The 121,943-nt window shown below is 38.1% G+C and overlaps 6 protein-coding genes across 10 annotated transcripts; 5 read left to right on the forward strand and 1 right to left on the reverse strand.

Moving 5' to 3' along the window:
- The first annotated feature begins 10,632 nt into the window (after positions 1 to 10,632).
- On the forward strand, positions 10,633 to 28,024 carry LOC121299291 (alpha/beta hydrolase domain-containing protein 17C). Its single transcript, XM_041226968.1, has 3 exons — positions 10,633 to 11,351; positions 22,654 to 22,833; positions 26,368 to 28,024. Exons 1-3 carry the CDS (start codon positions 10,864 to 10,866, stop codon positions 26,585 to 26,587), a joined length of 888 nt encoding a protein of 295 aa, XP_041082902.1. The 5' UTR covers positions 10,633 to 10,863; the 3' UTR covers positions 26,588 to 28,024.
- A 2,219-nt stretch (positions 28,025 to 30,243) lies between these two features.
- Positions 30,244 to 61,398, forward strand: LOC121299288 (cell surface hyaluronidase-like). Of its 3 annotated transcripts, none has more exons than XM_041226962.1 (25): positions 30,249 to 30,433; positions 32,142 to 32,456; positions 33,411 to 33,863; positions 38,219 to 38,359; positions 38,728 to 39,286; positions 40,459 to 40,628; positions 41,062 to 41,250; positions 41,478 to 41,647; positions 42,322 to 42,531; positions 42,696 to 42,901; positions 43,175 to 43,244; positions 43,531 to 43,659; positions 44,671 to 44,756; positions 45,803 to 45,934; positions 46,123 to 46,158; positions 47,716 to 47,868; positions 48,195 to 48,372; positions 49,902 to 50,117; positions 52,800 to 53,008; positions 56,687 to 56,869; positions 58,337 to 58,559; positions 59,184 to 59,285; positions 59,971 to 60,131; positions 60,426 to 60,535; positions 61,081 to 61,398. In XM_041226962.1, exons 2-25 carry the CDS (start codon positions 32,150 to 32,152, stop codon positions 61,305 to 61,307), a joined length of 4,620 nt encoding a protein of 1,539 aa, XP_041082896.1. In that variant the 5' UTR covers positions 30,249 to 30,433; positions 32,142 to 32,149; the 3' UTR covers positions 61,308 to 61,398. The 3 variants fall into 3 exon arrangements, with proteins under 3 accessions (XP_041082898.1, XP_041082896.1, XP_041082897.1); XM_041226963.1 differs by having other exon boundaries at positions 60,450 to 60,535; XM_041226964.1 differs by lacking the exons at positions 60,426 to 60,535; positions 61,081 to 61,398 and adding an exon at positions 60,578 to 61,074 and having other exon boundaries at positions 30,244 to 30,433.
- LOC121299289 (cell migration-inducing and hyaluronan-binding protein-like) lies at positions 37,174 to 86,089 on the forward strand. 2 transcript variants are annotated; one of them, XM_041226965.1, is made up of 29 exons: positions 37,174 to 37,495; positions 63,253 to 63,372; positions 65,886 to 66,023; positions 66,996 to 67,134; positions 67,387 to 67,623; positions 67,737 to 67,916; positions 69,034 to 69,104; positions 69,276 to 69,371; positions 70,395 to 70,516; positions 70,835 to 70,982; positions 71,992 to 72,183; positions 75,752 to 75,921; positions 76,034 to 76,243; positions 77,212 to 77,417; positions 78,465 to 78,534; positions 78,905 to 79,033; positions 79,367 to 79,452; positions 79,615 to 79,746; positions 79,890 to 79,925; positions 80,009 to 80,164; positions 80,588 to 80,768; positions 81,159 to 81,374; positions 81,650 to 81,861; positions 82,133 to 82,318; positions 82,729 to 82,933; positions 83,257 to 83,343; positions 83,779 to 83,936; positions 84,407 to 84,507; positions 85,001 to 86,089. In XM_041226965.1, the coding sequence occupies exons 2-29, from the start codon at positions 63,282 to 63,284 to the stop codon at positions 85,129 to 85,131; spliced, it is 4,086 nt and encodes a 1,361-aa protein (XP_041082899.1). In that variant the 5' UTR covers positions 37,174 to 37,495; positions 63,253 to 63,281; the 3' UTR covers positions 85,132 to 86,089. The 2 variants fall into 2 exon arrangements, with proteins under 2 accessions (XP_041082899.1, XP_041082900.1); XM_041226966.1 differs by having other exon boundaries at positions 37,174 to 37,421.
- Positions 86,090 to 90,111: 4,022 nt separating this feature from the next.
- Positions 90,112 to 93,913, reverse strand: LOC121299290 (LRP chaperone MESD-like). The gene is made up of 3 exons (XM_041226967.1): positions 93,718 to 93,913; positions 92,686 to 92,918; positions 90,112 to 91,613 (listed from the first exon to the last, which is right to left on the reverse strand). The coding sequence occupies exons 1-3, from the start codon at positions 93,874 to 93,876 to the stop codon at positions 91,355 to 91,357; spliced, it is 651 nt and encodes a 216-aa protein (XP_041082901.1). The 5' UTR covers positions 93,877 to 93,913; the 3' UTR covers positions 90,112 to 91,354.
- A 3,415-nt stretch (positions 93,914 to 97,328) lies between these two features.
- Positions 97,329 to 101,010, forward strand: LOC121299247 (talin rod domain-containing protein 1-like). The gene is made up of 2 exons (XM_041226910.1): positions 97,329 to 98,460; positions 99,371 to 101,010. The coding sequence occupies exons 1-2, from the start codon at positions 98,455 to 98,457 to the stop codon at positions 100,472 to 100,474; spliced, it is 1,110 nt and encodes a 369-aa protein (XP_041082844.1). The 5' UTR covers positions 97,329 to 98,454; the 3' UTR covers positions 100,475 to 101,010.
- A 15,883-nt stretch (positions 101,011 to 116,893) lies between these two features.
- Positions 116,894 to 120,438, forward strand: LOC121299239 (cilia- and flagella-associated protein 161-like). Of its 2 annotated transcripts, XM_041226895.1 has the most exons (7): positions 116,894 to 117,070; positions 117,304 to 117,393; positions 117,749 to 117,987; positions 118,443 to 118,524; positions 118,726 to 118,884; positions 119,543 to 119,616; positions 119,968 to 120,438. In XM_041226895.1, the coding sequence occupies exons 1-7, from the start codon at positions 116,999 to 117,001 to the stop codon at positions 120,200 to 120,202; spliced, it is 951 nt and encodes a 316-aa protein (XP_041082829.1). In that variant the 5' UTR covers positions 116,894 to 116,998; the 3' UTR covers positions 120,203 to 120,438. The 2 variants fall into 2 exon arrangements, with proteins under 2 accessions (XP_041082829.1, XP_041082830.1); XM_041226896.1 differs by lacking the exon at positions 117,304 to 117,393.
- The last annotated feature ends 1,505 nt before the right edge of the window (positions 120,439 to 121,943 follow it).

The following is a 121,943-nucleotide window of genomic DNA, read 5'->3' on the forward strand; positions in this document are numbered from 1 at the left end:
TGGCTGTTTTTTTTAATATGCGTTAATAACATGCACAGATTGCTTTAATCTGCAGTTGTAAAACAGAACTGACCACATCCCTGTCTGTGGGCATCCCCTGTTGGGTTAATTATGATCTGTGTTACAGTGAATGCTGTTGGGGAAAAAAAAAAAAAGTATAATTTGCCTTTTAAACTACCTACCGTATAAGACATTACTGATCCCACTTTCTATTAGTACATCACTGTACCCATCAAACAAGGGGATTCCTGATATCATTTTCAGTTTCATTAAGCACATGCAGAGCCTATACAGTATAAATAGAGGATATGGAGTGATCCCTCGTGGTGTATGGTTTTTTTTTTATTGGCCGCGGGAGGATGTCCCAGTCTATGTAAGGTAAAGGCAAATAAAAACCGGTTACCACAAACATTCATTCAGTATTCTTCTACGCCACAAGTATATATTTTAAATCAATAGCAATAAAACGTTTATTTTTTATATTAAATAATTATAATACCTGGCAGATCTTAACTTTAACAGATCTCAACAGACTGCACCGACAAGGATTAATTTTGAACCCTGTTTATGGTCTCTTCGCAGGTCAGTAACTGCAATTTCTTGACTAAACTTGTTCGCAAAGGAATGGGATTCCCAATCAAAACAACTGTAGAAATGTGAAATTATTTCAGACATTTGAAAGTTGTTATAAATCATGTATCCGTTGCAATATTGTTTGCACACCACTGGATTGGAATGTAAGCAAAGACGCATTCAAAACCTGTCCTGGTAAGCATGCTACTCCACTTGTGTTATACCAGTTATGTCCCACGCAAGCTATATACCCACTCTTGTGGTATAAACATATATATGAAATGCCGTTTAGCATAATTACAAACAGGAGGAGTTCAAAACAAAGTGATCATGACCGATTTTAACTTGAAGGTAAGATTGGTGTAATTGCACAGCCCGAAGGGAGTTGATGTTCAAGCAAATTTCTTAAATGGAACTTCTGTCATTCTTTTGATAACATGCCTGAGAAGAATCATATATGGTACAATGTTACTGTATATTTTAGTTTCATTTCCTCAAAATAATAGTGATTTGTTCATATTGCCATGTGGTTACACATAATAATAATAATAATAATAATAATAATAATAATAATAGAAACCACTTCCCTCACACCAGAAAGCAAGACAAGGATTTTGTGGGCTGGAAAATAAATATGGTGTGCCACAATCATTTGTTTTGCAATCAAGCAAATGGCTTCCATCCTTTGGACATGCAGCCAGCCTATCTCCAGCCCTTTAAGTACATCTGGGTTAGGGTCATCCCTGGACAGAACATTTCTTGCCAGTCCGAAGGCTCTATTGCTAACCACAGTGCCGTTTGGTTGGTTTATAATGAAGCGCATCGTTACTCGCTGGTACCCTGGTGAAATGCTCTAAAAATATCCAGCTGCAACTTATCACAGTGGGGTAATTCCTAGCTGGATAAGGTCAACCCCTAAGCCCACCAAATTAACTTAGTCCCTGAGCTAGTAGCGCACTTTAAATAGAGGTCAGATTGGACTGAAGCCCAGTGAGGTGATTTGCTTTACTGAAACCATCAACAGCTTTGATGGAGAACTCATGAGCAGCATGCCCAACTTCTTAAATACAGCATCTCTGAAACCCTGCTAAAACAGCAGGGCTCTGTTTTTTTCAAATTGGACCTTCTGGCAAAACCTTTGCTGTTGCATGCAACAAAGTCCTCACATCTCACTGACTAGAAAAGTGCCTTGCCTGAGAATAACACATTTAGGTGATTGGACTATTGTTGGAATGCAGACACACACAAGTATGGAATGAATATGTCCTAAAGTTAATGAGACTCCCAGGAACATTTCTTTATATTTCCAAGTTCTATAAATATCACTTTTATTTTTACTTCCTGCCAAAGCAACTTCTAGTCAGACAGCTCACTGTTCTTCTTTTGAGCAGCCTTTGTCTTCCAGTAATGTTCTCCAGAACTGGGATGACCTGGGGCATGTGGACTTAGTAACGTGCTTTTCAGAATAGCCAAATACAGTAGTCTCTGTGTATAAGAACACACCCTTGTGGTGAAACAGATTTTTCCCATTGTAAATACTCCAGCTAAAGGAACCGGAACTTTGCTTAAAAGAACACTTTTGTGGCATAAACATTATGAAATTATTTGGATTCACTACCAATACCAAGATAAATTGTATCAACTAGGAACAACTGGGAACAAAGGAGATAGTCAGCTTTTTTAAATTTTGTTGCTAAATGGTTAATATGTGTGTCTCCACTTGATGTTCCTCCTCACTGTTTTCTTTGCAGGGTTGTGACATCACTTCTACTGTATCTATCTTGGCCACCCTTGTTGAACAGAAAGGCTTTTGCAGATTGAATGAACAGTTGTTTTATTATCAAAAATAAAGAAAATCAAGAAGAAAGCAACAAAAAAAAAAACTCGCTTTAACCTTTTAGCAATTTTATTTATTTATTTTTTTAACAAACCAATCCACAGTCCGGTATACACAGGCTATTGATTAATTTCTCCCAGCTGTTTCCAATTGTTTGGAAACTGGCTGCCATTTTGGATCTGAAACCTGAGCGGTGGCAGAGCCAAGATGGACACAACCTCCCTCAACACCCCCAGTTCCTAAAGAGTGTAGCTTCCACCCAGGGATATACACTCCTTCACACACAGGTTAAAAAAAACAAACGGAACTCCATGGAAATCTGGAGAATACCAGCAAAATAGGCTAGAGCTGGTTCAAACACTTCCAGAGTGCTGCTCTATATTTTTAAACAGTAATTAAAATCTGATATTACTGAAGTAAAATATGTTTTCTTTTTGAAAATTGCCCAGCCCAATTATAAATATACTTTGACGACTGTGTAATAGCTACAGACTCAATAACTGATTGAATTCATCAAACGTTACTTAATTGGCCTGGCATTAAACATCGAATCCCCAAAAAGTAGTGACTAAAAAATTTCTGTTAGATAACTGCATGTGGAATTAAAGTTGGAGGGTCAGTCCCCAGTTCTTGCACTCGTCTGAAGCAGAGCTCATAAAAAGAAACAAATGTGTTCTTCATTGAAGGACGGAATCACCATCTCTTTGTAAAGCACGAGAATGACGCATCAAATGTGCTTCTAACATGATCTTACTCTACATGGCTGGAGTGGCGACCTGGATTATTGTGTAATAGCTTATTTATACCACAGTTATTTTATACAACTCAAAGATAGAACAGCATTAGCAAGTTTAAAATGTGTTGCACGTGTTTGGAACGGGCTGATGCAGTGAAATGCCACAATAAAAACAGTACCTGCTGTATAGTCACTGATAGTAACTTATTTTTACTATAACGGATGGTTTCACAGACCCTGATTAGCACTAATCCTGGAGTACCTAATGTTACTTTAGTTAAGATCATGTGCTAATTGGGGGTCTGTGAAACTAGCTGTTGTTTGGTAGATTATAGTAAAGATGGGAGCAAACATCTAAATCAGGTGCCCCCTTAAGCACAATGGCCTGTTTTGCTTGGAGGTGTCAGGAGGATATTTGCCTGTGGTTAAAGGTTAAGGAAAAGGGCTCCTGACTGGAGTAACAATTATAACTTTCTACTGGCTTAAGCCACTTTACTAAGCTAAGGTCACAGCTGTCAGCATCTGTACTCGTGATCGTGTGTGTTTGTTTGACTTACGCCTCCATGTAAAAGGCACGCGTGTGGTTTTGATGCATGCCTGTACTAAAATCTCTGCCATGATTCTGTCAAAATTATACTGACAATGCTAATTATGTTAATTACATCAAAGTATCTTTATTTTGGCAAATTAGAGTCTTTTGTGCATGAATAACTGCAGGCACAGTGTCATTAAATTTAAAAAAAAAAGCTTTTAAGATTTTCAAGAGACGCCATTTGAATTTTTGGATAACAGAAAGAATGGGTTTGTTGCTGCGTTTAGAGTTGTAGCACCATTTACCGAAGCCTGCAAGTCAAGTGCTTTGTGTTTATGAAATATCAGCGGCCTACTCCTGTTGTGTAGTTTGATTAGCCCACTGGTTAATTACCCTGGCTCACGTCTTGCTTATTTTATCAACCTTGTAAAACCAGTGCCCGCCGAATTCCAGGGTTTGTGACTGTCAGCTCCAAGGTAATGAGGACAGCAGAGAGCAATGTTTTATTTTTTTTATTTCCCCCATCTACGCAAATCCTTCTTTTATTGCTTCTGGTAAATGACCTTAGAATTGTTCTGCTGCATTAAGGAAAGAAATGATGAAAATGGCAATAAAATGACTTCCAGGACAAATCCTGACTTGCACACAACAGAACAGCCAGATACTCGATTCAGTGACATCAGTTACTGCTCCACGGAGTGAAAGGTCAGCTAAAGGAAATGTCTCATTTGAGGTAAGCGGTGATGCACTGACTTCTGTGAGAATCTGAGAAATAGGAAGCCACTCAGTTGTAATAACACTGGGCTGACAATACAGTTTTAACCTTTTGCTATCCTTCTGCTCAGCAGTGCTGCTTCTAAATGTCTTCAATGTCATTTGACCTAATATGCAAATATTAAAACATATATCGTAGGCTATATTGTTACCAGCATCGTTTACACTTTAAAGATTTATTCTGCTAAAACTGGGACAAGCATTTGAGTTTGTAACCGGTAGCAGGAATTCTAGAGTCTGCTTGGTACTGACAATAATTTGATTATAATTTTAATCCCCTTCAAAAATGTGAGAAAGACTGTCAATTTGTTTTTCTGTTTTGTTTTGTCTATGCTACAGTGGAGGTAATAACAATCATAGGGAGTTTAAAGCAGTCAGATTACTGCTAGACAGACCCAAGGTGGGATTTCAATTGACACAGGTAGAAAGTACTGCTGAATAATAACTGGATTATCCATATTTTATGTTATAACAAAAATATCTATTTAGGTATGGTAAGACTATGTCCCATGACTGTGACAACTCTCATATCATGTGTACCAAGCCAGAGACTGTAAAGACCACTAGGTGTCAGCAAATTAGAGCAAGCTATTGTTTGATTGAAAGCTTTGCCATCCAGATATGGAGGAGCAGCCACTGGGAGCAGTCTCTGCATGGCTTAATTCACAAATTTACTTCCTTACTATTTTTTTAATACAAATTACAATACAATACAAATGTATTTTTATATGGAACCCTTCACACCCTGGCATCCCAGAGCGCGATACAAAGTTAAAACAAAATAGCTCAAACATACAATACAGTCCTGTTACAACCATTATTACTGAGTAATACTGCAATGTAAAGGGGCTTCTAGAATGCTTCACAGGTGCAGTCAGCTTCCAAATGCAAATACTGCACCACTGCCACCAGCACAGGGAAATAGGTTTCGTATGTATGAAAAATGAAAATTACCAGTTTAACAACTGCATTCAGGGTACAGGATATGCACTGGGGAAGTCTAAAAATAAGGTGCCTTTTTAAATTTTTTTTTTTTTTTTTACAAGTAATATTTTTCTTCTTTGTCCTAGGAATGTAACGCAGCATCTCATAAATGCAGAATGAAAGCATGTGGTTTGTCTTTGTGTCTGTGTCTCTTCAGCCTTTGCTTGTTACACTTTTCTAAACAGTAGACCCCTTTTTGAAAGAAGAAAAAAAAAAAATGGTACCAGAAAATATAAGCAAGTCGTACTGTTCATTTTAAGGTCCCTTGTTTGGAACTAATTAGTTTCTTCCTTCCCAGTTTTGTAACATTAAAAGAATGTTTTTACTTTAGGAAAAAAAAAAAAAAAAAATTGTGAAAACTTTGCACTGAAGCAAAAGAATAGTTTCCCTAGGAAAACATAATTTACTTTCTCCTGTTTCTAAATAACCCTGGTAAGTGGGGAGCACACTGACATTGTCTAATCTGTGTTTATATTTTAAAACAACACATGTACAACATTAGCTTACAAAATAGCCATGTTAATGTGTTCACTCAACAAGTAATGAACATGACACATTATTGTGTAACTGGTGTTGAGTAGTACAGATGTGCTCACTTATTTATCATCTTGGGATTAAGTGTGGATGCTTCTGATGAATGTTTACTCAGCTCTGCTGTGACTATTTGAATATCTGATCTATCCTGCTTCACTCTCAGTATACATGTTATTAAAATAGAAAATACAGTTTATATTTTATTGGTGAAACAAAGCTTTTGTTGAACATTTGATACGTTTTAGGGTTTACACAGGCGCATCTCCTGTTGCTAAACTTTTCAACACAGATGGACATTCCACTGATGACATCACAGTTTGTGGAATGTTCCATTGCTGCGGCAAACATGCTACCAAGAAAGAAAAAGAACACTTCAAAGGCACCTCAGAGCCTCCTGGGATGGACATGATTAATTTTTTTTTTTTTTCACTAAGTATTTCTAGTGGTTGGTGATTTATCCTGTTGGATCCAGATTCTCATTAGAAATACAGCTATTTTTTTTTTTTATAAATTCTCTGTAAATATTTTATTACTGGTACGTTTTCGTTTTACAGCTGATAAATCAAATATTTTCATACCTCTCCTGTTTTCTTTTTAACTTTAAATATTTAGACTCTTAGTGATTTTGTTTTATTCAGACAAAAAATGTTTTAATTTAAAAGCCATGCTGATTTTTTATTTTATTTTTTTATCCTAGGATACTCTTTATTTACTTGAACATTGGACAAATAAACAGAAAGCACTCTCCATAGCCATGTGTTTGTTTGAAATACCTAAGGCAAGCCGTACTGCGCTATCAGCACTTCAGAACACATGGCGAACAGGTCCAAGTATTTGATTATTCTTTATTAAAAAAGAATATAGACAGGGTTGAACATTGTGTGAAATAATATAATACACACACATATATATTTAATTACTTCTGATTCCTGTTTTAAACTTCAGAATGGTTACCCCTGGTTACTAGCCTTGGGGTCTAGTTTGTTTCAAGGGTGCACAGCTGCAAAAGCAAAGCATGAACGTCCGATCCCCATGCTGGTTCATTTGTTAGGAAGTCTCTATCCTTGCTCTGACACCCCTGAGGCTATAATCAATTTCCAAAGAAACGGCTAACTCATTACAGTATGAGGGGGCAGAACCCTGGGCTCATTTATCACAATACAGCACTGTGCAGCCACTTCAGGTTAGCTATGCATGCAAGAGCCATTTCAACTCACACAGCATGTTACAAACACATTGGGCTGTCAGCCAAGAATTCCAATATATCTTGTCATGTTTGGCAGGAAACTTTTTCGTAGCTTTATTTCTTTAAAGCAGGTCCCCATAGTCAAGATTCCAATGTTAGAAGGATGTACGTTATTGGAATTCATATATTATAATTTCCCTTTCAAGCAGTGTGTGGCTTATTATAATTAATTCAAACTGAGCACTGAGTGTTAGTTACTCTTCATAAACTAAAACATGTTTTTTTTTTTTTTTTATATAGATTCACTTTCATGATCCTGGTTTTGGTCATCTGTGTATGACACAGCAAATTAAACTTAAACCACAGACCCACAATAGTTAACAAAGTTTTAAGTAACATACCAAATATAGCAAGTTAGAAATCTGTAATATTCATAGATGAAGAGGATGTATTTATTGTACGATGCTCCCTTGTGGAAACTGAACGGCTACACTATGCATTCCTAATTCATAATGCCTACTTGCACAAAGAAAATGTAATAATCAAACCCATAAATTATCAGTCATACAAAAATGTGACTGAATGGTGCCTGGTGTCCAAACCCATACTTGCAGAAGTAGCAGCAACAAAACAACTGCACTATTCAGAGAGCAATACAGCTGAAATATAACCCCACAGGAATGCTCTTCATTTGTCCATCACGATAGACACAACAAAGAATGAGAAATTAGGATGGACTATTGTTTATATGGACACTGTATGACTGTAGAACTAGCAGGAATCTCTAATGTATCACATTCCTAATAGACCATTCTACAACCATGGAGCCAACCCAGTGCATAAAAAGAATTCCAAGCATAGCCACTAGGAAAGCCCTATGACAAACAACCCTACACACATGCTTTGCCAATGCTTGTGTTAGTTAGTGCTGTGGACCTACCTCATCTCAATAACACGTATTGTGCTTACCTGTGCATAGTTCAAAGAAACGTATGACTTTAGAAACGGGATCGGAATAATCCTGTAAAAATGCATAATAATGAATAACCAGCTCTTTATGAGATCTGTATCTCTAAACGCTGGCAAGGGAACTGTAAAGTGATTCCGGCGTTCTAATGAAGAGAATACATTGTCATTTTTTAAAAAACATAATGCCATGCTCTCTCGAGTCATCTCTGGTCTCTTTTCATCAAGAAAAATTTAGAGTGCCCAATTATTTTACTCTTGTTGTTCTCTATTGGGAATGTAACCCCAATTATGTTCCCTCACCAGAGAAACTCCCCAAATGAGACTGAAGGTCAGTGGACGTCCCTCCGATCGCACAGCCAGGACACAAGCCTGAATTTTAAACAAGGAAACAAATAAATACAGGAATTGGTTTCATCTCCAACAGTCTATAGTTCCCCATATATATTTTGTCGGCTTTATAACAAATGTGTTGATAAAGTTTTTTTTTTGTTCCAACCCCGTAACAATATTCTCCCTGATACTTAATATCTTTACAAAAACAAGACACTCAATAGGAAAAATGTATATTTTCTCACTGAAAAAAAAAAGCTGCAGGTTTTCATTTCCCCCGTTTAGTTTCCTATGTGGTTCACACTATATAAACTGCATAGGAATTTGCACTGGAGGCGAACATATTTTCTTGAGCAATTGACATGAACCTGCTTGACCTCCTGTAAATGCAATGGACCATTGAACAATAAACCACAACAGAGAAGTGAAGTTAGTGAAACTGGGTGAAAACAGTACGTGATACAACCTGAAAGTGATTGAAATAATTTTCTCTGGAATAAACTAAACGTGAAACGGTGATGTAATATTAACATAATCAAAAGAAATAAGTGAATTGTATTTTATTTTTTATTATTTGTAGTTTCAAACCACAGTAAACCCTGTGTTGTGTGTTTCCTAATGTGATGTTTGATGATAACAAGTCCATTCAAACTATTTTCAAATAACATGACTTTCATTTTTTATTCAGAATTCTGCATCCAAAGATTTTGAGTTATTGGCACAAGTGGCAATGCTTAAACTTGGATGTTTTGTGATGTCTGTGCTTTGAATAAAGAATGTGGAGGGGGAAAAATAAAACTTCCACCACCCAGAAACTGACTGATTATGTATATTGATGAGTCAAGACTGATTAAATCAATTTTCCTATGAAATGCAAATACAGAAGTAAATCACAATGCTATAATCATTGTTATAATTCATCCTCTGAACAGGAAACATCAAATTTCTCTGTAATTTGATGGATCAACTTATGGCATAAAAGTGGAAGGCTGCTTATGTTAAATGTGGTTTAGGGCATATTTTGGAAGCACACCGGTGAGAATATGCTAAAATTTTACTGTGTAATGTGTGGGATCAGCTTGAAGTGAGTGAAGTCTGGAAGGAATGCTACACTTGGCATGAGTTACAACAAATAAGAAACAGAAGAAAACCCCTCACACTCAATATTAAACATGTCACAGCCTTGTTCATCTCGGACTTTTCCAATAAAAAAAAATTAATAAAATAAAAAAATCAACAAACAAAAGGCAAACACAAGTTGAAATAAAGGGACCACCTGTAGAAATATTTGCTGTACAAAAGGGGGTCGGAAAGTTAACAGTCATCGAAACATCGTGCGGACCTCATCTAGGTGTGTCTACAAAACACAAAAACACACTGATTTTGTAAAGAGATGTGAAGGCTGTCTAGCAAAGAGGAGAGGGGGAGGGGGCCCTCGACCAGGTAAAGAGGTATTGATTTTTTTTTTTTTTTAATTAATGGTCGAGTGTAGCAAAGGAGACTGGTGGTTTGACTTTGAGAGGCTCTGAAATACCATTTATTTTCTTTTAAAACAAAGTACTTCTCAGTTTCATATTTATTAAAAACATAACATAAATAACTTAAAGTATTGAAAACAACAGTGGCACCAAATTCAAATGTATTACTGGTTACCTACGCAATACGTTTTTCATTAACATTTAACAATACGTATTAACATCATTAATCAAACATGTCTAATCAGACGCATTATTTGTATTATTCGAAAAATGTCTTTTGGTTGCAGTATTTAGCACTACGCAAAGAGTTACCTACCAACTTTGTGTCACTTTTCAATTATATTAGCATCGGGTTGAGCAGTAGGACGGGATTCAGGCTGACGACTCAACACACTGTCCTGGTGCAGTACAGCATGGCAGCGTTATCAACAAAATACAAACATCCTGAAAAACATCTACTTTAAACGTTGTAGTTATACACGAGATATAAAATCAACAAGTAAACGCTCCACATGCAACGCACGCCGAGATGCATTTGTTCAATGGAAATACCGGTAATAATAATACAAGATCAGCATTAAGCGCAATGCTTCTGATACAGCTGGAGAAGGATATCCGCCGTCTAACCCGGAAGCTGTGTGTAAGAAGGTAGCCTTGTGTCGGGTTAGTGGTACAGATGCTTGCTTTGTGTTTGTCTTACAGTACAGGTTTTGCAATTTTCTTTTCTAAAATAATAACTTACCATTTGACGTCACTTGTAGCAGCAGTTTTCTACGGCTTCTGAAAAAGTCTCTACAAGCTATGGTGTCAAGGAGCATTTGATCGTGTTTGTTTTTATTCTGTCGCTTTTTTTATGTTTGCGCTTATCGTTATAATTGAATTGCTTCGCTGTTGTAGGGAAGGAGGTTAGATTAGTTACACCTTGTCTCCATGCCAGAGCAAGGCCCCAGGATGAATGGTTTCTCACTTAGTGAGCTCTGCTGGCTGTTCTGTTGCCCGCCCTGCCCGAGCCGGATCGCGTCCAAGCTCGCTTTTCTCCCCCCCGAGCCCACTTACTCGGTGCTGACAGACGAGGCTAATGCGACGTCCAGTCTTCACTTGAATGAGCGGGCTGACTGGCAGTACTCCCAGCGGGAACTGGACGCTGTCGAGGTGTTCCACACCCGAACGAGTCGGGGGAACCGGGTCGGCTGCATGTTTGTCCGCTGTGCACCCAACAGCCGCTACACCCTTCTCTTTTCCCACGGCAACGCAGTCGACTTGGGCCAGATGTGCAGCTTCTACATCGGTCTCGGATCCAGGATAAACTGTAACATCTTCTCCTACGATTACTCGGGCTACGGGGTCAGTTCTGGGAAACCGTCAGAGAAAAACCTGTATGCTGACATTGAGGCAGCTTGGCAGGTGTTAAGAACCAAGTAAGTATTAGTGTTATGTTATGGAATCATTGTAATTTATTTTTATTTTTTGTAAATGGTTTGAATTGTTTCTTGACTTGGGAGAGAGATTTTAATCGTCTACATTCCATTCAATTACTGTTGTGAAGGAACACCTCCCCCATCTGTAAATTTGCCATGGTTACCGTTGTCAACTCTACCACATTGAACCACTGCATTTTGCTCTTACTCTTATAATATTAACCCTGCTAGGGTTTACCGGTATTCTTTAAAGTATATGTTTTTTGCTCATTGTTTGTATTAACAGCAACAAGCTACATAGTTTTTAATGTAATTATTCTGGTATTAATGTAAATGACCTAATTATTTTGGTGGCTTACAAACAACACTATAGCTGAGGTCAAGGTTTGGGTCCAAAAAAATTCCAATTAATTGAAGTGAATGGGAATTGATATTTTATTCAAGTGCACTCATTTGAAGCCAATATTAATTGACTTACAGCAACTTCAATTGAAGTAATTTGTTGCCACTGTGAGAAGCTCATTTGAACAGAATACTTCTAATTGCAATTTTGATTAATGATGTGTTAGAATTCATTAAAAGGGAATGGGAATTTGAATTGCCCTCAACCCTGGCAGGGATGATAGCCTATGATGACCACCAGGAATTACTTTTTTTATATTTTAGTCTTTCTAAATAAACATGGAAAGGGTTATAGTATTTATTTTAAACCTACTTGTAAACTGTATCTGTTTATTCTCACAATAATATTGAAAGAGCAATACCAGGCTTGTATGAAAGCATCTGCTGTGTCACTGAGATAAAAATCAAGGAAGGGCAACAGCTGATTTGGGGTCACTTATAGACTGGAGGCACCACTTGCTGATTCATCCCTTGAAATCAGGCTATGAGAGGGTGTGGAATTGGGAGTGTGATTTTTAAAAGAATGACTTCCTGCTAAAACTGGACAGTGATCTAAGGACACTTGACTATATAAACCACATAGCCTCATGCATTTGGTATAGCTGTATTTGCCAATGTAGAGCTTCAGATGTTTAGAATTGCAAGGATGCTAAATGTACTACCCTTGATTCTTCTTTATAACTCAGCTGGTCATAAACAAAGAAGATGACATCTGCAACTGTGCCTATAGTAGCTCAGCAGAGTTGACAATACACAGCTTAAACTGTTGTGGCAAGAAAGTTCAGCTGATGATATGAAACAGTACTGATGGAAGCGGTCCTATTCAGACCTTTGCCGCGGTGGTTTTACGATGATTTTCGTTATTTACCTTCCTGGTACTGGCTAGGGGAAACATTCAGTGAGTCGTAAAGGTATTTATTGTGTCCTTTACAGAGAACGTGGCTTCCACCTTTTGGACCCTGTAGTCTCAGCATTATCTTGTTTATTGTTTATTTTGGATACAAGCATTCAGTTTATTTGTGCTATGCACTGTTGCTGAGATACTTTCTGTTTCACACTCACTGCTTGAGACTACTTATTTTTTAAGGTTAGTGACATGAATAAATTAAACTAATCCAGTCTCCTAACACAAGTTTCCATACTAGACTTTTCATGTGGAACTTGAAATAAATACTGCAAATGTATAAGTTTAAAAATGTAAAACCTGGTTGCACTTGCTGCACACTGCCTGAAAGGAATGAATTGAATATGAACATTTGGTAGTATTAAGCATCTACTGTATCAAGGGTGAATTCTGGTTTGTTTGGAAGGTCTATTTCATTGCATTGCTAGTGCCAATTGACATTGTAGCACTTTTGTTAATTACTGTGTACAGGGCCACCATGATCCCACAACCGGCTCAATACCTTTTGACAAGCAGTTTTCAAAGTCAACCCTACACAAATTGCTGTGTAATCCAGTTGCATGTGTGTTCATGATATGGAATATATGCAAAAAACTCTGCAGATAGGTTGTCGTTCCTCATTCATTGGTTTGGGAGGTGCATTGAGCTATTCCATTTTTAAAGATGTACTTGTGGGCTTTCACTTCAATTCATGCTCTTTATGTGAAAGGCAAAGACCCATTAACCCTTGTAGCAGGGTTCGGACAAACGTGTTGCTACAACTGTTTAAATAACATACCTGTAATTATTCTTTTCATTAACATCCTGACAACCTTTTACACTTATAACTTCTGTAGTCTGTTTCAAATTGTCTGCGCTAGTGCACTGGGGTTTGAGATCTGTCCTCTGATCGCTGCAGGCAGAGTGGGGAAAAAAAAAAACATAACAAGTGCTCTGGCTTTTCTGTTCTGTACCACATCATGGATCGTTATTGCTGTGTTACCTGTTTGACAGCATGGGCAATAATCCTTACACTGTCAGCGCACTAGAGTGGACATTTTGAAAAGAGCTTTGAAAGAGACTTTAAGTGTAAAAAGTTGTTATGATTTTAACAATGAAAATAAAAATTACAGGTATGCTATTTAAACAGTTGTAGCAACACTTGGGGATGTGTGACGCTATATTTTTCAGAACCCCGCTACTTACTCTTTAGATGTATTACATTTGAATTAGAAGTCTGTGTTGTTAAATTCTCAATATTGCTCTAACAGCATTCTTGGTCCAATATTGACTGCCAAAAATAGGTGCTAATGAGGGTTATGACAGTTGGCGCTATGTTTTGCCTGTGGCTGCCAATGGAAGCATGTCAGAGATTGTTTGGGTTAATAAAAATAAGTTGATTTTGCTAGGGGAAAACAAAATCAGTTTCTGCTTGCTAACTGATTTTTGTAGAGTATGTAAAACGTGGAATGTTTGATTGCTGCTGTAATATGTATGTATGTAACTGCATGCTGTGTGTGCATTGCACTGTTATTTTCTGAACGTGAAAATATCAGATCGCCTAGTTTCATAACAATATAGATTGTAAAAGAACATCATACCATGCATCATGTGCAGTTACTGGAAAGCCTACAGATTGTTATTGGAGTACAGAAATGTCCTAAGGGAAGACAGAGGTCAATGCAAATTATATTAACTGTGCTGCGAACTTGCTATACTGGAGTAAAAGGTCCACCTTTCTGTCACCTTTTACTTTGAATTTATGTTCCAGATGCTGTGCAGTGCACTACATACCATAGTCCATGGATTCTCAAGTGCCTTGCCAATATAATTTTCTTGGTGAACTAAACGTAACTATAGGAATTATTCAACTGAAAAATTCAAACTACTTGACTAAAGAATGTTGTGCTTGCCCAATTAGATTAACGAGTCAGGTTATCCGTAGCACTGAAGTTTGTTTGTCCTAAATTCAAACTTTTTTCAAACACTGTAGGTCTTGAGACTGAATTTACGAAGTTTTGGATTGTTACTTTAGTCCTATCAGCATGTGTTAATTATTACACAAAGGTTTTACAGTGTTGTCACAAGTTTCAGAATAGCGATTCGGTGTGCAAGAATACTTTGATTGTCACTATCCATTACTGATTTATAGTCTGTATTTCATCAATTGAAACCAAACAGTTTCCTTGTTATTTGAGCCTTGTCATTAGAACTGTCTGCAATTACTATAGTAAATACTATAGTTTAGGGTTTTTGTGGGTTTTTACTTTGTTTTTTTTCCCCCATCCATACTGTACATTAGCTAAATGATTACATAGAGGCTTCTAAATCCAGCCCACAGGTGTAAACATTAGTCATGGAGCAGAGTACAATCTTCGATCATAGGCTAGTAGATTACTTTGCAGAAGCTGTATATGAAGCTGTAAAACAGGACAGGAGTGCCTGTTGAGAGAAATATTACCCCGTTCACACTTGCTATTTAAGGCGGCTCAGGGCCACCTTTTCTCATGTGAACGCTCCAAAAAAGAAAAGGCAGCCTAGGGCCGGCCTAGATTTAGGCCGCCATTTCAATGTGGCCCAGGACCTGCAATCCCACACCAGGGCCGGCCTTTACGTATGTATGAACGCAAAGCAGACTTAAACCGCCTTTTCCTATCACATTACCAATTAGATTTTCTATGATAACATGGAAAAAACGTGATTTTCTATGATGTTACATGCAAGGCTTTTTTTTTGGTTGTTTGATAATAACCAAATCAATACACTTACCATAAATAAACATTAACACAGACAACTTTGCTTTAAATTTAGGTAAACATAACTGTCTAATAAAACTGTCTCCGGTAAATTAATTGTTGAATGGGACTTCAGTCAGTATCCAGAACTGTTCAAAGATGCCGAAAACAATAACTCGCCCATAAAAATCATGCTGCAAGGCTGTAGGTTACACTCGTAGACAGATGATTGTAGAACATGTGGGAAGCGTTAAACAAATTGAATGAAAGGAAACCTAAACAAACACCAAACTTGGAATTCTTTTCTGTGCACAACGCCAGTGTCTCACGGCAATCTGGCTGGAGAATGCTGCAGTTCTGTTTTACAATAGCCATCCAGATAAGAACTAGGCTTGGACCGTCATCCCGTTACACACCATAACATTGTCACAATAGTCAGTAATATAATTTTTTCAATATATACAATAAAATTGCTACTGTGCTGCATTGAAAAAAAAAATATTAATAAGAAACATCTGCTACAAATCAAGGATTACTGTATATCCCGGTAGCTCTTCCATTCCAAGTGCAGGCTGTCAGTCCATTTAAGAAAAAAAATCGCCACATTTTAGGCCTGCTTTTCAGTCACATACGTGAACACGCAAAGGTGCCTTAAACCACAAATGTGAACGGGGTTACAGACCTAAATATGCACCGCCCTGGACCACCACAGTAGTGTGAACAGGGTCTATGTGTGCTCTTTCTGAAAGGAATATATTGCTAAGAAATTCCAGGTTCTAGAGGTTACAAAGGCAATTGGTGAGTCATTTTGGCCCAGTTTGCGCAAAGGTTGATGTGTGATTGTTGCTTCTTTGTTGGCCCTGCAAGACCACTCTGTTAGCAATTTTGCATTTGTCAAGTGTGTGTATTTTGTATTCCTACTTTGTGATGTCGACTATTAATAGCAGTTTTTATTCAGTTTCACTTTTCTGATACATGCACGCAATGCTGTTTTTCACGAATGCTTTTGCAAAAGGGATGTGCCAGTAAACTCAGTTACTGTATCCCTGTGAGTGTTGCTTAGTACTGATGCTAATCTTCAAAAGGTAATTAAATTACCATGTTATTGTGAAGTGCAAGGACACACATCACTGCCTCTGATTTAAACTCTGCAGCTAAACCTACAATAAGTGTGTGCCCTTTCCATCAGTTTGCAACCTTGGTCAGATCATTCCCTTTGATAATACAGTAGCTGTCTAGATAAATGTAAAACAGTAGCGTAAACCTCCTTGCTGCTTATCCCAGGCTGTCAAAAATGTGACCAATGGAAAGAGAGAGCTAACGCTTCCTGCGGACAATAAGTGTCTGTGAGGCTTTCCAGGTAGCAAGCAGCGATCTGAGCAAGCTTGTCAAAAGTATGTTTATTGAATCATGTTTATTTTAAACAGCATATTGTGTGCTGTTTGCCTGTGAACGCTTGGCTGCTTCCTCATCCAGAACTTCCACCAAAACATTCATCTCCCGCAAGACATTGTTGGATGTGAGCCAGTGTGCACCTCGCTGAGCAGGGAAGGTTAACGTGACCTCTGAACAAAGTTATAAAGAAAGGAAGTACAGTAAACCACAGGGATGGAAACAGTAAGACTCCTATTGAGTAACAGTTTCACCCATCCAGGTTTTACCCCAAGCTTATTTAGACGCAGTGTATAGGCAACAAGCTCCAGCGTGTCTTATTAAACGCATACAGTGGTAAAACCAGGAATGGATCAAACTGATATGCAACGGGAGTCTTATTTCTATCCCTGGACCAACTTTACAAGGAGGTGTATTTTAACAGTCTCTGCAACCAGGTCCACTTTTTAGATTGCCTTAAACATCTACCATACCTTTCGCAGAAACCATTAATCTTTATTTCAGTCTTGAACACTACTTCTTTTCAGTCAAGTCCTTTTCTTTTGCTGTAACCCAAAGATGTCCTTTTATTTAATAGCATTTTTGCATTAGACAATCAGTAACCTGGTAAATGAATGGAGCTTTTGATTTAAAGTATTTAGGTTGTCTTCTCTTTATTCACATTTTTGCGAGTTGGCAGGGTCTGTGTCACGCTTCAACCGAGGTGAGTTTTAATTTACAAATACTTTAGGAGACAAAATTAAAGTCCAGCGGCCAGGAGCCAGATCCTAGAACAGCCCATCAAAACCTTTTTTCTCCAGCCTCACCTAACAGGTCCTTGTCATTGTTACATTTAATGAATTCTGTAAACCCATTAAGTGGGTCTAAAGGAGAATCAAATAAACATGTGTATTGTGTATTATCATATCTCAAAGGTATTGCAATGTTAAATACATCCTGTCATTTGTGTTTTCTTTTTTTTTTTTAAACAAGGGAATTACTGTTGGTGTATTTTTCTGTTATTGGCAAGTGTAAATTTAAATGTGTAAAAATCACTTTGTTACATACAGTATAGAGAGAGTAAACCAGCTACTGGCACACCCATAAGTTGTTGAGGCTAGGGAGTAGGCTGGTAATAAAGATGTATTGTCAGAGCACCTTTACTAGTTAATTGGTTAACTCAGGCTACAACACAAACTAAAACAAAATAGGCATGACAAACTTAAACTACAGTACTGGAGTCCAGCATGAAGCTGTTTCTTTGCTCTATGGTTACAGCAGCAATGGGTTCCACTGACCTGATCTCTAAATGATCTTTCCAATAAACAATTTTTACATAGCCATTTAGTTCACAACAAGATGTCCATTCTGTCTGGATAACAAACCTTGTTCTGTGTAAGTTGTTCTCATTTCTTTAGGCTGTCAATTCTACACTGAAAGTAGAAGTACAGTAATGAGGAGCGTGCCAGGCACAGAAGAATACTGCCTGCAAGATTATTACACTGCCAGGAGCACTGGCCTGTCCTATTCAGTTTTCGCATTGGGAGACAACAACTTGTTACAATTTTTTAAATAGCATTTAAAAGGGTGAAATCATAGAACTGTATTGTGTTATTTTAATTGCATCCAGTATGTCCAATTCTCTTTTACTTCTAAATCATTGTACAATACATCCCATTCAAAGGACATTACAGCACCCACACATAACTTGGCACATGGCATTGGTGGATGCAGGACAGAATCCACCATACAGGTAATAGGAAAGAGGTGCAGTGTTTATACTAGTGGTTTTCCAGAGTCATCCGTGCCACATAAGAGCAATCAACCCTGCAGTTAGAGAAAGACCTGATCAAAACCAATATTATGGCATGATTGGCATGACGTCATTACAGTGTAAAGTATGTGCATGAGCTACGTTACATTAATTGACTGGTACTTGGTTACAGTGCAGTTAGCGAGAATGCTGTCTTCAGCAGATCCATTAAATGGATGATTGTATCAATCTGTATGTGTCACGTAATGCATTAATGTCGCTTTGTGACACTACAAGTATTCGTTGTAAAAGGAAGGATCTTGGGAGAAACCTTTGGTTCTCAAGGCAGTCGTTGCTTTGGCATTAAAAACAGGAGGACTGTTTTGTTGACCTTGAGTTGAACTATTGGGGAGGAGTGGAAACAGAGTGTGTTTTCCAAGTCCTTTAAGTAAAGTATGTTTCTTAATGTGCAGTACAGCATCCTGTGCTTTGCTTACAGCTGTTTTATCCATATGAAAGAATCTGCATTTCCGCTGCTTGGGGTTTGATAGAAATGACTTCAGTGCTGATGTTGGCAATCCTCAGCAGGGAGTATAGCTTTTTTGAATTTCATGAGTTACACTGTAGCAGTTGCTTTTGTTGAGCAAACGACATGTCTGTGTAGTTTCCATGCTGTAAGTAACCTACATTGCAGTCAGATTTAAACATTTTCTTTTTTTGAACAAATGCTTCTATAGTGTGTACAGTATGTGCTGTGAGTTTGACTGTGACCTTAACCCAGATGTTGAGGTTAAAGCTCAAACACCAGACCTGGTATTTAAACATCTTATTACTGTACACATTCTTTGAACTTTTTCATCTGATAGGTGAAGATGGGGATTCCTTTTCTACACAAGTTTTCACTGCTTTTTCTGTCTGTGTCATAGATTGCATTGTATGCTACTGTTAAAGCTTTAGATTTCAGATTGTACAGTGCTGTAAGATAGTTTTGACCCAGCACAGTTTGAGAACTTTTCTTCCGCTCCAGCTATGGCCAAAAGTTTTGCCTCGCCCAATAGAATTGAATCTCATAGCGCTTTGTAGTTTTCCGTATACTTAATGAAAAATTTGACATTTAGAAATCTAACATTGTACATAACTGTACTGCTATTGTAGCTTCCAGTAGACTGTTACTGTAATGTTGTTTCTTTGATTATGTAATAAATAAAATATCTAAATTATGTTCATATAGCTTTCTAAAATTTTAGGTGATGCAATACTTTTGGCCCTAGCTGTATATCTCCAGTATATCTGGGAGTGACAGCAGCTTCCTAGGACTTGCAGTTTCACTGCATCGTCATACTCCCTGATAACAGGTGCTGTCATTTCCCATAGTTACAATGTCGATCATTGCATTGACGCCATCATACTGGCATCATACTGTAATCCTTCTTTCTGAGAAAAGGCAACAGAATTTTATATTATTTAAAAGGCTGCTGCATTTCAATGAATGTGGTTATAACTACCTGTCTACCTATCTTTACAGACCAAATGTATTGATAGTGACATATTCACACAGTCTGTACTGTAGGGACCAGATGAAAGTCGCTACAGTACTGTATGTGTGATTATAAACTGTACTGAGCAGTTCAATTAATAAATGAAGCTCAATTAAAACATCTTTGTTTCAAAAAAGGGTACGGTAAATACTAAAAAAGTAATATACTAAATTCTAACTACCTTTTTCAACACCTAGTAACTTTTAAATAGACTTCTCTAGGTTAACAAAGTAATGGGTTCAGTGTCTTATAAAAAGAAGTATAAATGTACAGAGATGTACATTTCTAGTGTATTGTAGCAGTTCAGTTAGCCTGCTGTTTTGAATGGAGTTGTCTTTCCTATCCAACTAGTGTTCTGCAGTTTTGAGTTTAGTAAAAAATAGCAAATCAAATAATGTAACAAACTGAGTTTAGGTGTCTGTTTGGTTCATCCAGACTGTGTTCTAAAAAAGACCATGTATACATAGGATGTTTTGTGTAGTTTCATAAAAAACATAATTGTGTATAAAAAAAACAAACAAAAAAAACAAAAAAAACATTTAATTAAATAAAATCATTTATATTTTTTTTAATGAATGAGAGAGGCACCCAAATGAATATCCAGCCTGTGCAGACTAAGGCACTTACATGGCTTTGTCTACTTGCAGTATGTGAGCACAGTGTGCTAACCTTAACTGTGACTTGCCGCATTGCGTGCAAAGTTTATTGTGACAGCAACTTGTTAATATTTCTGTCATAATAAATCATGCAAATGTTCATTTTGGCACAGGAAGTGTGTTTTTATAAGTCAAACTACTGTGCCCGGCAATATTCCAACTCTCATTGGGACCAAAAGTTTTTCAAAATCTGGCATTTGAATGTAATCGACAGGCTTTACTGTCTGTGAATTTTTTCTTCTTGCAACTAATTATTTACCAAAAACAATAAAACTTTTTCTGAAGGGCAGTTTGTAGTTAAACCCCATTTTGGTGCTCACCTTTTGATTTTATGTATTTATTTTTTCAAGGCAGTGTAAAAATATCCCAAAGTGCGACTTGTTTTCTTCGAACTGTTTAGCCAGGTAATTTCTCATTCAGTTTGATAGGTTTAAGCTCTGTTCATGGAAACATGGCACCTTTTCACTTGTGCTGTACACTTTGCTGAAGGAGCACACTGTGTTTTCACAGGTAATGCACAAATACTGCTTTTATCCGAACCGGTGTAATTCTTCCAAAAGCAGTTTTATGTTTAGCAGCTGTATTTTATTTTGTTGACTTCTAAATATCAGTTAACTGTGTTTTGCCTTTTTATTTATGAAACATTCTATTTTATCTATCTACAGTAGAATATCAGCTACTTTAGTGGTATTTTTTATTTAACTTTTTTGAAGCACTTTTCTATAGGCGCCTTAGGTTTTAAACCTAATTTTCTTTACAGTCTATGAATTAATGTATTTAGTGTTACTTTTGCAGGTAGGTCTGCAGAGAAACAAACAGCCACTTCACTAAATGAAGAGGGAGTTATAGTATTTAGTCCAGTTCTTATTCACAGAAGGGAATCAGTATTTAATGCAACAAACTGATTTATTTACAGTTGGGGTAAATATAATTTACTAGTGATTTTTGTAAATAATAAAAAAAAAGATTTTAAATGTGTCCTAATTGAACCCACATGTTGAAAGTGAAGGAAAGCCAAATCATCTTTATAGATGGAAAATGTGGCTTGGCTGACCGTCCAATCAACAGAGACCTCCTTGCGTGACTTAAATGGGAGAGTGTGCATAATTTAAAGTTGCATTTTCCATGCTAGGCTAAAGTAACAGATCTAAAAATAACCCACAAAAGACAACGGGCAAGGAAACAAGAAAAATGCGCCACACTGTATAGCAGCTTTAGAGTTACTGTAAAATTTAGATAATCCAGTTCATTCTACAAATTGTAGTGTGGATTATTTTAGAATTAATGTGTTTCAGATTGAAACACATTAATTAATTGAAAACAACCCCTTTGGCACTTTCGTACTGTATGTTAAAGATGTGTTCTCTGCAAACTACAATTTAAAAGAGCAGTTTCGGTGGCTGAAAAAATATTAATGTTGTGCAAAGTCAATGAACTAAAAATAACTTAATTCAGGAGAATTTGGCTTTTTAGAATATAGACACTATATTCCTAGTTTATTAGTGTTAATAAGACATGATTACTAAACCATTTTCTGTTTATATTCTAATCTAAAAGTGTACAACCTAAGGTCACTGGAAGCAAGGTCTATTGATTGATCAAGATTGAATAGGAACCCAAAAAGATAAAATGTGCCCTGCTTTGGGAGATGGATGTGTGATACAGTATATGCACCTACTGTACAAGTACAGGGTCATTTAAACAGTGAGTGGTCAACAAAATAAAAGATAAATCCGCCCGTGTCTGTTTCAGAATTATTTAGGACCACTTGGTGTGTAAGAGGCTCTCTTAGTTACAGTGCAAAACATTGAGATTTCTTATTTTGAGATGGACAAAACACCTCTGCAGGTTCTTGTGGAACAAAGTGAATCTTTGAATTTACAAAGGAACTGCTCAGTAAATTGGTATCCACCCCCCAACAGCATTACAATGAATTGTGACACAATCTTTTTTGCCTTCCATAGGTACGGAGTCAATCCTGAGAACATTATCCTGTATGGGCAAAGTATCGGCACCGTCCCTACAGTGGACCTCGCCGCTCGGTACGAATGTGCAGCTGTGATCCTCCATTCTCCACTCATGTCGGGACTGCGAGTGGCATTCCCCGACACCAGGAAAACGTACTGCTTTGATGCCTTTCCAAGGTGGGTGAGACTGTGTAGCTATAGAGGGCACTGTTCAGCTTCACAGAGCTGTGCTGAAGCACACGCAATACACCACAGTGCTTCTGTTTCTCCTTTCTTTTCAGTGAAGTGTTCATGCATGATTTTCTTTCCTTTATTATTATTATTGTTATTATTATTATAATTACATTGCTTTGCTGCCTGATGGAGGCTGTATATTTAAGAAGCCAGGAAATAATTTTGTAAGGAAATCTATTCTCCTCCCTTAAAGCACCACAAAAGGATATTTAATTGCTTTCTAGAACTCATTATGAAGGCTACAGCATAGTCTGTAACACGTACAAAAGTTATTTAACATTATTTAATTTGATTCCAAATAGCTTCTGTGAGTTAAGGCATCACATACTGTGTACACAAAGGTCCAGCAGCGACATTGCTTTCCACAGCTAGTAATTTGCATATTGACACAGGGCTCTGTTCATGAGCATGGAAAACTGTTTGCTTTAAGTTTAATTTAATGTTCCTGATCAGACTTGGTTTTGAAATAAACCTTGTTGAGCTGCTGCTTATATTTTTCACTGTATCCTTATCCCGATTTTTTATTAAAAATGTGCTAAATGTTTGGAGAACCTTGTCCATTGTGTTCATGGTACTGTTTTTTTTTTTTTTTTTTTTTTTATGTTTTTAGCAAACTGATATCAGTTTGTTGCTCGAACATTTATTATAGAAAATATAGAGCAAAATATGAATTTACAGTTTGTGTCGGATGACAAATAAGTGTGTCTGAGTGGAAAACACAACAATACTTTCATAAAGTGAGGAAATCTGAGAAATTCACAGGGGAAATAGATGACCCAGCAAAGTAATGGTATAGAATACATACCATTGTATTATGTGGGTCAGTGGTATTAATCTGTAGATAGTGTGTTATTTCTTTGGACATACTCACACAACAGATGGTAAAAGCAGGTCTCCTGTGTGTTTTGTAAGAAGGCAACCTTAACCTACATCATCAAATGAAATCCACTAAACAGATTTTCCCATGCTGATTGATTTATTTATTTATTTATTTATTTTTAAACTGATTTGTGCTAAAAGAAAAATTATTAATACTGTACTGAGTTGTTTATGGTTATTGTTTTTTTAATTTATGGCAGATATAATGTGTTGAAGGTGTATGTTCTGTGCAGTTATTTAGCGCTGTGCTTAGAATATTATAGAATATTAAACCAGCCTAACATCTGGTCGGAGGGCTTTTGAAAAATCTGTGCTCACATTCTTCCAAAGAAATAATCAGCTGTGCTTGATTGCTACTGGATGCAAATGAATATAATTTACAAACATCTGGCAATTGTACTATAAACTGCATGTGATTTTCTTTAGTTAATGTAAAGAGAGAGATCCTGTAGCTGTAATCCATTGGTAGTAGTGGAAATACTGTAGGAATCCCAACAGTCCCCAGAATGTTGTGCAGTACAACATTTCCTAAAAGCAAGCTTGTACAGCAAGTTCTTAGAATGCTGTACAGGCTGATTTGTAATGTCCGTTGGACATCCGTTCAGTAATACTGTAACAATGTACGGGCTTGTGACTCGCTCATCACAGACAGAAGAAACTTCCCATGCAGCTGCCATTTGTGAATTTCTCATGAGTCGAGTAAACTGGGATCAAATGAGGTTAGTCAGTTTGGTGTTTCAGGATGATAGGCATAGACAAATGTTGTCTTTCTGCTTGATTTTGAAAGAAATCTAGTCTTGCTGTCAAAGTTGTTCCCAACTCTGACTCTTAAGGTCCATCCAGCCAAAGACTTTGTTTCAAAGTAATGTCCCCACATTTCATACTGGAGCATATTGAGCAAACGATATACTTCTGGAAGTGGGTCATATCGTTTGAAGAGCAGTGGGAAAGATGCCCATTGTTCCCAGAGGCGATTTAATCAAACCAACTAGACAACTGCAGTTTGTGTGAGGCTCCAGTTTATTGGCCGTCTATTTCAGAGAAATGCTTCCAGTTTATGTGTTTTAATATGGGAAGCACTGGAATCAAGTCCTGAGATGAGCCAACCCCAAATCTTTTACAGGCACTTCAGTGAGAACCAGGCATTGGGACCTATTTAGAAAGAATATCTGTATTGGAATGTATAGCTGACGACCAAAGTTGGTGACCACTAGTGAGCTGAAATCTGTGCTTCTGTTTTTTAAATTCCAGTTACAACTTAAGAAGAAAAAGAGGGGGTCATGTATTCGCAGTGGAAATGTTACTTCCACAAGCAGCGCTGGGTGTATTTCCACCGGGAATTTACTTCACACTCCTATGCAGTATAACAGATTTGTAGCCAGCAGAATATGTACTTGTTGTACACTGTGAATACTGTAAATACGGTGTCCAATTATGTGAATTCATTTTATTTAATATGGTGCTGTTTATCAGTTGTACTGTAGGCTACATATGTTTTAAAAATTTGAATTATCCTAATGACATTAACATTAAATTAATTTTGATAGTTGGACTTGACAAGACAATAGGTGAATAAAAATATGGCAATACATTTAATATTGATGGGGCCCAATAAATTCTAGCGTGAAGACATCTTCTTGAGCAAGTTTTTACTGCTATGCTTTTTGGTGCCATGAGAAAGGTATTTGTATGTGCAAACTCTTGCAACACCAGTAGAACATGGGATGATCAGTTTGCAGTTTACTTTAAGAGGAAAAGCCTTGCACAATGCTAAATATATTTACTGAGGATTGTGGTGATACAGAGGGTAGTTTAGGCTTGACAATTGCACTGTTCCTTTACCCCACAGATGTTGTGCTCTTTTATAGACTATAGCAGGCTGCATTCGAAAGATTAGTCGAGAGAGGAGATAACTTCATAAATGCTGATCAGGTTTCTGCTGGATTCTTTGTTTGAATTGGAATTTTGCCGTCATTGGTCTGTCAAGTGAAAAAAACGCATTGGACGTCAGCTTCTGTTATTCTTCAAGCCAATACGATTGCTTTGTATTGTACTTCGTGTCTTTTCAGCACTGTAGTAGTAACAGCAGCATGTTAAAGAAATCGAGGTTTCTTATCTGGCGTGTAAATGAATTTCCAGAACACAGGCATTGTAAAGCATTAACAGAGTGAGACTGTGTGAAAACGTAATAAGGTTCCTGGCTCTGTAGATTTGCAGGCTGTTATGCGCTGCAGTTGGAATATTAAGTAAGTTTTATTGTGTAGTTTGCAAGTCAAACCTTGTGGCTAGCTGAACTGGCCATGGGATATTTCCTGTAACACTCCATGTGAAGTCTGGGTGACTGGCAAAAGGAAGTGGTAAAGGTACTGCCAATCTAAATGTTTTTAAGGACAACTGAAACACAGTTTTGCCATTCACTCACTTTTCCTCTATTCAGGAGCAATAAAATACAGGTTACAATCAACAAGGATGCTCAGGAAGAATCAACTTCACTGTGCATTCCCAATGTTTGGCATTGCCTGCAAGTCCTGTATCTCTCTCTGTTTGTTCACGAGTAGCATGCCATGTTTGTTGACTTCTCCTCTGTTTGCGTTGCAGCATCGATAAGATCTCAAAAGTAGCATCTCCAGTGCTGGTGATCCATGGGACTGAAGATGAGGTCATTGATTTCTCCCACGGCCTGGCGATATACGACCGCTGTCCACGAGCAGTGGAGCCTCTCTGGGTGGAGGGGGCCGGACACAATGACATAGAGCTGTACGCACAATACCTGGAAAGACTCAAGCAATTCATATCCTTTGAGCTGCCCAACTCCTGAGAAAGAAGGAAAAAAACACATGTGGTGACAGGTTGCTACTCTGAGCCAGGGGGCTGGCCTGATCAGTATTTGCACATGCCGTTGTCTGGATTGCTGTCAAAGCTTCAGACCATAAAGAAAGCCCTTTTGTAATCCTAGGGTGAATTTTAATGTGATAACTACAACATTGCAATCTTTTATATACATGGAAAACATTCAAATAATACACCTGGGATACTCGACTGCTGATTTTTTTTTTTTTTTTTTTTTTTCTTCCTGTTCTAAATCCCCATAAAGGAAACTGGTTAAACTGGAGCACCACGCTAGTAACAGTGTTTTCCCACTTGATTTTTTATTTGTTTTGCAGTCTTTTTTTTTTTTTTTTTAAACAGTTAATGAGCAGGAAAAAAGTACTTGATTAAGTCTTGGTATTCACGATACCAGTCATTGGTTTGATTGGTGGATGCCTACAGTATGGTCTCATACCCATTCAGGTTTAAGGCCCAGGGAATACACTCTCTTTGTGAAGTTTGTAGCTGTGGTATTGTAACTGGAAAAGCTGTGTTGATGAGGTTTTATCTAATTAGTGATGATTTAGTAAAACGTGCTGTATTTGTTCAGCCCCAGTACATAGAACAGGATTTTCCATACTGTTGGAATGAAATGGTGATTAGAAATATATATATTTTTTTTTTTTCCCCACCCCAAATGTAAAACTTTGAAGTGTGGTGCTTGGTACAGTATGTCTAAAGATAGGTACACCACATTTGTTCAACATATATCTTCTTTCTTACTAAAAAAAAATGTGTAAATTTATCATCTTTTTAAAAACGTATTTCACACATCTTGCTTTACCCCATCATTCCTTTTTGCCAGTATTTTTGAATTTTGTTTTATTTCAGCCAATCTTATTTTTGTTTATTTATAAAGCGTTAGGTTGGTTGAATTGATTTTTTTAATAGGCAGTACTGTGGTTTACACAGAACATTTCTAAGAAGCATTGTACATTAAAAATAAATGCATAATAAGCAACATGTACAAAAAAAAACATTTGAAACATGATTATATACAAGAGATGAAATAATGTAAAAAAAAAAAAAAAAAAAAAAAAAAGACTAGTTTTCTTTGCAGTTCTGTGAGGAAAATGGAAAGTTAAATATATTGGATTTTATTATTATTATTTTTTTATATAACTAAAATGGTCTTGTATGCTTTTCAGAAACAATCTTAAGAGGTTAGTTTTTGTTTTGTTTTTAAATACATAATGACAAGGGTTTTTTTATTAATACACTACTTAATGCAATTGTTTTGAGAATTGCTTTCTTGGGCTGCTTTTCAAATCTAAATTACTGAAGAATCTTGACCCTCCCAATTTTTTTCTTTGTTTTGGTGATCCAAGCCTATTTTTTTTTTTTTTTTAAAAGATTGGAATTTTGTTGACTTTTTACCCCCGCCCCCGCCCCCTTTTTTTTTACCTAAAAAAAATGGATTTATGGGGAGATTTTATTATATTATATATATATATATATATATATATATATATATATATATATATATATATATATATATATATATATATATATATATAATGAAAAGAATGGGTTAAGGATATTTTGGCCTACTTGATTTTGACACTGGAATCACAGTATGCATAAAAATGCAAAAACAAACAAAACACACGTAATAGGTACACACTACTACTAGTCTATATCTTGTTTTAAGAAATAAAAAGCCTTAAATGTACTGTAAGACTGAGATTGATGTAAAATTAATTGCGTTAGAAATGTTTCTGTACAGTTGCTTTAAAGCAACGTAATGGTTGTAACGGAATAAAGGATGCATGGAATTAATAATCAAATGTGAGGTTTTTTTGTGTGTTCTTGTGTTATTGGTGTGCTATGAAAGAAATGGTGTGAATCATCTGCCAAAGAGGTAATACATCAAACATCTTCAGTCTGCTGCCACTAACTGTTGGATGTGACTAATGCCTCATTTGTACTTGCACTTCAAAACTGTCAGCTGTGCCCTTGTCAACTGTCCATGCTTCAGGCTTGATGGAGTTGTCTGGCCTGAAAATGCCTTGTCTCAATTTCTTAACACAAGTAAAAAATAAAAAAAAACTATTGGAGTTTTAAAGATTCAAACCATTAAAGTATTGGGCTAATGATGTGAAAGAACTGGTCATGGTGCAGGGAGAAAAAAGAAACAAGGTTTCAGAATTCAGATACTGGAGTAGTCTGTGTATACCTCTTACTGAGTAGCAAACTGAAGAGTTAATGTGTTTTCTGCCAAGAGGAAAAGCTCTTCATCTTCTGAGAAGTTCCAGATACACTATTGTTGTAATGTAAATTTAATTCTTAACAGTTGCCTCTGGTACTTTATTTCTTTGTGGAAAAACAAGTGTTGAGTTCCAGTTCCCCACTAGCCTGGAATTCCACTTGGGTTTGGATTTTGTGCTGCGCCAGACAGAATTATAAAGTGTTGTTTCACTTACGGAATTTGTACTGGCAAGGGAAGTCACTCCTCCTTGATAAAGACATATTTGGTAGCAGATATCTTTTTTTTTTTTTCTTAGCCTCTCCTGCTCCATATGAGCATTCTGCTATTAAGCACAACACAATTCATCCCCAACTATCCTTCTTCCCTTCTATTATGTGCTTTCTCCACAGATCTAGAATACAATATACAGGATTATTCATGTAAAGTAATGAACCAGCAGAAATTCATGTCAAATTATTTTTTTATTTTTTTCTGCATGAGGTCCGTAGCTCTGATTTTACGTGTGTTTGATGTGCGGGTTCACTTAGTCGGAGATGAACAACATATGGAAGGCAATGTGTATTTTCCTTGTACCATTCCTTGGCAGATATGATGGTGAGAAGTATTTTTAAAGAGTCATTTCAATGGGTTTTAATGTATGTGGTCTTCAAGCCAAGAATCAGATATAGCTCATGACCAAAAGCCTTCTAATGAGAAATGGTAAACTGTCCCATGTGAAGTGGTCATAAAAATGCATCATTAACTGGTATGAATTCTTATATTTCTAATCTAAAGAGTTAATCAGTTGCATGATATCATTTAGCAATAATTATTTCAGCCATTTTCTTTTATCCTCTTTCCTTAATAAATGTCTAACAAAAAAGAGACTTCCCTTCAAACAGATGTGCTTGATGTGTTTTTTGGTTTTCTAAATCTGCTTCAATTAGTTAAAATGCTCTTCAGAGGAACCCTGCCATACACAAAAAGTATGACAAATGCTGTTTAGTTTTGTTAGGATATTAGTATTATTATTGTTAGTTTTTAAAGATGGTGGCAATCATAACAATATTCCATTAAACACAGTCAGGACAACAATCCAGCAGATTAGAATGTAGGACATTTCTGAGCCATACAAAATAGACACTTTTGTGTCCATGCTATCAATAAGGGAGTTTACAAGAAAATATTACAAAGTCCAATGCGCAACAAAATGGACATAACTCCAAGCCAAATATATAAAAAAAAATATGTAAGCCATCCAAGTCTTTACTTACTGTTTGTAATCATACAACAAGCAGAACAACTCCCTGACTTTGTTTTGAATACATTACAGCATGAGACCGTTTTTTTGACAGGCAAGCTCCTAAATGTTTACATCTGCAGCAGGAAGTCTGAGTCCTTTCTTCAGTTTTCTCTAAATTTAGAGCTCTGTTAGTATAGTATTTGGGCTCAGGTTGTACAGGGCTAGTGTTTAACCGAGTCCATGTGAACAGACTCTGTCGGATTGAAAAGCTTAACTGTTGAAGACTGCTTTATAAATAGAGCCACTGTGGTCTCTCTCCCTCCATAAGAAGCAATTGGTGTTTGGTAAGGAATCTGCTGCAGAAAGTAAGCTTTTTTTTTTTTTTTTAGTATAATTTGCTGGTGCATGAACTTTATTTTTTAAGAAACTGATTTTGAAGTTTTAAATCATCTTGGTAATAAGCTAAGTCTATTTGAGTCAAAATGCAGACCCTAAAAACTAAAGGTGGAGTTCAATGAGATTCTGGGTGATATAGCTTTGTAAGAATTATTTTTGAAAGTAGGTGGTAAAGAAAAACAATACAAAGGGTGTAATGCAATCCTCAAAATTCAAATTGCCTGTAGAATGTGTTCCACATGTATTTAAATCCAGTCATTATCCCAGATAGGAATTGCCTTGGAGGAGGGTCAGATGTTAAAGTGATGCATGTGGCAATATTGCTGCATTCTCTCTGAGAATATTAGATGTGTGAAATGTAAAGAAAATGAAATTGTCAGCAAGATCATATTTGTCTCACTGTGGGGCTTTCCACCTTGGTGGCTCTGATTAGGAAGCTTGTTAGAGTCAGTGTAATTGGATTTGGCAGGCACTGCATGAGACGTCACGAGTTTTCAAAAAAAAAAAAAGAAAGTGCGAGGAAATAGTCTTCAACAAGGGGAGGTCTTGAATCCTAACTCAATATTGATTTTATAATTTAAAAATAATTGTGTATATATATATAATATATATATATATATATATATATATATATATATATATATATATATATATATATATATATATATATATAATATGGATAAAATTTTATTTTTATTATATAATCTAAGAAACGACAAAATTATATTGCAAATGTCATAATAGTAATTCTATAGGGTGATGCAGAACTTGTATTTGTATTTGCATTTGCTTTTTTTAAAGAAGCAGAAGACTGTCAAGTGATCTGCAGAAGAATGTCTTCATTATGTGTTTAAAATGGGTTGATGGATCACAGCTTCTTCTTAGTGAAGTGTTGCAGTAAACAGAATGCAGCGTTCATGTGGCCTTTCAACTCTTCCAGCTCCACACACACACACATTATATAAAAGTTGAATAGTTACATTGTAACATGATGTGTATGGAATGAGGAACGCTCTTTAGTACCAACACCATCAAATAGTAAGGTTAATGTAAAAAATAAAATAAAATAAAAAAAATTACTTGTTAAACCTTAAATATAAACGTTAAACATGCTCTTTATCTAATGATTATAATAGCTGCCACTGAATGCGGTCTCCACTATTGTACTGTGCACCAGCAGCTTCACGAGACGCTTTCACACTTGTTGGGTAATGTGAACAAAGTACCTCTTCTTGTCATGCAGTATACATGCCTTTGATATATACAGAGTTACTCTCAGTCTCCGGTGCTGTCAGTCTGAACATATTATTAGCACCAAAATCTATCACAAAACATTAAAAAAAAAAACTACTAAAATATGTTAAATAAGAAAAGCCATATTTGTTGTATTGTGATATCAGCATGGGTTTGGTTTTTATTGTTGCTTCCAGAACATTTTTGCAATATTACTGCGTCTCAACCCTTTCTCATCTGCTAAAAAGAAATGAAGTCATTGTCTGACGAGTCAGCCGAGGAAGCGTTGAGATAATAGCTTTTTAAGAAGCAACCAATTGAGCAGTAACACAATCAAACAAGCAGCAGAGTGCATTGAAGACTTTGTAAACAGAAACCTGCGTGTCCACCTCTTCATTGTATGTCTTTTTTTTTTTTTTTTTTTTTACTTCTGTTTAACTACAGCATGTAAAATGAATACAGGCGAAGACTCCGTTTCCCACGCCCATCCTGCAGATTCATCCTTGTGTCTTCTTGAAGAGCTTTTGCTCCATGTTTCTGACAGCAAGAGCGTGAACATTTTGTCTCGGGTGTCTTCATTGCACAGAAACGGAATCCATCAACTATCCCTTCTATGTGTTGACCAGAAGACTGGGCGTCTTCTCCAGCAGAGGCAGAACCAGCTCTACAGAACCCCACGCACTCCCAGTGTGCTGGCGTTTACAGTTGTGGTTCTCTGCTTGGCTTGCTGGCTGGGCTGTCTAGCTGCAGCTCCCACAGGTTGGTAAACCACTGGTCCTCTGTTTCTTAGTCCACTAGTATTTGTGACCTACTTATATCGAGGGTGGTATTACAATGATGTAATGTAATATGGATTTGTTTTTTACGATACTGTATGTTTGCGGTAACTGTACAGCACAGTCACTGTTTCATGCCTCACGTTTTTTCCTATCCCTCAACTGTAATAGCTTTAACAGCAGCGATATTTAGATCTGCTGCCATTTCAGATCATTAAAATAATTTCACCCTGCCTTCAATGCTTTACAAACAGCTAAACCAGTTGAAGATAATTGAAATTCATTTCAGGTAGTGATGGTTATCTGGTACATTAACCTAAAATTGAACTAGCGCACTTAGGAACCTCCTGTGACCACATAAAAAAACCTGTGACAGCTTTATATAGCTCTCTCTGTAAGCACTGTGTCTAGACATGTCATTTTATTGTCGAGCCGTTGTCGAGACAACTAATAATTATATTGAAATTAAAACAATCAAAAAGTACAAAGCAGACCATTTGGACACACATGTTAGTTTGCTTGAAATAACACAATGAGGTATTTTTTTGTTTGGTTTCTAAATAAAAGCAAGGGTACATTTGCCTTATTTTGAAATAGGCAATTCTACATAGTAGTGGCTTCTGTTATGAACTATCCTGTAAAAACAGGCCTTAACCCCATCTTAGAGTTCTTATTTAGCTTTTTTTCCTTCACTGCATGCAACAGTGGCTGCAATTTATGGATGTTGTCCACTAAAGCAATGTTACTTGACTGGCAACATTATCTGGATATAAAACTTCAAACTCCATTTCCATAGCTTTGATGTTCCCTTTACCTCTTTGGTGTTTGGTAATCTTCTGAATGAACGTTCATGGGGGTTATGTCCGTTGTTACTTTAAGATTGACAAGAGACTTGTTGCAATGAGCTTAATTTGTGGACATTGTTATCGTGTTACAGAAGAAGAGTGGACGTGGGAAGTTGAATCTAGTGGCTTCCTGTACGATGACACCCCAGTCACTCATGAACTCCACAGGAGAGAAGCCAGAAGAAATGTCACTGTCAGCAGAGACCAGATGGAAAGAGCAAAGCCGACAGATTTGTCCTGCGATTCCGTCACACGCCTCTCACGATATGTCTTAACGAAAGCCTTCGGCAGGAACATGGCTTTGGACCTGCTGCCACTGCCGAGCTGTGATCAGCTGCTCCCCTCCTCCTCCAGCATTCAGATTAACCCTTTGGAGCTCATGCAGTTGCGAGTGAAGCCGTGGCTGCTTCACAGAGTGCTAGTTTTCCTGAAGAATGGAGGAATGCTGCCAGAATCCCAGCAGGTGAAAGCTCTCTCCATCCTGAAGAAACAGCTGCTTCAAAGCCGAGCCCGGGCCTCAAGGAAACCAGTCTTCACAACCAAGGGTTGGTATAATAATATATATTTGTTTCCATTTCCTACCCATGTGAATTATTTCTTTCTTAATGTGTCAGTTGTTATGGCATTACTGCACCTTTCGGCACCAGGCTGGCTGTTCAGCACATTTCCTTCTGTGAATCTATAGAAACAAGTGAATGTTTCATGGTAAATGCTTTTTTAAATCTGATTTTTCTGCCCCTTCCCTTTTCCACCAGATGTTACAAAGTTTTGTGCAAGGGAATGATGATTCTTTAAATTAGCTAGACTACCAATCATCAGTGTCTAGAAGAAATGAACACATATACATACATATACTGTACATTTTTAAAAAATAATTTTTATATTTGTACCTTTTTTCAAACATAATGTCTTTGCTCCTCGATAGGAATGGAATAAACATAAGGGCTTTGCAGACCCTTTCTGTAACAAACAGAAATGGGAATTCTAGCTGCTTTAGGTTGCCAAAGCAAGCACAAACCATTTTTTAAACATATATTCCAGTAGAAACACTGCAGATTCCAGTGCTTTGCACAGTGTAAAATGAGCCTTCAGTTTTCAGTTGCATGCTCTTGTTTAATATTGGGTTTCCTCCACCTTTGAAACCAGGATCTTCTACAGTAGATATTGGTCCTTGGTTCTAACTTCTTGGCCACACCAGCTCAACTTGGCACATTCTGAATTCTCATATTTTGTAGATCAGCCTGTTGAACCATGCAGCCCTAATAATGACGCTGTTGACAGCACTTTCTGTTGTGCTGTTGCTTATTCTCCTGAGTTGATGTTGGAAGCAGTGATGTGGCTTTGTGTTGTTTGCTGTGCCTGAAGGGCAGCTCCCACACTACTCATGGCTTGTCAGCAAATTAATTAATGGTGAAGGTTGCTGACAGGTTGAATACTAAAGATAAGCAGAAATACAAATCGAAATTAATATAAGATGTCACAACTTACTGGAAAAGATGCGTTCTGGGAATTTCCCAGTCTTTGAAAGGTCTTGAGAAGCATTAAATATGTTCTATTTAAATTTTCATATTTTGTATTTAACTTCGAACATTATTGCTTTGATTTGAAAATCGAACCCCCCTCCACAAAGTTGCCACAACCTGTAAAGATCCAACAAATTGAAACTTTGCAAGAATAGAGATGTGAGAGAATAGTTTTTATATTGAATGTGAACAAAGAATGAAAGGATGATATAGCTGTGACAGAATTGGGTTCATTTCCTGATAATATTGTAGTGTTGACCATGAATCTGACCCTTATCACAGTCAAGGCACTTCTGTCTGACAGTTGACCATGAACATGGGGAAATGAAGCCCTCGGAAAACTGAAAGTGGACAATGGACACCAAACATGCCAAGAACTGTCGCTGTGCTTAATATGGGATATAATATGTAGAACTGTCAGCCCGCACTGTAATAAAAGGTTAGCAACATTACAGCTATGGACAAAAGTTTTGCATTACCTCGAATTTTAGGCTTGATATATATCTATATCTATATCTATCTATCTATCTATCTATATATATATATATATATATATATATATATATATATATAGTTTTGAAGTGATATTTATTTAATAGCATGTAATCAAAGAAACTGCAAAATGATATTGCAAGTGTCTACCGAAGCCATAACAGTAGTACAGTATTTCATGTTAAATTTCTAAATGTCACATTTTTCAATTATTAGTCGAGCATTGTGTATACGTGTTCTGCTTCCAGCAAAACAACGTTATACTTGTGAAACTGGGTTCATTTTAATGAACAACACCTTTGGTAGCAAAATTGCTGGCAATGTATCTGTCTTTTGTTCAGTTTTTTTTTTTTTTAAATTGCATTTTTTATAACAGGGTAGGAAGTAGCACAGCCTCCTGCTATCATTGCCTGTTTAAAAGCTCTTAAGAAGTGGCCAGACTTATGTTAAAGGGCGACCTCTATGGGTGTGACTTGGAACAACCCAACATTCAGCACTGTTTTCTGCGCCCTTGTAAAATGTGAATCGTACTCCTGACATTTGATAATGTTTTTTGATGTCTAAGAATAGAAAGCAACAGAAAGTTTGGGCTGTGTGATTAATGTTGCAGTCATGAATTGTGAGATATAAATATAAATAAAATAATAAATAATAATTATTGACGAATTCAGCGCTTCCGACACGTCGTGTTTTTGTTATTGTGTGGGAGTACTTGCACCTAAACAAAAATAATGTTGTGGTTTGTTAAGAAATCAGTTTCAAATAATGTGTATAATTTACATGAAATACTGAAGGGCAAAGTGTCAGAGTTTCATTCCATTATCGAATCCTGCCAAGAAACACCAAATACGGTTAAATCAGTAAAAGAGATCCAGCAACTCGATTCAAAACAGGTGTTCACTTTTGCACAGCTTCTGTGGGAGTGGAAACATTGGCTTGGCTACACACCGTCTCACGCGTTGAACGTGGAACGTTACCGGTACTTGAACATACAAACAAAAATGGACTTGTTTACTACATATGAAAATTGCCGATGTGGTGCGTCATTTACTGTGTTCCGTGGCATTAGAACTACGTTGTAATTACTGGTATTTGTAGTTAATGGTCTTTCAAATGTAGCTTACCCGTGCCATGTAGCTTTTTTATGAAAATGACACGAAGATTCAAAGCACTCTGTATGAACGTAATATGATACAATAACATAATCTGTGTTTATCATTTATATATCTATCGACATGTTCTATCGGAGCATTTCTTTATATATGAGTCAATAAACAGTGATATATGGGTAGGTTTATAGGAGAACGTAAATGAGCGCTTAGAGACTACGCTGTTGTTCTTTTACCCACTCGGGGACTGGTTTGTTAGTGAAATTGTAAATCTGTGAGCTAGGTCAACAGACTCAAGGGTATTGCACACTGCGTATTGCACGCTATTGGATTCGATCTATTTTAGTTCAGCAGGATATAGCAGGCACTCAGAAGACGGTGCAGTTTGCATGAGAAGTGTTTGCAGGGAACATTTGCTTATGTTGATTTGCACTTGTTGTTTATTAAGTAATAACAGCGAAGGTTTGGACCCGATGTAACCCTAAGCAACATATCAAAACGACCTATATAATGTCTACAGTGCACAGAAGTCTAATCATCGCATTTTCCTATCGCCCTCCTTAATCAAGAAACAGATGATGTTCTCAGTTAAAAGACTTTCAGACGCGTTACTTGATAGTTGTCCAAGGCGCGGTTAGAAAAATATACAATATGGGATTTTTTTTTTTAAAGCCAATCCGTGTACCGGAGGCGGGGTTTCCTCTCGGCTGTTGTAAATAGTGAAGACATTGCCAAAGGGAACGAGATGAGTATAAATAACAGAAGGTCCAGTCGCTCTCTACAGCATAGCGTGCACAAGCGCTGCCGAGCTCTCATTGATATCACCTACATGATCAATAAACCAGACTGCACTGACTTCTAGGACTGCGGAGCGCGGAGTCCCCATCACTTGGATAACAAAAGCAACTCAACAAATATCACTCCTGTCACAGTTTGACTAGGAACCGGTAACCGAACTTTGCTGACGTTGGAGACACAGGTGCATACAAATTACTAAACAGTCGGTTTTTCCGTTGGCGGTGAAAAATACTGGGAAAAGAGTCCTTGGTGTAGGTAAGGCTAAGGCAATGTAGCTATAAATACTGTTATTGATTAAGGGATGTTGTTGCAGATGAACTTTGCATCATTTTTAATGTAAGTTAACCAGTTGTTGTACATGTGTTTTTGTTATTGTTTCTCTATTTATTGGGTAATGTAAATACCGAATGTAATTAATAAACAATTCAAAACGCATTGCTGTATTCGGTACAGTAACCCGTTTAAAGTATTACGAGTGAATGAAGAATTATAGGGAAGGAAGATTTGATATCTTGCAGGAGGAAAATTCTACGTTACGAAAAGCAGTTCACGTTTTTGTGGCAGATGACAGACATGTTGTGAACAAGTTAAAAAGAAAAGCAAACGTGACCCTGGGTGTAAAATTGTTATTTGTTTTATGCATTTACCAGTTTGCTTTTCTTTGTCAATTTTGACGTCAATTTCGTGCTCTTTGGAAGCGCTTTACTTTTCCTCCGCCGTGACAAACGGTTTCCTCGGTACGTTTTGGACAGCGTTCACCAGGTATAACACAATACAGGTGTGCGGCGTTTTAATTTCTCAAAGACATCACGAACTAACCTGGCGCTAAGCCAACCAACGTTAAAAACAAAGCCGAGGAAAAACAATACAATAATACCAAGGTGTACAACAGGTTTGTATTTTACCTTTAATTTGTCCTGTTTACATTTTAGTAAGCAATAGTTGATATACTATTAATTCATTGAGTTTGTATTGCAGACAGATGCCCTGATAGGAACTACAACCTGTTACCTTGGAGACCCGGACACGATAAAGACAGGAAAGTTGTAATCGGACCCGGTTTATTTTTAAAGCTGGAATCTTCAGCCACTGTTCATTCCATTGTTATAGAGGACAGAGGTAAGATAATGTATTGGTAAATTATTATTATAATCTAGCATTTGCATTTTTAAAGGATGGTTTACAATGCATTTAGGTTGTAGGGATACTTTAGTTAAATAAATTGTAGCGTATCTATCTATCTATCTATCTATCTATCTATCTATCTATCTATCTATCTATCTATATATATATATATATATATATATATATATATATATATATATATATATATATATATAATTATATCAATCGATTCTGACCTTTTTAGATGTGTCAACATGCTTTCAAAATGTGGTGTGGTTTTAAAGTAAGCCAATGTTTATAAAACAAAAATTGCAAGTATTTATTTGATTGTTGTTATTATTATTTAAATAATTTTCTTTCAGGGGCATTAGTCTTTGCAGACTACCCAAAATATCCTATCACACTGAGAACTAGGCATATTCTTATTAAGGATGGTGGACAGCTGCACATTGGTTCGGCAAAATGCCCATACAGTGCCACTGCCACGATCTCATTGTACGGCAGGTCTACTGACGAAGCGTCTGTGGAGGATTTCGGGAGGAAGTTTATTGGCGTTGATGCAGGTGGAACTTTGGAAATGCACGGGAGGAGAGCGCTTTCATGGACTCTGCTGTCCAGAACTTTGTATCCAATGGGACTGCAGCATGGACCTTATAGATTCGAGCGGTACTGGGGAAGCAGGGGGATAAATGTTCGGGTTGTTGACGACGGGACAGCTCAGGTTCTGGCATCTGATCGTTTCGACACCCACATGATGGTTAATGAAAGCAGGCGACTGGAAGAATTCCTCAGTAACCAGCCCTCCGGGGCAATAGTCGCCATGGCGGTTGGGGACTCCGCTGCCAGGAGTTTGTCCCTTGATTCCAGGGAGTACATTATGGAAGTCTTGGGGAGCAAATACATCAAACATTTAGGATACAGGTAAGATTCCATTTGGAGGTCCTCGACCTTTCTTTTGTACTCAAATTGACACGCCATTATTTTCCAGCAGAAAATAATAATGATATATTTGTATAAATTGTACTGTTTTTGTCTCACCTAATATCATATACTTGCTTTTATTTCCAAAATAATCGTTTGTCAAAACTGAATTTGTACTGCATGTATTCCAGATGCATTTGAATAGGCAAAGGATGAAGCATGAATTACCTTTCTAGAAGTACCATGGACAGCTCCAGATAATTAACTTGCCAGCCTCATTTAAAATAATGAATTATGCCATTAAAAAATAAAAGTCAGATTTGTCTTGAAAATATGAAGACATTTTTGCATTCACTTACCTGGAAGGTTGTGTGTTAACATTATTAGTTAGTTCTCCATGAGACCTGACTCTCTGTTCTAGTCTCAAAGCAGGCTTGATAAACAAAAACGAGGGAATGTGTTTTATTTAGTTTTGTTCAGATTTACTATTAGGGCATGTTCCCTGCTTGTAGCAGGTCTCACAGTTCTTTAAGTTGTGTTGATCCACAAGTGATCCCTGTCTCTGCTGTGTTGCCAGATCCCCATTAGTCATCTTTGACTACCTTACCTATAGTCACATTAGGTGGTCTAGGATTAGTGCTAATCAGGGTCTGCGAAACACACCATATGTGTTCTGTACCACTGTGGCTCCGTAGTTCAGTCTGTACACCAAACTCCTTTGCTATTGGCATGCTCATATATGAACATTACTCCTTGCCAACTGTCTGCCAGCCTCCCCCCTTCCATTAGCTACAGCTTATCAGCTGTGCTAGAATACTCAGATAATTGAAAAATGGCACCAAATTGTAACCCTTTATGGCCTTAACAAATCCTTGATAAATGCATCTTTCATGAAACAATGCTAGGGGGAGGTTACCTTGAAAGGGGGCTGTAGGTAATGTAATGGCCCTTAAAGGGTTAAATATGTTAAAAAATAAATAAATAAAATATTAGCTACACAAAAATTGCCCAGGTTTTTATTGCTTGATGAACTACCTGCCAGTGAGTTATTGTCTTAGTAAAAAACCTCTCTTTTCATTAATCGCTGAACAGCAGCACCACGTTCCTAAAGGTGTCTATTACCAAGATAGACAGAAATAAGAGCTCTAAATATCACTCCTTATGTCCCGTAGGCAGCCCTGGGCACTGGTAGGTACTCTCAGAGGGGGGCCATTGTCAACCACAGAGAATAGGAGGCTGTATCAATCGAGTGGATCCACTGGGGCGGCTATAGCAAGGAGAGAGTTTCAGACGTATGACGGGACTCGCTTCACAGTCACTGCCTATAGTGAATGGGTAAAAGGTTTAGTGTCACTGTTCTATGGGGATATGTAACTTTTCTGCTTGCCAAAGGTTGTCTGAGGTCTGACAGGAGCATGTGGCTGAGTGTTTTTTCCTGTTTAATCAGTGCTTCTCCCCACCCCCCAGCATATCCTGTTTATCATTGTTAATAAATATGTGTGAAAAGCATGACAGTAAATCACAGAAAATAATACGATTAATATAATTAATGATTGAGCATAGTATTGAACGGAAGGATTTCAATGGATTTATCTAAAGTAACCATGTAAGGAAAGAGTTTGCTGCCAAAGCTAATGCCTGTTTGAAATGGGGTGTGTACGGCACAAAGCTTCGAGGCAATCCTTCAAAGCCATGCAGAGTTTAGAAGACGGTCCTGTAGTGTAGCTGTCTTCATTAATTACATAATGTTACATCCTTTCCCTTTGGATATTCAGGATCCCCACACATTGGATTTAAAGTTGAAGCTTTAAAAGGCATTATTTTAAACCTGGTGGATGAAGCCTCAAGCTGGAAAACTGGAGACAGAATAGTGATTGCTAGCACTGATTATTCAATGTACCAAGCTGAGGAATTCAGCCTTCTCCCCTGCTCTGAATGCAAAACAAACCAAGTCAAAATCGATGGTATGAACTGCTCAATTTTTCCTACAACATAGAAGTCTAATTTACATAGCATTTACCACTCTGTCACTATGAATAACATATTGAACATTCAGTTTGTGTAATAATTTCATCATGCAAAGTAAAACCTTTGTTTTTTAAATTGAGACTAGCTTCTTATTGATGTTGCTTAAAATTTTGGCCGTTTGTTAAGATTTGCCTCTAATGTGACAAGGTACATGTTTTGACAGGCAAACCTCATTATCTTCACATGGGTGAAATTGTAGATGGCGTTGATATGAGAGCAGAAGTTGGGCTGCTCAATAGAAATATAATGATTAAAAGTGAAACAGAAGCCTCCTGTTATGGCCAAAACCACTGCGATATTTTTAACTATGATACATTTGGAGGACATATCAAGGTAAGTGCACTGTAAGTAATTGGGTTGTATTATAATTGGGTTGTATTGTTCTGATCGGAGTGGACATTGAAGAATAAAAATAACAAACTTCTTTATTGAGGGCCATTAAAAAGCTACTGAACAAACAAGCCTATTGCAGCAATACAAAATGTAATTCTGATCTTGTCTGATCTTGTGAGCTCAGTTGAGTTGGTCAGCACTTTGATGAGAAACCCCCTAAGAGTACCTGTATAAACAGACACTGGTAGCTCAGTAGGGTGCTGGTGCCATCTATTAGATAAGATGTTAAAGATCATGCTTATTTTGCAGCCTTAAAAGCAGTTGTGTTAACCCCAGTGGCTGGCCAGATTCCAATGCAGGACACAATTCTGGCCTTGCTAAATTGCCCCCTTCCTTGCTGATTTTCAGAATTCCCTATACCCCTATGAATGGGGAGAGGATATCCATGGAAACAAAATGTTGCTTCCCACTGGATCTATTGAATCTGGTTAACTGGACCAACATCATGCTGTAATCCAAAAAATGGAGTCCCTTTCATGGGTCACCGAATACAAACCCTACCTTTTAACGCATGTCCTGTTATACCTACTGTAAAAGAATACATTTCTCAGTAATGAAAAACAGCATCAAAAGGGATAATAGATAATTCAGTTTCCCAATATTTGTCTCAGTAGATCCAAAGACACTTCAAGTCTTTTCATATGTCTGGGGTGGAGCTGACTGCACTTGGGCAGCAGATCCTTGGGAGCTATCCAGTACACTTTCACCTGGCCGGGGACGTGGATCACAAGGGAGGCTACGACCCTCCAACTTACCTGGAGAACCTGTCCATTCATCACAGCTTCTCTAGATGCGTGACCGTGCACGGGACCAATGGGCTACTGGTACGTCATCATAGTTTACTTTTGCCAACAACGTTGTTACAGGAATAGTATTCTAAGTTGTGAATTTTTAACCGTATATTTTTTTTCACACTTTATTATGCAGTTTATAAGTTGCAAACTTCTCACCACTAGAAAGATGCCATTTTTTTAAAACTATTTTTCAGATTAAAGACGTTGTAGGTTATGATACATTAGGCCACTGCTTCTTCCTGGAAGATGGTGTGGAGCAGAGAAACACACTCTATCATAATTTAGGGCTCCTTACAAAGCCAGGAACCATACTACCCTCAGACCGGGACGAAGCCATGTGCCTTAGAATCCGCAGCAATGTGTTTGGGAAGTACAGACCAGTGCCGAGCACTGATTGCATGTAAGTTAAATACTATACTGAGAAGCTATTTAATACATTGCTTCAGGGTGATGGTATACAGCTTTACAGTAGTTGGGAGGAATGACTTATACTTTCTGTATTAAATTCTGGCAATTTTAATAATAGGTTGAACCGTACATTGTTTTTTATTCTTTTTTAATGTGTTTATGACACAAGAGTGTGTGGAACAATGTGGTTAAGTCTGTCCACTGTGCGGAAAACTTGTTGCTTGTTTTGTTAAGTGTATGAATCATATTATTTTCTTTCACCCAGGGCTGTCGGCACATTCTGGATTGCTAATCCAAATAATAACCTAATAAACAATGCTGCAGCTGGAGCTCAGGTATGGGACTTCAGATACAATGAAAATCTATTTGTACATTTTTATTTTGTAACACTTTAGTTTAGGCATCCATTATACATGATTCTAAACAATCTGTAATTATTAATTATGCTATTAACAAATATAGAATATGCTTAGAAATAATAAGGCTATTATACACTTTTGCCATTGTTTTTTTGCAATGTTTATAATCCGTTATAACGGATCCCTTAACTAAAGTCTTACCCATTTTGTTTTCTCGCAATGCTAATGTAGTGTCTATACACTGTGATATTTATTGATGCAGGATGTTGGAATCTGGTATATTTTTCACCGCGTTCCTACTGGACATTCCGAAGGCACATTTCCAGAAGGGCAGGCTGAGCTGACACCACTGGGGATATTTTACAACAACAGAGTGCATTCTAATTTCAAAGTATGTAACACAATCTTCTGTGCACTATTCTTGTCATGATCTACACAGTACTCTCCAATAGGCTGTCAGGCCACTAGGCAAGGTCTGCAGAGTGCTTAAATAGTTTTGAATGGAAACACAATTGCTGCTCAGTGATTCGGGTAAATTTGCTGCAAAGCGTGTTCACTGGAAAGGCTCATCACTTTAAATCCCTGTACCTGAAACCTCAGCAGTTTGTCTTGTATGTGGAAACACCTGCCAATGAAGCACTATTTATCAGTGCTTGCTAGCCCATACATGCTGGAACTGACTTGTAACAGTCATTTGCAGCTTTTTTTGTATTCCAGAATACATGTCAGGGATTCTGTTTGCAAAACAAATTAATCTGGATACCTCTAATGGAAGGTTTTAGCTGACACCCATTTAAATTGCAGTTATCACACTTGTCAAAGGATGCAAAAAGCTGACATCCCTGTGACAGTTGTATAGTATAGGGAGTTAAATAGATTCTTTGCATAACCAGCCCTAAGCAAAATCCATACTTTAAAAATAGGCTTAGCAGGGGTGAAATCATAAATCAGTCATTTAGCAGACGCTTTTATCCAAAGTGACTTGCAGAGACTAGGAGGTGAACAATGCATCAACAACTGCTGCTGCAGTCACTTACAAGAGGGCCTTGGTTTTACATCTCATCCGTTGTTAGAAACAGGCCAGGACTTTTTTTCCACTAGCTTGATAGCTTTAATTTTGTGTATCTAGAAATGAAGGAATCTGTCAGTGTAGGATTGCCGTCTTACGCCCACAGTTCTTGAAGTTAAAAAATTGTAATAAGGTTGTGGATGGTTTTTGTTCTTCTCGGTTTACTGAAAGAAAGTTAGAGTGGTGTTCATCTATCCTGGTCTATCATGTTCCTGTGTATAAACAGAATAGTTGCTCATGTGTAAAAGCTCACTGACTGCATTGAATTGTGTTTCTTTTCCTGCGATGCTGTCTTTTCTAATAAGTTACACTGTTGTTTGAATGTTTTTGCAGGCAGGTCTCTTTATTGGAAAGGGGGTGAAGACAACAAATGCAAGTGCAGAGAATCCAAGAGAATATCTCACTATAGATAACGCAAGGTTAGTTAGTCTATAGCGTGGTCATTTTAAAATGCATTGTACATGGATGCCTTGTGAAGATTGCCCAAATCAATAGCCAGGGTTGCAAGTCTATTCCAGTGTTTGCAGCAAAATTACAATTATTATAATGTGTCTTTTTGAAAGCCAGACCCATTAACTACAGATTATACATATTTTCCAAGCTTACTCGCTTCTCTAGACGTGCTATAGCAAGGATTATGTTCATTATCGGTCCTGCAGTGTTCCTCGTTCTTTCTGTTTTATGACTCATATTTATCAGTTTCCATCTCATTGATGCTGCCATATATAGTATTAAGAACAGTAACAGGCAGACCTTGTAGGGGTATCCAATGTATTCAAAACATGCAGTTCCTGCAAGCTATCAAAATAAAACACAAGAGGAAATGCATTATGTAAATTTAACAACACATGAGAGGGTTTTTTAATCATCTCGATCCAGCAATAATTTAACATTTTAAGGGGTTTTCATAGAAACAATTTCTATGTGTCTTCATAAATAGCCTTTTAAAGGGCTTGCATGCTGTTTATAAAGATAATGGCCTTCTGGCAAAGACAAATGTTTTCCTCTCTTTAGAACTGAGCAGTTTTGCCTCGATGCCTTGGTGTTTTTTTTTTGTTTGTTTTCTATTGCTAGCATTAAAAAAAAAAAAAAAATCAAAAGGAATTAGAAATATATTCATGTGTATTTTAAATTAATTGTGCTGCTTCCAGCCCTCAGATCTAAGGAGACTGGCTGTACTGTTGCATGATTTGCATCAGGTTGCTTTAAAAAAATATATCAGCAAATACATAGCAAACACACATGTCTACGATGCACCCACCTTCATAGTGCATTAAACTTGACTTTTCTGTTTAGGATCCCTGTAAATTCCTGACCCTCAATGCACATTTTGCTAGCCTTTCCTGTGTTCATGTTCAATGTCTCCTGCTTGGTGAACTGGCAGTATCTGCTTAGGGTTGTAGTTGTAAGATGGTTCCATCAGTGTAATGGACAGGGGTGAACACTTCCTGTATGTCTCTGTCAGGTTTCGCCCACACCAGGACGCTGACCCTGCTAAGCCGAGAGTTCCTGCAGTTATTGATGGGCTGATAGCCTTTAAAAATAATGACCATGGCGCCTGGGCGAGAGGAGGGGATATAATTTTCCAAAACTGTGGGTAAGTCTCCTCTTCCATGTTCAGCCTTCCCCAAAAGAGTGGCTTGATTGTTTACACAGCTAGCTTAAAGTGTTTTTTTGGATAACTTCAGAGGAAATTTGGAAAATACACAACTGCAACTAGTAGTAGTGGTGGTACAGTAATACTATTGTTTATTGTTTTACTTTGGTGTTTTCTTTTTATTTCAGTTTTGCTGACAATGGAATCGGACTGACTCTTGCCAGGTATTGTAACTGTTTACACCCAGAGCTCATGATTCCAGTTCTGTGAAAAGCATCTAAACCTTTAGCCTTGCTCTTGTTAGAATGGGTGCTGAAAAGAAATGAAGGTTCTCCTAGGAACAGAAGCTTTTTACAGAGGCACGACAGTGTTTGTGGTCTCATTATTATATTAAGATTGTATATTTAAGCTGATTTATGGGGTGAGCAGTAAATTGGATTTCACTTTCTCTTTAGGATTCTGATTCTGCACTGTCTGCTGGTTTTCATTCCAACTGAGCTCTGAATTACTTAACTAGACCCTTAATTGAACTGATCATTTACGTAATTAGACTAATTATTTTCAGCTCTTAACATTTGCATATTTCAAGTTAGCTGTAACATTTTATAAGTAACTTGAACTCTACAGCTGTTTAAGAGCTGAAAACAGTTTAATCAAGCAAATGTTCAGTTCAATGAAGGGTCTAGTTGATTAATTGAAAGCTCAGTTGGAATGCAGACCAGCAGACACAGTGGGTCCCCAGGACCGGGGCTGGGAACCACTGCATTAGATGATATGAGGGTTGTCAATGTGTGTTAGCACTGGCAGACAGCAAAAACAAAGACGAAAACAAGAGCATTTTAATCATTGCCCCATAAAACTCAATAGAAAGTATTTAAAGGGATATAACATTTCAAATCTGCTTCCTCCTGTTTTTTTTTAAATGCTAGCTACAGCTGGGATGAATCCAAATGTGTCAAATATTCAGTTCAAGTGCAAATCCTGAATATGAATGGATCTGATGCAAGTGCTTGAGGCGTTCAAATGGTCCTTTTCTTCTCAGGCTTTTCCCATGAATCATTTCGCCACTGCCTGTTATAGGGACAATATGAAAGGGGGCTCCTGCCTTTTTAGTCATGGGAACAGTTGGATTAGATGGTGCCTAATCACCCTGTTCTAGGACTTTTTGATTTTGACGGGACTGGAAGTGTAGCTTTTTTAAAAAGGAAAGTTACGAGAGCAGTGAACTATTGTCGGTTTTCAAGAGGTTTACACAAAAGCGGGTGTGGCAGGACAGTGGATGCAAAAGGGGGACCCGCACACGAGGACTACGGGTTCACCAGGTCCGGTCACAGTTTGTGGGTGGCTTAAAGAGTCCCCCCCTGGCCCCCTGCCCCCCGGGGACCCCCCATCAACATTACTCCCTTTTGATTTCATTAGGGTTCCATTTACATTTTTAAAACTTTCACTATTCTTATGTATTGTTGAATTGGATAAGAGACTTCACACAGTTATTAAAAACAAAAGAAAAGCCACTTGAATCGATGGTCAGAATTGAAACAAGCCCTACAAACAGTTATTTATGACATTTTATTATTCATTATTTATTATTACATTAAGCTGTCACGATACATTATATATAGATAGAGATAGAGATAGATGGATAGATAGTTATGTTAGCCATTATAAGTTTAATAACACTGGTTTTAGCAAAGCATTTCAGTTGTTTATCTCATGTTCAATGCTTTATCCATAAGTCTATTCTTATTTCTTGTAACATGCTGTATCTGTGTTTTGTGCAGTGATGGAACTTTCCCGACTGATGAAGGCTCGAGTCTGGAAGTCACTGACTCCATATTTGTTGGGGAGAGCAGCAATGTGGGCTGTCATGGAGGGCAGAACAGCTACTGGGGAGTTGGAGCCAATGGGGAATACAGGACTCTGCCCAGGAATAGGTAAGGGTCCTTTTTAGGCTGTTTGGGTTACAATTTTACCATGATGAATTTATATTATAATATTACAGTGTATAAATTGCAGTCAGTATTTGCTACATCTTATCTGTAATTTAGCCTACTTTCATGTTGTTTTACCACAGCTTGCTATGCTTTTTACCACAGCACATGTCAAGGACAGCATACAGTTATACGGCAAGTAGAGACCTGATAGACCATACTGTTAAAACACAGGTGTTTGCAAAGGTCTTAGGGATGCATGGACTCTTCTTGCATGCAGAACAGTACTAGACGGGAACGAAGTAGAGCTGTGATCTCTGTTCCGACAGGACATTTCCAATACGTGGATTTCAGATCTATGACGGTCCAATCAGGCTGACGAAGTGCTCCTTTAAGAAGTTCACCCCGACAGCTGACAGATACTCCAGTGCCATTGGGTTCTTCATGAAGAATGGGTGGCAGATCAGCCCACAAAACAACGTCTCCTTTGTCAAGATGGAAAGGAGTGTAAGACGCATGTTTCCTGCTCTTTATGATTCCACCAGTTACTCAAGAATACAGAGATACAGGCACTGCAGAAACACATGAGAAAAAGTATCATTATTCATTTAATACATTTATAATCGGGAGTCATAGCCATTTTTAAAAAATTGCGTGTCCTGATCAAAACGGCATTGCTTAAATGAACATAATGCAGTCCCACGTGGATGACAAAAGTATTTTGTAATATATTAAAGATAAAAAATTTTGCATCGTATTTTGAAATATGTATTTCCCATGTGTGGGGTTGCTGATCCTGAGTGTGCAGTTTAATGAGTATCCTGTGCAAGAATGTAGACAGACTCTCGGTGGACCAACAAACTATTTTAACAAACGCATATTTAGATGAAGGCTGTATTTGATGGGTAAAATACACAAATTAAAGTACAATGGAAGATATGATGGCTTTTCTTTTTTTTTAATATGTTCAGCGCCCCTATCAAGCTGCATACAAAGTTCAATACACTGTTGATAAAGTTAACTGAAAAACAGCTCAATTGTGCGTTCTGTTCTTTTTAAATCACATATCTGTTCAGGAATGTAGGTTGTCACGTCTGGTATTATTTTAAACTCACATACAATTAGATTCTATTTCAGTTACATTGTTATAAAAACAGGTTACTGGACAAGCACTTGCTGCAATACTGCGAACCGATACATTTTTAAATAGAATGCAAGCACTAATTAGGAATATACAATTTGGCTGATTGATCGTATTAAATGGGAAGTCTTTTATATTCCACACATATTATTATTTTTTATCTGTCAGGCAGTGTTTGGACAAAACAAATTGGTCTGATTGTTGTAGTTAATTGCTTATGCCAGTGTTCAGAACCCTGCTTTCCTTTGTGATATTCTATTGTAATTAGATGTAATCTCTGCCTTAGGTAGGAGTTGAGTTACAACAATAGCGTACTGTGCTTGACAGAGAATGACTAGCACTAATTCATTCAGCACAGCATTGTAATCCGTTCATAGCATAGGACTTTTTGTTTCAATATTGTATTAAAAGCCAACGTTCAACCATTGCCTTGACAAATAGCAGTTTCAGAATGGAATTCTACCTAAATACAAGCACTGTGTTGCACTGTTTACTTATTGAAACTGGAGAATCATTTCCTCCTGTCTCTATGACCCCTCTTTCTTAAATACAGTTATTATCTGCTGTTTCTTGCTTCATTTTTTGTGCAATAAATGCTGGTCTGCTGTTTAGACGGGAGCCTCTTTGATTGTTACCTTGTGATTAGCAAGTCTTTCGCTCATTCATTATGTTACATGAATTGAAAAACACACAGAGACTGATATCCACAGACTCCGTCCTTTCCTCTACCTGTGATTATAGGTATGCCACACACAGCACTTTGACCAGTATGAATTCCAGCAACCCTGCATCTCATTACACAAGAATGCTGATTGTGCTTTCCCTGGAAATTCACAGCAGTTTGGCAATCCTATACTAGCTGGCAGTAACCTTTTACCTTTTCATTTTCTTTTAGGTTGGACTGAATGTGTTTTTTGGCAAACCAGGCCAGTGGTTCGGGGGTAATGACCTGGATGGAGACAAAACTTCCATCTTCCATGACCTGGATGGCTCAGTGACTGGCTATCCTGACTCCTTCGTAGCCAGAGTGGACAACTACCTTATCTATCACCAGGGCTGCCTCACTGTCCCAAGATGGAACGGGGTTATCTGCACTGGCCAATATGCCCAGGTAAGAACTTTAAATGTTTCAGGTTTGATTTAAAACACGATACATTTATTTGACAAACTAAGAAGGATTTCACTCTGTATAAAATAAAACGAAATGTACGGCATATCTTGCGATGTCTTTAGACCTGGAAACTCGTATGTTGTGGACTGTTTGTAGTCTGTATGCCATGTTTCCAGACACTTTGCTAGTGGAAGTGTATCAGTATGGGCCTGTCTTTGAATGTCACTCTACAAGTTTTAGTGCAAGAATCATCTTAATCATCTTAATATTTTCTATATGCAGAATGTATAGCCATTCAGTATTACTTAACTGAATAACTGTAAACAATGATTTCTCTATTGCTGGCTTTAAAAAATTGATTATATATATATATATATATAAACAATGCACATGTGGGACCCAGCCGTAAGTATTATCATACAAATATTTTTTTTCTATTCCAAAAAAACTAACTAATTTCCAAGCGGAGTACCTCAAAGCCTTTCCCACGCTGTACAGATCATGAAGGAGATTCTGTGTGCGCCAGATGCTTTCAGCATTTATTCGTGACATTTCTGAGTGCCAAAGGTTAAGCCAAATTCTCTTTGAATTTTTCAGATCCAATGCATATCTTTCAGGATACATTGTGCCATCTAACCAGGTTTTTCTGAAGACTCATGATATACCTGTGATTTGTTTTCTACAGTGGAGGTGTCAAGAATGCACTATCTCTTTCACTCCTCTAATTTTGGGGAAACTTGGTATTAACATTCCCTACCACTGTACTGAACAATACAAAAATGTTTTTCAGCTTAGATGTATGCTTGTTTAGACAACTTTAAGACATGTGTTCCAAGTTAAGTGCAATCTGCATTTTATAAATAGCTTCTGTGTTTAGTTTGGCATCATCATACAACAAATAATGCTTGTTCTAGTTTAGCCAAATCTTGAGTGCTTTGTGTGTCTTTGGGGTTATTCCACCCTGAGAAACAAAAAAAATGGTTTGCTAAAAAAAACACCAGAATTGCCATTAGTGATAAGAAACCAATAACAGTGATGGAGCCATCAGCCATTATGTATATTTATATGAAATGACCCTTTTGAAGGAGGCCATGTTTCCCCTGCCGAACTAATCCCTCCCTGCCAGGCAGCGTTCGGCCAGTTGTGCGCTGTCCTCTAGTAACCCCCGGTCATGGTTGGCAATGACATAATCTGGATTCAAACCTGCGATCTCCGGGCTATAGGGCGCATCCTGCACCCCATGCGGAGCGCCTTTACTGGATGCGCCACTCGGGAACCCAAGGAGACCATGTTTGATTTCTCTTGCTATAATACACTTATCTTTTGAATTGCTTTTAATGGTATTTGTGCAGCAATAGCCAAGTACAATGTACTCTCAGTACTTACATGATTTATAGCAGTGTAATCTCTCACTGCTGATTTATGGTTCTGTTCAACTAAGATACCTCATAAAGAAGCCTGTGTTCTAATGAGGGTGGAAAGTACGTACTTTCTGGCATACTTGATGTGACCTGCCAATCTCAGGCATGTTTACTGCTTCAGCTTTTGTCTATGGTTTATATTACTGTAACTCTTCCATCTAATTTGAATCGAAGACACACTGTTTTTGTTGTTAAATTAACATTCTTAAATAATGTATTTATTTATTATTTCCACTTCATTGAAGGAGATCTGGCGAAGCACCACATAATTTAGCCCTTCGCACATTTTAATAGAGTTTGTATGATGTGTCATCATTTGATCTTCTAGTTGATTAATTTGACAAAATGGTGGATTATTTCACTGATTCAACATTTTGTTGCTCATCCATTAGTTTAATATTTTGACTGTACGGTTTCACTGGCAGCCTGTATGTTCTGTTTCTGTCTGAACAGGCAGTGCGTGCAAAGGGTGTGTATATTTTCTTGCTTGTCATTTTTTACATTCCAAATGTGTTGTCACGTGAGAACATTTTATAGACATGTGGAAACCTGGTGTTCTATATGCATTGCTTGTGCTGGATGCTGACGTGGCAAGAATTCTATTAGTTACTGCTGGAATTCGGTCTGGTTAGGTATGACATTGTAAAGAACAAACAAGAGGATTTATGTTTTTTTTAGTGTATGATATAAGAAATATAAAGTACAGTCTTTTTTATGCAGAAAGGATATGCAGAAAAAAACCTATAGAAATGTTATTACAGTAGGAATTTGTATGTTGAGAAATGTCAATTATTATACAATAGGCAATGTCTTTTTTCTGTTCAATGTAGATTCACACTTTTACTGACAATCATCAAAATGAAAGTTCATAGTTTGTAGTTTGAACGTTGTGTCTGGGATAGTCGTCGTCTTCTTATTCTTCTTCTGCTTCTGCTTCTTCTTGAGTGGTAATGCTGCCTGTCCCACAGGTGTTGTACCCATTTTACACCTGTCTAGGTTAATTACATTTTTACAGACTCGTACACACACTGATGAAAGAGGAGGTAGAAACAAAGATTATGATTGTCAGGAGTGGCGGACCATGCATTATGTCAACACTGCTTTGGGAATCAGTACATGAATTAAAAAGTAAAGGAACAGGAACACCCTTCAAAATTTCGCATGCTGCACTGTGAGTTACCAGCGAGAAAGGTGAATGTCCCTCTGAATTTGCCTGGCTGGTTGAGTGATTTGCATTGCCTTGTTTTCTTCTCCCTCTCAGTTGTACATTCAAGCCAGACGCCCTGAGAATCTGACTCTCCTTGTTGCTAGGGAAACATTCCCCAGCCACCCCCTGAGGCTACAGGGAGTCAATCGCGGAGCCCCTTATCAGCAGTATCAGCCTGTGGTGATGCTTCAACAAGCTTATATTGTGCAGTGGGAAGGAAGGGCACCTGAGGAAATCATACTGTACCCAATCAACTTTAACAGGTAATGTACCTGCTTTCACAGCTGTATCTGTGCAGAAGTGGAAGGGCATTGCATAGCAGACTGGTGCATTCAACTTGGCTAGCATAGACAAAGGTCATAAACTCGTGTTTGACTGACCGATCTCATAGTAAAGCCTTAAATGGCTCAGACCACTACGTAATGGGACCCTGGACTTTTTAAAAATACTCAATAGGCTTACGTTGTATACAGGGCTTGCAATACCCCGTATATCCTCTAGGGTTTTAATCCAACCACTTGTGTTTATCTATCCCCCTCATAGGTGACTGCTCATTTTTAAGTTTATGCCAAATCAAATCCAAGAATGGAGAACCCACATCCTCCCAGTGAAAAAAGTCTTTGCAATGTATGTCTCCACTTGTAGTTATTTCTCTTTTGATTTCTATGAAACATTGCCTTCTTTGTGGTATAGACTTTTTCCATGCACCCCACCCAGTGGGTAATCTATGTTTTTGATAACAACCCCCAATGCACATTGTATTGGTATCAAATGTTGATACGGTAATTGTTAAAAAGCTCAACTTTGTTTGAAAGGGTCTGCTCATTACAGTCCCAAAATGGAACGCCACATCTACTTTTTGTGCAATCTCAGATCTACAGCGAAGCAGAATTAAATGCGCAAGGGGGCTGGTTCTTAAGCCCTGAGGGTTACAAATCAGAGAGTTGTATTTATTTTCCAACTTTTTCTTTCCATTTACACCCACCCTTGAGTAAGCGAGCAAAACTGAAACTCGTGTGGAATTAATTTTGACAATGAAACAAACTTTCTAAACAAACGATTTACCCAAAAGAGATTCTACATCTGTTTTCCAGTGGTTTGGGACTTTATTGGAGGAAACCATTTTATCTTTCCTGCTCTAATCTAAGCTTGAGATCTCCCAGGCCTCTCATTCCACAGATCTTGTTTTGAATGTTTAAGTGAAGAGTGCAAAGCTACAGTGCATATCAATAGCACGTGTTTTGAAATAATATAGTGCTAGGAACAGCAAAGTACAAGCTTAATGTGCACCCAGTAAACGAATACTGGATATCTGCGGGTCAGTTCCATTTATCTTGCAGGTGCCTCCACTTCAAATGTCATTCAAAAGGGCAACCCCATAAAAACACATAGCGGTACTATTATATAACTGGCCCAACTGTTTTGAATTCTTCTCTGTTATGTTGTTTGTTATTAGATTTTTTTTCTCCCAGTATTGTTTAGTCTGGGAGCTGTTTGCAATGGCATGTTTTGTTTTTCTTTTTTTTTTTTTTTTTTAAATAAATTGCATTCCATACCAAAGTTCACGTCAGTGCAAATTAATATAATGTAACAGAGAACCCCCAATGCACCAACAACCTTGTAGTGGGATATGTAGCGGTAATGCATATGTAAATGAGCCATCACATTTTGAACCTATTTAACCCTTTCTTCCCCTTGCTGCAACAAAAAGAGGCTTCACTTTGAGAAACACGGGGATGACCAGCACTCTTTTTAGACTGTCCGAGCTGTTTGAGGGGGCTTTCCAGCTGGCTACTGCTACTGCAGCAATTGTGTCTGTTGTCTGCAGTGGCTTTTTTGTTGCTGTGATTTAAGCTGGTGTAAATCTGTTCTTGAATTTATAATCCAGCAAGATCCCAGTAATATGGTATTCTAGTTGCCAACTAGTACTGCTGATCACAAGCAGACAAGAAGATAAGCATTCCTTGTTCCTGATTTCCTGTAGTGAGCACTGTATGGATTGGTACCGTAGCTATTAGAAACCTTATGCTGATTTTTTTTTTATCAAGGACAGTCAACCTGAAAGAAAGTCTTTCTTTGACCCGATTAACCTTCAAAGTACAACCAATCCATCAATTGATGTCATTTCATTCTCACACAGCGCTTTTCAACTTGCTTTTATTATAAAGTTCTGACTATTGGCAATGGCCAAGAATCAGCTTTTTAAAACACACATGGCAGCAGTGCTAAAAAATCACGCTCAACCCCAGAAATAAACAGAATGTTAAAAAGCTTTGGGACACCACTAAAACAAAGTCGACTTGACTTAACCTTTTCATGCACTATATAAACAAACTTTGGATTTTTAATTGATGCTCGTTGGGTTTTTGAACACAACATTTAGATTAAAAACAAATATGCAATTCATATGCAGTGCTCTTTGCTGTGGCTGCCTCTGGCATCATAGCCACTGTACTAGGGATGTCACGCAATTTTTTAAACTAGAGAAAATTAGTGAAAGGCAGAAACCACAGACCCGGGGAACTCAGCAGTGATACAGTACAGCACCAAAGAGGTTGACTACTCTGACTGAAGCAGTAGAAAGCTCCATGTATCCTCCTATATGCAAGCAAAGATGCCTCTGGGCAGATCCTTACTATTAAATAACTTTTAACACCTGTTGCTTTCATTGGATAGCATTGGGGCACTTTCTGATTTTTAGATTGGATTGTGTTGAATTCTTAAATTGCAGCTCTTTGGTAGTAAAAACGATCCAGTACCTTTTATATAACAATCAGTTTACAACTAAAAGCAGGACAAAAAGTATAGACGCTGTTTTTAGTATATATGATTTATGGTTACTCTGGGCATGGACGGTGGTGTATGCAATTGCAGGTTCACTAATGTAATTATGTCTCCCACTCTTCAAACCCTTAATATGTTTCCCTAGCAACAAAAGAAGGCAGTGATTTGTATCTGTACTACAGCATTTTTTTTTTATTATTTGTATAAGAAAATCTTCCCTTTTTTGCAGTTGTGGAGGGAGATTATGATTGTTTGGGTGGAGCGACATTTACACAATTCTTCCGCTGCTATGCTCGATTACACAGAAGGTTTATAGCATTGGTAAAGTTACTGTACCCTACCCTGGGGGCTTAGTACTGCTTTTATCACTTGTTGAATAAGACCCTTTGGCAGTAAGCCAGCTGACTTCAAACCTGTACTGATACCTTGGAAGCAGTGTCATATTAAGATATTTGGCATTGTGAACAACATCACTCAATACAGTTATCTATATTGAAGCCTCTGGTATGGAGGGACATCTTGTACTGTATGGTGATCTACAGCAGGAAAAACAAGTCCAGCATTTATCCAACTTGAGTTTCACATTGAAGATTTCACATGGTCTCAGCTGTAGTGCACACCATGTACTGTACAAAGTTCATTCACTGGGATTTACCAGATAATCTAAAAATACGTGCTACAGTATTCAGACATTGGTTTATTTGCCAACTTTAGCAGAGAGAAATGGATAAAAGATGAGCGAGAGGGAGAGCCACAGTGAATACAGGCCAAATGATGATGCAATTTGGTACATTCTTTGGAATGCTAAATGTTAGTTTTATAAACACTAATTACTTTACCATAGTTATGGCTCCTTCACTAATTGCTGTTTGAGATGCTATGTGTAAGGACTCCACCTTCTGCTTAACCTCGGCTAAGCATAAGATTATATAGAATAACTGGAATACCATCAACACCTCAATATCTGCTGGCTGTTTACTAGTGCTGCAAACATTAAAACTGTATAGAATACTTTGTTTAAGTTAGCAATGACATGGACATTGTGAAATTAGCTCAGATTAATTGAAGACACCTAAAAGGAGGGAATCCGTGTATGCCGATACAGATTTCATTTTGTCAAACTGTTGAAATCTGACAGAAATATATTCTCATTCCAGAGGAAACTGGATCCAGGTGGCTCTTTGTTATCCCAAAGAAACGTCATTTAAAATCATATCGGACATCAACCAGCGACAGACTGGGAAGGTACACAGTGTGGAGCACTACACACCAGCTGCATCAATAGAAGCGGTGCTGGTCAACTCTGAGAAGAGGCTCTTCTACTTTGACAGCAAATCAGGGTACGAACACTGTCATTACATCAAATAACTCTGACAATGGTAGTAATAACAAAAGGATAACATGCGTCGCATGCCGCGTCTGTCTGCCGCCCTTACTGTATTCAGTGACAGGTAACAGAAGTAATTCTGTTGGGAGTACCTGTGATACCAATGTCATGGAGAGGTGTTATTTAATGGCACCAACAACTGCTATTATTAGGTTATTGTTTTTCTTCTGTGTTGGACAAACTCTATGGTGTCTATGGTGATTATGTTCTAAGAAACAATTTCTTAACCCTTTGAGTATGCATGCTTCAGATTTTAAATGTTAAAATTTTCATTATATTGATATAGAAATATTTCTTAATGCAATTGAAATCTCAGCTCGGTCTTGCCTTGCACAGTACAATCACTTGAGCCATCCTTGTGATTATAAATAAGTTACACAAAAAGGATTATTAACAGTGCCCAAGTATAACTGGACCAGCGATCGAACCTCAACTTGCCATTCTAAATGTGTGTCTGTCCTAACCGAACCTCTATTGGTCTGGTATTAATTGCATCATGTAAATGTTTTTTTTAAAAAAGCCCTGGACTTGATGGTTCAGTGTTTGGTCCCCAGCACCAGGATATTCAGCTATATTCCCAAATGCGATGGTTTATTCCCCCAATTGATGAAATACTAGAACCAAAAAAACATTTCATGCAATATTTATTAAATTGAATAAATATTAGGTTTTCCGTAAAAGCTGAGGAGGAGCCGATTTATGTAATCTCTGTACTGCACTTTGGATCGAATGATTCAGGAGCTCAAATTAAATATACAGTTCTGAGGTCTGCTGTGCTTCTTGGTGACAGAGCGTGCTTGAGTTTGCCAAGCTGGGGTTGTCATTGCTAAAGCTATTACATTCCTCCATCTCCTGACTTTTGTTTCATAAGTCTTGGATCGCTTTCGTTATTTGTCAATGTTTTACATTCCATGGATGACACATGCCAGACATTTTAATGCAAGTTAATATTCCAGACCCTTATAGGGAGAATCAGAGACACTGAGTGTGAAAACAATGACAGATGGCTTTTAGGTTAGGTTTAGGTTCACACACACACACACACACACACACACACACACACACACACACATATATATATATATATATATATATATATATATATATAGGTAATATCACAGTACGTTGCAACCCATACACAGATTTAATATGAGAATGTCATTCATGTGTAACCTTGTGTAAAAGCTCTACAGTTTGTTTATCCCTATTTTGTATAGTTGGTGAACAGTAGAGCTGTTTAGATTTGAAAATTCTGGTTTCATGATAATAGGAAAACCTATTATTTATTCAACAAAACAAGACCAAAATAAAATACACATTTTGAGTTGGCAGTGTCTTTTTAATGTTGCATGTTTTTATGGATCACTTGGCTGCTCCAAATTGATCTGCACCTCCTCCTCCTCCTCCTCCCAATCCGCAGGTACCTATTTCTACACATACAGGCAACTCACCATCGAAAGGGGCACAGCTACTGCTCCAAGGTAGGCTGCGAGCGCATCAAGATTCTGGCACACATGGTTTCCACGACAACCATGAACTGCCCGCCTAATCCCTTCCCAGTGAAAAGCAGCAGGAGCCCGGCTAAGCGGCTCTCCATGTCTCAACGCGTGGCAACTCCATGCGGCCGCTGTGGCGCCCCGCAGGTGAGAGCCTGTGACTGTGCTGGCAGTCAGCCACGCTGTCAAGGAATCAGGTGCAGGTGCTGAAAGGCGTATCATTGATGTCAATCTTCTCGCTTGCTTGAGTTGTTTTGAGGGCATTAAACAAAAGCTTCTTAAAGTTTGAAGTGGGAGGTTGTGTTGCGTGATTTTAAAGATGTTTTTTAATATGACATCATTACTCAAAGACACGCACTCAAACATAGCTTAATGGTTAGAGTATGAAAAAGCACATGTATCTGGTTATAATCTCTCCTTTTGTAAATTCAAAATGATAAACAGTGTATGAATAGTTTTAATGAATGGAGATTTGCACAATAAACAAAGGAGTTGCATCTCTGTCCGGGACAAACATGTAAATGTCTGTCTTATCATTTTAAGAGAATGTAGGACAGTTCTCATGTCAGAAAGAAGACCAAGGCCTACGAGACCACCAGATAGAGAAAGAACCATCAATGACTGCTGTGTTTGTCATCACTAAAGCTTTTTCACGTCGTACCTGTTTCTAGTTGCAAATTGAAGCGTATTCACGTTTACTGTGCTGTCGTAGAGTTGTTGAGCGGGGGCTTGTGAGGGTGTTCTTAATAACCACTCACTGTTTGATCTTAGGCTGCCATTTCCAGTGAACCCTACAAGGAATATGTGAGAGTGCAGGTTCTTTCTCTGAGCAAAGCGAACATACAAAACGGACTTAAGTCTGCCTTTATTAAGGTAGGTGTTTTTCATCTTACAGAATGAACATGAATATATAAATGGGTTTGAAAGGAGGTATAATAACAAGTTTTTTTTTGGATGTACACAAAGGGTTTTAATGATTAAAAAATATATACCAATTGGAATCACGTGCAGGGTTATGCTCTTTTCGATTCACTGTGGGGATCAGTATTCTGGATCATAATGTTCAGTGTTTGAAAGGTGCCTTCTTGGATGGGTGTTTTTGTTTAAAAATATAATTGCACATTATATACTTGCAATATTGAACTTGTGAAAAGTTATGCATGTAACATATTTGTAAAAGGTAAGGGGCAGGACAAACTTGAAAAGTTCTCATTGCTGAGCAAGTCACACAAGGACAATGCAAACAGGCTATTGTTTCTCAACTGCCTCCCCAGCCAGGCAACAACAGAATAGAATTTCACCACTGCAGTCTGCTGATTTCTGTTTCAAAACATGTGCACAAAAACCACCAAACTAACCTGACCTGACCTCAGATCCAGCATGGAATTTAAACACTGCACAGCAAATCGGTGAAGGCACTCTTTATCGTACTGCACAGGGACCCTGACATTGATTAAGGAGTTCTTTAATAGTGCCAGTTCAAGGTTAAGTCTGTTGCATCAGTATAACCTTAACCTTAGTGTACAGTTAAAGGTTATATTTTGTTTTTCTTTTGCAGGTTAACGATGAAGTATTTTTGTTTAAAAAGCAGGGATTGTTTTTCGTGGTGGTTGATGCTTGCACTGGAGAAATTAAAAGCAGACGGCACATAGACATGTTCAGTGTTCCTCAGGCTACCAGCGCCATCGATGCTTACATTATCTCCACAGTCAAAGAAAGGTCAGTGACTACTGCACATGCTGTGTAGTGCAATAAAACAATCCAAATATAGTGTGTTTCTCAATGGAGCTTTCATTATATTAGCAGATTACTTCAAGACAGTGGGGTGTATTCAATAGATCTAAATATTGCTGTCATTTAAATCATTACAAGAAACTGACTTTAATATTTTGTTTTGTTTTGATGAACATTCCAATTAGGTGTGCTGTTTTATGCACGAGATGACATCTGTACACAGAATAAGATGTACTGGAATTTTGGCAAATACTTACGCTGTGATTGGTTGATTTGTAGGTCAATAGTTTTGGTGTGTTCCAGAGATATCAAGGACCTGCCGATAAACTCTGGACTTTCAGCATTCATGAAACTAGGCTCTTCAAAGCCCATTGGACTCTTCAGGAAAGGTGATGTAATCACTTTCCATTTGTTTTCCATTTGTCTTTCAGCTCCCCAGTTAGGAATACTGACTGTGTAGTGTTTCAACAAGAAAGGACTCGGGCATTGTATCTGATACAGCATGACTCACTCTGGGTGGTTCAGTAAACAGAAAACCTGAGATAAAACTAACATTTGGTTGGGAACCAGGGCAACAGCCTCCATGCAAATATCAAAACCCGCCATGGTGTCAGGTAGCGCGGGTTATCTTTAGAAGTATTACGCATTTACATGTTTGGTGAAAATAGCAAAGAAGAAAACTGTATCATAGTTACATAAAACTGTTTGAACAAATGAAGAAATCTTGCCTTCAATGGTGCTAACGCTCAGATATTTAATTTAGTTAAATAACATTACATAAAACAGATTTCCTCTGTCCTGGCATTTAAGTATCTTGAAGACAAACATATGAGCTTTGCCTAGAACATTGCATTAGAGCATCATGTGCTGTAATTTTGTTGACGGAATATTTTTTCCAGTTGCTTCGGTTCCATCTCCCTTTTTTTCAATGCAGGAAGTTTTGCGCTGCTGGGTTATAAGGGCCAACCCAACCCACCCTGGATTAAGATTGTAAATCGAGCTGTGGGGCTAGAAGCTGCCTCGCTCCAGCAATACGTTCCTCTGAACCTGAATGAGTACAGATGTCCTGGCCAAGGGAAAGAGTACAGAAAAGATGAAAAGCTCTTGAGAGGGCTGCTGCAACAGAACCAACTGGAACTGGAGGGCTGGAGAGGCCCATAACAGACACAGAGCTGTTCGTCCACGTTACTAATCTCAAGCACCTCTGTATAAATAATGAAACCAAATTAATAAAATTACAAACAACAAAACATTCCTTGAACTTGTGGTGTTTTTTTTGGGGGGGGGGGGGGGGGGGGGGGGGGGGTTTGCTTCCGAAAACAAATCAGTCGAAGGCTTGGACCTGACAATACAAGTTATCTGCCTCTGATTTAGGTTTCGCGTGAAAACAAAAACGAGATCATTCGATTTAGTGAGAGCATTCTTTGTTCTTTACAGGGTTTAGTAGTTCTAAGCTGTATAGCTAGCAGCTCATTTTAACCCACAGTGCAGAACACAATGCATTCCACGTGGCGTATTCGGAGTTTTAATATTCCGTATATATACTTTATATTATACTCTGCCAGTTCCTTTCGGACTAATAAAATGGGATTGATGCTGATTGGCTGAGAATACGATTTGCATACAGAAGTTCTGCTCAGACATGTTATGTATTATGCTTACTGACACCTGCAGTAGCGGCAGCCCAGACAGTGACTGTAGGTATTCTGAGGTGTCTTTCATCATTCTGGGGGGAGGAGGGGGGGTTGCTCCTGCCAGATTTACAGAATGTGAACTGTATCCAAATAAACCAAACTGTGTCCAAGAATGTGAGTCAAAAGCCTCCCAGTGGTGCTTTAGATACAACAGGCTTGGACTGACTTTTAAATGCATTTTTGCAGAACGTGATAGTATTTGAAACTGATTGCACCAGTCCGTTAATATGGTAGCGTAGTCCCACATGTTGCATTGCATCACCAGATAATGCCTACCAGGGAATTTTTTGAGACCGTGGCTACAGATTTATTTATGTTAGTTCTATAGTGAGCTACTCGATCAAAGGTAAGGTCTAGAGCTTCATAAGGTTTAAAAGCTCATAGAGCAGCAGCACCTGACCTCGTAGGAGGGGATGGACAATAGCCTGCAGTCAAGGTTTTAGTTTCATTTATACATTAAATAAGATATTCCAGCATGCAGTTGTACAATCACTATGAGTCATGCCACCTGGCCAGTATTGTATTGTATGAAGACTCTTTTGTTTGTGCAATTTATTCTCGATATGAATTTATTTTTCTGAACCTATTATTTTGAGGTGCTTTATTGGAGTGTAAGACCATGCATCGGGTGTCTTCTGCAACTGGTTTGTATAACAACAGTCAAATGAGAAATGTTTCCAATGTTACAGCAGCTGCTTCATTGTTGACCAACCTTTGATCCTTAATGTTTTGTTAACCTCGCTGAAGTGGGCAAAAAAATGGTTCTAAATTTGTATTAAAAATGACTGTGAAATACTTCAAAACATGTCAGGTGTGCTGAATGTTTCAAGTGTTTCACAGTAAATTACTTCATTCTACATGCATATTTCTCCAGTAAACCTTAAAGCATAAAACAACTAAGTATTTGTGGGAAATCCCATTCCAGTGTAAAATGATGCAACTTTCACTGCTAAAGAATGTCCCTGGCTCATCTCTTGTTCGTACTGTGTAACTGTCCTGATTGACTCATTCAGATGTGGGGTTATACACTTTTCCTTTTGGTAGTCAACAAAGCATGTTAAAAATGCGTTGTTGATATTATCTATTGCTGGCAATCTCAGCAGTCAGACCTATTCTATATCTGCACTGAGCTGGTTAAACAATTGAAGTCTTCCAACAGATAACACATTACAAGACCTACATTCTTTGAATCTGTTGTTCTGTGGGATTAAATATTTGGTCTGTTTGGAGCACATGTAGCTGGAGCCTGATTGTTCAGATTGCTGGCAGCACCTGATGATTTCAGTAATGCGTCTCCACAAGGTGGTTCAGAATGACTGGATAGGGTGCGGGGCATATGGACATCCCAACCCATATTATCCTTGCTACCAGCTAGTACCAGCCCAAGTTGAACAATGCTGTCTTCTTTACAGGTACTTAAAACATCTAGAAAGAGCATCCCATGCTCCCCACGATCATTCACGGCCGGGCAAAAATGAAACCAGTCTCCATTCTGTTTCTTCTAACAATACTTCTCCCGGCTGTAAAAGCAGGTAGGTGTCAAATAAAGCATTTGTATTATTTGTTGTCAATGTAAGATTTAATATTCCACTTAGTAAGAAAGGTTATGTTATGTCTGAGCAATTAAAAAGGTTTTTGGAACTGGCACTTGTCCCTCTCCCAAGAGCTGTTACTAACCAGATCTGTTAGGGTATCAAAAATGATCCATACTGGTTACTGTCCAGGGGAATCAGAAACCAATAAGAAGTCTACAAAGTTAAATGATAAGGGTTATATGGCAATGCTACAATGGAGTATTCACAACATCTTCATATGAATTTTACTTCTTTATAACAATTTCCAAGTTGGCAGAAGGACCTCGGTACCCTAGCATTCTCCCTTTGCTAGCTAACCACAGTTGACACCGGTCTCGTATTAACACCCAGTCATATATATATATATATTGATGTATTTGTTGAGTAGCCTCACTAAAGCATTTTATTAATATAATTAAGGCTGCCTTAGAGATTCAGTGAAAAAATAGAACCGTTAGGTTTTTTTTAATTTTTTTATTCCTTTAATGTTTGATCAAATTAGACTACATGGAACCGGTTAACTTCAGCTGTTTGCACATATCGATTTGGATTGGCAGGCTGTGGGTTGAAACCTGGGCCAGAGTTGAGACAGTCTTCACGAAGGACTGTTTTAGCGCAGTCTGGAGCAAACTAGGACCTGTCCAGGGGCTACATACAGTAAATTCCACATGTTTAGGGAAAAAAAAGGAAAATAACTTTAGAGCAACAATTAACTTAATCCCAGAGCCGATCCTGCTGGAGAGAAAATACTCAGTGGCAACAAAACAAGCTGAGGGAAGTTCAGCATGAAATGACTGTGGTACAACCAAGAGCAAGGCTTTGTATGAGGTATGCTGCGTCCTTTGGGGGAAACGGCGAGACTTGGCAAGGCGGACTGACCTATTATTATTCCCGTTCTAAGAAAAGCCAAATCTCAGAGACTAAAGTATATTAATGGCACGAATTATATATTTTTGCCACGTTAAAAATATTTTTATAGTAATTGCAAACAGAAGTAATATAGAACATTTTAATTGCTGTTCCTAATTGCAAACATCCCTTGTACCCAGCTTCCAGAAACCATCCACACGCAAACTGGCAGTTTCTATAATGATAGCACATTATAGAACCCTAACATGGTGATGTAATTTTGCAAAAGGGAAGTTAGTTCCAGAATTGGCTTTTTGCAGCTTTGTTGTGTCCAAGTGTAACTTTTAATAGTTCCAGAAACAAACAAGTGGGACACCCTGAATATTAACAGTTACAAGCTAAGAATTAGGAGGGTTTCATGGGATTTATATGCATTAGTGTTGGATTGAATTCATTCTTTGCCACAGTAATACCCAGATCTTTGTTGTAACACACATCCTTTAGTAATCCTTTTTTAAACTACACAGTTTAGAAACTGACAGATACCACTAAAATCAGAAAGAAAGGTTGTATTTCAGTGGTATCTTGGGGAGTCTCGCTAATGTTGATATTGGCCTGTTCACACTTCTCCTCTTAAAGAATTTCAGTTTTGCACAGCGGGGGCCATTTTGTATTTATTCAAAACAGTATTCTTGAGTTATCTGTTGGAATGTTCAGGGAAGGTTCATGTCTTTAGTCATATAAACATCAGTGTCATTTGGAAAAATAAACCTGTTTTTCAAAGTGCGTGTTATCATAGCTCCGGGATATCGAAGTGTTTACCTTTTAAATAATTCAGTATTTAAACTCTGTGCATACTTCTGATGATGAGCCACTGAAGAGCACCTGTAGTGTAAAGCAATTGTTAAGAAGATGGGAGAACTTTACACTGTAAGCAAAAGAAACGTTTATTGAATCAGTAATATTAAAATTTGAACTAATAACAACGTCTCTGTTTGAATTGTACAATCTCCCACATTTCAGAGAGATATGGGAGATTGTTAAAATAAAATAAAAAATGTAATTGATAGAGAAGAGACAAATATAAAATATGGCAGTATGGCAATGTAAGAAAAAAAATGACAATAGCATTTGGTAATGAATCAGCACAAAAGGACTGTAGGGAATGGCTGTTGAATGGCACTCTGAACCTCTGTCCTGCCTCACTGCATTCCAGTGCATTGACTGTGGGGCTGTTTGCACTCCTAGTGTCCCAGGTAAAGCACATTTTAAAGTGATGGAGAATAATGTGTTCTTTAAGTAAACCCCTTCCAGCAGTAGCAGTTAATGATGCACTCTAGCTTGTGTATAAAACCCACGTTTATGTTGTGGTTTATATTGTTATTTTGTTATGTGGTTATATTCCTGCACCAGTACTGAACCCTGGCATTGTTTGATGCTAATAAGATTGCAATCCATAGTGACATATGGTGATGATTGCAGTTGTGATTTATTTTTTTTTTTTTTAGTAGAGCACACTTGCAAAGTGGTGTCAGACTATTGTCACTGCAAGGTCTATTTGCAAAGCTCAGATCTAGATAATAATTAATATGATTGGATTTGTTGGTTATGTTTGTTTATAGGCTGCCCTGATGAAGACAAGCATCTGCAGCACTGGATCCCCGGGCATAACGAAGCTCACCGCGTCCGCATTGGCTACGACAGGAAGCTGCTTCTCACCTCCTCTGCCTCCGTCCACTCAGTACGAATCTCTGATGGAGGTACAGTAAGATGACATGCTGACAGTACACCGAGGCTGGTTGGCTCTTTACATAACAGGGGTTGATCCTGGGACTGTGTAGAAAATCACAATAACTTCCGCCTTTTTATTTTCCTACATACAACAGCCACAATTGCAGCACAGTCTCAAATGCCTCAGTGTTAGAACTTACCAGTAGCATGCCTGCCTTAAACAATCAGGCTTAATCAGAGCTGTTATTGGAAATTATTTGTGACACGCTTTATAAGCAATTAGAGGACTATGTCCCACTTTTGTAAAACATTGCTTCATCAGGAGTGTGCATCTATACCAGCTGAGGCGGACATTTGATTAATTAGCGGTGGATGAGCCCTTCTAAGCCCGAATTAAACAGTGTGAGCTACACACCTCCTTCACTTCAAGAGTACACAACAGCACTCTGGAAACATGGGTGTGAAAAAATAATCTTTTAATTGAAATCAGGCCGAGGCATTTGTATTGGCACAAAGAGCATACTTGAAAAAGAATGTTTTAAACAGCCAAAGATGGGATTTGATTTCAGTCTGTGTCTCCCTCAGCTAAATGATATGGGGCACTGCCTTAAACGGAGCCAGCCAAGGGCGGAGTAATCGAGAAAAACAATATTAGGAATGCAATTGAATATAATGGGTTCTTCTAAAGTATCAGAAAAAAATGTCATGTCAAGTGAAAGTGAAAATTGAGAAGACAGACAGCATCATCATGTGTGCAGTGATGTTTAACAGCCTTATTACTTACAGTGGTTAGGATGTCATTTTACATTGGGGTTACAGTGACATATAACCACAATGCCTCACTAAAATGACAGCCTTGTTATGTACAGTTAGTTGTACTATATTGCCTGTGCTATTAATGGCTCTTAAATGTTTTACCAACGTGTAATATAGAGTAGAATGCAGAGAAGGGAGAAATCAGCATAAAATAGCATTTGAATCCATTTCTGTTTATTTCTCAGGAAAATTAGTTATTGCAGACAGGGGACAGCCTATTGTTCTGAGGACAAGACACATTCTCATTGAAAACGGTGGAGAGCTGCACATCGGCAGTGAGGAGTGTCCTTTCAAGGGGAACCTCTCTATCATCCTGTATGGAAGGTATGGCAAACCCATTTACTGCACTGGTAAATGCTTTGTAGCCATATAACATATATGGAAATGGAAAGCCATTTAGTGTATTTGATTTATTGATTCAGGAAGTACAGTACAGACATTGAAATCAAACTATGCAATAAAATTGAAAAATAATTATACCTTGGTTTAAAATATATAGCACAGTTCAGGAGATGGTGGAAGTAATACTCTTACAAACAAGCTGCTCATATTGACATTTCAAAATGTGCATTGCAGATCAGATGATCCAGAGGTGGCTCACAGCTACTTTGGCCACAAGTATATTGGTGCTGGCACTGGCGGCACGCTGGAGATTCATGGAGAGAGGAAACTGTCTTGGACTTTCCTGAACAAAACTCTTCATCCCGGGGAGACGAACGAGGACAGCTACCACTTTGAAAAAAGCTGGGGAAGCCGAGGGGTCGTCGTCCACGTCATCGATCCAGAGACCGGGGAGGTGCTGCATTCAGACAGGTCGGTCAAACATGGGGCGAGAATGCAAACGCTTAACATGATCTGTGATCTTTCTTGGGATTTGAGTAAAGTCTTGTATAAGTCACTGCATGTAATCTATGGTGCTGTTTCAGGTTCGATACCTACAAAAGCAAAGATGAAAGCAGGCGCCTAGCCCAGTACGTGGATGTGGTGGAGGATGGCATGATCCTAGCGATGGCTGTGAACGATGAGGGATCCAACAATCTGGAGGACTCGGCCAGGAAAGCTCTGTACAAGTTAGGCAGCAAGCAGTTCCATCGACTTGGATTCCGGTACGCAAGACCCATTTGATGTCTGCCAGGGTTTTAGATTAAATGAATGTTTATCAGATCTGCCAGTGCCAATGGCACAAATGGCTGTAAGCATGGATAGGCAGCATGGCTCTAAGCAAAGATTCATGTTATGATTTGGGATCATTTGATGTCTTCAGATCTCGGCTTTTATAGAAAAAAAAAAAGACGACAGCAGCAGCTCCACGTGGGAATGATCTACTTACAGACATTGGAATTCTACTTGCTCACCTCTATTCTAAAACATTAGGAGGACGCTAAGACTATAAAAGTGTAAATGAAGGACTATAATATTTTTAGATATGTTAGTGCTTTGTGAATACAGCCCTAGGCTTGCTAATTTGCAAAATAAGATCTAGGAGTTTGCTATCAGCTGCACCTTTTAAAATCAGCAAGGTGCAGAACCCACTGCTCCAATCTCTAAAATGTTGTTTATTTCATTGAATCCAACTGGAAGTATTTTATTAACTAAACTTGAATACATTCATAACATGTTGAAAGCTTGGCAGCATTACCAGTAGTGAATTTATTTATTTTTTTAAAGTAGTTCAAAACAATCCAGCACCACATTTGGAAATAAAGTGCTGTGTTTTACAAGCACATATGGAAGTTTCTGCATGATCATAGCCTGATAGAAACCAATGAAAGAACATTGAAAAAAAAAATTGTGTTCCATTCATCAATACAGTATGTCCTCAGTGAACTGCCAAGCCGTAAAACTGCAGTTGTTTTTCATGCGGTCTGCCAAGAAAATGTCATTGTTTTGTTATTATCTTTGTGGCAATTATCTTGAAAGATGCTATATATGAAATAAAGACTGATTTATTGAACAACTGTGAGAGTACTTCTAGGAATGTTCTGTGAGAGAACCATAATGTCCATTGAATTTCTAAAACTAGTCTTGGGACTTCAGTGTCCAAAATGAGCTTGCATGGACAATTTTTTAAGTATCTTGAAAAAGTAACATTTGGGATTAGCCAGAGAAGACATGGTAAACAAGAAATCGCGTGCTTCAGTGTCAACAACATTCCTGGCACAATGTGGGATTGCTGATAGAATGACAATGGAATCTAACTTTCCGCTCTCTTTGTTTCCTTAGGCATCCATGGAGCTTTATTACAGTGAAAGGCGATCCCTTCACATCTGCTGAGGATCATGTAGCCTATCAAGGTAAATTACTTTTGTACCTCATGAATAACAAGGTTAGCTATATATATATATATATATATATATATATATATATATATATATATATATATATATATATATATATATATATATATATATATAATTAGCAGTGCCTTTTGTTTGATGTTCTGTGTTTTTTAATTTTATTTTCAGGAACCAAGGCTTCAACAGAAGCCATATCTTCAAAAGTGTTCCAGTCTGGATACGGAGAGCATTTTACTGTCACTGCATCAAGTCAATGGGTCCAAGGTAGTGGCTAAGTAACTACCGCTACTAGCTGAAATCTCAAGCAGCTTAATAAATTAGTCATTACATGCGCTGTGTTGTTTTTTTTAATGCAAAGAATAACAGCTACCGGAAATTGTTGAATAGCTATATGGAATCAATTGTACCCATCAAAAAGCAATTGTGCTTTATAATAGTGACAGCAATCTAATTATATACAGTGCACATTAAGATGGTTGCACATGTTAAACAGAGCTATTCTGCACGAGCGTCCTTGGGAAATGTTTTCCACTGTTTTGAGCAGCTTTTTATAACAATGATTTCAGAGTAGTGCTTAGTAGGATAATGCTGAAAGTACAAGGTTATAAAAGAATAACACTGGATGCATTTTAAAAGATATATTCACAAGAAAGTGCTACAGCTTGGGTTCACTGTCCCTTGTAAAAGTTTACCACGGTAAATGTGCACAGTATTTTCATAAATTTCCCATAGTTACATCATACATTTACCATAGTTTACTGTGTTTTTTAAAATATGCCTTACCATACCTCTCTTGGCTTTTACAATGCTTTCCTATGTTTTACCATGCTTTCAGTATGCGTTATTTCACATTTGTATGCTTTTGCTATGCTGTATTACACTTTGCGAACCTTGTATAAGGTCTAGGTGACAGAGATCACACAGGGGAAGAGAGTGCACCAGCTACACTAAGCATTCCTAATTGTCTCCATGCTGGAAAAAGAAAGTGGAATTCTTTAGGGGCTTTGGCCTGTGCCCTCAAGTCAGTGACCTTACTCAAATTAATACATTAAAAGGGATCTTTAACATCCATATCACAGATGCATGCTATATGTGCTGTATCACTTGCCTGAGGGCTAGCAACGGCACAGTGGTGTCCTGACACTTCTGGAGAGGTGTTAGCAATCCCGAGGCTGAGCTTAATCCCACTGACCTTGGGGTTCAAAGGTTATCATGCTGTATGATTTTTTTGACTATGAATATTCAGTGTTCTAGACCTCACTGGGTGTTTCTGATTCTGTGTTGCAGAGGTGGAGTGGACCGAGTGGTTTGACCGGGATGATGAGAGAGGCTCGGGCGACTGGGAGAAGCTGTCGGATATCCGAACCGCTTTTCCAGGGAAAATCTGTGCCAGCCCCTTGGACATTCAGGTACTAATGTAAATCCCATATACATTGCTTCAAAAGGCCTGATGTACTGGATTCCATTTGGACGATGGCATACATTTCTTGTTTGTGCCAATCTGATCTAATGTATAATCTGGGTGTAAAGTTGGTGAGCCACAGGATACAACATGGCTCATATCAGATCATCATTTAACTGAATCTCAGCATCAAAGGCAGAAAGTTTTCCATTAGGTGTTTAACCACTTGTTATGAAAACAAAGCAAACTGCACACTCGATGAGAGCGGCTTAAAAACATCCTTTTTTTTAAACGCTGATGTAATATCTTTCATCTTCTATTCTAGGCAACCACTTATAATGGAGTCGATTCCAATTTAACAGATGAGGTTTTCTACAAAAACGACAAGGATTATGGATTTGTGTGCCTTAATAAAGATCAGCCAGATGGAATCTGTAACAACTATAAAGTGCGCTTCCTCTGTGGGAAACTTGGTATGTGTGGCATGTCAGTTCTGTGTAATAATATTGCTGGGCTATAGACTTATCAAGAGTAAAAGACATCGGGCCATCGTGGTGGTGACCCAATGTGCCGATCGCAATCAGACACTGCAGGTCAACACATGGAACACTAGTGCTGGAACCTGGAGACCTGGCAGGCGAGCGCGCCTGGACTCGGCTAGTGGTGAAACCTACTGTAACACAAGCCCAGCCCTTGAATATGAATGGAGCGCTGTGTACTGCACTGTAGAGAAGACAGTTAAACTGCAGCTTGCAGGAGCACTAGATCACCAGACTCAGTAGCTGATACAGTAGAAGTCACTTTTAAATTCTATTAATACTGCAGACCTCTAAAGACCTAGAAAAGGAACTCTATTACCAACACACCATGACTTAGTTAAGTGTTTAGTTACAGTAGGGTTTCCTTTCTGCAAAGTTATGAAAGTGTTAAATATGAAATGACTGATTTTAGCATTGGCCATGAGATCATACCCTGTTCAAGGTAAATCAATGGGGATGAATTGTTTTAGTGATTTTTTTTTTAAGAGGAGTGGTCAAATGAAATATAAAGGAACCCAGTGACATGAGTCAATACATTTACTCTTTTGTAAATAACCTGTCATTAATACGCAGTAAATGACACACCCATAGTTGTTCATGGTTTATTGTTCAGCGCAACAGAATGCAGAAGGCCCTTTGTTAATGCTTCAGGTGGAATGTATTGTAGAATGTTTTTCACACTGCTGCTGAGCATAGCCTTAATGTGTCACCTAACTTTAATTATCTTCAACTCCTTTTAGAGCACTTGTTCTAGTCTCTTTGTGCCAGTATACCATCATATTTCAGGCAGTAGTCACCTAAAACATGAAAGGCGAGGCGGGTGACTAAAATTCTTTCCACACTTGCTGTATTTGACAAATGTGTGAAACTTGACAAACTCTTGAAAGCTGTGGTTTCTTTCTTTCTGAATGTGCCTAAAGTTCTTTTGTATGTTTATTTGCAGTGAGGCCACAGGTGACCATAACAATCGATACTCATTCAAACACCACAGTACTGGAGCTTGCAGAAGATGTGCAGACTTGGAAAGCAGGTGATACCGTAGTGGTTGCCAGTACAGATTATTCCATGTACCAGGCTGAAGAATTCAAGATCCTACCCTGCCCAGCATGCGCATCAAACCAGATAAAAGTTGAAGGTATGTTTGTTTTCAGATGTTAGTGTTATTATTATTCTATTAACAATCTAATGCTTTGGCCGCTTCCCAAAGTCTGCAGCGGAAAATGGTAACCCTGGGAGCAGGCAGGAGAGTGTAGCTTGAGGGTTCAAGTGAGGTCGCCCAGCATTTCTGGAGATTGATCTTTCCCACTGCTGGAAGACCTTAATTCAAAAATACAGTATTGATCTAAAAAGAGAAAAACAGCCCTGCAGATATTGATCGCAGGTGACTTGTATCCAGCATGAATTCACTCATTCTTTTATCTCTGTTTCAGCATCATCAACCTCCAAGTCAGCCTACAGTTATACCACAAAAATAAATAAATAAAAATTGTTGTTAAATAAATTCTAGACCACTTTTCATTAAAACTTTGCTTGGCTGAAAAAAAACAAAGCAAAACAAACAAAAAAAAATGGACACAATTACATTAAATGTGGCTAAAGCATTAAAATGCTGTAATTAAAAGTTTAAAAAAAAGCTAAATTGCTTATAAAACACTTTGAACACAGTAAGTCTGCGTGAAGTTTAAGTATAAATCTGCCTTCAACCCATGGGCATACATAACCCTGGTTTTACCTGCCAAGGATTGTTAAAAATAAATGTCTTAAAGCCAAGAACACTGTTTTTTTTTTCCATTTAGGCAAGCTGTAATTGGTGGTTAACATGGGAATTTCATTTGGACTTTCATCTCGCTGTAATTGTGGAGAACATTAGCTGTTTGTTTTCCCCTTCAGGAATGTGCAGCAGGTGGTGCCACATTGCATTGGATGATTATTGCATTGGCTGATCTAGGGTTGTTTTCATAAATTGGCATGTTGAGAAACGAATTGGACTGCTTATGCTTTTGAGAATGTATTTACATGCCTGACCCTCCACCACAATTTCGAGTCTTTATTAGGGATCAGAAAGGGAAGTGCTTGTCTTATTGAGTGTTCATGGGATGGTTTTATCCCTGGGGAACACCATGGAGAGCTGCACTGAGGGTGACTATCAAACTCTGGGGTCGTTTCTAACTCCCACTGATATAAATGTGTTTATGCGAAAGAGATCAGGTAGAAGAAGTAATACTGGTAAACACCACTTAAAACATTTAAAAAAAGAGAAAAGTGGAAAAAGGCACTATTTTTAATAATTTGTTTTGGGGCAGAATGCACAGTATATTAAATGGGCCAAAGGAAAAAGCTGCTCTGAGCTTCATAATTAGTTATTATAAATAGAGGTAGCAGCAGACTGACATTTTTAAAGATTTGTGTTGCCCAGACAGTGGGGTTCAGCTATTGAAAAATCCATGCCATACATTAGGAACTGTAGGAAGTAACAAATCCTGGAGGATGATCAGTAAAAATGAAGAATGTGATTCAACTAGTTGTCCAAACTCCTCTTTGACCCTGAAAGTATGCATAATTTTATATTTGTCAGTCAGTAAATTGGAACAGACCAGACTATGCTTATTTAAATATTTTATATCAATCATAAGGAGCTTCCATAATCTGTAACATGATGTGCTGAAAATCTAATATACAGCACTGGCCAAAATAACAACAACAATTGTCATTTCTATAGTGCCTTTATTTTTGTATAAAAAACACAAAAGCCAGGCTGCAATTCTGCATGACAACTTTCCACTTAGATGAGTGTGTCTGTTTACAAGGCATGCTATTCTGTCTTTAATTAAATTGAACAGAGCCCATCATATTAATTCATACCTCATGTGCTGATTTATTCATATGCTATAATTCCTAGATTTGGCTTGCAATGGTACAGAATAAGGAACACTTGACTGTGTTGGATGCTAGGAGTACTTCGCTGGAAAAATAAAACCTCTTGTGGTTATGTGTGGGTTTTGAAGAGACTTCTTTTGCAGTAATAATAGTTATGAAGGCTTTCCTGAGTGGCACATGTACATTTGTTGTTAGCATCCTACAACTATCTATAGCTGGAATACATAGCTGACCCAAGTTAGTGAAGCTGTTTTTTTGGTGAGAAGTCTGTTTTTTGTTGCTTGGGTCTGGGGTTCAGTTCCTGCATCCAGCTTTTGCTTGTCCTTTCTACATGTATTGTAAAGCTCTTCCAAAGCCAAAGGTGACATCCTTAGAGTTTAGCATCCAACTCCCAGAGCTCGCAAGAGCATGCTGTATTTTACTTACAGCAAATTGAGATAACACATCACCGGCTTTAAGTATAGTTTCAGTTTCATTATACTCCTCAGATAGGCTTGTGGCATCTGAGAATAAGAGGACATTGTGGAGTGCAAGAGAAGAAATGGTTTGTCATGTTTTGTGCTGCAGGGGACTTGATATCAATAAAATGTCATGAAACTGTCCATTAATCTTGGAAGTGATTTACACAAATGCTGTCAAGAGGATATACTGTAAGACAGAATGAAGGCTTTCGGAATGGATAATGCATGTGTTTTGCTGGAATGTTTTAAGTGCGTTTTTGACTTGGCTTTTTAAATCTTTATCTGTGACATGTAACTGGGACAATCCCGATAAACTTTCAAGCAACTATCACTTTAACACTAAATAAAAAGCCTGTTACCTCTGCAGCCCTGCCTGAGTGCAGTTATTTTTATAATGCCTTACTCCTCATGTTTTCCCCTCAAACTATTTCCTTTAGATTATAGTTTATACTAGGCCACTAGTCCTGAATGAAATCACATTTTAAATCAACACATTTCAATCAATTTGAAGTCAGCTTGCTTTATTTCTGCTCACCATATGCTTTTGCTACTTATTGCTGGGTGGCCAAAGCGCTTAATATACAGAAACTAAAACAGTTATAGAATTGTGTTATTCCTTGACAGACTTTCATGAAGCCAGGTGGTGCTGTGTTCCCTTGCTTATATTCTTACAAACAAATCACACACTGCCTCTTAGTGGCCAATAAAAAATCAGATAAGAGGAAGGAAATACTGTAGGCTCCCGTAAGGGATATTAAACTCCACAGTGCTGCACTGAAAATAAGAAGGCCGGCCTTAGTGTGCAACAGCCTGGTTAAACAATGCTGAAATAAAAGCATGGTTTACTGTTACTGATAACACCAATGATGTTGCGTAAAAAGAAAAAAAAAACAACAGTCATCTCGTTTATACCCCAGTTAACAAAAAAAATGGCGTAATTGAGCATGTAGTGAACCATGGGGTTATCAAGGACACTAACTCCTTGACAATGTAGAATTACACTTTATACAGTATATTACATGATCAATATTGCCAGCAAGGTATGGATCCCAGCATTCCATTTTTTCTATTTCATCTCTGTGGAGAGAACCCAATTGTTACTTCACTATGAGGGCTGCCAGAAAAGATTGCCCCTTCACCTTGTTCTTCAAAATCTGGATCAGCCTGGTGCTAAACCCATAATGCAGGAGCCTAAAGACATGTATTCTACTGCAGGACCACGTGGAAAATAACAAAGAATAATGAATGCTGTTATCTAAGTAGCCCCAGTTATACATCTTCTTACACCTTGGTATACATTAGATTACAAGAATTCAGTGTCGGTTCCTACAGAGGAGCTGAAATATGGTATTGTATTTGTTGCAGGAAAAGCAAAGTACCTGCATATAGGAGAGGAGGTGGACGGAGTGGACATGCGTGCAGAAGTGGGGTTACTGACGAGAAACATCCTGATAAAGGGCGAGATGGAAGCGCAGTGCTACGGCAACGACGCCTGCAGGTTTTTCGACTTTGACACCTTTGGAGGGCATTTAAAGGTACTGCAAAACCTGCTTGACAGTTTTAGAAATAAACGTGCACTGTTGTAACATTCGCCCTGCTGCCTTCCAAATCGCTGTTTGGGATTATTCTGTTCACTGTATTCCCCAGGTAGAACACGGGTTCAAGGCTGTCCACATTGATGGGGTGGAGATGAAGCACATGGGGCAGCAGTTGATGGGCCATTACCCTGTCCACTTCCACATGAATGGAGACGTGGATGAGAAGGGGAGCTACGACCCCCCCACCTACGTCAAGGGGCTCTCCATTCACCACACCTTCTCCCGCTGCGTCACTGTGCACGGCTCCAATGGACTGCTGGTGAGCAATGACCTGAGAATGAATTTCACACGGGGGGGATAATGACTCTATATGAAAGCAGCAGTTATCCTTTTACATGGGGATTGATGCAGAATATCATATTTGAGCCATTCTCACAATCTCATTGGAGACCAAGCTCAGACAAAGTCATCGGATGTTTAAAAATATAAATTAGTGGCACATGTTTTGCAAAAATAAATAAATGCATACGCTGGTTAGACACTTGCATTGTATTAGGTGCGTGTTTCTTGTAAGTTATGACTACAGAAACAGTTTAAAATGTTAATGCCAAGTTAGTTAGAGGATTCTGTAGTGGTATTTCCACAAGGTGGTTGGAATTGCTATGTCAATACAAAGTGAATGTAAGTCTCTAAAGCTAAAGCCTCTGATGTCATGCACAGTAGCTGCTAACTTGTTTGGTCTTTTCCAATGTAGAAGGGTTAATTAAGTTTGAGAACCTCTACCTTCTCCTACCTTGAGTAATGCATTTTCCACTCTGTTTGTAAATGATTTCTCTTTGTCTGCTTGCTGTATTAGTTTTACTGCTACAGTGATTATAATACATTTGCAGCCATCTGTTGATGCTGAGTAGTCAATTAAGTCAGCTCAGTAATATGCAATCCCCAGGAAGTATTCTTAAGGGATGGCAGATCACTTAACACAAGCAGAATTGCATTTATTTTTAAATAAGAAAGCCAAACTGGACAGCTGAGATTGCAAATTGGCACCTCTGGTGATCAGCCTAAATTACTTATTATATTTAATCTAGCTTGTTTCGCAAGCAATTTGACGGGAGAGAAATGGATTGCGCTATGGCAGCCTGCTTGTGTGTGTTTTACAATGGGAATTAAAACAGCATGATCGCTTTCTGAGTAACGACTGATCATTGAAAGGTCTATTTTTAAGCTTAGCGAGCATGCTTTAGGAACCGCAACTCTAAAAGTCGCAGTGCTTTGTGTGTGCTGCAGGTAAAGGATGTGGTGGGATATGACAGCCTGGGGCACTGCTTCTTCACGGAGGATGGGGCAGAGGAGAGGAACACGTTCGATCACTGCCTGGGATTGCTCGTGAAGGCAGGGACCCTCTTGCCATCTGACAGAGACAGTAAAATGTGCCGTGTGATCACTGACGGGGCGTTTCCTGGCTATGTAGCCAAACCCAGGCAAGACTGCAGGTAAGAGGAGCGCATTCCAAACACGAAGCTGTGCAGTTGCCGATTAAGCAGATTGTTCAAATTGGCTTAATAACTTGCTTCTGCAGTTTTATTCAGTCTCAACAATTACATTTTTTCTGGTGACATATTCTACTAGTTAATCGATATTCATGAATTAGTAGAAAATGTGTATAATGTGGTAGAAAACCAGCTCAATTCATTGTCGCTTCATCACTATGTGTATACACATTGGCTCTGCAAAGATGACACAGTTCATTGAAATCTGTGATTTTGTATCCAGCAAAATAATGGCCAATTTGCTGGGAGTGGAATTGATTGGTATTTTCCAAGATAAACGGAGAGGTATTTAATCAACAACAACATACTTGACTTTTCTGCATTAAAAACACTGGAATTCCTAAAGCCTAGAGAGAAGGTCCAAGCCCCTAGGAAAGACTAATATTCATCCATACAAATGGCAAAAGATTTAAGGTCTAAATAAATCTTCATTTCAAATGACAGGATATTTGCTGAAGCATGGGGCAGTTCCTAAAATTCCAGACCCCCCCCCTTCCTGTATTGCAAAAACAAATGTGCCATTTCTGACAAATGCATATGCAAGTGCTAGCCAGCACTTAAAAAGACAGAGTCACAGGAGGGTACAGCTAACTGCTTTTGATAGGTTTAGCTCATTGACCATCTGGTCTTCACATCATCCATTTCTGCACACTTGGATTCAGTTCCAGAATGTTATAGCCTGGCAATCTCCCCTAGTTTGGACCATTGCCTGTTAAACTATTTAGTAGGCAATATGTAAGGATCTCATGCAGACAGTCAAACATTAGTCTTTAGCTATCTGACTACTATTGCATGTAATGTTACTGTACAGTATATCAAAAAAGTTATTGTGAGACATGTTAGACGTGTAGAAACCATGGCAGCTCCCTATGTGAATTGCATTGTGCTGTTGAGTTAGTAGCAGACTTCATGCTCTGCTGCTGTCATTTTTGCACACTGAGGAGCAAATTCATTTTGAAATTGAATCAATGGCTTTGTTTCTCTTGACAGCGCAACATCCACTTTCTGGATGGCTAACCCCAATAACAACCTCATCAACTGTGCAGCTGCTGGGTCTGAAGTAAGTACATTTCTTCTCCATCTGTTTACATTCATGGAAAAGTCCGAGGCTCGTTACGGATACCAGTGCCAGTGATTGATTTGTTTCAGGCGAGGCACAGGCTCACAATGTCAAAACTGTGCTGTGTTATTAAAAAAAAAAAAAAAAAAAAAAAAGGTCAGATGAGTTTATGAATTGCAAGGCCTCTGAACCTTTGTCCCCCCCCCCCCCCCCCCCCCCACACACACACACACACACAGCATAGTTGCATAAAACATATGACATATAATCTATCATATAGAACCAAGGGGTTCATATATTTTGAATGAGTACCCTGAAAAATCAACATACTTCATTTTGATAAGACCTCCAACCTCCCCCCCCCCCACAGGAGACTGGGTTTTGGTTCATCTTCCATCACGTTCCTACCGGACCCTCAGAAGGTCTGTACTCCCCTGGACACACGGAGCACATGCCCCTGGGGCAGTTCTGCAACAACCGGGCGCATTCGAATTACAGGGTGAGTTTGCAGGCCATGCTGAGGACAAACTCACTGCCAGCTCTGGGTCGTGTCAGAGTTATTAATACTGACTCAACACACTTGCCAGGTACTAGCTTCCAAATATGAAAAAAAAGAACAAGCTGACCAGGATTAGTTATTATTAAGTGCCTCCCTTTTCCTGTTTTCTTGTTGTTTTTTTTCCAGTGTACTGCAGTACACAGCTTGTGCTCATTTATCATCTTCTTCAGTACAAATGTATTGTGAACTCCTGCCAAATGCTTTCGTATCCACTGTGAGTCTCTGTCTGTTCCCAGTTCTGATATTATTGAATTTGATTCACCCCCCCCCCAGGCTGGGATGATCCTGGACAATGGAGTTAAAACCACAGAAGCCAATGCGAAAGACAAGAGACCCTTTCTCTCTTTGATCGGAGCAAGGTGAGTAATTCACATACTGTATTGCCTTTCAGTAGTTTTCCTTGTAATTTTTACATATGCAACTGCTGTGAAACTCATGGGAGACACAGCATATACTATCATATGTATGTGCCAATTCAAGGACATCACAGCCCCTGATGTTGTATGCTTGTGGTTGAACAGATACGGTCCGCATAAGGATGCTGATCCCTTCAAACCCAGAGAGCCTGCTATCATCAAGCACTTTATCGCCTACAAGAACCAAGACCATGGTGCGTGGCTGCGAGGAGGGGACGTGTGGCTGGATGATTGCCAGTGAGTTTGGAATCATTATCCTCAAATCATTTAAATGCACACAGAGGACAGGACTGCCTTGTGAATGAAATACCGCATTACAACTGGAATGCTGTTCAATAAACTAATACAAGGTAACCCAAACATGTGTTGTTCTTGTGCAGGTTTGCTGACAATGGAATTGGACTTACTCTGGCCAGGTAAGAACTGCTGGGATTCCTTTGCTTATTTTTTATTGCACAGTAATTTGAAACAGCAGACTCATGATTTGCTCACTCTGCAGTGGTGGGACATTCCCCGATGACGACGGCTCCAAACAGGAAGTGAAGAACTCCTTGTTTGTGGGGGAGAGTGAGAACAGAGGCATGGAGACCCCAGACAACCAAATCTGGGGGCCTGGGGGCCCGGATCTCAACGGCAGGATGCTTCCCAGAGGAGTGTAAGTACTGCAGAGTACATGTAGAGAAAGGTCTCTGAAATAGCATTCCAGAGGTCCTCAGTAAGCAAATGACTAAGTTCAAGGCACAAGTCTCTGACTAATTCTGTCCAGTTGTGAAAACTGTGAAGGAACAGAATCCCACTACAAAACATCTTGTATCTGGTTCAGGAAAATTGCATGTTATTGCTGTCTTTTTCAAACTTGTCTCAAGTCATCAAAACTTACGCAATTAGTTACATGACCCCACTCCTCTATTTTTAGATGCCCATAATCAGCAATGTATGTGTGGCAGTGTTCTTATGAGTACCAGTAAAGCACAAGAGCAGCTCATAGATGGGATTGTAGCTTATCTGCCAGTTTACCCACCCTGTTTGTTTATTCAATTAATTATAAGTTTACATCTGTCCTTTTGTGATTTTTCAGGGATTTTCCTATTCGGGGAATGCAGATCTATGATGGGCCGATCAATGTCCAGAACTGCACTTTTCGCAAATTTATTGCACTCGACGGGCGCCACACCAGTGCCTTTGGCTTCAGGCTCAACAACTCCTGGCAGAGCTGCCCCAATAACAACGTGACTGACATTACCTTCGAGGATGTGCCGGTACGTCTGCCTGCACACAGCTGACACGCTCTCCTTAAACTGTGCATTGCTTGAGACAGCAAATCAAAGAAAATATGTATTTAGGTTTGTCGGTAAGCTCCCAGCAAATATACATCACTAAAGCAGTACTGGTACTTGAATGCTGTCTATTTTAATGTCATTTAAACTTGTCAAGGCGCAATACAATACTCATAGTATTCCAAGGCAAAAAGATGGGTGAGATGGATTCCTTTTCTCATACAGTGTGCATCTTCTTGAGTTTCTTCACACTGCTGCTGTAATGAAACCCCATCAATATGCTGTAGGCAGACAAGCCCTGTGTATCTAGCAGTGGTGTGCAGAGGGCACACTTGCACCATGTCTAACAGATACTTGCTTCTCTTCATGCAGATCACATCGCGGGTGTTCTTTGGGGAGCCGGGTCCCTGGTTCAACAGGATGAACATGGATGGAGACAAGACTACGATTTTCCACGACGTTGACGGCTCTGTCAGCGAGTACCCAGGAGCGTTCCTCGTGAAGGACGATAACTGGCTCCTCAGGCACCCCGACTGCATCGATGTCCCAGACTGGAGGGCAGCTATCTGCAGTGGCCGCTATGCACAGGTTCATTCTCATCTCCCGTTCATGTTTCAAACCCCGTAGTGCCACTGTACCTTTTGCTTATGAATTCCCCCTGTAGACCATCGTAGGCTTAAAAATGAGATGTACCAGTTTAAATTTAACCCACAACAGCTCTTGGCTGGCTAACCCCTCTTCACTTGCAAATCCAGTGACTTCCCTGAAAACTGCTATAAATTAAATACAAAACGGTAGATGATAGTATGGCTTGTTCTAATACAGTCTAATTCGGGGTTTGGATGCTGCCTTATCTTTGACAGATTTACATTCAAGCCCGTAACCCAGCTAACCTAGACATGAAGATGATTAAAGACGAGTACCCTGAACACCCTCTCTCTCTGGTGGGGGCTCTTGGGAAGAAGAACCACTACCAGCAGTACCAGCCTGTGGTCACCCTGCAGAAGGGATACACTGTCCACTGGGGCGGGACAGCTCCTCAGGAACTCACCATATGGCTCATCAACTACAACAGGTAAGGCTGTGTTCAAATTACAACCCACTGGTGTGGTGATCAATTGCTTAATGTTACTGATAAGTATACTGGTATGTAAACAGCCTACATTTAATTGTGGATCATACAGTTTTACTAATTTCTTCACTTTTTATAAAGTACAGCATAAGCATGTAAGATTTCCTGTGCATTTTATACATGTAATCTCCCAGTGTGTGCACCAGTGCCATCTAGTGAATATTTTACCAAATTACATTCAATTTCAAAGTACACTTTTGGTTACTCTTTGTAGGAATGACTGGATCCAGGTTGGGTTTTGCTATCCTAAAGGAACAACCTTCTCCATCATCTCTGACATCCACAACCGCCTCACCAAACAAACTCACAAGACCGGGATCTTCTTTCAAACTTCCCAAAAAGATAATCTAGCCCATGGTCACCCGCAGAGGGGCTACTACTACTGGGAAGAGGATACTGGGTAAGCATCATCATCCACTCCAATTACAAACATGCTGAAGTGTAGTAAATCAAAGTGAATTTCTTTTTCTAATGCTAATTTTCCATATGTCCTTAGAAGTGTGCAGCCAGTGCTAATTTGATGTTTGCAAAACTAAGATGTTTGCAAAACTAAGCTGCAATTACAATTTCTATCCATCTTGCGGCATGTTTTACATGCAGGTATCTGAATATCTAATTCATACATCATTGCAATGTGTGTTCATAAGGTGGCACAGAAGGGCCATTAGTATTAAGCTGTATGATTAAGTTAGGTCCTCCTAGATTGTCTGCAAGTGCTATTATTATAATTGGACAGCTTTGTTGCTCCCCTGCTGACTCGCAGGATTCTGTTTGTAAATAGCTCTTGTGCTTTATTTCTGTTTACTCAAGGCTGCTCTTCCTGAGGCTGACAGCACAAAACGAGAAAGACGAATTTGCCTTCTGTTCAGTGAAGGGCTGCGAGAGAATAAAGATCAAAGCTGTAATCCCCAAGGGCAGTGGCCCGAGTGACTGTACAGCCCAGGCTTATCCCAGATACGCAGAGATGCCCACTGTAGACGTGCCAATGCCAAAGAAGCTGTCTACTTCAAAGCTGGTAAATGATTGATCCTTCGTTTTAATCTCCGTTCACCTTACCTGAAAGACTAGTGTGGGAGCTCCGTTCTCGATTTCTGTTTCCCTCTTTTCAATATTGTGTGCTCTCTCTCTGTTCCTGCTGAAGAGCCTGGAGTTTTTAACAAGGGGTGCAACCAGCGTGCGTCTCTCTCTCTCAAATGGGAATAAATGTTTTCACATTTATATTGCCCCAAGTTGGTATGGCAGTTTTGAACTAACCTTTTCATTGGAACCTTTCATGGTACACAAGTTAATGTGTAACTCCTGCTCCCAGTGAAAAGTTTCCCCTCTGTGTTTCAACAGCGCACAAAGGAGCACTTCCTAGAGGCCAAGCTGGAGTCCTCTAATACCAGATTTTTCCATATCAGGGATGATTTTGCCTATGCCGAGGTTGGTCCCTATAAAGCTTTACACCCCACCCCATATCAGCTACTTTAAATCCCACTTTATTATACATTAATAATCGACAAGGGGGTGCTGAATCAAATGCTACATCATCTGTTGTGTCCTGCCTTTCTTCCATTTCTTTGCAATGTCTAACCAACCCGCAGTTAAAACTGAACTGTGGGAGATCGTCAAATAATGTATCATGTGAAAATAATCCATATTATAATGTTCTATAATAGAATTATTAAATGCATTTTTACTTGTGTGTATATACACAATTAACACTAGTGCAAACACTAATCAAATATTACACAAATGTGCATTTTGAGATTTTAATCTCAAAAGAAACCTGACACTCATTTTTAAGGCATTATTTTTGTTATTGGTATTACTCTGTAAGTTGCAGAGTATGAATCTTCTGATGTTATCTGTTGTTAGGTCAATGGGAAGAAACTATACCAGCCTGAGGATGGAGTCCAGCTGACTGTCATTGACGGTCAATATGGGAAGGTGCTGGACAGCAAAGGGTTTAGAAACTCAATTCTGTTGGGAATCCCGGCCCAAATCGAGAACTACGTAGCAAGCCTCAAAGACGAGTAAGTAGCAGATCCAAAGACTGGCGGCTTTCCATTGTTCTGCAGGACAGCAGCTTCATTGATAGGGTTTATATTAATCAGAAAAGGATCTTAGCAACATGGGGGTTAAAGTAAGAATCTGCAAAACCTTATGTCATTCACTGACTCGGGAAAGCACTCCCCCAAGAGATTCATAGTTTGTATTCTACAGCGCAGCTTCCCTTTGGATTTATCAGCAAGCTTCTCAAACAGTGTGAGGGGATGTGTCTGTATTACAGCTAATCAACCATTGTTTAAGCAATCTGAAATGCTTTTAGTGGCATGCACATCAAACAAAAATGCTATTTACACTGCAAGTCATTTCACAGAACACTCTGCATTGTGTAGCTGTCACAGAGCGTTTAGACTGCGTGTTGCACATCTCCAGGGGTGGTTGTGAGAGCGGGTTTGTAATTATTCATCCTCTGTTTTATGCTGATGTTGTTTTATAGGTCTATTGTGATAATGACCTCAAAAGGACGCTTGGTAACCAAAGGGCCATGGACTAAAATACTTGAAAAACTTGGAGCAGAAAACAATGTGAAGTTAAAAGGTAATTTACGCTGCAGGAGTGTTGTTTCTGTAATGATAGTTTGTATTGTACCTAGGTTAGTCTGAAAAATCTGCACACACAGCACACAATTAAGTCACGCACTTGCATTGGGGTTTAAGACTATAATGTCTGCCTTACTATGTGTCTTAACTTCTAATGAAGTTTGTACAATGTAACAGCAGGTGGTGCTGTGTCAGTTTCACTGATATTCCAGGGCAAATGTGTACATAAATCTGAACACAAGAGGTCAGGATATTTCAAATTCAGGCAGATTTTAATTAATTTTAGCATTAAATTAATTATCAATTACCAAATACAAAAGCATAGTTACAAAGTAAAGCTTGTTCAATATACATGTATGTATGTGCATACATTTAACCAATTTATATACTCTATATATACACTGTATATTGTGTTTAATATTTCAGTTATTAACACAAACGCATTCTTGATAACTAGCTTCTATGTTTCTTTAATGTTCTCTTACTTGTAGACAAGCTGGTGTTTGTGGGGTTCAAAGGAAGTTACACACCTGACTGGGTGAAACTCATCACAGACGACGAAGCGGCTAAAATTCATCAAGTGCTGCCAATTCCTGTGGTGAAGAAAATGAAACTTCGATGAAAACAGGGACTTGCTTCCTGCTGCCAGCACTGTCCAGGTTAACTGTCTGAAACTAAGGGGGTTGAGGGAGAGGACTACTGATTTCTGCTTAGAAAGAGCATGCATGTATTAAAGCATGTCTAGTCTTGTTGTGTGTGACAATGTTCAAGTAAGTGGTTGTAATGTGTATTGAATATGCTTGATTTAAAAAAAAAAGAATACAAGCATTCCATTTTGTTGTATGTAAATGGTGTTAACACCAGTCACATTCCAGTGACGATTTGATTAGTTTGTTCTGTAGTTTCTCTGAATTCTAAATGGCAAAAAAAGAAAATAGTAGTTTTTGGTGGGTGTGGAGTCTTTCATATTAAAAAGCTTGCCTTGTTCTGTACCAGCGAGAAATGTAGACAGATTAGAATCAAATTTGTTCCATTGATCAAAACAGTAAAAAAAAAAAATAAAAAAATTGGCTTTTCTTTTTATAAACGGTTTCTATTCAATACCAAATATTTCTATCTATCATGGTTATTGATATTCAGGTTTTAAATCTATGGCATTGGCCAATTTCTTAATTGGGTATCAAACACAGGCTTCTACTTTTCCTCTTGCCGAAATAGCTGGTCTTTTTTCGGAGATTGTAGCTGTCAGTGTTTTGTATGTTTAAATATGTTTCTAATATACAGCAGATTGATTAAAGAGTTATATTTTATACTTATTTATTGTACAGGCACAACTGAACACATTAGAAGTTGTAATGTGTTTGTGGTATTACTGTCCTGACTGTAAAAGTTGTAAGCATTGTCCGATGCGCTATAACCCAGACCGGTGTGTAATTATTGTTATTACACAGCACTATGGTTTTTTGTACAGTACTGTGGAAAAGAATGTAATTCATGTGGATGTGAAAGTTAAGTTAGTAAAAGCACTGTTGTGATTGTAGCTGATCAAAGGTAACACAATGTACAGATCTCAATAAAAGTGTTAACGTGTAGAACGCTTCTCCTGTCTTGTGTCCCATCATTGCACATACAGTAACACCTTATCTGAACTTTGATATCACCACCTGTTATCCAAATAGCCATTAGGTAACTGACAGTGCTATATTCTGTCTGCTATGGTAAATGCATTAACCAGACCTTTATTAATTACTCACTCTATTCGTGTGACAGTTGCTTGCTGTATAATTAACCATGATACACTTTAAAAAAAAAAAAAAAAAAAAAGGTCAGTCTTATCTAAGAACAATGAAGTGATTTCTCATTGACAGTTGTTTTTTTAAATTATAAATATGTTTAGTCAAATAGCCATTTTAAATTCAAAATCTACAGCCTTTTGTCTCTCGTAATGGAACTCTATGGGCTCAGGTGGCAAAGCTGCTAAATGATTCAAACTTTGTCCTGTGTATAATTTCTGGTCATTCCAGCTTGGGTTAGTCAACTCAGACCTCTACAGCTGGAAAGCTGCCAGTGTGGAATGGAAGTGATCCATTGTTCTATCAGAGCAGTGCATTGTCATAACCAAGATCCAAATTTTTCCTTCCTGTGCTGTGTGTACAGCCAGAGCATTTGACGCATGAAGCATTTATTCTTTAATTCGGTATTTTTTATATAGCGCCTTTCATAGTAGTGGCTAAACTGGGATTTGAACCGGGGACCTCCTGGTTATAAGGCCATTTATTTAACCACGTGGACTTTTCCTTTTTTATCCTGTTTCAAGAGTTCCCTGAAAACAGAGATCTATAATAGAACGCAAGTCAGGAGACTCTTGTCTGGTTAAACTGTTGAAAAAGATACTTTCCTGTCTTACAGCAGGTGTAAGAACATACCAGTGTTCCTTGCATGGACAAGTGAAATTAATTTGTTGGTCCAGCCTTATAAGAGATGGTAGAAGAGAGGCCTGGTACTGAAAGGCAGGGTGTGCTCGGGTCTGGATTGGGGTGAGCTTACAACCAATGGCACGTTGTTCCTTATCTTTAATGAGCACTCAAAATTATCAAGAAATATGGGAAGCAAAACAGAATAAAGATTAAAATAATAAAATGAAGAATTGCATTATTGAAAAGGTACATATTGAAGGATGCAAACATGATGGGAAGTTAATTAAACACTTGTCATCATCCTAACAGAGCTAGGAATATGTTCTAGACACTCACTCCTGTAAAACAGAGGGGTGTAGCCACAGCAGAGTTACTTCAAACATTGCACTAAAACTCTTATTAGGTATAGCAGATTTTAGGAGCGCTTAACAGAGCATATAAGGATTAAAGAGAAATGATTAAGAAAGGATGATAAAAACCAAGCACCTGGATCAAAGCATAGAGAATGGGTGAACACAGACCTGAAGAGAAGAGGCGATACAGATGTCATGCATCACCGTGATATATCAAAGCTTTTTACTTGTGTGCAAATTGAATTTTTTATGAAAGGGAAATAAAGTGAGGGGAGCAACACAAAGGGGTTATTTAAAATAACCATCAAAGTTGTGTGGAACAAGGGGGAAGGACATTTTGCAGTTACATATATACTTTAGCCAGGGAAAAGGGAAAACATTACTTCTACTGTGAGAGGGCAGTCAACTCATTTCTAGATCATGCGTTCATATAGGCCTAGCCTATAATATTCTATTCAATAAGCAAAGGCACCAAAGGATTTAAAAGGTTCCCATGGTTCTCAAGGAGGAAGTAGGGATAAAATCACTAGAATAACAAACCCCTCAGACGGCACAAAATCTTAAAACACACTGACTAATTTGAGCAAACATATCTTAAGACATAGCTGTAGTTTTCAGAATTCATTTACATGTACATTCCTCAAAAGGATGTTTAGCTCACCAGCGATTACATTCCATGTGTTCATGGTCTACATCCAAGAGGTATTAGAAAACATTTGCTACTTGCTCATTCATAAGAGATGAAACATATACTAATACAATATTAATAAACAGTTGAGGGCTGTCCTTTGTAAATTGTGTCCACACAGAAGGATCTTGAGATTCAGTTAGGAGAAGGTACAGGAATATAATTCTTCTGCCTTAGAGTGCTTTGCTAATGACCTATTTTCAGTTCTGAAATCAGAGGCTACCTGTCAGAATTATCATCCCAGCACTATATTACAGTGAATTATCTGGCAGTTTGCATGTCTGGAATGCAGTGTTGAAAATCATGACGTCCGAGTTAGACGGTTCTCATAAACACAAGGAATTCTGATCATATCCTAGCAGGCCATTTGGGCACATACTGTATGCGCTGGCTCCATTTAATCTTCTGACTGTCATGAACTACACTTAACAAAATGCTGCTGGCTCTGATTATTAGTTCCTGTGACCCATTTTAAAAATCATCATCTGTGATAACTTGTTGGAATGCATAAATAAAATTAATATTTATTTAAAAAAAAAAAAAAAAAAAAACCCACACACAGCATTCTTTTACTGAAAAAACAAAAATGATAACGTTGAAATGTTTCAACATCATTCCACAACTTCGAAAGAACAAGGGTCTCTATCAGTGTTTCTCAAACCTGGTCCTGGGGGCCCACTGAGAATGCTGGTTTTCATGCCAACTGAGCTCTCAATTACTGAACTAGACCCTTAATTGAACTGATCATTTGCTTAATTAGACCTTTTAAATTGTTTTCAGCTCATAAGTAATTGCAGAATTCAAGTTAGCTATAACAGTTTATAAGTTGAACTTTGCAAAACAGCTGAAAACAATTAAAAAGGACTAATTAAGCAAATGATCAGTTCCTAAGGGAATCAGATTAATGGCTGACCATGTCAAATTCTAAAATAAGAAAAACCATCATCTGGTAATTGAGTAACTCAGTGAACAGCTTTTCTTTGTAATCATTAGCAGGTACACAGAACAACGGTGTTGTCTTTTGTAAGCACGATGTTGCTAAGAAACAGCTCTATCTATTGCATGAATCTTCTTTTTAGGGTTGTTGATTCCTTTAATCCACAAGGCTGGTTTCTCTAATTAGAATTAATGGATCCCTCCTTATGTAATTTGTTGGTTGTTTTTGGCATTAACAGATTTTAATCTATTGACAGAGCCTGGAATGAGAAAGTGTTTTTTTGGGTTTTCTTTTTAAATTTTAGTAGTCACCAATTATTTTTTGTATTTTCTCCCAATTCAGAATATCCAATTATTTTAGGTTCAGCTCACCGCTACCATCCCTGCGTTGATGGGAGTGGTGAAGATGGACACCCGCTGCCTTCCGAAGCGTGTGCCGTCAGCCGACCGCTTCTTTTCACGCTGCAGACTCGCCACACAGCCACGTTAGAGCTACAGCGTCGGAGTATAACGCCACTCTGGGCAGCTTACAGGCAAGCCCGCGGGAGCCAGGCCAGACTACAGGGGTCGCTGGTGCGCGGTGAGCAAATATAAATCCAACTGGCACTGGCATCACACAAAACAAGGAAATTCTGCTGTGTCCTCTTCAGAAGCAAATACAAAAGGGTGAGTTCAATTCTAGAAGCATGCACACATTCTTCATAGTAAATGGAGCTACAGTAATCCACTGATGTAATCCACATTTTCAGTATTATACTATATTGGCAATTCATACCGGAAAATCTTGAAAAATAAAACAATTGTTGACAGTAGCCTGTTAAAGCTGAACATTAAATTAAATTGCCAACCTCAAACAAAGCTGCTTGTTGTTGCCGGTAATCAGCTTCAACCAGTACACATACAGCACAGAAGATTACATGACAATGATTAATCTTAGCAAGGCTGACTGAATTCTTTCTTATAATTGACACAGACAGGCTTGTAAAAGTGCCGAATCACCCTGTGGTATTAAATTCCAACCGACTCAACAGAGAACGTGTCAGATCAAGTGGGCCAACAGCGCTAGCACAAGGAGTGGCTTTTTGTCAAGAAGTACTGTGCTTGAGAACCTGTTCTATACACAAAACAGGTTTCATGTAAATAACCGAGCTGGCTCTGTGGATTCCAAATAGAAGAAAGCGTAGGAAAAACAACTGTACTATGGTAGAAAAACTTTTATTATAAAAATCCAAGTAAATATATTACTTAATACCATTTAACACCAGGAGTCATCAACAGACTTCATTTATTATCCCTTTTCATTCGCTGCCATTTAGGATGCAAGTTAAAATTGAAGCTATGCAATAACATCGAAGGGTAATTCACACACCACTGAGAAATGCCATGGCCAGATCCTTATGGTGGACTATACTGTACTTTGCTAGCAATATACAGCAGATTTTTGCTTTGGTGGGGGAAAAAAAAACATAGAAGACTGTATTAGGGTAATGTTTTTCTAAACATACAACAGATGGTACTTTTATAAACGTAAACAACAATACACATACAATTAGGCTTTATTTGTAAACTATTTTGTAATAATTTTCAGGTTTTGTTAAAACAGTTTTTCTACTACAAATTCCAGATTAAATGATCTTTTTTTTGTATTCTTAACATTAGCCAGACATAATGGAAACAGATTTAGAATTATCTAATTTTGTGCTTTATCGGTTTCAAAATCAAAAACGTGAACCCTACAATGCTACAACAATTTATTAAAATGTGTGCATATGCAATCAACTGGCTGTGGTGTCAAATTCAAGCTGTGGTTGGCCAGCATAGAACCCATTGTTGCGAATAAGCCTTGAGCCCTGATGCGATCCGATTATAAGTAGAAGTGACTGACATGTACTGGTCTTACTGCAGAGCAAGCTACGAAGACCACCACTTTAAATAAGTGAAAATGACCTGTTTCCTAGCAGAGGAGGTGGGGAAAGCCTGCCAACCATAACACAGTAACTCAGGGGAAAACATGTTATCCTGCTAATGCTGGCCGTCTATGAACGTATCAATAAACTTAAAACTTGAAATAACCGTACCATGAGTTTTGTTGGAGTTTTTCACATATAAGTCTTTTCTAAATGAGTAACTTAATACTACTAGGGGTAAACCTTCAAATGTGATAACTAATCCATGCTGATCCACCTTTAATCCCAAAGAAACCGAGTAATGGTAAACAAGCGTTTAGTTCATTTACCTGCACGCACTTTCGTTTTGTTTCAATAAAGACTGAATGATTGATTGATTGATTGATTGAAGGTGTACCTTTAACCCTGATGGTGTGACTGTTCCATTGGAGAAGCACACCGACCAGGATTAAAGCACACAGGATTAAGGGATGCCTCAGTAAACAGGGGAGGGACGTGCTGTAGTATAAAAGCTGTTTAGAGGCACAGTTCACACGAACGAGGATCATAGCTCTACTTTGTTTTTGTTAGCCTTCTTATTCTCTTTGCTGGATTTGTATTTGTTGCTTTCTTCCTTCTTCTCTGGGTTGATCTTGTTCTTCTCCTCCTGCTTGCCCTTATTTTCAGCTCCTTTCCCAGGGAACACCTGACCCTCCACAGACACCTCAGCGCAGCGGTCCTGGTTAACAAGGAAGTCTTTGATCTCCCACGCGTAGCCCCCATCCCGCAGCATGAAGATGGCACGGTTAGAGCCCACAATGAATCTGAGTGGGAGTCAAAATCAATCATAAGAAGGGAAAAATAAGAATTAAAACTTGACAGAGTTTTTAAACTGCAGTCACTTCCAGAGCCATGTCTGACGTGGTGTCACTAGGTTATTTAGTCTGGTCACTTACGAGAAGTAAATCTGAGCTCCCTGCATACACATGAAAGATTCTAACATGCTTTCTATAAAACAGAACGATTTATACACCAGGAAAGATATGACTTTAAAAACACAGGGGGTTGACGCTGTCTACAGACATAACAAATGTGCAACAGCTGTCAGACTAGACAGAATGCTGCAGAACAGCAGGAGATCAAATACAGATATTATTTACTCCAATACAGCAAGGCAGGGTAAACCTGCATTATAACCAGAGGTACTAGGTTTCTGTATACCATTAGACCATGTAAAAAATGACTTCTCCAATTTATAATTACTGTCAAGCTGTCCTCACACCACTCATTTACTGTATGCAAATTACAGACCATGACATTTAATAGAATTCCCAATGCATGCGAGTCACTCTCAACCACAAGAGATACAGTTCTATAATAAGCACAAGGAAGTTCCTTTGACTTCAGCAGAGAGAGAGAGAGAGAGAGAGAGAGAGAGAGAGAGAGAGAGAGAGAGAGAGAGAGAGAGAACAAGTTCATATGTCTAAATACTATAAAAGTAGTTGGATTAGTTGGGGAACTTTATCAGACCTGAACCTGAAGCTACTGTGACTCTGGAATACCTAGCTGTCTTCAGCTAGCCAATCTGACACCTAGATTTAACTTCTGAAATAGATTCAAATAAAAAAAAAAAAAAAAAAAAACATTTTTTTTTTTTTTTTTTTAATATATTTTCCTTCATGACATATTTGTTATCGGTCTCAAATACATAAGCCAGTTTGTACCTCCCCTAACTTGAGCTACTTGTTTCCTGTTATTGCAGAATGTAACCTGATATTTAAAAGAACCAAACACCACAGTCAAGGGTCAGAATGACAGCTGCATTTATTATGCCATGACACTGCTTCTTGAAAGTTTGAAACTTGTAGCTGAGCAATGGCAGAAATGCAACCCTACCTTTGAACATCATAGTTCGCATTGAAGAGGCTGCCCTGCCACAGACTGGTGATCTCCTCAGTCTCCTTTTCAGTGGGATTTCCAGAGACAGACGCAAACACCATCAGCGTCTTCCCTTTCTTGGACAACTTCAGAAGCTCTTCAGGCTTTTTTGGATCCACTTTAGAAAAGTCGATAGGCGGAGGTGATCTTTTGTGTTCTGGGAGATCACCCTCTTCAATATCATCATCTTTCTGCGCAAAAGTAAAAGAAAAACAAAGTGTTAACCAGCAATTTATGTTCCCTGTCCTTACGTGGATGGCAATAAGACTGCACTGCAGTTTCGCGCATTCCATGTTTTACTATAATCTTGATTAGCCACAGTGTACAGGTAACAAGCTTATGCGTTTGCTATTAAACGAATAGTAAAACCAGGAACGGATCCAACTGTTATGGAATGAGAGTCTTATTTCCATTCCTGCCTAAACTAGCTTTATACCCCTCTTTGCGAAAACTGCATTTCAGTTTTGTTAAACCAAGACTCAGTCGTCCTGGCTGGGGCCTGTTATGAGGTTCATGTTTAAACTCTGGATTTCATCAGCATCATCCTTCTTCCTCTTGTTTTTAGAGAAAGGGGGTCACATGACTACCACCAATGCTTAACTACAGCCAGGAAACAACTTTTAGAATAAAAGGTACTTAACACGGCAACGATGTGCAGCAGGATATTGCGTATCGTTCATAATAGTCATCTTCTATTATTATTATTATTATTATTATTATTATTATTATTATTATTATTATTATTTAATAATAGCCTAAGTCATCGGCGTTAGTGCACCGCATTTGACCTCTCGGAACGTGTTAACATATCGACCCTGGTATGTACGGAACGTGCAACCACTGTGTATATCATCTGTTTGACCTCATTCTCACATGATATACACTAATATATATTTTTAACCAGCTTGACAATACATATCTACCGTATACGGCGGTAGAGGTCTGTACTAAAGGCAATGTATGAATCTAGCAATTAAGAGAAAAGCATACCTCCCACTCCTCCAGCAGCCTTGCCATATCTGCATCATTATAATCCCTGATGTCCTTTTTCTTTTTGGGTTTTTGATTTTTGACGTCGTTTGCTGTCGCTATGCAGAAAATAGTTAGGCACAACATCAACAACAGACAACTCCACTTGGGGGACGCCATCTTTATCAGTTGTTCTAATCTGACTGGCTGACTAGATATAAACGTCAGGCCGTTGGAACAGGAGGCGTGGTTATGTAGACACGCCCACATATAGCTACACACAGTTAAAAGGTGACTTCTACAGGAGGCTTGATTCAAACATTTATTATATTCTATCCAGTAAATGTGTAAACCCTACAAAGGGGTAGTTTATGGAGCCAAAGTTTCCAGCACTCATTTTGGGGATAAAGGTGCATTTGTAAATGTAATTAGGTAAAACTTCTAATATCATTTTACTCCTTTACCCATTCATCATGAGGATAATATCAAATTCATTTAAAGTGGAGTAGATAATCAAAGTGTATACTATAAACATCGAGGGTGTTTAAATGCACTATTATTTGAAATGATCAAGCTAAATGAAGTAAAAGAAACCATTGCCATAAAACAAATGCTGATCATTTATTTTTTTGTTTTTAGAATAAAATGTTTTAGCAGACTTTTCCTACCAGATTGAGGTCACATTCATTTAATGTGTGCTGTTCACAGTGAGTACGGATGTACAAGAGACTATTCCCTAATTATCTGCATGCTTGCTCCAGCACACACCAATAAGCAGCGGAAGGCTCACACCAGCTTTGCAGAACACATACACTGAAACCAGGGGCTTCACTCAATGAGTGGAATTAAGGCAGTGAAAGCAATTAAATGAAGGAAAACTACATCCAAAGAGGTTGGCTGTATATTTACAGTTACAGGTTGCAGAATGTATATCTGGCTATGCTGGAGCCATTACTGGCAGTAAACACCCCTTATGAAAATGCCCTATAGTAAAAGCATAGCAAAGTGTAATAAGGCATTGTGAAAATGTAATAAAGCTTTATAAAGAATAATAATTTGAATTGAATTAAGAGAGAGAGAGAGAGAGAGAGAGAGAGAGAGAGAGAGAGAGAGAGAGAGAGAGAGAGAGAGAGAGAGAGAGAGACATGAACTCATGTCCTCAGATGGGTGTCAAAGGGAGTAAAACTTCCCTTCCATTGTGTTGCTTTCCAAAAGCTCAGGCCAAGATTTCTAAATTTGGCACAAGAGCAACATTATGAGGTGATTGCACTTCATTGTGCAAAAAGAAAAGGAGAAAGAGAAGAGGATGTTTGTTTATAGAGGCTAAATGAGCAGTAAGACTGAACTAAAATATGTTTGGAAAGTGTTTTAAGAAAAAAATAAACATATACACTGTATAATGTTCTTTATTGCTTAGTCTACCTGTGCAGGCTTGCGTTGTTGTGCCATGATTTTTGTTTGCTTTATATATATAGTTTTTGCTCAAAGAGCCAGCTTCCCAAAGTTCTGGTATATTTAACATGCCTTTGTCAAGGGAAAGTGTGTTTGAAAACAAACATTGGAGGTATGTATAGGCTTTTGATGCCATGGTAACCACACATGTATTTCTCTTTGAATTGAGTGTCTTTGTGGTATTACTGTATAGTTAATGATGTAACAATCTACTGTTCCTTTCTGTTTAAACCTTCAGACATCATGGTATCTAGTCTATTTATCCATTTATTTTCTTTTATTCTTCTGTACTGGACTTTATCAAATTTTATTTTTCTAAAACCACATGGTGCATGTTCCTTGTAAAATTCTGAACTATTGGTTCATTTTCTTTTTTGTTTCTTATATTTGATAGGTGGTTCTCTTTTCTTTTATATAATGATATTCCTGTCTCTCCTACAGCATTTTATTTTGTTACGTTTTGTGCAAAATATACCATATACAAGGTTGCTACCCTTGCATGACAGCTGATAGTATTTGTTTGTTTGTTTTTATTTGTGATCTTACCTTATAATTTAGTAGTTCATTTCTACTGAGTTTGTTAACTTTCCTCAATTCTCTCTCAATAATGTGTTAGTTATATCCTCTTTTCTTAAGATTTATTTTTAATTCCTTTCTCTGTTTTTTGTAGCCATTTTCGTCAGTGGTATTCTCTATTATTTTTGGGTACTGGTCATAGATAAACAACAATAAACAACATGTTTTTCTGTTGTCTGTTTTTGTTACAGTAACATAACATCTGGCTGAATTATAAATAATTCTTCAGGTGTATTTTATTCTTGTTAATCAACTCATGGCTTTCTAACAACAAGCTGAAGTATAACCCATTCCTGTTATAGAAGTATTTCCTTTTCTGTTGAATCCTTCATGTCACTGACATTCTTACACACACAGAGTGGGATACACTCGGCAGTTCAGTCAACAGAAACCTCACAGTTTCCTCACAGGACACTCCACCCAATGGCACAGCGCCCTGTGCAGCTGCACGATTGACAATGCAGAACTGCTTGCAGCCGGAGCACTGGAAACGAATAAACTGGTGTGGACTTTAAAACAGTGTGAGCTGTTAACAAAGTTAATTGGTCTGTAAAATGCCTTTTTAACTGCTTCATCTTACGTGTGGCTATTGCAGAATCCACACAAACAGAGCTTAAGAGATTGTTTATTTAATACAAATATATTTGCTTCATTTTGGGTGTTTCTATTACGGCGGTCTTCTTGTCGGGGTGTCTTTAAATTAAAAATAACTGACTTCTTAATGGTTTAATGGAGAGCTAGTCACAAGGAGACATTTTAGTAAGTGCCAAATAACCAAAAAAAAAAACTGCATTTCCTTTTGCGAATCAAGTCTCATTCATTTATGACATGTAGCTGTTTTATTCAAATTCACACATAGCAATGGGCTACTATTTTGTTTCCGTTAGATGTTTAACCAATGACGAACACCATTCTCAACCGCGACCAAAAACTCTCACACTTCTGAACAATCACACGGCACAAGCCCACATAAGGCGTGTCCAGAGAGACAAATCCCTCCTGTGTGACTTCTGGTTGGCTACTCCGCATTTCGTTCTTTTCAGGTCGTGTTGAATCAGTGACGTTATAATTACCTCGGACAGCAAAGGATCAGATTACACCCGCCCAGGGTAGTTTTCTGTTTCCCGAGCAGCAAGAACACACAATACACCGAGGTAGGGTTGATCTAATAAAAAAAAGTGCATTCAAAATACAGTCCCATGATTTTCAAACCATTCAAATTGGGTCGGTGTCCATTGCGGTATATTATTGCCAAAGCTTAAAATGCATTATATTATATAGAGAGATTATATTGATACATTAAACACACAGTCACAAACACACACACATATATATATATATATATATATATTATATATATATATATTATATATATAATATATATATATATATAATTTAAAAAAATGTATTCCCATAGATGAACACCATAAAACGCCTACTGTGAACTAACCAACCCATAGTAAACTTTAGGACAAGTCAAGTAAAAATTGCATTTAATAAAAATTCACTATAATACAATGATCAACTTCGTACAGTAATATGGGACTTTGTACAGAAATCGTTTGTTTGCGTGCATCCAAGTAGTCAATCATTTTAAAAAAAAACGGACGGAGGTGACGCACAACACAAACATATGGTTTAACTGAGGTTGCGGCAAAGGCACTGCTGAAGATCTTAAAGCGATGTTTCGGTGACAGTGTCTACAGAAAGTATTTATCGCTAACGGCACGGCTCATATCTTTCCTTTGAAATTTCACGGGAAGCATCGGGAGCGTGATGGAAGGGGCTAGGCCGGTCCGGTTTGGGAACGCTACCCCGCTTGCTGGAATATTGTAACTTTGTACCCGCACCGGTAGTCGAATGCACCCACGTCGGGGCCTCGGCAAGGGATGGCTTGTGGCGGTGAGGAGAGCAGTATGCCTTGAAACCCGGACAAAATAAAACCAGAGAAACAGAAGCTGCCACTTGGAACTGCGCCCACACTGAAAAGCTGTGTCCAAACACCGGGAGTGCCGTTGTTTTTCTCGTTTTTACGCCGCGAAGTGTGTTTAAAGACCCAGCCTGAAAATAAGTTGCAGTATTTTGGAGAGTAGAGCGCTCCCTCGGCTTTTTGCTGTGTATAGTCAGGCAGCCCAACCACGGCCACACCTTCTTCTGCTTCCTGATCGGATGCAGCAGGAGCTGTGAAGAATCACGAGCAGTTCTTTTCGAAGGAGTTTGAAGGTAAACCTGTATCGTAAAAACTATTGCTCTTAACTGGAGAAGAAGCAGCGGTTTAAGAAGAATAGTTATTTGCTATGGATATCATCAAAACCGAAACCAGCCGCCGTCACCACCAACACCAACGCCGGGCGAGGAGGGGGTCATGCATCTCTTTTTCATAAGGGGGGCATTCGGACAATAGACATGCAAACGGGATTGTACCTGCAGAAAGAACTAGTTTACATAACGGGGTTTTGCATGAAAAAGAAACGATTAAAAGCCGAAAGAGGATAGCAGCAGCTCGCCAGTGGCTCCAGCTCGAGAGGCTTTTATTTTGTTACATTAATGGAATGATGATGCTGGAAAAGCACAGCGATCCTGGTGAGGTCACTCGGAACTGCACTGGTGGTGGTCGCATTAGAAGAGGCATGCAAGTGCCCGACAGGCACTATAGGGTGGTCAAACTGAGCTCAATCAGATCATACAGTTGTTGGTCAACGGTGCAAAGAAACTCTGCCGCCCTCTCGCATGCAGGTATTTTAAATTCCAAGATACTAAAAAGTATATCAGCGCAATTACAGTACATAATCTTTACCGATATATTTTTTGGTTGTTTTGGGAATTTAAAAAAATAAATAAAAAAAAATGTTTTGCTTTTTTTAATTCTAACAAAACTGCATTGTGCCGATCAATCCCGTGCCACTGCATTTTTTTTTTTTTTTTTTTTGTTGTTGTTATTATTATTATTATTATTATTATTATTGTTATTATTGTTATTATTGTCAGTCAACGCCCCAGGTAACGTAAGGTTTTTGCCATTTTTATTTTTGAAACAGAAATCTCTGGGGGGGGCGACGACAGCCAAGGGCATTTGTAGAAACAATAATTGAGGTTTATTTATAGTGTGTGTGTGTGCTGTTTGGAAGCAAGGAGTAAACTAAAACGCAGAAGACCGAAGCAACATTTAATTTCAGCTACAATTTTAATGTAATGCTAGGCAGTTTTTGTATCGTTTTGAATACAATCAGATCAAAACCTGTCTCCTTTCTCCTGGCATCCAGTCCCTGCACACTCCTGTCAGCTGTCTGTTTCAAAGCTTGATTGAAAGCTGTCACTGACAGAGGGGGTGAAACAGTCCAAATCTGAAGCTCTCCCAATCAGCAAAAAGACAGCGCCCACCTCAGGAGTAAGCTTGTTGTGGGATAGTAAATTTGTAAAAAGCCTGTTCTATACGTTATCTGAAACACAGATCCAAGGCTGTTTGTAAAACTGAGAGCTGCAAGTATGTCCATTTAAAATAATAGCAATAACAATACAAATACAAATCACTTTATACATTTCAATTTAAGAGTGCACAGTTTAAAAGGTTAGCAGCTGATGAACAAATGAAAAATGTCCAAGTTGCAACCCCCGAATATGATGTCTGTTATTTGAACTGTTTCAGAAATCCAAAATAAATCAGCTTGACCACCCTACTATGGCTAGTAGTGGCTCGGGCAAATCTACTAGCGAGGGTTCATCCAGCCATCTCAGCGGCAGCGGCGGCTCACAACAGAGGAAAAAACTCTCCTCCTTTTGTGATACCTGCAAAAGCAAGATGCAGCTGGTGGCGGATTTGCTTCTGTTGTCCAGTGAGACGAGACCGGTCGTCAATACAGATGGCCTTTATGTCGCCGAGACTTTTGAGAAGTGCAGGGATACCGTCATCGCCAGGACCAAGGAACTTTCCATTCTGACGCACGATATCCAGAGCCAGCTCAACATGGGCAAGTTCACCGAGGTAGGGGACCGGCTGATGGAAATGGGGGACCTGGTGGTCTCATTGACTGAGTATTCAGCGCACGCTGCTTACCTGGCTGCAGTGGAGACCCCCGGCTCCCAACCTGCTCTACCGGGCTTAGTGGATCGCTACAAAGTCACTCGGTGCAGGCATGAAGTGGAGCAAAGCTGTGGCATCCTGAGGACCACCGCATTAGGAGAGCTGACCCCACAGCTTTTACTGGAGGTGTCCCAAAACATCTCAAAAAACCTAAAAACCCTGACAGATGCCTGTGTCCTGGCCAGTGATAAATCCAAAGACAAGTTTGCCAAGGAGCAGTTTAAACTGAGCGTGAAGTGTATGAGTACCAGTGCCACTGCCCTCCTGGCCTGCGTTAAAGAGGTGAAAACATCTCCCAGTGAACTGACAAGGAACAGGTGCGTCCTGTTCAGCGGACCTTTGGTGCAGTCTGTGCATGCCTTGGTGGGCTTTGCTACTGAGCCCCAGTTTTTGGGCAAAGCTGCCACCATCAACCCCGAGGGGAAGGCAGTGCAGACTGCGGTTCTCGGAGGCGCCATGAGTGTGGTTTCAGCTTGTGTGCTCCTGACTCAAGGTCTCAGGGATGTAGCCCAGCATCCAGAAAGTAGCACCAAGATGCCTGATTACAGGGAGCGATTGCGGAACTCTGCTTGTGCCGTCTCCGATGGATGCAACTTGCTATCTCAGGCACTAAGGGACAGATCTTCACCCAGGACTTTACCACCAGTTAATTCCCATTCTGTGAATTAAAAACCTTAAAATAACATCTTAACAACAATTTTATATACCAAAGAATTTTATTGGATTTCCCCTGCTCTGGCTAATGGTGACATGTAAGCTGGTATGAGATTAATACACAATTTGATATAGTAAAACAAGAAAGAGCTTTAATCGCGCTGGATGTGATTTGAGGTCTCTCTTAACTGTCAGAAATCTCTTTTGACCTTCATCATTAGCCAAATCTGCGCAAAGTTCAAATAAAATGTAATAAAAAGGTTACCTCAGTTTTCAAACATTTGAAAACACAGCATATAAAATGATGGATGTAGCTACAGGTGTCTGACCTTTTGAAATCATGTGATATGTAGAAGTGAATCATTTGTGTAAAAGTGGAGAGTGGCAGTTGTGTTTATGTTTTCCATAAGTGAATTTAAATGGGTAAAAGCTGCTGTGAGCGTGTTCTAGAGATTTTACACTATGTACCAGACTTGCTAGTCTTTTTAATGTGTTTTGATCATGCATGTACTGGAGTATTTATTTCAACTATTAAAATGTTGTTTCTCATACGCCTCCTTGTCGGTTAAGTCCTTGCTGTCATTCAGCCTGAAGTACCTCATCTCTGCTTTAGCATAGCCGCCTGCTGTCTTCAAAGCATCATCTTGTGCATCTAATGCTTTAGAAACGTGCCTGATTCATTTAAAAGCATACAAGTGAGAATTGATCATCTTAATCCAAATTGTGTTAGCTTGAAAAATAAAGGTTGTGTGTCTTGCAGAGCTTAGTCCAAGATGGTAACTAATACGTGTGGTTTACGTAATATGACAACACGCATTGTGGACAAATCAACGTGAACTGGAACATGCAGTGAGCGTGGGTAGTTTGCATTCTTCAATGATATTGCAGGTAGGTAGTCAGATGGACACGGTGCAAGTGCTGGGTGCTGTATTGTTAAGGATCAGGTAAAAACTGCAAATGTATATGCATTGTACTGTAGCTGGAGAGATGTAGGGTTCAGACTCTAGTAAACAAGCCCTTCACTGTGCTTAATTATTTTATGTACTGTATTTTGCCAAAAAGCCATTGGAACTAACAAACACGGAATGATGGTTTTGTTGTTGCTTTCCTGTGGAACTGCAGCTGATTGATCTGGGTACTCCAGTTACCTGAAGCTGTTCTATACACCTTGTTAAGGTATTGCTTTTCAGATTTGAATGTGGATTGTACTTTTGCTGATTTTAAATCGGGCGCAACAAAAGCGTGCAGGTTATGTTGTTCTTTTGAGGAATGTAACTTAAGGAATAAGCATGTACTGCACTTTGAACCAATTAAAAACCTTAATATACTCTCTGAGCAGCAGACTTTCAAATAATGTAGTACATTTATTTTTATAGCAGATTATTATACTCATTGGAGACTTGGCATCTTTCAGAATTGTATTTTGGAGCAGTAATTGTAGAACCTTTATGATGTCTTGGATCTCTTGTTATTAAAATTCATGAATAACTTATGTACACGTAATGATGAATTGATTACTATACTCAAACAAGTTCTGAAATTTAGGACTGGGTGCTGGACGACTGGTCATTTTATAAAACTGGGGTATGCTGTAGAATACAAGTCAAGACTTAAACTCTTCTGCTTGCTAATCCAAGAAGTGGAACCCCAAATACTTTTAAAAATAGTATACTTTTAATTAGGTATTTAATAGGTTATTTGTGCTCTTATGCAAAAACTGAATTGGTACAACTGTAGTTTAAAATGGGTTTAAACTGTAGAATACAAAATGTTGTATTAGATGACAACCATTTCTAGCACTAATTTAGAATGTGTTGACTTGTTTGCTGTTGGGAAGGGCCACTTGATTGTAACAAACAGAATATGTTGTTGGTAGCATAAAAGTGCACTTTAACAGTCGCAAGCATTACATTTCCTTCAGCTAAAAATGAAAATATATTGAGCAGTTTTTGGGTAACGAAGCATTTCTTCCTTTTACATGTTGTCAGTTTCAAAAGCTGTCACGCCCTTGAATTGTTGTTTATAGGGTTTATAAGCCGAGGAATAAACAGAATACAAATCAAAAACGTTACATCACCACAAATATATACCAGTGATTAATGTAAGTTTATTTAAAGAAAAGCTTATTTATACTGGACAATTTCAAATTGATACATAGATACTGTCCCACTGATAGGCCAGAATAACATTATTCTCAATTAGTCAGCATTTTACTTAACTCGAGTAGAAATAATTAATTAATAGATCCTTTTTTCAATTTGTAAGGTGTTTTCATAATTGATTCGCTTTTTTTCATAACCGTTTTCTTTCTGTATATAAAAAGATGTGCCTCTTTCATAGAATATATGTAAAGGAAAGGACCTTGTCTCTCGTCATAGATGAGCGACCAGGGTCAGAAACAGTGCAGCACTGCTACATCACAGCGATTGCCATCACAGAAGTCCAGCAGGGGTCCAAACAGATCTGGGGATTCTTGCATCTAGTATTCAACCATTCTGGAAGAAAAAAAAAATAATGATGTTGGGGAGCAGGACAATGATGTCAGGGGGGGCGGGTGGGCGGGGGCTGGGGGCTGTATACTGCTAGCTGTGAATAGTGCCCATTAGAAAAGCGAAGACCTGCTTTTCATCATAAAGTAAAATATGTATTGGCTCCCAGGTAGATCCCTATAATAACTGCTCGCTGTATTTTAATTGTATTTAGCCATGTCAAAAATCACCCTTTAGGTAAACACCAGCAGCAATAATATAGTTTATGAGCAGCAAGTAATCTTGTGCCCCAGTTCTTGTAAGGTAGGTTCCATTTACTTGGAAAGTAAAGTTCTCTTTTGTTCTCTTGTATTGTAGTTGGATGCCACTTCTACATTTGTACACGTGATTAGGTTATATTGTTTGGACCTGCTCACTGTGACCTTTACAGTAAGCAGCTTGCAGTGTACACACCACTGAAAGCTAAAATTAATGTCATATCCTGTAACAGAAAAGCTCCTGTGAATTGAAATCATTCACTCTTTGACTACAAGACACTTCATGCAAGCTACTGTGGGTTATTATTTATAATATACAAGAATTGAAAAAAAGTAAAAAGGTGTTTTTAATTTCCCAGGTACAATAAATATTGCTCAAGAGATGTGGGAGTGGCAATGTGGTTTTTAACATGACTAAATGAAGCTGCTTTGTTTGTGGAACAGGAACTGCATTTTTTCTTGGTTTTCCTTAAGGCATAGATGTTTGTATTTATTTTTTTGCGAGTTAAGTTGTCTTGTTCTGGCCATGCTATCGACATTTATAACTGTATTCATTCTTAGATCATTGTACAGCATAACAAAAGGCCCATCGGTATTTTTGCTACACTGCGTAGGTCTATTGAGAACACATTCATTATAGATTGTATAAGGAATGCTTTCCTTTCACAACTGTGCTATGATATTGAATAACAAGTGATGCATGTGAAGATGCTGTTCAGTTCTATAGATATTGCAGCACTGTCTCTCTGTGCTTCTGTATGGTTGATGGTGTGTATGACTCACTGGTCAATAGTTCATTTATATGTGCCGCACTGGGGCTGTTTAGGGGCTGCCCCTGAAGGAATAAAAACAATCCAGTTAAGCCTGAACAATGAGGGAAAAACAATGAGCCTCTCTGCTTTTTTCTTTTAAAAGAAATCCAAACGGTCTGTTGAAACAAGGGCACATCTTTATGAGCCCACTGAAGCCACCTTTTCAGACATTCTTGTCTCCTGGGATACGGAACCTTCTCACAGTGAGAATTCTGTAGTCCTTCTGTATCACAGTTATTATTTAATAAATTGACCTCGAAACAACATCTGCATTAAACATCAATACTTTGTTACAGATGTTATATAGACCCATTGTGCTAGAGATTTTGATTGAAGTAGAAATCTTGTCATCCTGAAGCAATAACTGGGTAGCCCACATAGATTTATTTTATTTTAAAAATACAAAGCTGGATTAGTGGCCTATTTCTTTTTGTTTGTTACTTTAAAAAAAAAAAAAATCAGATTCTTATTAACGTTATATTGTTTTACAAACAATAGCTACATTTCTGATCTGTAATTCAGTTCATTTAAGTTGGGTTTAGTTCAAACCTATCAAACTCAACAAGATTGGTTTTTCAAATGTAATCCATTATTTAATGAATTTATAAAGTGAAAATCCACAATTAAAAATCTACCACGACAGAAAGAATATGCACAATATGCACATCAAAGTGTCTTTATTTTTTGTAGAATGGAGCTCAAATTACTTTAAAACTGATAGAATGATTCTACAAAAGCAAGGAGGGCTGACACCATGCTCTGCAATTGTCTTATGAATCTGAATTCTGTTCAGTGTAAGCCACACTAAATTCGTTAACCAAACCCTTTTTTTATTATTTTTTTTATTTTATTTTTTTATTTTTTGGTGTTGGCTTATCAGAAAACTACTTTGTATTTAAAAATGTACTTCGTTCCTAATTTGGAATTATTAATTACGAACGTGAAAGAAGTTGGTTACAGTGTGGTCTTTTGTGGGGCATCATTGTTTGAAGGATTTTAATATTTTCCATGATTCGTTCTATATTTGGACAGTAAAGAGCATTTTCCCATGCACCGTATCTCAATCTCAAGGCTGAGCGGCATTCAGTATTGCAGTTAATCGTGTTTTATTATACTGTCAATGCAGCCTTTGAAGGAGACTCAAGCCTCATTTCCAGCACAACAGAGCACTGATCAGTCCCATTTCTTATCTCTGAGTCTGATAAGCATTGCAAAGCTTCCATATCCACTCCTGTTCCTGTTTGAAGTCTGGATTCCCTTTATCCTGGTTTCAATCCCACAGTTGAAAATGCACCTTGTCAACATTAACCACACTAACGGTCCATATGCCACGTCCTATTAAAACAGTCCCACTGCTCGCTGGCAACTAGCCAGACAGAAGCCAGTCTAATAATCTGCTTTAATGAAATCCTGTTTTTAAAGCGTGGTTTTACATTTTGTGATGAATCAATCTCCTGGCATTTTGGTTTCGTTATATGTGATGCCTGCTGATTTTAAATGAAAAAAAAAGTATATATAACGTTAATCTTCTCTTCCATACATTATGTGACATGCAAATGGTAGGAGAGAGGTTTAGGGTTTTGTATTTTGCTCATCATCATTAAATTATATTACTTACAATAGAGAATGCGTTTAGCCGAGCTAAGAAAAACAAGCCTCAACCTTCCCAGATTCCATTTTTAGAAAATGAATGTTAACTTTAAGTTTGAACAAGTATCTTTAGTGACCCCTCGATCATCTGCCCTTCCTGTCCATTTCTGGCTTTGCCAAAACTATTTGTTCTCAACAGGAAACCAATAGCTTGGGCTATCGGGAGACATTTCCTTCGGAGCACAAAATGTCTGAGTAATAATTTCAAGCAAGGCTTCGCCCATTTCCTGCAAAAGGAGGAAAGTTTGCCGATCCCATTCCCATCAGAGCCGCTTGCTCCTATCCCTACTGTGATGTAATACTCTCTCTTCAAGGGAGATGGAGATTGTTTCCCCAAACAGCACTTAATCCAATATCCTGTTCCCCAGAAGTTGTGTTATTGTAAACACATGTCACTTTCATAGCGTCAAGAAAATCAGCCAATCAGAGGTTTGAGTTTTGCAGTGTAACATTAAGCTTGGAAGAGGGGAGAGATTTGTAGAAAGAGAACAGTATCCATCTTAACACTTAGAAACCATTTGCATGTAAGATTTTTGGAAAGGGAACAAAAAACTCACCTATTAATATTTTAAATCTAAAAAAAGATAATTTCCAAAATTGAAATATATATATTTTTTATAGGTTAAGTAAAGCTAAGTTGTTTATCTTGTATGTTAGTTTTTTTAAACCTTCTGTTCATTATGCCACATGAGTATGAAAGCAAAATGTCAAGGGAAAAAACCAAACATTTTACACATGGTAGCTTGCCAAGCATGCAGACATGAATATAGAATACTAAATCCATTTTAAACAGCATTTGCACCTTTGTGAGCAAAATAGACTCCCAATCACACACAGCTTGTTTATCAGCATGAGAAATGTCCCTTATGTGCTACAATTGATAATATTTTCTCATACAAATAGCCCTTCAAAGTTTATACAGTACATTACACAATACAGCCAACAAGTTTGGCTTCGCCAACAAGAAGTCTACAATTGAATTACATTTTTGAGTCAAACTCAACGTTGCACAAAGCACTTTGCAAATTTAACCTCATCCTTATCTCTAAATGTACTAAATTATCTTTTTAATTAATAAAACTATAGTATTGTGCCAGTCCTATAGAAACGTATGACATTTATAGCTTATAGTTCTAAAAAGTTTCAGATGACGAAGAGTTAAAAGAACTCTTATTAGATGATAAGGATTTTGAGGAAGTTAATTCATCCAGGTATTTGTGTGTGTAGGTGTCACATTACTAATAACTAAGTATCCGGTGTGCATTATCCACTTCAAGCTTTGTTTGTGGTTACTGGAACCTATTCAAAGAATAATCTAACAAAGAAATGTTATCTTTTGTAAACTCCTTCTCTTAAGAAAATGGGTGCAAAAGAAATCTTTCTTTATTTTATATATTATCTATATATATATATAATATATATATGATATATATTATATATATATATATATATATATATATATAGATAAAGCTAATTGACTGATTTTTTTTTTATTTGTGTGCTTCTGTGACGGGGAACTGCCCCGTCTATATGAATGTGTTTGGAACTGGCAGGGAGGGGGTTAAATTTCTCCATGCCAGGAAAAAATGTGAGAATGTGGCTGGAGCTCTAATTAAATGATTAGTAATTATTGATTAATTGGGCTCCAGTCACAGGGGATAAAAGCCAGGGGAGAGGCACTGGCTAGAGGTGGTTTTTTGTTTTGGAGTTTGCTTTGTGTGAGAGAGTTTTGTGTTTTGGAAGAAGAGTATCTTGTTTTAAAAAAAGACTTGGAACCTGACCATTTACTTTGTAAGTTCACTTATTATTTCTGTTTGAACCTCTTTTCTGTTGGCCCTTGTGCCTATGTATTTGATTATTTTTGTTTAATAAAGAACTTTATTTTTGACTTTACACTGTCTCTGAGCCTCAGCCCTCTGTCATCCTGTCACAGCTTCACATTGGAACTGAAATTATACGGATCTAGCATTCTAATGCATCAGAATGGGACAGAGGTCAAGTGTAATTGAAAGATTTCAAAAAATGACCACCTGTGCATGCCAGTGCATACCAAACAGGCCACACCAGTTGTGGTGTGCTATTTAAACACATTTAAGAATAGCACAGATGTGTTAATTATAAAGGTTTTTTTTTTCTTTTTTTTTTTTTATAGAAATAGACACCTTATAAACTTACTATAAAAAAAAAAAAAAAATAATATAAAAAAAATATTAAGAGGCAGGCTTTGTTAATAACCATTGCTGCTTGGATAATTACAATAAACTGCACAGTATAGTATGAATAAGGAATACAGTCACTTAAACCAATCTCATTGCAGGTATAATTGGAACATTTGAAACTTGTCTGGACCCTGTACAATATTCCTTAGGAAGACAAGTTATTCCTTTCTTTCAGAGTTAACCAGTATAACTTGAAAGAGGTACCCCTTTACACAGTCAGCACTGCAGCAGGTGCTTCTACTGTTGCTAAACAGCGAGGTCTCCATGTCAGCTCCGTCAGCACAAACCTCTGTTTTGAGAGAGGATATTTAACATTTGGAATAATCTGTTCATATGCAAGTTAAAAGTAACTTTTTACAATATTTTACATAAAGCATTTTTAAAAATTGTCAATTAACTGTGCAGTATTTTGTATTATTATGATGAAGATATTTATTATTATTATTATTATTATTATGAACAGAAGTGGTTAGCCCTCCATTTGGTTTTTGTTACTTTCTAATGTATGCATGTAATGGAAAATTGTTATTTCTATGTTATATGTGAACGGAAGGTATAAAACAGACTCGTTCCCATTGAGATTACAGGAACCTTGTGTTGGAGCTTTTTGGCTGCTGGCCTCTTTATTAGTTATTTATGACGGAATTGATTAAGTTTCCATCGCTGAAAATATTTATTTCCATTGTGGGGGAAAAGTAGAGTTGGGATTGGATCTGAACCTTGCAGGAGAATATACATAAAACATATTGCTTGAAAACTGTACAGAGGAAAGTCTCCTTGACAGATAGAGGACACGCCTTGATTAAACTTTGGTGGTTAAAGCCTCCAGAGCTCTCTGGATAGTCTTTGCCAGGACCCTTTAAAGAGATATGGCTTGGAATGTGCAGGCCAGGGAGTTAAAGCTTCTTCAGGCTATTCTGAATTTGTTAGGCACTACAACTTCAGTTTTCTTCTCAATGTTACTTCTTTTGGTTTGGGTGTATATTTATCAGCCTTAATAATAATAATAGCTTTATTTTTTTATAGCACCTTTTGTAGTGGACCACCATCACAAACTGCTTTACAGAGGTAGGCTGTGAATTATACACAGAGTCACTTACAATAGGACATTGGTTTAACATCTCATCAGCAGGATGGAGCACAAGGAGGTTAAGTGACTTGCTTAGGGTCACACAGTGAGTCAGTGGCAGAGGTGGGATTTGAACCTTATAAGCCCTTAACCATTGGACAACACCACCTCCTATCATTTTACTAAAATAGCAAAATGTAAATTGCATGTGACTGTTTCCTCACAATTAATAGAAATGATTTAGATTGGACTGAACAAACAGTATATTAAATATTGATTCGCTGTATGAATTAAGACATTTTATTCACAGCTACTGGAGGTTTAGCTTTAAGCTACAGCACTGGATGGAAACAGTGAAACCACAGTAAATGATACTAATAGTAAAATAAACAGCATTGTGGCAACTGTATCAAAGACCTGTAGGTGATTTCTGTCTCCCAGTGCAGAAGGTCATTTCCAGTGATCTGTAACATGTATGTCAAGGGTTTAGTTAGATGTTTTTCAGACACCAGTGGTTTACCATCAGAGGGGTGTCGCACTGAGCTGGCTGTCTCATCATGTCTCGGTGGGATTACCTTAAGTTCCTGTTTGCTCAGGAGTTTGGGTGTTTTTTATAACTGTCTCCAGATACACTCATTACATTTCAGTTTACAGTTCAGCTTCAGTCTGACTTTTACTACACAAGGAACCATATTACTGGAAGTGTTGGTATCGGAAACACACCCAAGGCTTTGATTTTAGTTTGGCACCCAATGATTCAATCCAAGAATCACTATGCATACAAATACAAGGGTATGAAACTAACCCTATAAAACAATATCATCATAATCCTGACTGTACAATATACAACACTCGCCAATTGTGATTTTGTTACCATGAGCACATTTGTAACAATTGTAAGTCACCCTGGATAAGGGCTTCTGCTAAGAAATAAATAATAATTTGCAAAGTGAGGACTTGAGTTTAAGTTCAGAATGACTGCACACACACACACACACATACTGTACACTGGTAGTGCGCATGTCTGTTACAGCTTTATAGTTTATGCTTTACACTAAATGGTATTTTTTGGATTGCTCTTCTGTTTGCTAGTGAATTAACACACACACACTGTTGAATCTCTAATGACTGAATGTCTTTTGCTGGCTGATCTCCACAGTACAGTCCTGATGACTTTAATTGAGACCACATTGCAGACTGAGTAGGAATTTAACCCAAGGCTTATGATTGAGATCCATGAGTGATGTAGAAGTCTACAGTTCTAGTATCTAGTTTGGGGGTAGTAGTAAAGTTTATTTATGTGTGCGGTACTCCCTCACTTACACCATGAAAGAGAAATTCAAAATGTACACTCATACGTGATCCATCAGAAGTGTTCTTCTGAAACAGGACACTGGTGACTGCAGATTGGAAAGAAGCGTTACTGCATGGATCGTCATGGGATATCGTCTTTTACAACATTTGATGGATGACTAGATAACAGAAAACTGTTGCAAAAGGTTATTCTTCAAGAGTGAAAGAGTTTCTGTATAAAATATAAAACTGAAAATGATTTTTATAATTAAAAATACATAATAATTATTAGCTTGTCATAAGTCAACATGTTTTAGACACAACCTCTGGCCTGGAGTGCAGCTTCCACTCAACTTGAACCCCTCTCCTGCAAATGAAATACTTAGAATTGATGCAATCTGGATGCATGTCATTTTTGCAGGTGCTATTGTCCCTAGATACGAATATTGACACAACTGGAGTCTGCATTCTGGGACAAAACAAAAGTGCAGAAATCATCTGGAGTTTCCAAGTAAGTTTTTAATCTGTCTATTCCTTTGGCACACGTTAACAGAAGATCCTTAGCCGATTCCCCGTTACCTTTGACCCCGCTATGTGTCTTTTAAGGGATATTTTATCCCCCAAGTGTGCATCCATACACACAGGAGGACAAGGGCTGCCTTTGTATCCCTATTGCTCCACCCTCAAGCTGTATATACTGTAAGCCACAATCACCGGTGTCAGGGTGTTTTTATTGAATCTCCAGTGGAATGGTTAAGCAGTGCGCTTTCCCACCCTTCCCCTGTCCTTTACACTGGGCATGTCAATTTTAGGACAACCCCACCCAGTTAGCTATTGTGTTTTGGATTAATTAGAACTTTAATTAGGTGTTTCCATTGCTATATTTTCCTTAGCCTTGCGCCCTTTTGTTTTAAATAAACCATCCCCAATTGTGACCGTCTGCAAACTAGCATTAAAAGGAAAATTCCCATTAACACCTAATATAAATATCATTATCTGATGACTGTGGGAACAACATGTTTCTTAGCAACACAGCTATCTTTTGAAACAATGACTGCACTGTTTAATATATATATATATATATATATATATATATATATATATATATATATATATATATATATATATATATATATATTATAATATATTAAGAGACCACTGCAAAATTATCAGTTTCTCTGGTTTTACTATTTATAGGTATGTGTTTGGGTAAAATGAACATTTTTGTTTTATTCTATAAACTACTGACAACATTTCTCCCAAATTCCAAATAAAAATATTGTCATTTAGAGTATTTATTTGCAGAAAATGACAACTGGTCAAAATAACAAAAATGCAGTGTTGTCAGACCTCGAATAATGCAAAGAAAATAAGTTCATATTCATTTTTAAACAACACAATACTAATGTTTTAACTTAGGAAGAGTTCAGAAATCAATATTTGGTGGAATAACCCTGATTTTCAAGCACAGCTTTCATGCGTCTTGGCATGCTCTCCACCTTGTACATTTCTTTAGACAGTGGACTGAATGAAATCTGCCATGGCAATTTGGTGGTTTCTGGAAGTAAGTCAGCCTAACCACAGTTTTATAAGGCTCAAGGCCTGACCAAGTTTTGAGGTTTCAGCAGTCACTTGTGTGGCCAGTTCTTCAGAACTTAGATCATTTGTTTAAGACAATCTGATGTAGTCCTCATAAATAATGGCAAGGTGCCTATAAATGCCATGCAAATGATTATTTTTCTTTATATCCAAATTCTCTTTCACAAGGCTGGAGCGATGGCTGCGTTGGAGGGCTGGAGGGGGTCTGGAGTATGTTAGAGTCCCCTTTCTTTCCCAATAGGAGCATCCATGAGGAGGAGGGCAGAGGGGGGTTGAGGAAGCAACAAACGCAGACAGAGTAAATACTCGGACTGGATATACATTGATTAAGTAAGGGGAATCCATTGCTCAGCTTCCTGAAATGCACCAAGGCAAAAATGTAATTGACAGGCTCAGCAAAACCTTTAACATACTTTGATTTCTTTAGTAGTGTTTCACGTAAACAAAACCAGGTGAATTTTTTTTTTTTTTTATCAAAGTTGAATACACAAAAGAATAAAGCTTTTAGTGCAAGTTGCAGGTCAGTAATATAGTACCAGCAATGTAGTCATTTAGTTGATCTTGGTATACTGATTACAGAGTCAAATCTAATCTTACAAATGCAGGTCACAATATTATGCAGATCACATCCATATGCCAGCACAGCACCACTAAAACAAATGATGCACCAAGTGTCAAACTTCAAACAGAACTCTGTGTCTGAAACATTTAAGAATTTCTGTTACACATGCTTTTTATTTATTTGTTTATTTATAATAAAACCATATTCATATTAGGAATGGGTACCGCTTTTGATTTAGGGATTACTAATTAAACAGATAATTCATTTTTAATCAACAACATCTGCATTTATAAGGTAACCAGTCTTTTTGCAATGAGGAAAAAACCAAACAGCAGTAAGCATGCTACATTCTGTTTGGAACACTCAAACGAAACCCTTCCTCCAGAAGTTGTAGTTGTGCAGCGACACTCCCAGGAGCTGCCTTGAATGTGTTGTGCCAGTCCTACAAACTCATTGCCGATTGTCTGTTGCTTTCAAAACCGCACTGCTCTATGTGTTCTCCACGTTTCAAAGTAGCAAAATGATTTTCCAATAATCCTCTGCAGAAACAACTGTGATATATTACCTGTTGTCTGGCCATGTCTCCAGAGCTCTTTAATTTCACGGCCTTACCTGCATTTCAAAGCAAGGAGCCTTGGCAGTTGACATAACTGCAACTAAATACTTAAACCTGGGTTACAGCGGAAAGCATTGAATAAACCTGTCAACGTTTGCTTTCAACCTTTTCTGTCTTGGAAAGATTTGGAAAACAGAAAAAACATATCAAAACAGAAGAGGCTACATGGGAGTATCAGAGTTTTAAAATGCTGATTTTTGAACAAGCTGTGCTGCAACAAAATGCAACGAGTATTCTAAATATTCTAAATATATGAACGATCACCGCTGAAGCAAAGCAGATTTTCCACACAAGCTCATTTATACATTATCTGACACCCCACCTGAGCAGAGCTTGACCCAGAATCATCCGTTAATATTTGTACCAAACAGTATCTAGTACTGTGTACATTCCATATAGCCTGCAATCCCTTTGAGGGATAATATAAACCAGCAGCAGCTCAGACTGCATTGAGAACATTCTCTCTGTATGATGTCATTCTTTACAGCGAAGTAGGAGGCCCTTAATATTTTTGTTTTAATATATTTAAATACACAGTGAGGACACTTCCATTTGAAACACAAGCCATTCATTTAGCTAATATGCCTCTACATACCTCTAAATGTTATTACTATTAAAAGTGAGGCCTGGCTGAATTTACTGAATAACCCATGAACTTTCACATCCACTTGCATAGCCGTTAGTAATAAGCATTACTAAGTAGCCCTTAAATAACGCTTCACAAAAGTGTGCGTTTGCAAATGTGGCCTAGTGCTAACTGGATTGTAAATACACAACCAAGTGTGTAAAGAGAGAGTATCTTCCAGTCATGCTGTAATTAAACATAGGGGTTTCCATGTTCTTCTATTACGAAAAAACACCATTGTGCCATCAGTGGTAACTCTGTGCTTTACACTGCTAAACTCTGATCAGGGTTCAATATAGTACAGTGCTATCAGCTGAGTGCAAGAACATGCAGCATCTCCCTTCAGGGTGGGGCCAGCCAGAGACTGTGTTATTGTATACACATAACATCAATTTATAAACAGCAGTGAATGTGGGAGGACTCAGATTAGCTCTGGCCACCAACCAGGTTCTTCAGGACAGCTGCTGATTCTGATTATGAGCAGCTCTGTCCTGTTTACTGAAGATGTTTTGCCTGTTTTAGCAGAGGTGTGGCTCCTTTCCTTAACAGACACAGAACTGAGCAACAGTCTGCCAAGCATCCTGCCTCATCTGAGCATGCTCAGTACAAGCAAGACACCAAACACCAGGGGCAGAATGATTAACTCCACCGCCCTGCACCATTAATATAAGAGGCAGGATTCTTGTACATTTACCCTGCTTGCTTGTGATCTTGTGGTTTACACAACAGATCTGGCAGTCCATGTTACTAAACATTATCGCACAATATGTTTAAAACCTACTTTAGCGTTCCAATTGCTTTTTTGTTTTTTGTTTTGTAGTTTTAACATGGACTGCTAGTCTGTGTTCATTACTGCTGTTAATCACTGGTGTCTTGTTTCAGTTTTAATCCAAATAAATGTTACTGCTGCATAAAAGACAATGCCTGGTGACAGATTTACAGCTGCTGAGAACACCTGACCATGCATGCACACTGAGTGAAGGATACACCATTTCAGCAATAACAGAGTTTTGATCGGTCTTAAGATATGTTACTGATTCAGCAGGGGAACAAGAATAAAGAGACCCAGAAACAGGGGGTTAGGTGGAGCTGCAGTATAGCTTTGTGTGTCTTTCACGTCTGAAAGACTGGGTACTACCCTTATAAATGCATGGTAAAGCACAGGTTGGCTTGGTGAGCCATTGGGAACTATGAGAAAGTATGGATAAAAAAGACACAGTAAATGCTTGGAAAAAGAATAGTGACTGCAAAACTACAGTGCGGATATAGGGGGGTAAACGCCCTGCCTCTAACTGCAGGTGTTTTCATGCACACTAAATTTGGTAGTGATATGGCTGGAGGAAGGTCACTAAGATGCTTGATGCTTGCAGATCTGCCACAGATTGTTCTAGGAATAGTGAAGTGGTGCAGTGGCGTTGTAAGGACAGCAGATGGGATTGTAGAGTCACGGTCCTTTAATTCAGATTGAAAACACTGGGAGGCCTTGACTGAACTCACTGCAGAAAAAGAATCACAGGTTTAAACTGAAACCAGTACATACTTTTCTCCAGCATAATGCATTCCTGTTAAATTTATAATCATATACACAGTTTTGGTAAGACTAAAATATCCTTAACCAGAATTTACACCAACAAAGGGGACATCTGCTTTATAGGAAACTAAATGTCTATTCAATTCTAATACATAGACCACAGCATTTGCATGTTTTCGTTGCCAGATAAATAACCACTGAAATTTTTCTGAGCAGTAATTTGATTAAATACTGTGACAGAATTTTTTTTTTTTTTTTTTTTTTTTTTTTTTTTTACTGTTCCCCGCGACGAAACTGAAAATGTGTCAGCTAAACTTTTCGTGTGTTATTGAATGCTGATGTGAACACAGTTAAACTGAAATAATGTATTTTTGCAAGGGTAGCATGAAACAATAAGGCAGAAAAAGCAGACATGGGATGCTGTAGCATGCATTTTCTTCCAAAATATAAAATGGTCAGCAGGTTTAAGGAACAGATTTGTCTTCACGATAGCGTTTCTTCCTCTCGTGCTAATGGCGTTTTTATTTACAAGCAGGCACTGAAGCATACAAGTGTAGCTGTTTATTTTCCACTGCGTCTAATGGATATCTGGTGGTGAATTGAATTGCTCTAGGCACAGCCCATTAGAATTTAAAAGCTATGCAGACAGCATTTTAAATAATGAATCCTAGCTAGCTGCAAGGTTAGTTGCAACATTATCTGTATTTGCTATGCATATTGGTAGAGGCATTAATTGCACATGCTGTTTAATGCCTAATGAGTTTAAATGTGTAGTTTTCAACACATTTTAATACACAATCCCAACTTACAAATTACTATACCTATTCAAGCACTTGAAGTTCACAGACAGAATTCTCATAAATCAGTTCAGTGACCATAAAGGCTTGGTCCCAGGAAAATAATATACGTGATCACCCTCTAGTGGATAAATTTCGAACTGCATGCTTCCTCTTTTCTCAGAAAGGAAAATGCAATACTGCAAGTTACATGTATCTGTAATTGAAAACCAAATGCAAAATAATAGAAACTACATAAATCTACATGAACAGAAATCGTTATGCACGTACCTTAACATAATGTTAATGCTGAGCTCATTTTTACACAAGGTAAAGTACAGTCCGGTTTAGCTGTCACTCGATAAAGTTGATTTTACAGGAACAAATCAAGATTCCAGTTACCGACGCTTCGTAGAACAAAGGTTTTCAGTTTTTTTTTAAATCCTCATACAGAGTTATGATATTCTAATCTATAGCAAAATGGTCTATAGAACTATACACTGTTTTAATTGCGTCTAACGAAAGATGTTAAACGTTTACAAACAAACAACATAGAAATACTGTACATAATTAATGAGTACAGTATTTTTAAACAAATTATTGAAAATGTATACTTTATTAATTGATAACATGTAAGTAAAATGTTCTTAAAAGGAAATAATAAACTAGTTTATCGCTGTCTTTCTGGGTAGTATAAAGCACCGAGAAGGGACAGTAGGGGTCAAAAACTCCAAGTATCTGGCACATCATATCTTTCTAATTTATCTGACAATGGTTTCACAGGTGTGCTCTGTGGTTGCAAACACATTACATTTTGGTGGGAAAGATACCATCTTTACATTAGCCGCCATGGTTGTTTTGACCGCCAGTACTAGCACGTAGCTTGCTGGGGTCACGTGATTACAAAACGTCACATACTCAGTGGTAACCGTGGAAACCTGTAAACATACTGCTTAACCCTCAACTTCCTTTGCTTTTCGTAAGGTGCAGTAAGATAGTAATAAATAAGATATTTTTCATTTGTAATGAAAGTTTTTAATTATGAGCGGCGTAAGAACCTTCAGCGCTAATGTTCGGGTTGGAAACTGGAGCGAAGATATTAGTCTTGATGAGGTAAGGACCATGGTGCATTTCAAGTTAAAATAACAGTAAGAGTATGTGGAGAAGGCGTTTTGTTTTAATCAATGTCGAACACGTTTTCCACTATGCTTTCTATGATTCGGTACTGTAGCTACGCTTTCTTACGCGAGATAGCGCAGTAAGAGTTGTTAGATTAGTTAAGATATCGTGACTTGAATGATTTATTTACCGTATTGGATTATACCGTATCGTTTATTTCCTCACAGGACGTACTGAAAGACTTCTTAGCCAGGAAAGAAAGAGGGGAATTGATTGTACAGAAAACAAGCTTCCTTAAACGCAATATTTTGAAAGAGGTAACACTGGTATTTTTAACCTGTTTTGCAACAAAAACGAAAAAGCGTAAGCAACTGAGAGCCTTGTCTTACATTCAACAGTAGTGCATACTTATAATGTAATACACATAATGTAAAATGCTTTAATTTCAAACACACATAGCTGTAGAATACGTTTACTGGTCTGTAGAAGCATCCCAGCCTTATCAGGGACTCCAAAACTCCTATACAGTAAAACATACACCTGCTGATTGTCTGCTGTGCAAACACTGCTTTTTGTTCAGAAAGATTAACAACATTAATCAATTGCCCTGCATAGTGGTCTTGCTGCACTTTGTAAGACAAAGTGTGTCATTAATCTTCTGCATCCTCACAGACTAATCTGTCAGTGACCACAGATGAATTGGTCCACTTTGGAGACACGGTAATGCTGGTAAACCCTGGAACCGAGAGGGAAAGCCTTACTGGCATCGATCCATTCCGTCACCCTTCATCCCTGAGTATTAATGCGGACACGACGAACGTCGGGACCAATTCCTCGCTTGTGGCCCCTTGTGGAATGAGTGCGAGCATGAACCTGACCCCCTGTGTTAGAAACTCTTTCAGAATTGAAAGGTAGGAATCTCACTACTCATTCATAGGCTATACAGTCATTAACAAATACAACAAAATAATACCAGCCTCGCCATAGAGGGGTCTCTTCGGTTGATATAAACAGTGGCGGATCTAAAGACCAATACTGTTCAGTAAAGACCATTTACTGATCTAAATAGTTATTTAGATCAATTGAATAGACCAATCACATACCTTTTTTTTAACCAAACTTTAGCAGGTAAAAACAAAGATCATAGAAATCCCAATGCACCAAGATCCATAGCAATGTAAAATTACACAGACAAAAGCTGCACCGCCACTGATGAAGGTATTGTATTAGCCACAACTTTTGCCTGTGTTTCATAGTTTATTCTAGGATACTTTTATGGTTTCAGTATTTCATTTTATTTATGTACCTTAAACTCAAATGCAGAAAGGTTTGTGCAGTAACATTTTCCCCTCCCTTCACTGAACAGTGTTGATGGAACTCCTGCGGGTGAGCCTCTGACATATGGCCAGAGTTTTGCTCTAAGGACCACATACGGCTTTGCAGGCGAGGTGAGCCACATATAATACCAGAGTTTTAAAATCTAATACGGATCGGTAGGGTTTATCTAGCTATCACAAAGTAAGTCCTCAAAGGTGTTCTTAAATCCTTCTTTAAACAGAACCAAAGAAATGTTCAATTACAACAATTAATCCCCCCCCCCCATGAATTCTCTCTATGCATTCATCAATGTTATTTTTTCTGCCCTCTAGTTATATTTGAAAAGCGATCATAAAACATTCGAGAAGTGTGCCTTGAAATCCCGCCTACAGGAAGTGAGTTTGACTGAGCAGCCCTCATTCCTGTCATGCTGGCAGGCTGTTTACCGTGACCCTCAATTACGTCTTGAATATGAAGGATGCCCTGTTCCTGTAAGTAATATACAAATCACAACTTGCATTCATTCATTTTCTGTAGCTGTTATCAGGCACAGTGGCTTGAAGAGGCAGTATTATATTTTCAAAGTATTTTGCACCACCTGTTTCATTGGAAAAAACAAAAAACAAACCTATAATGAAAAATTAGGAATGGATCCATGTACATTGAACCCTGTGTTAAGAAGCAACCAAAGGGACTGAACATTTGTGCTTGTTTAAAGCAATTCATTAAAAGTGTATGTGCACTTAAACGGCTAGGAGGAGTATGCAGTGTATGTACAATTATTGCTCTGATCATTTCTGAGACAAATGAGTTGTCAGTGAGTCTTACTTGAAAGAATATATATATTTATACATATTGTACAGTATAGATTAAACTTACATCATACAGAGGTTTGGATACTTCTATTAAACATACATCTAGAGTTTGGACAGTGATTAGAGTAGTAGCAGAGTAGTTTTCTCTGCAAGACTCCAAGGTCCACTTTGGTAATACCAAAGCTTAAAAAAAATTAAAAAAAAAAAGAAAGAAGAGAAAAGAATCTTCTAAATGAATGCTGTTATGTAAAATATCACTTGATGTTCTGACTTTATTGGAAGTTGACAGGCTGGCTATGTAAAAAAGTTTTCCTATTTGTTTTTGTCTTTAAAGGCAAACTCAGAAGTGCTTATCAGTCATTGCAAGACAAACCAATGCTTGGCCGCTCTTGAAAACTACACTTTATTGTAAGTATTGTCATTTGAAAAATATATAACTGTACTTCTCTGAAGAATACTGTGTGTGTGTTAAAGGTTATCATAGAAAATAATACAATGTGATCACGCTATTATTGTTTGATTTTATGGCATGCATTAGGCTCCATTTGCAGTTGCATACAGTTATGATATATATGATCTTATTAACAAAGCTTTAAGCATGTTGAGTCTATTTTAAATGACTGAATAAAGTTCAGACATTTCTATACTGTTAAAGCAGACATTAAGAAAAAAACAACAAAAAAAAACACCCTCTTGCACACTGACGAGTTTAAAAGAGTTAGGAATTAAAATAAATAGTACACAATCCTTCCTTTGCAGGACACTGTATGGAAAAGAATATGAAGTCACAGCACACACCTATCTGGACTCCCATAAGGCTGAGCGTGATCTTAATCACTGGCTTCTGGTAACCAGGAACCCGGGCAAAGACGCACAAACAATGATCGACAGACCTGAACCACCAGTCGAAACAACAAGGACACCAGCTGAAGGGACTGTGCCACAAACTGTGGAGGAGAACCCACAAACTGTGGAAGGGAATGGTGGTTTGTAGAAAAACAATAGCAAACATGAAATATGGAATGTAAAAACATAACTGCAGAAGTGTTTTCTTAATGGCCTTAAACGTATAATAGCCACTTCAGTACAAATATTCTAGACTTCTGACAAAAACAGGATATAAACAAATCTTGCTGTAAGTAAAATGGCGTCATCAGATTTGTGAATTGAATTACGGTAGTTATTCTGTCTGTAATAATTCCACAATAAATGTTTCCTCAGATCAGTAAATCAGTAAATGTAATCTTTCATTTACACCAGCAGAGGGAGACAAGATAACTTTATAGATTGGGTCTGCAAATGAAAGATGCAATTTTTTTTATCTAATGCAATTCAGCAAAGCACAGTGAAAGCATGGCAGAGTATAGGCAATCATTGTAATTGTGTAGGCAAGTATGATAAATCATTGTTGAATTGCTGCACAACGTTTACCATGGTAAATGGCTCCTGTACATTATACACTTTAAGTTCTTGAACTTATAAAGTCTAATAGTACTATTTGGGGGGCGTGAATTGCCTTGTCTGCACAACACACAAATTCATTGCTTAACTTAAGTACTAAGCTACTTAAACCTCTTTTATGTTCATCAATAATTTAAAGATACATAACCCTATCCCCTTGTGCTAATTTAGTTCACAGATGACAGTATAGCCCTGCTGTCAAATGGATTCTGTGGGAATATGAGTTCATGCAGCAGGCTGTTGGTGTGATGAACAAGGCTTCTTTAGTGTAATTACAGTACTGCACAGAGACTAGCCAACAGTGAAGACTCCTGCAGGATGCACGCGATATCATTCAAGTCTGTAATAATCAAGGGAGACCTTTGAGAAACAATCTCACTACTGTCTGAAATACTAGCAGGACAAAATCACATGTTATTTCAGTTACAAGGGAAATTCTCTTGAACAATTTATTACAATATCTTTATCCTTTTTTTTTTTTGGTATATATTATTTGTATATCATCCAGCAGCCAAAAAAAGAAAGTTGAATAATTGGATGGGGATAGAGACTGGGCGGCTCCCTCACATCCTAAAAGAGTGTTCCTCCCCACTTGCTTGTGGGACAATGTATGGGCGGCTCCGATAACCACTGATTGTACAATATCTGCTACACTGATGCCAAGAGCAGCAACATTAATCAGAAAATCAAAAATCAAAACACAAAAGTGTAAAATAAATAATAGTGAGAAAGAAATCCTAAAATAAAAGTAATGTTCTGCTCACTAGGTTATTAATGCTAGTGGAAAAACGAATGGACGATCAAGCAAATACATGAAAGCCCAATATCCAATACCTTCCACTAAGAATATATCATTAACCTCTCTGGTCTGTGGTGCTGCAAGGCAGCTTGAATTCAGCCTCTGTCCCCACTTTGTTTGCTTTGGGACTCCTGTCTGCTCAATGAGTCATAGAGTGCTGTTTGCTACACAGGCTGCATTCACTGCCATGGCTTTCAGCAGTACTGAAGAGCTTTATGATTTTCCAGCTCATTTAGGTTAATCAACTGCACTGTAAAGGGAAAACTTTCCCAGTGGAATCACTTGAATCCCTACCTATAAGGTGAGGTGGCTTGCATCTACTTTCTTTAGATAAATAAACAGAAAGGGGGCCATAGCACTGTGACACTAGGACTGTTCATGAATAAGCTGGCATGGATTTTATACATATATAGCAGACCCTATAAATGTACTGTACGCTAACCGATGCAGCTGTCTGAGTTACACATACACATGC

This window comes from Polyodon spathula, chromosome 24, assembly GCF_017654505.1.
Source record: "Polyodon spathula isolate WHYD16114869_AA chromosome 24, ASM1765450v1, whole genome shotgun sequence".
In the NCBI taxonomy this organism is placed as follows: Eukaryota; Metazoa; Chordata; class Actinopteri; order Acipenseriformes; family Polyodontidae; genus Polyodon; species Polyodon spathula.

Bases quoted from the DNA above. Each gene is read 5' to 3' on its own strand.
- LOC121299291 (XM_041226968.1), top strand. From the start codon at position 10,864: ATGCCAGAGCAAGGCCCCAGGATGAATGGTTTCTCACTTAGTGAGCTC. The intron at 11,352-22,653 runs GTAAGTATTAGT...TGCCTTCCATAG, and splicing joins TGGCAGGTGTTAAGAACCAA to GTACGGAGTCAATCCTGAGA. The intron at 22,834-26,367 runs GTGGGTGAGACT...TTTGCGTTGCAG, and splicing joins TGCTTTGATGCCTTTCCAAG to CATCGATAAGATCTCAAAAG.
- LOC121299288 (XM_041226962.1), top strand. From the start codon at position 32,150: ATGAATACAGGCGAAGACTCCGTTTCCCACGCCCATCCTGCAGATTCA. The intron at 39,287-40,458 runs GTAAGATTCCAT...TATGTCCCGTAG, and splicing joins ATCAAACATTTAGGATACAG to GCAGCCCTGGGCACTGGTAG. The intron at 50,118-52,799 runs GTAAGAACTTTA...TCTCCCTCTCAG, and splicing joins GCACTGGCCAATATGCCCAG to TTGTACATTCAAGCCAGACG.
- LOC121299289 (XM_041226965.1), top strand. From the start codon at position 63,282: ATGCTCCCCACGATCATTCACGGCCGGGCAAAAATGAAACCAGTCTCC. The intron at 67,917-69,033 runs GTACGCAAGACC...TTGTTTCCTTAG, and splicing joins TTCCATCGACTTGGATTCCG to GCATCCATGGAGCTTTATTA. The intron at 82,319-82,728 runs GTAAGCATCATC...TGTTTACTCAAG, and splicing joins TACTGGGAAGAGGATACTGG to GCTGCTCTTCCTGAGGCTGA.
- LOC121299290 (XM_041226967.1), bottom strand. From the start codon at position 93,876: ATGGCGTCCCCCAAGTGGAGTTGTCTGTTGTTGATGTTGTGCCTAACT. The intron at 92,919-93,717 runs GTATGCTTTTCT...ACTTTTGCGCAG, and splicing joins GGCTGCTGGAGGAGTGGGAG to AAAGATGATGATATTGAAGA. The intron at 91,614-92,685 runs GTAGGGTTGCAT...ACTCCCACTCAG, and splicing joins GCGAACTATGATGTTCAAAG to ATTCATTGTGGGCTCTAACC.
- LOC121299239 (XM_041226895.1), top strand. From the start codon at position 116,999: ATGAGCGGCGTAAGAACCTTCAGCGCTAATGTTCGGGTTGGAAACTGG. The intron at 118,525-118,725 runs GTGAGCCACATA...TCTGCCCTCTAG, and splicing joins CATACGGCTTTGCAGGCGAG to TTATATTTGAAAAGCGATCA. The intron at 119,617-119,967 runs GTAAGTATTGTC...CTTCCTTTGCAG, and splicing joins CTTGAAAACTACACTTTATT to GACACTGTATGGAAAAGAAT.